The sequence below is a fragment of the Schistocerca americana genome, chromosome 6, assembly GCF_021461395.2.
Source record: "Schistocerca americana isolate TAMUIC-IGC-003095 chromosome 6, iqSchAmer2.1, whole genome shotgun sequence".
Classification (NCBI taxonomy): Eukaryota; Metazoa; Arthropoda; class Insecta; order Orthoptera; family Acrididae; genus Schistocerca; species Schistocerca americana.
The window spans coordinates 168,529,215-168,660,440 of NC_060124.1; the positions used below are offsets into that span (position 1 = coordinate 168,529,215).

The 131,226-nt window shown below is 38.5% G+C and overlaps 2 protein-coding genes across 3 annotated transcripts; one reads left to right on the forward strand and one right to left on the reverse strand.

Moving 5' to 3' along the window:
- The first annotated feature begins 21,531 nt into the window (after positions 1-21,531).
- LOC124619219 (39S ribosomal protein L48, mitochondrial) lies at positions 21,532-42,356 on the forward strand. Of its 2 annotated transcripts, XM_047145439.1 has the most exons (7): positions 21,532-21,738; positions 25,912-26,036; positions 30,821-30,928; positions 36,451-36,584; positions 36,659-36,761; positions 42,039-42,239; positions 42,340-42,356. In XM_047145439.1, the coding sequence occupies exons 2-6, from the start codon at positions 25,989-25,991 to the stop codon at positions 42,225-42,227; spliced, it is 582 nt and encodes a 193-aa protein (XP_047001395.1). In that variant the 5' UTR covers positions 21,532-21,738; positions 25,912-25,988; the 3' UTR covers positions 42,228-42,239; positions 42,340-42,356. The 2 variants fall into 2 exon arrangements, with proteins under 2 accessions (XP_047001395.1, XP_047001397.1); XM_047145441.1 differs by lacking the exons at positions 25,912-26,036; positions 42,340-42,356 and having other exon boundaries at positions 21,535-21,738; positions 42,039-42,299.
- A 3,202-nt stretch (positions 42,357-45,558) lies between these two features.
- On the reverse strand, positions 45,559-108,930 carry LOC124619218 (WD repeat-containing and planar cell polarity effector protein fritz). The gene is made up of 14 exons (XM_047145438.1): positions 108,648-108,930; positions 108,431-108,566; positions 108,176-108,356; positions 103,593-103,792; positions 88,389-88,489; positions 86,600-86,714; positions 86,302-86,508; positions 79,019-79,290; positions 64,369-64,604; positions 61,930-62,229; positions 53,446-53,648; positions 45,895-46,090; positions 45,749-45,811; positions 45,559-45,705 (listed from the first exon to the last, which is right to left on the reverse strand). Coding segments are annotated over exons 1-14 (2,295 nt in total). The 5' UTR covers positions 108,731-108,930; the 3' UTR covers positions 45,559-45,703.
- Positions 108,931-131,226: the final 22,296 nt, after the last annotated feature.

The following is a 131,226-nucleotide window of genomic DNA, read 5'->3' on the forward strand; positions in this document are numbered from 1 at the left end:
GTTGTATTAAAACGTTTTTTCAACTTACGTAAAGATGTAGCATCATTTATGGACATTAAAGGAACGCCAAGAAAAGAAAAGACTTTTATGACCACCAGTGCATATTTATTAGATCTTCATTTCTAACTGACCTTACGAGACACTTGAATGTCGTGAGTACAACTTTGTAGGGTAGACATTAACTAATTAAAGATGTTTTTGACATCGGCTTTGCGTTTTAAAAGAGTATTGCTATGTGGATAAAGCAACTTTCAGAAAAGTAATTTATGCACTTTTCAAGTTATAAATTAAACAGATCTTGAATAGAAGACATTCAGTGAACGTTTTGATGAGTTTGTTACGGTGCCACAGACATTGTTACTAAACTTTGGCAGATTTTTGTGACTAAATCGATTGGAACTTTATTTTAGTTTTTGCAACTCCATTTGCAACGGACGTTGAAAGTGCACCTCTCGAAATTCAGTTGGAGGTCATTGACTTTCACTTTAGTACCGTGCTCACAGACATGTTTCGCATTTTACGTGAACAACCCCTGAAACTAATTTCCGCATTTGTTGAAATTAACAAAATTGAATGTTACTATTTATCTGCCAAGTGCAATGCGTTTGATGACTGTAATCTAACTCGAAACATTGTGATGCTAGTTAAAAATATTTGAAGACAAAAGTAGTGTGACTAAAAGAGATGCTCATTTATTTTTCATGAGTAGCAGGCCACCTCCGAACTTAACACATCTCATTAAGATTAGATCTGATAACTTAACAGATGTTTGACAAAAAAAATTGTTATTTGCTTATTACTTTATACAGGGTGTTAGAAAAAGGTACGGCCAAACTTTCAGGAAACATTCCTCACACACAAAGAAATAAAATATGTTATGTGAACATGTGTCCGGAAACGCTTACTTTCCATGTTAGAGCTCATTTTATTATTTCTCTTCAAATCACATTAATCATGGAATGGAAACACACAGCAACAGAACATACCAGCGTGACTTCACACACTTTGTTACAGGAGATGTTCAAAATGTCCTCCGTTAGCGAGGATACATGCATCCACCCTCCGTCGTATGGAATCCCTGATGCGCTAATGCAGCCCTGGAGAATGGCGTATTGTATCACAGCCGTCCACAATACGAGCACGTGGAGTCTCTACATTTGGTACTGGGGTTGCGTAGACAAGAGCTTTCAAATGCCCCCATAAATGAAAGTCAAGAGGGTTGAGGTCAGGAGAGCATGGATGCCATGGAATTGATCCGCCTCTACCAATCCATCGGTCACCGAATCTGTTGTTGAGAGCGTACGAACACTTCGACTGAAATGTGCAGGAGCTCCATCGTGAATGAACCACATGTTGTGTCGTACTTTTAAAGGCACATGTTCTAGCAGCACAGGTAGAGTATCCCGTATGAAATCATGGCGGTGAATCGAGGAAGTTCAATACATACTGACGAAAATAAAATGAGCTCTAACATGGAAATTAAGCGTTTCCGGACACATGTCCACATAACATCTTTTCTTTATTTGTGTGTGAGGAATGTTTCCTGAAAGTTTGGCCGTACCTTTTTTGTAACGCCCTGTATATGTGTTGTATTTATGACCACAAACTTAAGTCGACGGTAGTGGTATTTAATCTCTTTTTCTTGAGCCCTGAGCCCTGTACTGTCTAACTCCCCTCCCCCCCCGCCACCAACATTTCCCGTTCTCTATTGAACTGAACGCCAGAATTTGGAACGTTTCTTACTGCCTGAAATTGTTGTCAACTTAAGCAACGTATCACTTTGTGGTGCTGCAGTACTCTTTAGGGACGGCAATACGCAATGAAAAGTTAATTATATCTTTCTCTGTCTCTACATTGTGCTTCTATCGAACTGCACACTATCAACAGCGTTTCTACAGTCTATAGTGTACTCTGAACGAAGCTGGAAAGATTCATTCGTGCTGGTCGCACAGCGAAACAAATCAAAAATAAAATTTCACTCACTGACAAACTCAAGGTAACATGCCGAGAGCAGCGACAGCGATGGGCGACAATCGACAGAGACAGGCGGCAGAGACAGATGTCGCCCATGACAGCGACATGTTGTTGCCGTACCCAGCGACACACTCTGCAGTGTGTCGTTCGAATTCGAAGACGACAATTGTTTGCGAAAACATGTCGACTAATGAAATTGTGCGTTTACTTTTTGAAGAGAAGGAAGACGATGATTTGTTTTTGTACCAATATTTAAAGAGGAGACGCTCTTTTAACTCGATGTTCAAGGAACGACGCAAGTAAGGTTTCTACATGTTAGAAAAACGTTTACGAAGTGATGAAGAAAAATTTAGATCTTATTGCAGATTAAATAAAAAACAATTTAATTTTATTTTGAATTTAATTCGTGAAGAATTACAACCAAGAACTACAAGAGATGTCATTACAGTCGACGAAAAATTATTCTTAACGTTAAGGTATTGTATTTGTATCGTCTTGTATCACATTTTCCATTTCTTCTACACTGAAATTACGCTGTTCTTGAACAGGTGGTAGTGTCAAATCAGTAGGCTCCTGGGGCGAGTATACATGGCAACGAAATTGGTAGAAAAAGAAGGCTTTCAAATTATGTAATCAGGAGTGCTCACAGTTTGACTTGGGGAATTTGAGTGACATGAACTAGAGTTAAATGACACTTCGGTACTGAACTGCTGAATAAAAGAATCAGGATTATCAGCTCCCATCATTTGATACTTAATCAGGATGTTAAAAATTTCTTGCTTCTCTTTTAGTTTGTAAATTTGTGGTAGTGAGCCCAAAACATCTCCGACGTGATTACAAAATAAATGTATTTCAGTATCATGTTTATGTGTTATTTTATTGAACAATGTCTGCTGACTGTCATCCTTCTTTTTTAAGTAATTGAGAATGGTATCGTCATTTTTGTTTCGGAGTCGTCGTTTAGTATTAGTAGCCACAGTACTTGTTGTAGGTTGCCAGTCTGTAAGAGTTTCATTTGCAGCTCCTTCCTCATTCCCCTCCCTGTAAGCGACAATACTCTCACCCCCAGATTGCTCAGCAGTATCATCTCTGTCTACCCTGTCTTTCACCATGCTAGTGCTGCCAATTCTACGCTCAGATACAGTCTCAAGAAAACTCATCTGTTTATGTATTGTCCATTTAGAGTTCTTAGGTGCAGAAGATCCTGTTCCTGATTTATTGTTGCGCTTGAATCTATTGTAGGAGTCTTTTGGTGTTTCCACCATCTTTTACAATCTTCGCCAGTAACGAAAATTATGACATGCATTTTACATGTTAACATTCAAATACTAATCACAGTTTCTTACGTATGTCATGTACATTTACAAAACACATATTGTCTATATAAATAATGATAAGGAATTCTTTTCCCTTTTTACAGATTCATGGCCACAGGGGAAACATTTAAGTCCTTGTCATATGCCTATCGCATATCAGATGGCTATATCTCCCGGGTCATTAGGAAAGTTTTGAATGTATTGAGAACAAAACTGATGCCAATAGTATTGCCCGTGCCAAATGAAAATACTTTTAAACACGTTCAACAAGATTTCTGGCAGAAATGGAATATACCAAACTGTATGGGTAGCGGATCTCGTTTTTTTTTTTCAACTATAAAAATTACTTTTCCATTGTTCTGCTTGCAATAGTTTACGCCAATTACAAATTCATTGTTGTAGCTGTTGGTTCCTATGGCAAAGAAGGTGACAGCCGTATTTTTCAAAAATCCGAGATGGGGAAAAAGATTGTCACAAACAATTTTAATTTCCCTGCATCTCAATGCCTTCCCAACACTGATATTTTAATGCCGCACTTCATAATCGGCTATTAAGCATTTGCACTTAGTAATTACATGTTGAAGCCATACTCACGAAGAAATGCACGAATGGATAGGGAAAAAGAAATTTTTAAATACCGTTTGTGTCGTGCTCGTAGAGTAGTAGAAAACGCCTTTGGGTTATTGTCCCACGTATTTAGAGTGATTTATACACCAATTGCAATTTTACTTGAATTAGTTGATGACCTGATTATAACAGCTTGTTGCCTACATAATATTCTGCGAGATGCTTATCTTGAAGATCAACCAATTCCCTTCTATCAATGTGAAACATCGACTCAGTCAACAAGTATGATAGAATTGGCGCATAATGGAGGTTTTACAAACAGTGTTGGATTTGAGGTGAGAGACAAGCTTAAATGGTTATTTTGTAGTACACAGGGTGGAGTACCATACTGAGATAATGCTGTAAATAATGGTAATTGATCTTCATTGAACTTGGCAATGAAATGTGTAGTTAAATAAATAACATTCACTGTTTTTATTGAACTCCTTCCCTACATCTTTCCATACATTGTCCTTCGCAAGTGTATTTTTGTATGCATCTAATTTGACGTAATATAGCTGGGGGTTGACACAGACCAAATTGATCAGTTTCTCGTCTTCCTCTCGGGAAAAATCCATATTTACGCTCGGCGACACGCGATAGTACTGGCCTGGGAGCAGCAGTGTCGCCCGTCATGTGTGCGACAGATGCAGGCACGACATGCAGCGCGACACTTGTCACGCCCTGTGAACGAGCTCACATCAGAAATAATAGAGATCAGTTGTGTCGCTGTCACCAGGCAACACTTCTCTCTGTTGCCTGTCTCTGTTGACTGTCGCTGTCGCTGCGCTCGGAATGTTACCTTCAGGAAAACAATGTGGCTGTTTTACAACATAATAATTGATGTGCAAAGTCATAAGTGAAGAGGTTTCTTATAAAAGCGTGCACACGAAGAGACACCTCATAAAAGTATGCACACTAATGTAAATTCGTCTGCTTTTCTTCACCATAGAATTGTTAGAAGTTAACCATTATTACTTTTTCATTCAATGACACTTTAGAGTAGCACAGGATGGGTCTGTATTGCTACACTTCCGCATTACTAAGCAAATCACATTTTATATTGTGCAATGAATATTCATTGCGTTGTTGTACTATAAACATTACGACAATGCAAAGAAAACTAACATGACCACAAAGTCATCTATCGATCGCGTGTTATCGGCAGTTCTCAGTACCATTCACAAGCGAGATGCGCGCCCATCGTTGCCGCACCGCGATACACAATACCACGGTGCTCACGGGCAGCTAAGGATGCCCAGTCCTGGTCTAGAGCATTTTTCCTTGTAAATGCTTGAAATACACCAGTAGTTACACAAATGTATTTACGTGTTATTAACAGGTACTATGAACAATACATTTAAACATAAAACAATGCACTAGAATCATCCTCCCACTCCAGTGAAAATTTCAAAGTAAATAATACACACTACCATGCTTTGTTTAGTTTATTCTGTGTAACTAGAGTTGACCAAATGCAGTACCATTCGATATGATGGAAGTACATTCAAACTAAATCATACAATACCATGTACAAATATGCGCTTCGATGTAGAATATTTTTTCTGTGTAATAGCAATATTTTATCATTAAGACTATAAAGCATATTCAGTGGCAAGAAACAGCACCATTCAAAGCAGAATTACATATTCACTGTGTGACAAGATGTAATAAAGTCAAATACCAGTACTGTCAAAAGCTTTTAACGTGGAATTCTTCCATTAAATGAAAGTACAAAAAATGGAAGTGAACAAAAATTAAAACAGAAACGAGCAAAAGTCGAATGGCAGCATGTCGAATGCTTTGAACATGGATCTCTCCATTAAATGAAAGTACAAAAAATGGAAGTGAACAAAAATAAACTAGAATATGAGCAATACACTTATAATGCAATTAAATCATGTAGTTCACATGTGGGTTCACAAGCAGGAACACATATAAACAAATATATATCAGCCTGTAGAACACAATGTAAAGAAACCAGCTTCTGTTTATATGTACCAGCAGTAGTAGTAGTTTATTCATTCATAGACAATTTACGTTGCATGGTTTTCATCAGAAAGTACATAGTAAATAAACTAAACTAAATAAATATATACATACACTTATAAGTATTCACCGTATCCTACAGATACAAGGGTGCATAATACCCCACACAATCTCACATTAAAATTGCATATGCAATTTTGATTAATTACATAAAAGATATTGTACATAGAATATTTAGTTGAGATTTAAATAAAGACACATAATAGTTGTGACAATTCTGTTCAAAATATTAATTCGAGTCATAGCAAACATTTGACTGAAAATACTTTTGACATTGACTACATCATATAGTACACAAATATAATTATTTACTACTAGGTTGTTGAAGATATTCGTTTATACTGCAATAGCAGTTGTGTGTTATATGTATGCAGATCTCAGTTGATTTTGAAATTATCACTGCACCTTTTTATATTAATTATACTTTTTCCTTTGTAGAGGCATGGTGAAGGTAGAACATTTAGCTGTTGGAATAACAACTTGGAGGGCGTTAGCCTTGAACCATTGGTAATTATTCTAACACCTCATTTCTGTAGTCTAAACATGATTTTTAGATTTGTCTTATTATGACCCCAGACAATGACATTATAGTTAACAGCAGTGTGAATATAAGCAAAGCGGATACTTCTGCTACACAGTTTACTGGACACATTACTAACTGTGCATAGTGCAAAGCAAGCGGAACATAACTTGTTACCGAGATAGTGGATGTGGGCTTTCCAGTGTAAATTTTCATCTACGTGGACACCTAAAAATCTTATGATAGCCACTCTTTTAACTTCTTTATTTTGTTGGCGTTTATCTGGTGATAAATATGCAACCAGTCGCTTTTTTACGATTTATTCAACCATGAACATGTTTTCAAGCCACTGTAGGGTCATCATCTGATGGAGATGTTACAAAAACATTATGTTGTGGACCAAGTATATCTAGATGGAGTGCTGGTGCTGAGTGCAGTGCCATGTAGTATCCATATCATATTGCTTCTTATAACGTACATTATTAAGCTATGTACACAAAGTATTTAGCTACACTTGGTTTTACAGTTTATTTTGCATTCCGAGGGCCAGGTCATTTTGTGACTTTGTTTTCCTGTAATGGATATAATTAGTATTTAAAATATTTAGGGTTAACTTGTTCGTTTCAAACCAAACTCATGAATATTCCCAAACTCTAGTTACAGATAATGGCAATATTTCGCTTGCATTAGTGACAACATTCGTATCATCAGCAACCTCAGTTATATGTGTGCCATTCATTGGATTTTCGATGTCATTTACATAAATAAAAAATAAGAGAGGTCGTAGAACACTTCCCTATGGTACCCTAACTGGTGCACTGTAAAAATCAGACCTGTAAGCTGTACCTTGATTTTTAATGTTGGGTGAAGTGATTTCTACTATCTGTTTTCTACTTTGGAGATAAGACTGAAACCATTTTTTCGCAACTCCTTATATACCAACAGTTTCTAATTTGTTTAGCAAGACATCATGTTGGACAGTATCAAATGCCTTTAATAAGTCCCAATTTATTCCTATTGTATTATTGTTTCTGTCTAGTCCCATTATGATATTTTCAGTGAAATGGGTGATAGCTGATTCTGTACTCAGTCCTTCACGAAAAGTGTTAGTTGACAGACAAGGAATTGAATTTTTCGAGATTTCATAACTGTCTCTATTACTTTTTAAAATACAGATAACAAAGCTGTTGGTCTATAATTTCCCACTTCATATACAGGGTGAGTCACCTAACGTTACCGCTGGATATATTTCGTAAACCACATCAAATACTGACGAATCGATTCCACAGACCGAACGTGAGGAGAGGGGCTAGTGTAATTGGTTAATACAAACCATAAAAAAAATTCACGGCAGTATGTTTTTTAACACAAACCTACGTTTTTTTTAAAATGGAGCCCCATTAGTTTTGTTAGCACATCTGAAAATATAAACAAATACTTAATCAGTGCCGTTTGTTGCATTGTAAAATGTTCATTACATCTGGAAATATTGTAACCTAAAGTTGACGCTTGAGTACCACTCCTCCGCTGTTCGATCGTGTGTATCGGAGAGCACCGAATTATACAGGGATCCAAAGGGAACGGTGATGGACCTTAGGTACAGAAGAGACTGGAACAGCACATTACGTCCACATGGTAACTCCTTTTTATTGGTCTTTTTCACTGACGCACATGTACGTTACCATGAGGGGTGAGGTACACGTACACACGTGGTTTCCGTTTTCAATTACGGAGTGGAATAGAGTGTGTCCCAACATGTCAGGCCAATAGATGTTCAATGTGGTGGCCATCATTTGCTGCACACAATTGCAATCTCTGGCGTAATGAATGTCGTACACGCCGCAGTACATCTGGTGTATTGTCGCCGAAGGCTGCCACAATACGTTGTTTCATATCATCTGGGGTTGTAGGCACATCACAGTACACGTTCTCCTTTAACGTACCCCACAGAAAGAAGTCCAGAGGTGTAAGATCAGGAGAAAGGGCTGGCCAATTTATGCGTCCTCCACGTCCTATGAAACGCCCATCGAACGTGTACCTCACCTCTCATGGTAATGTACATGTGCGTCAGCGAAAAAGTCCTATAAAAAGGTGTTAGCATGTGGACGTAATGTGCTGTTCCAGTCTCTTCTGTACCTAAGGTCCATCACTGTTCCCTTTGGAACCCTATGTAATTCGGTGCTCTCCGATACACACGATCGAACAGCGGAGGAGTGGTACTCAAGCGTCAACTTTAGGTTACAATATCTCCGGATGTAATTAACATTTTACAATGCAACAAATGGCACTGATTACGTATTTGTTTATATGTTCAGATGTGCTAACAAAACTAACGGGGTTCCATTTAAAAAGACGTAGGTTTGTGTTTAAAAACATACTTCCGTTCATTTTTTTATGGTTTGTATTAACCAGTTACACTAGCCCCTCTCCTCACGTTCGGTCTGTGGAATCGATCCGTCAGTATTTGATGTGGTTTACGAAATATATCCAGCGGTAATGTTAGGTGACTCACCCTGTATATTGCTGTTTTTATACAGTGGCTTTATTTTTGAAATTATCAATCTTTGAAGGAAGACTCCTTCTGATAATGACATGTTTATGAAATGTGAGAGTGGTTCTGATATGACACTAGCACATTTTATTGTAACTGAACCATTTACCTCATGAGTCTGAGGACATTTTATTCTTCACTGTTTTTGTTATTCTGAGTGCTTCTGATTTATGTGTGGGCATAGCAATCTTGAGTTGACACTTTGTTCTCCTGGAACAGAGGTTTCATCATTCATAAGACAATTTTTACTCAGATTGACTGGACTATTTGCGAAGTACTCATTTATGTAGTTTGCCAGATCAAGATTTTGGAGTAACACACTGTGATAATCTTCTACTAAAATGTGATTTTGACTTTTAACATGTCTGTTTATTTATTTTTTACTACACTTTACATTGATTTTTATGTGTTTACTGACCCTAAAATTACTTTGTCATTGTGCATTGTTTTAGTTTTTCAGTCACCTGCCTACAAATGTTCTTATATGTCTTAACATAGCTTGCTAAGTGTTCATCTTTGTTGTCCTTATTGATTTGACTGAGATGTGTTAGGGTTTGACTCGACACGTTCATAGCAGGTGATATCCACTGGCAATTGTTCCTTGGCATGACATTGATTTTTGTAAGTTTTTGTTGGAATGCACATCTCAATTAGGGACTTGAAAGTACCAGAAAAAACATTGTATGAGTCATTAGCTGTTGTTTTCGAAAATACATTGTAACCTTCCCACAAAATTGTTTCTCCAATGTAAGCTCAAAACAGAAAAAATCCTAAACCTCTCAACAGTAAAAATTATAATTATGTCGTTCACATTCAGTGTAGCGTCCCAACAAAAAATAAGTTCAGTAACCTGGTAATAATACAATGTAACTAACCTCTCAATTAAATTGTCGCTCACTTATAACTTTTGAATAATTGACTGTGAATTTAACCTGGTAAATTTTGGACGTCAGCAGTGCTGCGTCATGGCCCTGAAAGATCATTCTGAATAAAAAAGAGAAAAATTCTTACCTCAATGAAGTCGCCAGATAACGCATATATATCTGCTCTTACAATAATTTTTTTTATATGAGAAAGATTATTATTATGACATTTTTAAAACATTTACATGGGACTTCAGATAACATTACTACATATCCGCGAGGCTGCTTTTTTACCTTATACAATAATCCTCAGGCTCCAACATCGCTGCACCGCGACCGGGCCACCCAACACGATACACCAGACCAGACCACAGCAGACAGCAGACTAGCAACAACTTACTGCTACAGCTACACAGTTCCTACTGCAGTCAACACCGCTCTCTGGTCAGAGATTCTCTTATACCTTGCATATCGCAGGCAGCGCATGAGCAATACATCGAAATTACATCTGCTTGGACCTCTTACATAACCCTCCACTGGGAGGGCAAAAATTTGGCAGCGATGGTGAGTCAATTGGACTTGCCATGAGCAACAAATTTTTCTATAATCTACTTAATTAACTAAGTCTACAGTCACAGAGTATATACATATATATAAGTGCAGAACATGAAATGAAATAGAGTGCACATGCACTGAGTACAGAACATATCAATAAATGACAAAATGTATACTCAATGAGTACAAAACATATTAACAAATGACATAAAGTGGACACGCACTGTATATATTTTTACCATTTTACAAGAATTAGGATATGCAATGAGTACAAAACATATTAACAAATGACATAAAGTGCACACATACTGTATACATTTTTACCATTTTACAAGAACTAGGAAAGTGAAGGATTGCATCATGGTTGTAGCACAGTAGGTTGCATGTAGCTGCACTGAAAGTCCATATCTTTCTACAGAAGCACAACACCAAGTGAGACAATCTGAAGTTCTTTTCCGTGAAGTATTATTCAGTGTAGCCAAGACACTGAAATGTTGTATTAATATTCAATGTTATCATTTTGGTACTACATTAGGTACACCAAACAGTAGGACCATAATAACATCTCCATCGTTCAAGGTGGTGGACAGCATGATGTGTCAACACCACATTCTTGTAGAATCCATACTCTTTCACCAACGTAGAATTAGTGCAAAAACCAAATATAGTGCTCCATGATCATGAGGATGGACAGGACAAACGGATATTGCAGTAATTTCTGGTAATTAGGTCAGAAGGTGAAGGACATTAAGTCTTATGCTAGTTATCATTGAGAATTACACTAGTCTATCAACCGATTTGAGTAATTGTTGGCACTCATTGCCTAGTTACTAAACATTTCTGTACTGTGTATGGAGTATTACAGAAGATTATTCATAAGTCATCTGATTACAGTAAATATGGGCACTCGTTGGCCAGTTACAAACCATTTTTATACATTATTCAGAAGTGATCATTCAAAGCAAGAGTTCATTAATGGCATAGCATTTACATAATTCATATAATTATAGTAATCATTGGCGCTCATTGGCCAGTTACAAACCAGTATTATGCATTGTTCAGAAGTCATCATTCAAAACAAGAGTTAATTATTGGCATAGAATTTATAGAGTATAACAAAAATATTATTTACAGAAATTATTGACATAGCATTTATGCATTATTACAGAACATCATTCAGTATTACTCAGAACTCATCATTCAAGTGACATAGGACATATGTAAAATGTAACACACAATAACTATTACTCAAGGTCTGTGGTCCAATAATACATAGACATAATGGATTCAATACATCTGAGAAATTTGCATTATATTTAGAACTAGAAATATCTCTTAAACTGGTTGCATTATTTGGGACTGGTAATACTTTTTTTGTGCTAGTAATGCATTGCGTTGAGATCGATAATTAATTGCTGGGGGAAGAAAATATTTGCTTTTGACTTATTGCTGGAAATAAGGATTAATAACGTCATTCGTCATGAGTCAGCTGTAGCAAGGTCATGAAACAAGTAGAGTATATATGATCACATTCATGAATGACATACAAATGGGTAAAAAAAATGCAAGTACTAGAACAGGTTTAATGACTAACTGCTTATAGCACATTAATTTCATGAATAGATTCTCCTGGAAAAAATATAAGACGGATTATGAGCTGAAAGAAGAAATGCATATTATGCTGAAAAGTAGTGAACTTCGAATTAACAGGTAATGAAACGTGTACTCAATATGTATGTACTCTAGCTGTCCTTTCCAAAACATTCAGTCATTATACCATGCGACATAAGACATACTGTCAAAACGAACTGCAACAAATACTTGAATAACTACATAGCATCTCTTAACTAATAGTAAATATATAAACTCCATCATTATTCTCATCTGCAAAGAAAAACTTCATTATTCATATTACCATAACTTCATTACTATCATCACCTGCAAAGAAAAACTTCATTATTCATATTAGCATAATTTCATTACTATCATCACCTGCAAAGAAAAACTTCATTATTCATATTAGCATATTCTTCATATAACTATTCACCATCATACATTATCATCTGCAAAAAAGACTCTTCATTATTCATTATTCATATTGCCATTTACTTCATACAACTATTCATAGTATAGAGTTTCTTATTTCTAGCATATTTCATCACTAAAATTAAGATGTGTAGTTCTGTCTGACAGCCGGCATCAATCGCTTCTTATTCTGAAAGAAAAATAATTAGTTAAGACTGCTATCATACGATGTGTATAGCATATTCTTGTTAATGCTTGTTAATTCTGATCCATTTACTCTTCATGACAAGGTATTGCATTTTCTTTCATTCATTCCGAAGGTGAAATTCCCATTTCATAGTAATCCACTGTGGTTTGTTTAAGTTATTTCTTTTACACGTTATTGCTTTCTGAAAATGATGAATAGGGATTAATATCTTGCATTTAAATCATATACTCATTAAATAAAAATTTTTTTCTAGTGATATAACTAAGCATACAGCATAGCATGACAGAAAACGTATTATGTCAAAAACATGGACAGTTTTCAAGTGCAAAAAATGTACACAGAGTATCATAATGTAGTGGCAAAAACTGTAGAATAGTCAAGATATTGAGATATCATAAGGAAAAATGTCAAAGTCAACTGGTGTTTGTTATATCTTAAAGATTTAGTAGTGCATGCATACAAACAAAACAGGAAAATAATCATACCTACACGAAAAATGGAAAATGTGCACGGTCTGATATATAACGACAAGAAAAGCGACCTGCTAACCTTACCTTGCCGGGCACTTGCCAAGAAAAAATATGATAATCATCAGTAAGTAATCACATAGATAGAATTGCATAATTGGTCATAAAATATGTAAGTTTATCTGAAAAAATGTGCACGGTCTGATGTGTAACGACAAGAAAAGCTACCTGCTAACCTTACCTTGCCGGGCACTTGCCAAGAAAAAATATGATAATCATCAGTAAGTGTTCATACAAATATAATTGCGTAAGTGGTCATATAAAATTCAGGAAATGGCATTACAGTGTGATAAATCATAAAGTATATTCATTCAATAAAGGGTTTAATATTGGAGACATGGTGATTGCCTTTGCTTTTTCTGGTTCTCAAAGTTTTGACGTGTACTACATTGGGGTGAGGAATGCTGCGAATTCTATATGGACCTGCGTATAGAAGCTCAAATTTACTGCATCTACTCTTTCCTCTGTTGGATAAGTAGTGTGTACGTACTAATATCTTCTGTCCTATGTGAAAGTCACGGCGTGTACAAACCTATTTTTGCTGTCTTCTCCGACGCTCTGCGGCACGTTTGATGCTGAGCGCAATGTCAATTATTTCATGGTGGCGTAGTCGACGAGATGTAGGAAAAGATACTAGTTCTTTAATTTTGTTGGGTGGTTCAACATTTTTCAATATAACAGTCGGAGATAGCATAGTAGATTCATTTGGTATCGAGTTAATTACATCCTGGAATGACAGTATGTGTGTATCCCAATTCAATATGTTTTTTATGGCAGTATATTCTACATAGTTTACCAATTTCTTTCATTAGTCGTTCACAAGGGTTCGAAGAAGCGTGGTACTTGGATATATAGATCAGAGAAATGTTTCTTGTTCGTAACATAGGTGTCCATATAGCAGATCGAAACTGTGGTCCATTGTCGGAAATTACTTTCAATACATGCCCTACATGAAATAAAAATTGTTTTACAAATGCTTTCGAAATCGATTTAGCGGTAGCTTTGCATAACGGAGTGAAGGTAACAAATTTCGAAGTGAGTTCAACAGCGACAAAGATGTAACGAAAACCTCTATTAGATCTGGGAATCGGACCAAAAATGTCTATAGCGGCCATGTGTCTCAATTTAACAGGTACAATGGGATGTAAGGGAGGAATATGTGAAGTCGTGTCTGACTTAGCATTCTGGCAGATTTTAAATGACGCTAAAACTCGTCGTATACGTTTCTCCATGTTGGCAAAATAACGGTTCTGACTCAGTATAAGAAAACATTTTCTGGCTCCGTAATGTGCATAACTTAAATGAGTATACCAAATTAATTTGTTAACAAGCTCGTCAGGAATGCATAGTAACCAGTTGTTGCTGTCAGGATGAGAGCGGCGAAACAGAATGTTATTGCGTACAGTGTAATGGTTTCTAATGGTAACATTATTCCTATCTTGCCAAAGGTGTTTAATTTCTTTCCATATGTTGTCTTTACTCTGCTCTTGTGCTATATCTCGTAATGACGCCGGAATAAAATTTTCGAATGCGACTTGCTGAATATACATGACGCTAGGATTTGCTTGGCAGAAGTTGGTTGCGATGTCTTGCTGATTGTTGCTGAGAGAACGGGATAGTGCGCCTGCTACAATATTTTGCGTACCGGGAATATGAACAATTGTAAAATTAAATTCCTGTAAATAAAGTTTCCATCTGCTTAATCTGTCGTGTGTAAATTTAGCGGAAAGTAAAACTGGATAGCTCTATGATCTGTGTAAACGGTCGTATGTCTTCCATAAAGAAAATGCCGAAATCTCGTAAATGCTCATACAACACATAATGTTTCAAGTTCTGTAATAGAATAATCGCGTTCAGCAGGTGACAGAATGCGACTCGCAAAGGCGATGTTTTTAATTACTGTAGAACCATCTTCTTCAATTTCCTGAAAAATGTGTACGCCTAAAGCGGTGTTAGAACTGTCGGTGGTAATGGAAAAATTTCTAGTAAGATCTGGATGTGATAAAAGTGGTGCATTCAACAAAGCTTGTTTCAGATTGACAAATTCAGACTGCGCTTGGCTATCCCAGGACCAAATAGTGTTTTTACCTGTCAATTGACATAATCTAGGGGTGTCTAAAGCAGAGTAATGAATATATTTACGTCCGCATCTCGTGGTCGTGCGGTAGCGTTCTCGCTTCCCACGCCCGGGTTCCCGGGTTCGATTCCCGACGGGGTCAGGGATTTTCTCTGCCTCGTGATGGCTGGGTGTTGTGTGCTGTCCTTAGGTTAGTTAGGTTTAAGTAGTTCTAAGTTCTAGGGGACTGATGACCATACATGTTAAGTCCCATAGTGCTCAGAGCCATTTTTTTGAATAAATTTACGAAAGAAGTTAATTAAACCCAGAAAGCTGCGTAGTTGTTTCTTCGTCGTAGGAACAGTAATGTCACGTAAAGCTTGAAGTTTTTCCAGGTCAGGCGCAATGCCTTCTGCTGAAATTACATGTCCAAGAAATTTTATTGAAGTTTTGCCAAAGTGTGATTTGCTAAGATTAACTGTGAGTCCTTGTGCACGAAAAGTTTGCAACAGTTGTTCAAGAATCAGATTGTGTTCAGACCAGTTAGCTTCTGCAATAAGAATGTCGTCTACATACGTTGTGATTCTGTCATTCATGCAAAAGTGTGTATAATATGCCGTCAAAACTAATAACATTTTCGTGAACAAGATTCTGTGTGTCTGAAGTATTGCTTACATTGCTGGAGGATGCAACCTGTACTGTATCTAGTCAAATTCTATCTTACGTGCTGTTATTTTCGGGAGGATGCTGCGGCATCTCGACTATTTGTACTGTTCTGTTATTTCTTCCTGACGTATTACGTTCGGGATGAACCCGCTGTCTGGTTAATTCATGATTATCTGTTGTTGTGGTTGATTCTGCTGCTGGTAAGACCGACTGTTATTAAATGTACGCTGAAATCTGTCCTCATTAGTTTTACGTCTGTCATAATAATCATTGCTATACGGCGCGTTGCGGTACGAGTCAAAATTATGTGCTTTCTGTACGTAGTTATTTCCTTGTTGCTGTGCGTTACTATTTGGTGGAGCCGACGTTAGACGTGTAGGCGGCGAAACATTAAAGCTTGGTTGACCTTGCAAATTACATTGTTGGTTAGGTATGCTAACGGGCTGGTTTTGTTGTTGTTGTGGGGAAAACCCTCTCTTGTTACCAAAATGTGGTTCCCGTTGTTGATAATTTTGACGATACTGATAATTAAAATTTTGTCTGTTATTGAAGTTCTGGTGGTTGTCGTTCCTGGAGCGTCTATTACCTTTGCTATTGAAATAGCGTGGCTGATCGTAATTACTGTATGTTGGTTGGCCTTGGTTATGATGTGAAAAATTATTGTTTATGAAGGAATAATCTGATTGCTGAACTTCCAAAAGCTGTAACAGATCTCTGAATGCCGAAATATTTTCTTTCTGCTGACCCGTTAAAAGTGATACTCTTTAACGATAGTGGTAATTTAGAAATACATAATTGGATAAGTGCAGATTCACTATATGGCTCACTTAAGTACTGGTTTTGTTGGACCATGTGTTCAAAAAATTGCGTCACAGTAGGAAAATTTGAGTTCTCATAATTCGATAAACTAATTAATTGATCCTTGATTCCGCACTGTGTCGTCTTCAAACCAATACGCTGACAGAAAAGCATTCTGAAATTCTTCTACCGAATAACATTGTCTCGCGATCTGTCTCATACGAGTTGCCGGTTCACCTTCCAAAAAACTTTCAAATAAATTCAAGTTTGTGTGTTACGGGCCAAGTTGGTGGAAAAGCAAAGCTAAATTGTTGTATCCAATCCAAGGGGTGAATCTGTGTTCTGTCATTCTTAAATATCTTACATTTTCTCACGGATAGAAAGTGCTTGTAATCAAAATTTTCGTCTCTAAATGTCTGAACAGGTTCATGATCGTATGCTAGTCTGTTTGTCTGTGACTGTTTGGAATCTAAGTCACGTACTCTCTGTAAATTACCTAAATTATACTGGCTGTGTGAGTGTGAGAAATGTTCCGAATGTGGCGCATGCTGTGCCGTGTTAGAGGCTGAAATATTTTTCATCTCCATCAATTCGTGCTGTAAAGTTGACAATTTTCTACGTAATGTATTATTGGACGAACTTATCTCACTGATTGTCTGCTGTAAATTTTGGAATTCGGGTGTTTGATTAAACGAAACTGGTGACTCATCGTCTGATTTGGTGTCATTATTATTTTCAATAACATCAATATGACTGGCCAATTCATAATATTTTTCAGTCAGTGCTTTTACCTGATCATCGTTTTTAGTATCACAAGCATTAATTTGTTTTTGTATTTTACGTGTGGTTTTGTTCAATTTTTTAACATCTGCTTTGATGGCATCGGAATCCTGTATTATTCCAACTTTTCAAGTCTGTTGGTCATTGTCTGAAAGTCTAATGTGTGTGTGTCTGTTTTTGTTTTAAGATCGGAGATTTCATCATGCAATTCGGTGTTCAACTGTTTGATTTCGTATGATAGTGTAGCAATATTGTTGTCTATGTATGTTTTTGCTTTCATAAACAATTTATGCTTATCTTCCTGTCTCTGTACAGTAATTGTTTCCATTTCTTGTTGCTTTACTTTATTCTGTTCCTGTATAAATTTACGGTAACGCGTTTCACTGTTTTGTAGGCGGTGATCAAAACGTTCGTCAATTTGGCTGTTCTGTTGGTCAAATTTCACGTCGACTTTCGCATCCAGTGTGCGTGAAAGTTCTGCTGACATTAATTTAAACTCGTCGCGTAACTGTGTTGCGTTTTCAGAACATTGTTTAGCGACTGCACTAATTTCATCTCTAAGTAATTTAGTTGTGGCTGCATGAGTATTACTTAATTCTTGTGCCACAGATCTAATTTCTTCACTACTGTTCCTAGCACAAGCCTTAATTTCCTCACGTAATTGTTCTTTAGTATCATGACATTGCGCGGCAACAGCTGTAATCTGTTCACTAAGTTGTTTATTCTGTTCATTAAGTTGTTTGAAATTTTCATTAAGGTTGTCTTCTTTTTCATTAAGTTGTTTGTTCGATTCATTAAGGTTGTCGTATTTTTCATTCAATTGTTTAAGATTTTCATTAAGTTGTTTGAAGTTGTTGTTTTGTCTTTCATTCTGTTGTAGCAATACTGCCATAACTTGATCCAAGCCAAAATTAGCGACTCTATTTTCTATGCTGTGTAATGGTGTATGTGCATTTGTCACGTTTTGTGTAATCATTTGGTCATTTTCTGATTCTTGAAAAGGTTCGCCAATTGGATGTGTACTGTTAGTCACTACCTCGGAATCAAATAAATCTGACGTATTCTGACCACATTGTTCATCTTCGTGAGAAAAATTTATATGTTAACAATTGAAATTTTGCAAACTGGGTCTGTCAAACTGGGAAGCGTTCATTGTATCGGAACATGCCGCATCATCAATTGTTAAATTTACTGTGGACATAATTGAATTTGTTTGCCCATCATTAGGATTTAACTCAATACTAGTGATCGGCAGGCACTGATTATCTGTAATTAGACGATTATCACTATTACACTGATTGTCGCAAGAATTATCGGTCAAATTATTCGAGTCGGCTATTTCACTCATTGCACATCGCGATGTACTGTTAACAGTTTTTCGTGGCATTTTTCACAAATCAAAATTAAGCACAAAATGAAACAAAGACGAAGCAAAAATGGAACAAACACAATTACAACAAAGAGCAATAAATTGCCGATGATCTGTGAAAGAAAGAGTGACAAATTAATAAATGTGTTGCGCCAGATACAAACTACAGTTAAAATTGAGTAAATAAGAGCAGATATATGACCACTTTTCAGAAATTCACAAAGAAAATACGATCCTGGCCGGTTGTCGACAAGTGTAACCTCCCCACAAAATTGTTTCTCCAATGTAAGCTCAAAACAGTAAAATTCCTAAACCTCTCAACAGTAAAAATTATAATTATGTCGTTCACATTCAGTATAATGTCCCAACAAAAAATAAATTCAGGAACCTGGTAATAACACAATGTAACTAACCTCTCAATTAAATTGTCGCTCACTTATAACTTTTGAATAATTGACTGTGAATTTAACCTGGTAAATTTTGGACGTCAGCAGTGCTGCGTCATGGCCCTGAAAGATCATTCTGAATAAAAAAGAGAAAAATTCTTACCTCAATGAAGTCGCCGGATAACGCATATATATCTGCTCTTACAATAATTTTTTTTATATGAGAAAGATTATTATTATGACATTTTTAAAACATTTACATGGGACTTCAGATAACATTACTACATATGCGCGAGGCTGCTTTTTTACCTTATACAATAATCCTCAGGCTCCAACATCGCTGCACCGCGACCGGGCCACCCAACACGATACACTAGACCAGACCACAGCAGACAGCAGACTAGCAACAACTTACTGCTACAGCTACACAGTTCCTACTGCAGTCAACACTGCTCTCTGGTCAGAGATTCTCTTATACCTTGCATATCGCAGGCAGCGCATGAGCAATACATCGAAATTACATCTGCTCAGACCTCTTACATCATTTTCCCGGGTTTCTTTTGTTATCATCTGAATAAAAGTATTTACTTTTCCATTGCAGAAGCTCCTTTTATATCCCTACTTATATTTTATTAGCTCAGGTATAGAAAAATTTACATGTGTGATGAGTGTGTTCTGATTTGAAACACTTAAGTTTACATTTAGTGCCTCAGTGGAGCAATTTTCCATATTTATGAAGATATTATCTAATAGGAAAGATGACAGCTCTGTTATTCTGCCGGGGTCTGGAAAGAGTGATTTCATGTGAAAGCTGTTTAGAAGTTGTCTCTTTCCTCCAATTTCAATTAATATGTTAACGTTGAAACGCCCCTTGAAAATAATTTCACTTCATTATTACATAAAGTGGTTAACAGTAGTTCCATCTTTTTAAAAATGTGTTTTTATCACCCATTGGTGAGCTATACATTGATGTGACAATTAGTTTTTACTCTCCTCCTCAGTTTTTACTCTATGGCACATGATTCACGATGTTTTTCAGTATTTAGATGATCCACTTCTGTTTTTGCTTTCAACTGTAATCCTGCTCTTGTATAAATGCATAGTCCACCAGTTTTACATACACTGTGGCAGTAATGAGATGATTGTTTAAATTTGCTTATATTTATACGACTTGATTCACTGCCCTTGCACCAAGCAAGGTGGCGCAGTGGTTAGCACACTGGACTCGCATTCGGGAGGATGAGGGTTCAGTTCTGTGTCCAGCCATCCTGATTTAAGTTTTCCGTGATTTCCCCATCCCTCCCTAATCTGATGAGACTGATAACCTCACTGTTTGGTCTCTTCCACTAAATCAACCAACTGCCCTTGCACTAGTGTTCAGATAAACACGTACATGACACACCAGCAAAATTATTTAAAGCTACTTTTAGATCTAACTCTCTGTTCTTGAGGCACTGTATATTTTGACACATTATCCTAAACACTTCGCAAGTATTTTCATTGTCGTCATTACCTGATAATGTGCTGCTTTTTTTCCTGATGCTTGTCACTTATCTGCAAGTTTTCAGACTGATTTGTCACAATATTTTCCTTTTCATTGTTTGAAGCCATAAAAAAATTCTCATTAAGTGGAGCAGATGTACCTTGCCTTGGCATCATTTATTCCACCCAACATTACGGATGCAAGCAAAAATCCTTCAGAATCCGAACGGCATACTTACAACACAGTTCAAAGAGTGCAATACACACAAGAAGTCGTAATCAAGAACACGGTGTAATTAAGCCAGTTTCTGTGTCATGTCAGACGATTTTTAGGTTTTGCAATGTGATAAAGGGCAGTTATTTCCAAACAGTCAAAACTGCAATGTAAGTTTTCATAAATATATAATTTTACGCTCATAAGGCGACCCCGATGTCATTTATAAAATATTACATCAGTGTGAATCCCAGCTACGAAAAGTTAATCTTATTTTTTGATTGAGATTTCTGGAATATATTACTTTGTTACGTCACGAAAACGTTCCCAGTCACTCACTTTACCACTAGCCTATGAGGCCGACCATAAAGTATAAATGAAAAATATTGCCAATAATACACGTGTTTCGAAAAGCAAGAATACGCGTTTTCGCGCCAAATTTTGTAGTATTCGAAGTTCACTGGCATGGCACCAGGGGCGCTTCTGTCATTCTATGCTTCCATACGGAACTGTATATTCGATACTACCAGACAGTTAGTCGATAGTTACAGGTGTTTGTTGCGAGTCGGCTTTTCGATATATTGTTATCGATTGTTGTCAGTGTTTACTCGAATGTTATTGGCTTGGATCCGAGCTAGAAAGTAAATAATTTGGGGGCTGTGAGGAATACAGTGCTGGTGTATGGCGCATAATTCTGAATTATCGAACTTATTTTTGTTTTAAAGGCGTGTTTTACATATTTATTGAGCATTCACAATCGTCTTAAACAATGCTGCGCCTTTTGCAAAGAAGTGTAAGTACATTGCTTTCTCTTTAATAATACAAACACTACACAGTTTTACCTAATAATTTTTTGTGAGCTTTGCCTTGGACAAATTAATTTGGAGTAGATTGTTCTTTTTTTTTTTTTTTCATTGCTATGCTTCTGTGTGCGGTTCCATCGTAGTTTATATATGCTTCTTAGTGATAATGTGTGGTGTCCACTCTAGAACCTAATGCGACAGGTGTTTAAACAGGCGGACTTACTGACAACATGCTCGTCGTACATTTACTCTCATTGAGTTTGACGTCTACAATCAATCCCCCCACGGACTACGTTACAAGTATGTCTGTCACTACAGCCAGTTTGACAGGGAGATGCACTGCACAGTCTAGCCAAAACAACAGTGGCAACAGTAAATATAATCCTAGAAGGAGAAATTATTTACTCTGTCCATCTATCAGCTTTAGTTTGGCCTTGTATGTAAAGAATTTTAATTTTAAAATTACCTTGTTCACTATGTTGCCAGTGTACTGTAATTGTAAAACTGATCTATTATGCTTCCTAGTGACATGTCACAAATATTATCCAAGGAACATTCAAATAACCAATGCCAAGCTTATTTTATTCCTTTGTATGTATTTAAATGAGTAGAATTATCATTGAAGTATAGAAGACTGGCAATAGGCTTTCTGGGAGTCAGGATACATTATTTATTTGAAGCACCATATATTCTAAGACTTAAGTCAATTACATCATTACAAGGCCATGTATTCTTTCTTAGCTCAGACTACAAAATATGACAGAACTTTTGGATTTTGGAACTTAGGAGTGGGAAGCAATAGTGAACTGACATTCCAGATTCAATTTTCAGAGTACTGCTGTTAAGTTTCAGTGCATATGGAATTCAAAAGTGAATGTAAGAACTGCCCGGCAACCACCCACTGTGAAATTTACGTGCAGAGGAAGGGAGAGGTACCAGAATTACAAAGAATGCAAATACAGAGAAAGAATATGAGGCCGTGTAGCTGCCAGTTTTCTTATTGTCATTAACTTCTGTTGTAAAACTTTATTAAAACATCTGGGCTGAAGACCAGGATTGATGTACAAAATTATTTTCTAACATTTTGTCCCCATCTGTGGAAAAGGCAACTGATGCAAGTTGAGACAAAATGTTCATAAATACTTTTATAAGTCAGCGATGGCCTGCCATATCAGAAGTTTCAACAGGACTAAACAGTGACCATGGAGCAGTCATCTGTGCATTATTCTGTTGAAGAAATTAGTCTTTAGATAGTATTCCCCAGTGAAGACACTTTTATGTGAATTATTTGCAGCTGAGTAACCACAGAATGAATGATGTATGTACAAAATATTCATCAAAATTATCAGTGATTTGTTTCTTATTTAATACAGCTTTCCTAGAAGTACTTTGTAGTTTTAGTTACTTACAATGAAAACTGCATTAAATGTGGAACTAATGTAGAAGCCAGTGTATGCTGTTTCCACAACCTTTATTTTGCATTCACATTCATTGCCTTTGCCAACTCACAACAAAATTGTCAGTGACCAACCTAACCTGGACCTGAAGCTACACTATACGTGAGTGTCTCACCAAAGCCGTGATTTAAAAAGGGTACACTATCAGACTCAACATTGTTTCTCCTTTAACATGCAAGCTGCAGAAAAGAGTATGGAAACAATACAAATCAAAGAAATATAAAATTCGAAAATGCTGTTTTTAGCTGGTAGCAGTTTCCTCTTGAAGTTCCCTTTTATACCACATGGAATGCTGCAAATTGTCTGAACCCTTCTTTCATCTATCCACTACTTACTGGACAGGCATATTTAAGAAATGTCGTTTCTATACCCGTACTGAAGTGTCTCAAGAAATTTTTTCATTAGCACAAATTGAGAGAAGGTAGAAATTGAAAGAAAAATCCAGTCTATTGCAACCTTAATTGGGGAGAGTTAAAATCAAACTGATAAGAGTAGCTAGTTACAAATGAGTAAATTAATACTGTAGGTGCAGGCTGCATGTGCCCCAAAAAATAGCATCTAACAGACAATCGGTAAAAGAAAGAAAAAAATTAATAAAATTATGCTACGTAAACTTACAAGAAATTGAATATTTTTATTTTGAAATTCCTGCCACATTATGCCATTCTCTCCACTCTCATTGGTCCATCCTTTCTTTTTCTAAGTATATTATGTGCAGTCCAGAAATACTTGGGGTTCCCCCCCCCCCCCCCCCTCCCCAAAGTGGCCCAAGCAAACTAATAGGTTGAACACCACGGTTTTAAACCCTCATATTCAAGTTGTGTTGGTTTAGCTTTGATCTACAGCATTCTTAAGTCTATAATATTTTATTTGACAAAGCTAACCTTTACATTTGTATGACGAAGAGAGACCCAAAGATTTTGGATGGTTTGTTCTTGCACAAATCATTGTGCTGGAACATGAACAGGTAAAGGATCTTTTTCAGATTGATGCTTCTAAATATTGTGCTTATAATAAACATAAATTTTCATTATGTAACACGGAACTTGAAATCTCTTGTTAGAGTGCAAGGAAAAAAAATCACTGCAATAATATACTTTTTGGGCAAGAGTGACAATATCATATGTGCCACATAAAAAGAGTGTGATCAGTCAGAATTATTCATATCACTTTTGGGAGTTTTATTTCAGTCTAGTGGGACCAGACAAGCAAACTATTCAACACTTTTGTTGAACATACGTGCTTAGTAAATAGAAAAATAATGCAATCTCTCACTGCAACATTCAGCATTGACTATTTTTCTTTTAGTTATAAACCGTGTTCATCTTCCTTATTCCGAACCAGGAACATAATATATAGCTAAAATTGTAATAATAAAACAATGCAAACTCAAAGCTGGGATGTCAACAATATAAGGAAAAGATAGATTGCTACTTACTGTAAAGATGACACAGTAGGTTTCAAACAGGCACAACGAAAAGACACTTACACAACAGCCTTCATCTAGCCTTTGTCAGATAAGGAAAAACCAACACACACATACCCATTCATGCAAGCAAGCACGCACGCACGCCTGACGCACAAATGAACGCCATCTCACACCACAGCTTGGGAACTGCCAGTCCTGTGTGTGTGAGGTGTGCTTGCTTGTGTGAATTGGTGTGTGTGTGTGTGTGTGTGTGTGTGTGTGTGCACGCATTTCCTTTTCTGATGAAGGCTGTGGCTGAAAGCTATTGTGTAAGTGTCTTTTCATTGTGCCTGTCTGCAGCTTAATGTCATCTTTACGGTTAGTAGCAATCTATTTCTTACTTATATTATTGTAATAATAAAATAATTCTATGTTGTATGACTGGGTCTAAGTGTCCAATGGCCACAATATTTTGGCCAACAACCATGTTGCCATCATCAAGTGTAACTTCCAATGCCTTACTAAGGCTACAGTCACAATTTATCAGCTGGTCACCTTTTTCTATCTTGGTGGATTCCACAGTGATACAGTTCTATTATTTTGCCATCTGTGTGAGAACCTTAGTGCTGCTGTAACCCATTTCATGTAATTCCGATAGAAAGTGCTGTGCAACTGCGGACTTGTTGGGCACAGTAGTCAGGTATGCCATTGATATTCACTGTAGCCATCTCTGATGGTATGTATGTTGTGCCTTGTTGACCGGATATTTAATAAGCATTAGATTTCCATATTATGAGGCTGCCCATGACTCTACAAGTAGGTCTCGTGTTTTGACGATGGGTGGGAAAAGTCTTTCTTGGAACAAGTACAGCAGCTACAGCCTTCTTCAACTTTACATTTATGCCAGTTGTACTGTTGGTGGAGGGCTCACTGAATCTGCCATCCTCTGAAGCCATTTTTATGGAAAACTGTCCTCAGGAGAGACTCTCCATATCTGAGAGGTTGTGGGCCCTGTATTCCCATGGTTTGAGGCCTCTGTTCCTCAGCACTGTGTGGTCCTAGCTGTCTGTGTGTAAGTACAAGTTGGTGCACATCTTCTGCAGTTCTCCTCTTCATCAAGACATACAGAAAGGGAAGCACTCCATCCACTTCGATTTCCACGCCAAAGTTGATGTTCAGATATTTAGAGTTGAGTTGTCTAAGGAATTCATCCAGCTTGCCTCTTCCATGTGGCCACATTACAAAATTGTAGTCAACATAATGAAAGAAACAAGTCGGTTTCCATTGACCTGTTTCAGGGCTTCCTCCTTGAAGTGTTCCAAGTGCCAGCAGTGCTGAGCTAGTAAGCCCCATCGAAAAGACAGTATGGCAGAGTATGACTTGCATGAATCAGGTGAAGGCCTCCCAGTTACACATCTGTGCGATAAGCTTCAAGGATTTGTGTAAATTAACTCTGGTAAAAAGAGACACAACATCAGAACTAACAAGAATGTTGGGATTCTTTAGCCTCTGACTGTTGAAATGTTCCACAACATACACAGATTTGTGAATATGTGGACATTTACCAGCATAATGATTAAGCATGTTCTTCAGGAACTGGGTGGTTAATATTAAAGTGCAGCTACTCACAGAGGTCCACTGTGGCCTCTTGTTATGACAATGAAAGTTGGTAGATCTGCTGATGCAGTAATGCAGAACTGATTTATACGGAAAAAATAGTTCCAGTTTTGGCCACCAGGTGCAAATCTGCTGCTGTACTGTGTTTGTATGACAGTACAACATACACGCTGTCATTTGACAAGCCATGACATGAGAGAACAGCATGGCTATTGAGAAGAACCATCATGTGCTGTTAGTGAAACTGCTGTCCGCGAACAACAGCAATTACAGCGCTGCATAGAGTATCACTGGCTGAAAGGTCAAAGGAGAGGCTCAGTGTCATTAAGTGGTTTATACAAGATGATGATGAGATTTGGAAACACGGGTGACCTTGGTGTGGCACCTGGAAGAGGAAGTGTCCTATCCCAATGGAAGTTATTGATGCGTTTGCTGTTGCTTTAACTGATCATGCAACACATGCCTCCAGGTAGTGGAGTTCCATGAGAATTAACATCCCAAGGTCAACATCACAGAAAGTTTTGCAGTCTGTTCTACACAGGTACCCAAACAAGATCCAGGTGGTGCAGCAACTAAAACATCATGATCCGCAGCAATGTTCTGAATTTGCTCTTTGGTTTCTGGCACAGATTGAAGTTGATGACATGTGGACGGGCAATATTCTGTGGACAGATGAAGCACATTTTACACTACAGGGTGCAGTGAATACACAAATTCAGGATACCGTTAAACCATCTGTTGTGCACAAAGAGCCATTGCATTTGTTTTATGTTACTGTGTGGTGTGGATACACAATCACCTTTTATTCCCATCGCAAGTACCTTTTATTCTTGGTTGGTTGTTCTTTGAAGAGAGCACACCCAGAGGGTCTGTCAGCTGTACCACAGCATCGGCACATTATCAAAATCTCCTTGTATAGCATGTGATTCCTGCTTTGGAAGAGCACAACTGTGTGGAAACAACTTTCCTCAGCCAAGATGGGACAAAACTTCCATGTTGTTTGCTCAGTGAAAGATTTGCTTACTGCAACCTTCCACAAACATGTTATCTCCAGAGGTTTCCCAGATGAGTGACCTGCAAGATCACGTAATCTTGACTGGGGGTATCTAAAAAAACACATTCACCAGGGATATGTTCAGTCTCTACCTGATCTGAAGGCCAGTATTACTCAGACTCCACTAGAACATTTGAGAGCAACTGCTGATCACATTGTTTTATGGATGCAGCATATCATCAACTTCTCTGGTGCTCATATTGAACAAATTGTGTAAGTGGCAATTAATAATAATACAAACATTATGTTCTTTCTCACGTGTTTGACCTTTTTGGCTATATCCCGTTCTTAGTCCATTAAATACAGAAACATTTCAATATGCCTTTCTTGCATTCACAGCACAGAATTTGCATCTGGTGGCCAAAATTGGAACTAATTTTTTTCCATCTAAATTGGTTCCGCATTAACACAGTAGTATACCTGCCAAGTTTTGCTGGCATATGATAATTACAGCCCACAGTAGATCTCTGTGAGTAGCTGAATTTTAATTATAACAATCTTATACTTCCTGTTAATGGGTAAGTGCTGCTAACATCTGAATGCAGTTTGCAGGTGCGTTCATTGTTACTTTAGCTAATACATTGATCTTAGTAGAAACCTGCAGACAATATTTTGTTTGCACCTAGACTAAAATAGAAAGAATTGGTTGTACCTCAATCTGTGAAACAGTAGTGACCACATTTTTCATGTTTGCATCCACTCAACCTCAGTAGCTGCATGATAAACACAAGTAATGAGTAAAGCAAAAAAAAAAAAAAAAAAATTGGGACAACACGGATATAATGCACTGCGCAACACAATTAAAGGATCACTTTTCCAAAATCCTGTAATTGTCTCCCATTGCGACACGTAAGTTTAAAATCAGGCTCAGATGTGCGTAGAAAATTCCTATGTAAAGGTGCAAAAGCATGGCACCCTGCAGTGTCGTGCTTGGACTTGGCTACGTTTTAAACAGTAAGAGTGCGAAAAAAAGGCTACAGCTCAGAACTCCATGGGGGGGGGGGGGGGTGTAAGGTGGGTTAGTGATGTCCATTTGGTACCGAATTTCGTGACAATTCTACTCAGTGGCACCTTGGGCGTGCCACATACGTGAGAAGGTCATCATAGCCCTCTTACCTACATTTCATCCCTTCTTTTGACACCTCTCCTATGGAGGTCAGAATCTTGCCACCAACATTGAAATTGTGTGATTTGTTATGGGTGACCAAGGAAAACATTTCAGACCCACCATCACTCTGAATCTGACCAACATGAAAAGGCCTCAGTGGATGTCATAAAGAGTGTCAACGAAACTACCCTTTCCCTGGGGTGTTGGTTCCCGCATATTTCATAGCTGAAAACAACAGGTCGCAGTACGATAACCAAGAGGGAGATGCTCTTGACAACCTTTGACGTTGCTAACTCCCTCACATGTCTTGACCCTTCTTGAAGACAGTGCGGGGCTGCACCCCTATTGAATGTGGTTGCAACCCTTTGGAGTGCAATGCTCTCATGTACAGGTTGGAACCACTAGAGACCACCCAAAACCATTCAACAAAATTTGAATGTTATCTGATGCAGCAAAAGGTACTTGTGCTTTTGCAGCTATCCTGGTTTGTGCCCTCTGTGGTGTGATCACGTGGGAATGCAACATTAACATGTGCATCAGTAAAACGGCAAAGGGTCCCACTAGTGATAATAGTTTCCAAGCTTCCATGTTGAGCCCCTCCTCAAACTTCTTAATTATTCAGAGATGCTGCTCAGATTTGTGCTTGCATAATTTGTAGTGGAGAATCTGTAACTCATATCCCAACTGCTGTTGACTCAGCATAAGATTATCCCTGACTGCTTGAAGTGCTGTTGCCAGCTTTCAAGTGCAAAGCACCAAGGACTGCAAGTGAAAACAATAACCATCTATGGAGCTCTGGCAATACTGAGACATTACCATAGAGACATTTACAAAATCACTTTAAGTGACTGATTGAGGTAGGTGCATACAGCAGCCACACCCAGTCCACTGCAATTGCCAGGAGTCCTCTCACACACATTTTTCTTTGTAGTTCAGTTATTTGCGTGCTCCTTGGATCATAATTGTGACCTCTTGCTATGACATGGAATGAGTCTGTTTTACAATTATGTTACACTTTCTCCGTGAAAAATATGGCAGCAAGCTGACCATTTGCATGATTTCTTAAGTTGTGTGCCCCCTCTCGTCCCTTTCCAGTGATCAGTAGTATCTTTTAAATTCTTTGCACCACTGGGTAGATGATCAAAGATGTTCCTTTCTGTGCTACATTAATGCTGAGTGATGGTTAATTTAAATCATTTCATCTTCTAGTATTGTATTTATCAATGTTACTGGTGTTTCCACACCGTGGCTGGTTGTTGCTAACAAACTTCACAGAGGAGTAAATGAATGGTGAATGTGCTGTGTCAACTGTTTAGAGAGTTGTCAATTACATGCTCTAGAGTAGAGAGAACACCACACATTATCCTTATTGCACATTACTGTGAAACACACAGTTCTTCCTCAGTGACAAGTTAGCCCAGAATATGATGCTATATGTCATTAGATCATGAAAATAGGAAAGTCAACTTTTTGACATTTTCATCTCCAAACTATATTATACGTAATGCAAAAGTTGTTTAACTTAGACATTTAAGAATATCTGTATCATTTGACTTCACACTAAGGTTCTTATCAATTAAATAAATCAGAATATTCTGTTTCATATATTGATTTACTCTTGTTTATTATTTTTAGAGGTGTGGCCAGAGACCCTGCACAGTACTGAATTGCATGCTTTGTGCTTTACCTAAATTCAGTGGCAGACCATTTGCAGAGAACCCATTATCAATTTTCAAGAAAATGTTATTTACATTTTCAAACAGTGGAAAATCCAGGATGGAATAATGACAATATTATGAAAACGATAGACTGTGAGGCAAGTTATTTACATTTTCAAGTGTTGAAGTTACTTGTTTAGGCTTAATTATAATACTTGCATTAATAGCAAAGACAACTGCCGTTACCTCCGGTGCCCTGCTGTAATGGAAAGAGAGAAGCATGATAGGTGGTGGTGATCCTACAGATCCAGTTATACAGTGCCACTTCAGTGATTTCAGGAGTCATGTGGAGGAACTTATCTCATGTGCAGGATGGTATAAGAAGATGTCTTTGTAAATGTTTTTGAAATGTCATCTTAAAATGCTCTGTCCACAAGTGCTGTCAGTTTTTGTACCTAATGACTGGTGAAAACTGTACAAGATAATTGACATGTGTATGGCAGCCCATTTAGATGCTTAAAAAAAAAAAATAATAATAATAATAATAATAATAATATGTATTTTGATCACAAGGAAACTTACTTTGACTTGCTGTAGTGTTGATCCATGAGTAAGGAAATTGTCTTCTGCAAATGGTCTGTCACTGAATTTAGATAAAAGACAATACATGTATTTCAAAACTGCATGGTGCCTGACAAAAACTTTTTTGCAATATTGATGAGGAATTGTATATTTGGAGTAGTCCTATATAGTTATTGCTTCTTTTGCAGGTCACAAGATCATCTCACCTTAATGACTGTTTGCAGAAGTTCTCATTGGCACAGAATCTGAGAGGAAGAGCCCAGAATTACAGCATATATGAACCGGATTACTTAGATGTTAGATGAAATGCTTTGCGTAAATAGTTATTTTCTTGTTAATAAATTTGAGAAAAATTATAAGTAAAAGCGTCCTACACATTCTTTTCTTGTGTTGATGACAATAAATTAAAACTTTGTGAAGAGAATATTTTAACTAAGATTAAGCATATATTAGTTTATATGCATAATGTGCTCACAATTTTTGTGTGTGTTGATGTCAGTAACAGTTGCAGTAGATCCTCATTTATCCATATTACAAGGGACATTCTAGGTAACCCGCAAAAAAATTAGAATGAAATGGGATAAAGACTGCAAACAAACGTGTTGTATATATTATTTTCACATAAATTTTCATTTTTGTAACCAGATTTCTATGTCATTTATGTACAGTTCATTGATGCTGACATTTCACCAGCATTTGTTCAGCCAAACTTGTTTCTTCCTAGCATCCCAAATAAACCATTACTTTGTCGATGGTTTGTTGTTGCCTCTGTACACATCATAGTGTCTTCTGGTTGAGTGTCAACGTCTTCGCCGAATCCACTATCACTATTGCCGTTGACTGCAAGTGAACAATTGGTGATAATTTCATCATCAGAAATCATACTGTAGCAACATCATTATCACTCTGCAGCCAGTCATTTACACAGTTACTATGGCAAAAACAAAAATATTAAAAAAGACCTGATTTAATCAGGGACAGAGAAATGAGGTTCCACTGTAAGCATGCTCCCATTTTACATATAAAGCAAAGTTGTTTTCATTTGAATGTGGGAGATTGGTTAGCAAAAATGGCCATAAAGAAATGTAAGCACCTCTGCAAGCATTGTGTAGTTAAACAAGTAACCTACGTGAATTAGCCTTCACAACATTGTCAGTTGAATATTCATTTTGTTTTCCCAGGAACATGTTTGAGATAACGTGTTAGTTTTGAACACATCCATGCCTGTTCATTTTTCCTGCCTACGAAGAATTGTAAAACTTTGCAGATGTCACACTTACAAATAATTCGTTGGGGACAGGCACTAGATGCAAGGCAGAAATTTAAACTGGTTATCCTTATTGTTTCCTGTAGTGCAGATAAACTTCAACACTGATTGGAAGAACTTAACCCTTTCAGACCCTCTGGTAGCAATTGTGTATGCGTTAACTTTTATTGTGTCTTAACTGCAACAGATAATTTTTTTCTCAATGGAAACCTGAGGTACTCTTTTGTTAATGTTCAGTCCTTTCTTCATGTGCAAGTGCTGCCAACTGTTGGGCATCACTATAAAAGCATCAGCAGTTCAGTGTAGCAGTGCACAGCAGTATGTGACCACCAGACTCACAGGCATGGTTGCTTCTCTGTATTCCACTGTATAATTGAATACTGTTGTTGTTATTTTTCATGGTAGTTAATGAAAGATCATTTTACTATTTCTTACAACAGAGAATATTTTGTAACCAAATTAGTTATTTTAGTCCATAAAATGAAATCAAGCGTACAAAGTATTTTTTGAAAATTGATACATATTTTCGTATAAATCTTGCATCTGCAATGATTAAAAAATCACCTACGAACATTACCACATAAAGAAAAATTTTCCTTCCTCCAGAAAAAATTCTGGTCTGAGAAGGTTAAAAGAAGTAGTCTCAAAATAGGCCAGAAAATTAATTATCGTAAGACTACAATAATGTATAAACAGTGTTTCCAAAATAAAAAATAAATAAAAACAGTTAGCAATGCAGTCTTAGAACCAGTTGAGTTTTTGTATTTAGGACAGCTGAAGACAATGAGTGGATGGACAGCAAAAGAAATGAAATAAAAGACTAAAAATGGCCTGGGATGCTTTTACTAAAATAAATAGGATTTGTCAAAGCCAAGCTTCTGCTGTGCCTGAAAAGGAAAGTCTGCAGTCTGCGTGTATTCCCGCTGCTGACTTATTCCAATGAGACAGCCTTACTTTTAGTGTGAAACCTGTTCCAAAAACTGGAGGTGGCTCAGCGAGTAATGGAGAGATGCCAGTTAGCAGTTATCGTAAGAGACAGGAAAACAAGTAAACAGATCAATAAAATGACTGAAGAGGAAGATGTAATTAAGATTATAGTGAGAAAGAAATATAGACAGGCCAGTTAAGGTCTCTGCTGGATTATAAGAGAGATGGAAAGGTAGCGATGACAACCTAAGGGAAGGGAAGTTATTGCCCTTAGTAAACATGCATGAACGATGAGGATGTATAAAGCTCAAGACCATAATGCATCAAAAAGTCTACAGGAGTCCTTTATCCAGCAGAGTATGTCAAACGTATCATGATAATCCACAGAAACAGTTCATATCAAATTCCTACAAGGTATTTAATTGGTCAGCAGTTTTGAACATTGAGATACTGGACAGCCATACATGAAACACAAAGTAGTTCATGTTTTGCCATCACAATAGCATCAAGTTCAAAGAATTTGTTGCTGGAATATAAATTAATGGGAGGGTTAAAAATGACAACTCACGGTATGGTGCTCAGGCATTGAGTGGACAACTGCCACATAAACAAAACAAAATGTTGCTAAACTTATGGGTGATGTTCTCCTTCAGTGTTAACTAGCATTGTGGCAGTGCCAGTTACTGTCTCAATTGTCATTGTTTTCTGCCATTATCAGTCTGCACTGTTTGCATCTATACCAATTTTCCTGAAATAAAAGTGTACCTTGATCTAAATGTATTTTGCCATACACCAAAATACTCTGTAAGCCAATATGTGGCAGTTGGTACATCATAGTAATTTTATCAATTTGTATGTGCCCTAATCTTGCTTACCTTATTCTCATTATTCCTATGTGAGATATACAATGGTGGAAGTATAATGATCATACAGTCTTCTTCAGATACATGTTCTCCTAAATTTACCCAGCAGGGTTGCATGAAAATTACTTCACCTTTCTTCCAACAATTGCCATTTCATTTCTGTTCTCTGAGCATGTCTGTCACATTTTTGTAAGGGATATATCAACTTGTTATAATCCTAGCTGTGCCTGCTTATTTGATGAGGACCCCAAACACTGGAAAAATATTCTAGATTTGTCATGCTATTGTCTTGTATGCAATTTCCTTTACTGATGCATTGCATTTTCCCAGGATCCTTCCAACAAATCTAATACTTCAGTTTGTTTCTCCTAATGCTGATTTCATGTGATACCACATTTCATATTGTTTCTTCGTGTTACCACGAAATATTTATATGAATGAGATGCATTCAAGATGTTCACCACTAACCTTGTATTCCGCTACTATCATTTACCCACATTTAAAAAGCACTGCCATTCATTACACCAAACTGAAATTTTGTTGAAGTTCCTTGCAGTTGTCCAATCACAGTACTTTCCTGTACATAATATCACCTTCGTTTAACATCTTATACTGCTGCAGATCTCTCTCTCTCTCTCTCTCTCTCTCTCTCTCTCTCTCTCTCTCTCTCTCTCTCTCTTTCTTTTAGTTTGTGTTAAGTTCTTATGGGACCAAGCTGCTGAAGTCATTGGTCCCTAGCCTTACACACTACTTAATCTAACTTATGCTAAGGACAACATGCACATTCATGCCCGAGGAAGTACTCAAACCATCCAACGGGAGGAGCCACGCAAACCGTGGCAAGGCGCCCTAGACCACGGAGGGATTGTGTTTGATAAATAGTTTATGTATACTGAAAACATTGGTCCTATCACACTTACGTGCAGCTCAATTGAACATTTGCCATTCACTATAGCAGACTGGGTTCTATTGGTCAAATATTCTTCAAGCCACTCACTTTTTTGTGAATATAATTCATGTGATCATAACATGGTTAGTGGTGAACGATTTGGTACACTGTTAAACACTTTTCAGAATTCTAGAAGACAGAATCTGCCTATTCATCTACATCTGTTGTTTGCAGCAGGTATAAATAAAGCAAGCTGTGTTTCACAAGACTGGTTTTTCTCGAATCCACACTGAGTATTTGAGAGACGTTTGTTTTCCTCCAGGAACGTCGTAATGTTTATAGTATCTCCCAGGAATGTTGCAGCAAACAGGTGTCAACTGACACCCAATCTTTTACTTTTCTTGTAAACAGGGCTGACCTGCATTCTTTTCCTGTCACATGCGGCTATTTGCTGCACAAGAGATTCTCGACAAATATGAGCTGGGAAAGGAGCTGATTCTGTGGTGTATTCAATGTAATATCTAACTGGGATTCTGTCAGGGCTGGTGCCTTGTCCGCTTTAAATAGTCATCATTGTATTTCAATACTGGGGGTGGCAAACTCATTATATCTCATTTGTGAGTTGTGCAGTTTGTCGGAAATTGGGGCTCCTGTGTGTGAATACATTTTTAAATTTCTGTGTTCCCTCTGATGCCTTCAGTTTCAACACCAGATGGATACTGAATGGAAGGTTTGGACACATTCATTGGCTTGTGACCAGAAATTCACAAGATTCTCTGATAGATCTTTCCTCAGGATCCGATTGTGAAAATTACAGTAGGCTTCATGTACCCCTCCTCACGGATGTACAAGTTGCTGTTAACTTCCCTCTGATAGTTACCCTGCATAGCAAGAGTAGTAGTAGTCACCTCTGTTTTCGCAACATTCTCAGAGTGGTGCCATTAAAACAATGTGGGTATTTGCAGTCTATAATTATTCTTCTTGGAACATATTATCCAGACTGCAGTTTATATCGCCAGACTGCAGTGTATATCGCCTTTCAGCTTTAAATACAACTGATATGCATTTGCCAGATCTCAACTAAATAATCAGCTTCACCCTTTAAATAAGTTGATAGTGATCCTTTATCAGTTTGACTAAACACAAGTTTACATCTCACTTTTTAAATATGTCACTGTATCTGCACATGCACTGAGATTTTGTGTAGCTTATAGAGTACATCATTTATAATTTGTCCACAGAATCTTGTTACCTTATTTTAGACTGCAAAATTTTTTCTCTACATTGCTACCCTTAATTATTGGATAACACATATTTACCCAACAGATGAGAGCAATAAGTTCCCTTTCAGTTGAATGTCCAAAATCTGGAACATAAACACTTTGCTGAATTTGATTGCAAATATTTAGTACCCAACATCAACATACAGGGAAGGTGCACTTCCATTACACTTTTTCCATATATGATGAGTTCCACATTGTTACAAAAATTAGGGACTTCGACTTTCTCATTCACATAATCTTCAAGAGAGGTGATCTTCCTCCTCCTCCTCCTCCTCCTCCTCTCTCTCTCTCTCTCTCTCTCTCTCTCTCTCTCTCTCTCTCTCTCTCTCTCTCTCTCTCCCCCCCCCCCCCTCACACACACACACACACACACACACACCACACACACACACACACACAAAGAAAGAAAAGAGATTACATGTGTGGGGTTTTCACCCTAAAAATACAATAATTAGAATTGGTAGCAAAATCATCAGCATGTTAACTTGTCAAATCAAGCTTCAAATATAAAAAACTGCATATAAGTTAGATTTTGTACTTGTGAAAAGAAATTGTATAACTGTATAATGTCAAACATTAAATATTTCAGGCCTTAAAACCAAAAATTCCAGTTTATGATGCTATCAACATTCAGATAAAAGGCTATGATTATCCTGTTTTGGAACACTATCAAAAATTTATTCACAATCTCTCAGAAAATATGAACATAGAAGTAGAAGATGGGTAAGTAATACTTATAATGCCGTGCAGATAACTGACATCTAAAACTAAACCTAAATTGAGTCTGTTTCTTCCAGGTGGGCTTTGCCAGCTCAGACACAAACAGTGCAGCGATTCAAACCCCAGAGCACTGTTGTTGATTCAGAATATAAACTATCCATTTACGAGAGAAATGTGCAGGTAACAGGGTTTTACATTTCATGAGCACATGGTGTTATAAATAACAACTTAGTTTTTACACTGTGTTATTTTACATGGTATTCTGTGTGTAAGTTATGAAATGCAATCAAAATACATATTGCTCAATCACATAAAATTTTACTTTTGGGTCTAGCTGCAAGGAGGATTGTTGGCTGATTGGGTAGTATCAGACTAGTAACTCAAACGTTCAAGGTTCAATCTCCAGTTGGTTCTTAGATTTTTTTTCCTGTTGCTCACTTCTTTCACTTTTGGCAACAAGTTGCTGTGGTGTTGAAATGAACTTTTGAGGTAATGATCACCTTACTTTATAACACTTTACCAGCTGTATATTGTATAAAAAGGAAAATTCACTTTATGAATACTATCAAATTACAAAGAAGCAGAATGGCTGGTTAGTACTTACCTTGCAGGCAAAATTCTGAGTACTGTCAGTAGCAATTAGTACAGACAATACATTCGTACTTTCTTGCACTAGTACTTAGCAGTTTCTCCTTAGTACCCTGAACCTGAGTGGTGTGCAGGCATAAGATCCAAAAGCTATGAATTACTAATCTTATTGTGTGTCCATGCATATCATGCATGTTGGATGTATAGGTGGGTGGTTACTTGCTTGTCCTCATTTTATTGGCTTTTGGTTTAAACAAATATTTTCTCAGGTATAACCTTTACAAGACCTTTGCACAAAGCACAGAATGAGAGTAATTGCTGCTTTTATGCAAAATTAGGTGAAAGAGTGCTTATGGAAAGGATGACATTTTGTTGTCAGAGTATTTGATTGACTAAATTGTTAACACTTTTGAAGTGTTTTTTGGTGGTGTGAAGTGAAAATAAATAGTTAAGAGAGAGTTTAACAATCTCCCTTCCCTCTGCAACACTGTTAGTGCCTGGTGGATGTTATACTGAAAATGTCAAAACTATCGTGGGCAGCTAAGTGATGTATGGAAAGAGGCCCAAGATAGGTTCCTGCAATTTTTAAGTTTCTTGTGGAAATTACTGCCACCGTGTCAGTAGTCAGTCCATTACACAGTTAAATGCCACTGTGAAATATGTTTTGAGAACGAGTAGTCAAGACTGAAAGGCAAGAATGGCTCACCTGCGCAAAATTTAATCAGAGCTTTGACAGACAATTAATCACATCTTAGGGGAAGGGAAATAGCAACATTAGTGGGGAAAATAAAAGAAGTCTCCAGAAAACAACTAAAATGAAAAAAAAAAAACAAATAATCCATAGAAACAACAAACTAACACATACTAGAACAGGCTCATCCAAGAATTGGGAGCAGCATGCCCTGTGGGCGCAAGGCAGTGTAGTTCAGCGTCCGTATGCGACCCTGTGTCGTTAGTGTTGGCATAGGAGCGAGAGAGTTAGCTGCGGAGTGAGTGAGACTGCACAGCACTGCTCTGCACTGGACTGTTCTGCGGTCAGATCCAATGTAAACAAAATAACATAGGAAGCGCAGCTCTGTACAACTGGTCGATTAGCGGTAAAACAAGCAAACCATTTACTGTTTAGGTAACAATTAGTGTTCGTGTGGAAGAATTACTACACAAAGCTTTAGAAAACAATATCCAAAACAAGAATCAAAGAACAACTTAGTAGTTGATTCTATTTGTATTGTACATGAACACTCATCATATGTCCAGTATGCATCTTCTGAAAGATATATCAATTTCTTAAATGAACTAGTTTTGGAAATACTTTACGTAAGGGATATAGAGTCTCATTCTTCCTATTTGCAGTTACAAGTAAGTTGTTGTTGTTGTTGTTTTTTTTTTTTTTTTTTTTTTTTTTTACCTACCCCTTTTCAAAGTTTAGACATCAGATCCTTAGTTTGCTGTTTTTACGCAATAATTTTAACTGATCAAGTTTGAAAACCTATTAAAAATAGTATTAAGGTCGTAAAAACCTTTAATCCTTACAGTCAATATTCCAGAAGACTGCTAACCTCAAAGAATTAGTCAAATTATTATCGCTAAGTGGAACCAAACAGTGAGAGGACTTTGGTGGCATGCTTGTACAAAAGGGGATACTTCTCTCGTGGAAAAGAGCTATAAAAGTCGTCCAAAGTTTTACCCATAAGAAAACGGTCCTTCAGGCGGATATCGCATTGCAGGCCAATCAGCTCTAATTTAAATACTTGTGAGACATCCTCTGCCCGAAGGGAAAACAGGCAATCAAATATATCTAAGGTCATTTGAAGCTCACTTATCTCCAAAAATTTGTTTTCAAACTCTTCTTGTAACTTGCAAATGATTTGAACATAATCTGAAAAATACACATCTTCTTTAATGCTGTCTAATGCAGGGAAGTGTCCACAATTCTCCTCGCGCAACTGTTTTACCCACAAAATAAGGGTTTTTTAATACTTGAATCATCTGCCCTAAATCAATAACAGAATGATTTTCACCTTGGAGTGAAATGTTCAAAGTATTTAAATGACCAGTTAGGTCACTCTAAAAACGTCAAATTCGCCACCCACTTAGGATCATGAAGTAATTCTTATGGACGTCCTTTCATTTCCAAAAAGGTATTGATTTCATACCTCACGGAGAAAAACCGACTGAAGCACCTTCCCTCTGCTCAGCCATCTTGCTTCGGCGTGGTAGGGATGTCCGGATATTATGCTTTGATATCAGCCAAAAATAGTTTAAATTGGCGATGTGTGAGTCAGTGCGGGCAAATATAATTAACCGTTGGAACAACTGTGTCCATAACATTTTTTATGTTGACAATCTTCGCACGTGGTCCCTACTGGTGTATCAGACAACGGTCTGCCACAAACAAGGAACAAACGACTTCAGCCATTTTTGACCTGACATAACCCAGGAATCCAGTGTGTATCCCTCATAGCGCAGGGGCTCCGTCCATTGTTACACTGGTCAGGCGTTGCCATTTTAAACCCACTGACTTGAACACATTTTCCACAGCTAGAAAAATGTCCAAACCCATGGTTGTGTCTTTTTAATGATTAGGTCGAGAAATTCTTCGGTGACACGCAGATTGTCATCGACACCGCGAATGAATATGATGAGCTGAGATATGTCCGCAACAGACTCTTCAAGAACGATATAAAATGAAATGAAGTTTGCCGCTCTCTCCGTTAATTACTGTTCCATATCGGAGGCCACATCTTCAACTCGGTGAGCAACAGTTTGAGGGACTCGGTGAGCAACAGTTTGAGGCGAAAGAGCTATTTTTGAAATTATTCCTTGAGGTCTGTAGGGCAAATACAAGCCGCCGAATCGACCACGCAATCCTTGGTGTGATTCCCAGCCGCAAAAGGTTTCCTGCTTTCACAATTCTCAGCGAGCATTTGTAACTTGCGCGTAAACTTTGCCCATCTATTTCCTGCTTCTACCACAGCCATAAAGAAAAGCCCTTGCAGTTAATTTTGTACAATCCTGTTTTTAAAAATTTTTTATAATTTTAACAATTAATTGTTTCATTCATTGAAAACCAAATAAAAAACTAACAACAAAGATTAGTTTTAGCTGTGTCTTTCCCCAGTTCCTCTGAAAATCTGTCATAGACGCTAACAAGGAAAGCGAAATGTGGTCGCAAAATAAATTTTTATCTATTGGAATATTTGTGTTTTAATTAATTATAAACATAGCTCAAACTACAACATATGTCTTCCCATACATCAAAACACAAATACATAAAAACAAAGAATGACACTTTGCTGTCCAAGAGAGCGTTTGTGACATCTTTTCAGAAAGTGGAAAAAAGTAACCCAATTTAAACTTTTTCTTATGTCTGTGCAACGCAATTTAATGCAACCCAGATATAAAAATTAATTGAAAAGAAATGTTCCTTGTTGCTGACAATCTGAAATTCGATAACTGGCACATTGCTAAGTGACATGCCAGATTATAAAATATAGTTTTATTTATCATCTTTATAAATAATAGAGTCATACAATAGGAAACACTTACTTCACTGTAGTGCTGCTTAAAATTTTCTTTTAGTTCTTCAAGCTTTGACTGGCATTCCTCTTGCAACAAATTTTCGATCTGGTCTATGTGATAGGTACTAAAGTGCCATTCAATTGAGTACTTTTTTTTGAATACTTGAGGTTCTGATGACTAGTTAAACATTTGGAGTGATTTTTAACAGCAGTACAAAAAAAACTTAACTTCCTACTCGGGTTTAAATAGTGTGGACGTGCCCCTCCTTCGCTTTTTGTCTGCTGCTGTTGACCATTCATCTCAATGCACTGTAGCCTTATCTCTGTTGACTAACATCTGTGTGTCATATCAATGCTGGTGATAGCACCCCAGGGGCACTGTTTGGACAAGCCTGTACTAGAAAATCCAGGATGGAATGTAACAATATTATAAAAAGGAAATTCACACACACACACACACACACAAATGATTGCAGCCTCTGGCAGATGAAGCCACACTCAGTGGCTTCAGCTGCCAGAGGCTGCAGTCATGTGCGTGGGTGCATGCACGCATGTGCGCCTGTGCCTGTCATCCATTTTCAACGAAGGCCTTGTTGGCCGAAAGCTTATATTGTGACGGTCTTTTTGTTGTGCCTATCTGCAACTCAGCACCTCCACTAAATGGTGAGCAGCAGGCTTCCTTTTCATAATACTGAAACATGTACTAGAGAAAGATAAAAAGGTAGTAGGCAGCAGCAAGAAGATGAGACCATGTTGAGTATATGCAGAAGGTAGAACTCGGGGGAAGACTCACATGGTGGCAGCTTCAAAACTATGAAGCTCTGAAATCCTAAGAGTAGTGACTGTATCTTACTTGTATGGTAAAGCAGGCGCTTAAGATTACTGTTGCAGTCTTAAATGGTGTCACCTGCAAGAAGTCATTGCTGGTTTCTACAGGAGACATAAAAACTTTTCTCAACCCTGTCAATCCACTTCTGTCTCTGTTTTTATTTCTAAATTTAATCTATTGCACTCCGTTGTGAACTTTTAAGTCCTTCTTGACAAACAGTCCAAGACTTTTATTTGGTGGCAGTTTCTGACTTCTTACTCCTCCCAGCTCAAAACTCTTTTAATATAAATATATCGTATGTCTGCTATGTTTGTTTCAGTAGTTATTTACTTTCCTTAGTATGCTTCCCTGCTGTAAACATAGACAATAATTCTTACATTAATGAGTGGTGTTTTGTGTCAATTGTGGTGAAAACTCTTCCAAAAGGGGGGGGGGGGGGTTGCTGAATTTTTAAAAGTAACAAATCTTTGCCACTGTTTACAGTGTACCATATTTTCAATGACTGCACTACTTTTACAGATAGTCGATGTACCTTCTACTACACTGGCAGTTCTTCTTAATATCCTGAGAGCTACATTACCAGAGGGAGTCAATCTCAGTGTTCATGAGCATTCGCCAGAACACGAAGAAATTCGTTATGTACCAGATCAAGAATTACTTGAGTTGAAAAGCCAATTAGAAGCTCTTGGGGGACCAAGAAAGAAATAATAACAGAATGAGGTATTCACTTTTAATATATGTACAAAATTTATAAAGTTGTAAAAAATATAAGTTTTTTGTAAAAATATACATTCTAAAAAAATTACTTTTTCTCTTTTTGATACATTAAGTAATGTAAACTGAAACACAACACTTTCAGAACTACATGTGCTCTTCTCAGTTTAAGGAATATGCTGTTTCTGCCCTTAGTGTCATTCACACTAAAATCTGTCTACCTCAATCATAGACTTAAACAGAACTATGCTCTGTTGCCACAGACTGAACTGACTTTTTTTTGGAAGCTTTTGCACAATGATCAGGTACAGTGGACTGCCACATCCTTTAACTCTTTCACTACAGTGAACTACAGAGTCAAGAGTCACTCAGCCGGTGGACTGCTGTAGCATCATATTTGTCCACTTCACTATTGTGTGAAGTTTGACCAATGCACCATCTAGTGGATTTGTTCAAAGTCCTTAGTTAACAATAGAGTAACTTTCAAAACATTGGTTTCACTTGAGTTGGACTGCTCATTTCCCACCTTGTTTCCAATCTGAAGTGAGGTTGTTAACCTCAGTTAGTTTCTACTAGAAGTAATATGGCAGATAAGCAATATACTGTTGAGGAAGCACTTTCTCTCATACAGGGTAGTGACTTTGAAGATGAAAGCGAATCGTCATCCAAATCTGACGATGAACATGAAACACCTATTATAGATCTTCTACATCCGGTACACGTGCTACTTCAGCTGTTCCATTGATATCACCAGACTTGGATTTGTGCATGGAAGATGAATCTACAGACAGTGATGAAGAGGCATCAGAATTGCCGAACAAGACAAAAATGACAACTTGAATCTGAAGAAACATGCGTTCGACGCAGCTACTTCTGGACTGAGAGGTATCATAAACAATGACAGCACGATCAGTTTCTTTCAGTTGTTCTTTAACATGGCTATCACAAAACATTTTGTGTGAGGAAACTAACAGAAACTTTTCTCAAATGGTGGCTGCTGGTCGTGTTCCAGAAAGGATCCAAGGAGTACGGAGTGACGTAAATATCATTTACATTCAATTCTTTATTGCCACTATGTTTATCATGACAAGAGTAAAGAAACTGAGCCTGTCTGAATATTGATCTATGAATCCAGTTATTTTCTTAACTGCTACCTAGAAACCGATTTCAACATATCTTGCAGTTTTTACATTTCGCCAATAACGAAAAGCCTCATGACAATAACTATTTGAACAAGCTATGGCCAGTAACTTACCACTTTAGAAAACAATATAAGGAAAATTTCTATTCTTATGAAAAGTTATGCATAGATGAAAGTCTCCTATTATTCAAAGGCAGGCTAAAAATCAAGCAGTAATACCTGCTAAACATAGCCGTTTTGGGATTAAGATATTTGTTATCTGCGATGTCCACAAAAATTATATTTTAGATTTTATTGTCTACTGTGGCTCACATACAGGTATTGAAAACTATGACCTTGGTATCTCAGGAAATGTTGTAGCTATATTGGTAGAGCCATATTTACAGAAGGGATACACCCTGTACTGTGACAATTAGTATACAAGTCCTGCCCTGTTCTGGTGGTTGTCTGACTGAGCAACTAATGCTTGTGGTACAGTCAGACACACAAGAAAAGGTATGTCTAATATTCCTAAGAAACTAAAGAAAGGAGAGCTTACTTTCCATTCTGCATCGGAATTTCTGTTAGCACTAAAATGGTGTGACGAAAAAGATGTATGCATGCTTTCGACAGTCCACTTTGCAGAAATGGTCAAAACATCGAAGGTGGATCGTCCAACATGCTAGAAACAATTGAAACATTCAGTAGTATTAGACTACAATAAATCAATGGGACCTGAGGATAAAAGTGGCACAGTAATAAAGACCTTGGAAAGCATCAGAAAATCCACTAAATGGTATCACAAACTGTTTATTCACATCATGCACATGTCCCTTTTCAATGCTTACTGCTTATATAAGAAAATTGTAATGAACATTAGCTATGCCAACTTTCAAATGGTAGTTATACGGGGAACCCTGGAAAAATATAAAGTAGAAAAAAGAAGATCCAGCAGAGGAAAAATATCAGCACGTCCCTTGAGACTGGCAGCATGGCCTCACCTACCTGACGAGTGGAGCAGCTACAGAACTTACGTTGTCTGCAGAGCGCACAAGAAGCGGAAGCAGACTGAAATGTGTTGTAAGGAATGCAATTAGACACTTTGCGCCTTTCCCTGCTTCATGATTTACCACACACAAAAGACTCTTGAAATGTAACACAGTGCAATGATATTCTCGTAATGTAATCCTACTGGAATGTAATGCAAACCAATTATAAATAAATATTATTGAAGTAGTGAAAACAAAACTACTATTCAATAATGTTTTAAATAATAAAGCACCCTCCCCACCAGAGCTGAATCAAAACACGGATCTTATAGAATGTAAGAAAAAATCTAAAAAACTCCAAGAAAACTGTTTTTATTCAAAATGAATATCAAAAACATGTGATTTGGATAAATATTTTCCCAAACAAATATCTAGTATACAGTCCAATAACTGCAATAACACTACTAGTATGAAAGCAGGGCAGAGTAGAGCCGCGGGGAGTGCGAAAAATGCAGTGGGCAGGGCCGGGCGGGACTGGTGCTCGTCCACAGTGCATGACGCAACAATCAGCGCCAACACGAACGGGTTAATAGCTTCTGTCCAAGTACAAATATTAAATTTAGACAGTATTTTATAATGTTTTCAGTTAAAAACAGTAGGAACGAGAAGGAATATTTGCTCCATACTGTAGGGATAAAATGAGGGAAGTATTTTCAACAAGTATAACAATTTATCAAAGTGCACTAGATACATATTTAAGTCATATTTTCTTTAAAGTACCCCAAACTGTGCAGTTCAGACAGAAATCATCCACAGTTGACACGATTTAGTTTCATTAGATATGTGGAGGTTAAAATTGGACCTTTGGGATTCACATCAATAAATGTCAGCAATGGTGAGTACCGGAGTTATAACATCTCACAACAGATATACAGCAGTAATATGCAAAAACAAATAACTTGTTCATCCCTGGGCTGTAAGGGCTCCTACATTAGACCTATCAGTCCGTTTGGAAAGGTATACTCCGCAAAGAATAAACACAGTACTTGACAGGTATATACCAGGTGTGCATTTAGTGAATTAATACCGCAACAAGAGAAGTGAGTGGTTGTCCACAGTACCTAGAGCATTGAAAATATCACCAAGAACAGCATATTCACATTATTTGGAAAATGCAGTGAGAAGGGATAAATAAAAATTATTTCTATAAATATATTGTGCAAAATACTGAATAAATGAAACATTTACTTTGGCACACAGATGAGTAAGGCACATCATAAAGCTACTTGGCTACAACTGCACACTGGTAAGGCACTTGAAATGTTGGCTTGAAAATCCAAATGAGAGTTTTTTTTTTTTTTTTTTTTTTTTTTTTTTTTTTTTTTTTTTTTTTTTTTTTTTTTTTTATACAACACCAAAATGGACAACTTTAATGGTGCCATTTCCATTGTCCTCTTCCTCAGATATATCTGTAAAACAATTTAAAATGTGTATAAAATTTTAAACCACATAAAATATAGTGTTAATCTGTTTGTAATCAGAAACCTGCTACCTGCACTGGTTGAAAAATCTTTCAAGTAGTCTTTGTTGCCAAGGCACAGTGGCAGACTGTCAGCAAGTTCCTGCTGCGTGTCTGGAATGTAAACATGCTGTCTCTTGGAGTGGTCTTTCTGCAACTGTAAAGCACTGCCAGATGGTTTCACATTCAGGCAAAAATCCTCCTCTTCTGTCAATGATGGTCTTGAATCCTAAATATTTCATTTTTAATCAAACAATGGAAAGTCCAAGGTGGAATAAAAACAATATTATGAAAAAGATAGGTTGCTACCCACCACACACAGAAGCAAACAGGTGCAATGACAGGACTGCTAAAAATTTTGGACAAAAATGTCATCCTTCAGAAATAGAAAAACACACGCACACATGGCCACTGCCTGCAGCCAATGTGGCTCAACTTGGGCCACATTGGCTGGAGACAGTAGCCGTGTGTGTGTGTGTGTGTGTGTGTGTGTGTGTGTGTGTGTGTGTGTTTGTGTGTTTTCTGTTTCCAAGAAAAGACTTTTCTGTTGACACTGTGACTGTCTAAAACTAATTTTTTATTTTTAGAACACATGAATATGATTCACCTATTAAATGAACTTACTGTAAAATTCACTTTTAATGGAAAATAGATTGAACACATTTTAGAATATATCTGTGCTATGTGTAACAGCATATTGAACAGCAGGTCTCAGCAGACTTGCATGCAACACCTTAGATACTATACTGGAAGACCCTTCAGAGAGAAGGGAGAACTGCAAGACGCCAGTAAATACCTCGTCACAGAAAAGAAAATGAAATGTGCATACGGCATTATTCACAACAAGATCACCTCTGGGATGTTGGACACCTAGTACAAGTATTTTATTTGGCGCCAATTCGGCAACTTGTGCATCGATGTAGATCAGGACAATGCACACACCTTAGTCATGTGTGGAGAAAATCCTCAACCTCGCCAGGAACTGAACCCAGTGCCATGTGGCCAAGAAACTGGAACCCTAACCAGAAGACCATGACCTGGTGGCAGAAAGTTATTGACATCCAGCAGTTCTCTAAAAATGTCATAGATCACACCATAGGCAAGGAATGTTTTAAATATCACAAGATATATTAAACGTCAAAAACACATCTCCCAATTTTCCCTTCCACATTCAAGAAAATTCCCCTCCCTTTCCTGTTGAATCCCAATTTTTGGCTTACACACTAAAGTCTGACATTGTAGCAATCAACAAAAGAACAGAGCTGACCATTTCATACAGTAATTTGCTGAAATGAAGCTGGATGAGCAGTATATTACCGTATTTACTCGAATCTAAGCCGCACTTTTTTTCCGATTTTTGTAATCCAAAAAACCACCTGCGGCTTAGAATTGAGTGCAAAGTAAGCGGAAGTTCTGAAAAATGTTGGTAGGTGCCGCCACAACTAACTTCTGCTGTTGAATATATGTAGCGCTACACAGGCATGCTTTGCAGGGACAAAGAATAAATACTGGCGCAAAAACCTCTGCGTCAGTAAATAAATTTAAAAAAAAGGTGGAAGACGAGCTCTTTTCTCCGCACCGTGTTTCGACCACTGCATTTTCATACATTATCCAACAAAGTAAATACAAATTCCGTATTGTTCATCTTCGAATGTAGCAACATTTCAATGTACTACGAAAATCCGACTGGCAAAACTGTTTGGGATGTTTGTCAATATGGCCAACTCTACGTTCTGAATTTTTTCCTAGCTGTGAGAAGAGATGGTTGCTAATAGGAACTTTTATGAATTGTGAATCACATGCAGTATTCTCTTCAACATAAGAATAATATGAATATAAACATTTTGCCATGTATTCTTTCATGTTTGCTGCTATCTCATTTAAATCCTGTCTGCCTAATAAACTACGAAACTAGAGTGAGACAACAGCAAACGTGGAAGAATATACATATCATGTCATGTTTATATTCGTATTATTTATGCCTAATAGCGATACAGTCAGAAATGAAGCACGGCAGTTGACCAGATTTTTAAATCTAAGAAACTCTAATTTCTGTGCAGAGTGTAATGTACTAAAGAGGCGTCTAAAGATTTTCAAATGGAGAAAAATTTTCGCTAAACTCTCGTGCAGAACATCTTCTATCATACGCAGTCTATTATTTGGTTCTTGTTGATCATTATCAAAGAAAGCAGCAGTGTAAGTAACAACAAATAGCACTCTCTTGCCATTGTTTCGCTAATCAGACGATTCTCCCCCCCCTCTCCCCCCCCCCCCCCCCTCTCTCTCTTCTTCTTCTTCCTTTTTTTTTTTTTTTTTTTTTTACCGTGAGCGGCAACATGTCGTTAGCACTCATTATCACAATGCATGATACAGTACAATAATGCATTTTCAGCTTAGAGTGACGTAAACACCTATAACAAAGAGAACGGCACTTATCAGATCAAAGAAAAATAAGCAATCAATTCAAACTAGACGAAGCACATGAAAAAGGAAGGGTACCCGTATAAATACAGACGGAACGCTTGACGCATAGCAATGGCTACCTGGTAAAGCTTAACTGCTAAGCTTACGACTCGAACCAAACTACTGTAGCTGTATCGTCATTCATTCGACCTAAATTGTGTCTCATATTACAATGGACCAACTTTGTTACGATATGGAGGTGGGGCCTAAAACTTTTCTCTCTCTTTGAATTTCGAGTCTCAAATTTCAGGTGCGGCTTAGATTCGGGAAATTTTTTATTCCTTGATTTCGAGTCTCATTTTCCAGGTGTGGCTTGGATTCGAGTAAACACGGTATACACTGCAACACTGGCAGTTTTCTATCTGAGTACCCCACAATATCTTACAGTGACTTCAACTGGCACATGCCTACATGTGAGTACTCAGTTTCTGCATATAGTCTCTAACACACTTTCATTGTAGCCCAATAAATTATGTGATAGTTGACACTTCATGTGCTGGAGCTGGTTTTGTCCACTCATAGTGCTCAATGTCACACCTGAATCATTCGCTGTTGCAAAGCTGCCACAATGATGGGCCACTTAATTTCCTTTTACTTCTCCGTCTTTCTTTCCTGATGAGTTCAGATCCCGAATCATGGGTATGCCAGTTTTATTTTGTAGTTCATCGCACATGATAACCACGCCAAAAACAACAAACACACACAACAATGTTAATGAAATACATGTGTTTCAAAACACAGCACTAAGCAAACACTACTGGATACTTCCGCACAAGATGTGATTCAGTGTCACACATACAGTTATCATAATCACAGAGATCGGCTTACATTAGATAAGCTTTGCAAAACATTGTGTGAAGCCATATTTTTGTAAGCTGCAATTCATTGTTGTGATTGCGTCACCACAGTTACAAATATAGCTATTTAACATAGCGTTGTGGCACAGTGCAACGGTTAGCGTGTAAACCTAACGTATTGAAGGTCACAGGTTTGGATCTCATCAAAAGCAGTGAAAATTTTTTTATTTATAAATCTAATTAAAAGGGTTTGATTACAACTGTTATTCAGTCAATTGAGTAAATGAATTTTTTAATTTCTAATACAAGAGGTTAGCTTTAATCACCATGAACAAAGCGATCACAATTTTAGTTCAGCCACAGATTGTTGATTGCCGTTCTCTGGGACACATTGCATATAACAAGGTTGTGGTTAGCTTAGAGGACGAGTTTAAATTCAGGGCTATAAAAATGCATCATCTGTCGCAGTTTAGCCACTGGTCACTTAAAACCAGCTGTCAGCAGAGCATCTCGCATTTACAACATCCCTCGCATCGGCCACTTCCAACATTACTCCACATAACTCCTTAAAAGCATTCGTAAAGTGGTCTGCCATGTTCGTGTCACCTGTAACTGAGAGGTAACCAGCAGCCGATGTGGCAACACTGTAGGAGCAAGTGACACACATCAACTATCAGGTAATTTTAATCTGACTACAGTTAATGTGCATCTCCCACTGCCTCCCTTCATATATCCAGATCAATTCAACCAACCCAGTCAAAAGCAATTACAGTTGCCATCAGGCACATAGTTCATGAGCTTGGCACTATGAGACTGTTTACATAAAGTGTGTCCTGTTACAAAGGGGCGTAAGAGATTTCATATGTCCCATCAGCATATACAGTCATTTTTGCATCTAGAGTGCCGATAATGAAGGTTCCAGTTTCAAAATGCTGTAGAAAGATGATGTCAAGTTTGAACTGCATATTATTGACATGGTTTGAGCTGCACATTACACTATCCATTCTGCTCAATGTGCAAGACTGCACAAGTTTGGGAGTAAACAGCTGTGGCACTGTTGGTTAGGTAAGCCAACCCACCACAGCAAGGTTGTAATACATCGGATGGGAAAAATTGGTTTTTAATTGTCCTGGGGCCAAAAACTGTATAAAAAGCAAAATGACACTGGTTTTTAATTTCCTGGAACCAAAAATCACATAAAAAGCAAAACAATATCAGTTTCTAACTATCATGAGACTAGCACAAGACATTCAATATGCTGTCCACCATTTTCTACCACAAGCTGAAATCAAGCATATTCCACAACCGATTGGAGTGTCTCAGGGGTCACATTCAGCCATGTCCACAACTGGAGCATTGAACACATCTTTCAGATAACCCCATCTGATGAAGATGCATAACATCCACACTGTTGAAGGGTTGTAATGACATCAGTGTGCAAAAGATATGCATAGCATTTATGAGTGATGCTAGTAGTATCAAAATCCACAGTACTCCTCTCCTCGAAAAAATATGATCCTAAGATAAACGATGCCATCAACATGCCCCACGAAGTCACCTTTCCACAATGAGTGGTACCAGTTGATGATGTGTGTGCATATTTTCTGTTGCCCTTATTCTGCATACTGACATGTCCTTGGATGTGGAAATGGGCTTTGTCTATCCACACAATGTTCCATGGCCATTTATTGTCCACTTCCATGACAGCAAGAAATTCCAGAGCAAATGTTTGTCTTGCTTTCAGGTCATCAGGAAGCAGCTCCTGTATATGGGTGATTCCGTATGGATATCGATGCAGGACGTTCATTAGGATTTTATAAGAGGTTCATTCAAATGAAACCTGATCAGTGCGTCTACCTTTGGCTTACACATAAGGTGGCTCCACGTAACTGCGGGTATGATGGCACCATCTATTGGTAGAGAGACTGATCCGTGCACACCGTTTGATGTTGCATAGCGCCAGTGTGGTTTCAAGCCAAAGAGAAGGTTGTCTCACAAGTTATCGTCCACTACTGAACCTACAGGCAAGTACGTAGGAACAATGAGGAGTGATTCAATTTTTGGCGGCAGAGGGAGTTGGAAGCCATGAAATGTATCGACTGATAAAGGCTGTGTATGGTCTGAGTCATTCAAGTGCTGTGGAATAGCTCAAACGATTCCTTGAGGGGCGCGAGTCACTGGAAGACGATGCTCATCCTGGACAAGCTCATCGTGTCAACACACGGAAATGGCTGCGAAAGTGAATGCTTTTGTCTTGGACAGCTGCAGAATCACCGTGGATGAGATCCATTGGTTATTGGGTATTAGCATGGGCACCGCCCACACCATACTGCATCAACAATGGAACTTTCGAACAATCTGTGTGCACTGGGTTGCCGAACAGCGCAATACTCGAATGGCGCTTTCTTTGAGTCATCTGCAACGCTATCATGAGGAGGAATATGGAGTTCTGTCATGTATTGTCACAGGTGACGAAACATGGTGTCACCATTTTGATCGAGAAAGCAAGCGTCAGAGCAAGCAGTGGAAACATGCGACTTCACCACCTCCAAAGAAACCAAAGGCTGTGCACATCAATTATGGTAAGGTCATGATGTCCTCCTTTTTTTACCACAAGGACCCACTGCTTGTCGAGTTCCTGGAACGGGGAACCACCATCATTGCCCACAGTTATCAAGCCACTTCACAGAACCTTAGTCGAGCCATCAAGTCAAAACACCGAGGCATGTTGTCCAATGGTGTTATCCTCCTGCATGATAATGCCTACCCACACACGACCAATGCGATGAAGACGACATTGCAGCAGTTTCCGTGGGAAACACTGGAACATCCACTGTACAGCCCCAACCTTTCGCCATGTGACTTTCATGTGTCTGGACCTCTAATACAAGAAGCTATTCGCAAACATCGATTTGCAACGGACGACGAAGTGTGTGACTGGGTTCAGGCTTGGATCCGACAGCAGCCTACTAGCTTCTTCAAGGATGGATTCAACTGGCTAGTGTTGCAATGGGATAAATGTGACCATTTTTGAGTATGTGTACTGTGTATAACTACATTTTTGAGTTAATAAAATCATTAGCGTTACTTTACTCCACTGACCAGGTTTCATTTGAATGTCCCTTTTACAACGTGCTTGCAGCCACATCCAGTATTCCAGCAATTCTCTGTGCACTGAATGTTCACACACCTACAGTCAACCACTCTTGTGATGCTGTACCACATCTTTTGACAGAGATCAGATCAACTGATTTCCTCCTTCTGCCATACTGCACCTCGAAAGGATCCACGTCTTCGAATTTTGTAATCCTTTCTCCAAACCCTTAACAGGCCTCCCGCTAATGCCTTTTTTCATACCCTTAAGTGTACGAAACTACTGCACGGCTACTGGTGCACAGTCACCATTCTTGTTAAAGAGCTAACCAGCAGTGTGTGATAATTCATGGACACAGTCATGTTGAGCGTCTCGGACACAAACTGAGGAACAGCTGCATGGCTTGTGTCTGTTGGTGCGCATATTCTGACACTTACAGTACTATCTATTGGTCAAATTTTTGTTTATTATTATTCTGCTTGATATTTCCCCCTGCATCAATATGCTGCTCAAATTTTATGTCATTCTGAGCAATGGTTCTCTTTCTACAGCATTTTTAAACTGGAACTTTAAGTATGGACACCCTGTATTTCCTCACATGACCATCCTCCCACTTTATTATAACAAAAATATCTACCTCATTAAATGAACCATACAACTTTCAACTATCTCTAGTTTTGCTGAAGCTTACAAGGTAAAAACCACTTTGGCTCTTGTGGGTGGTACAATCTTGGCAGTGCAATTACTGTAAAGTTGAGGATGTAAAATATTGCAGTTGATGTGAACCACAGATTTCTCCTCTAAAGTGAGGACAGAGAGCTGTGGAAAGGGGTGAGGGAGACAGTTCACTCCATTTACAGACTGAAAGAGACTTATGAAACTTCAGGAGAGAAGGAGGCCAAGATAGAGGAAAGGGTGCTTGAGGAACTGAGGCATCATGTGATTCTATTTTTGACCTCTCAATCATTTTAACACCTTTTCCTTCACCTTTGCCTATCTCCCCATACCTCAAAGGTATAGGAAGATAGCAGGAACATTACACGCAAATAAAGTTCATGAATATAACAATACTGAATACGTTCACAGCTCAACCTGAATGAAATGGCCATCAAGATGTTACCGTAGTTACACATGTGAGGTCAAAGCAGAAATAAGAGAGCATTAGAAACCAAAACATGTGTGGGAGGTATAGGCAGCAACAATATATTGCATCATGTTTTTAATACTCACAGGCACAAGAATGTGAGTGACAGTGTCAGAGAACTTCACTTTTGGTTTCTCTCCAGGTGTTCTCACTGAACTCCCTTGCTGTCTTGGTACTGGCAGAGGAGGTGGCGGCTGAGGTGGTGGTTCTGGTGAGTCGTCACTCGTTGTATCACGGCTATCACAACCAGAGCATCCAGAACAACAGGAACGAGAACACTGAGATGAATCTGAAAAATATTAAACCTGGCCGTGGAGTTGCTTGACACAAACAAAAATAGGTTACACATTTATTAATAAGAATGTAATTGTCTTAAGGCAGTTGTAAACATTATAAACACTGACAAATGATACTTTACAACTCAAGCACATTCTGCAGTGGCCACAAAGATGATGAACACCCTTATTTGTGCAGTCCATCCAAGTTACACAAAAAAGATCATCTGTAGTGACTCTGGCCTTACTGACACGAACAATTGCAACAGTAACCCAATTTTGACTACGATGAGCATCAGTATAAGTTACAGCGAAATCAAACTTGAATTCACAACACACATCAGGTGAGATTTCCTTGAAATACACAAAATTGATTTGTTTCCAAGAAGATTACAAGAAAATTCTGTATTTCATTTTAGCCTCCCTCCCCTCCCCACTTTTGTTCATATGGAGCCTGCTCGCTGCATTCACTAAATTTTCTTCTCATCTTACTTCTGCCTACTTAACTTTCATTTTCAGTCAGCAATTTCTATTTGTTTCTCATCTTTGGTGCATTGATTACCGGCAGGTCACTAATCAGTGATACTCTGGATTCTCAGTATTGCCTTTATTTTGTGACTCTAGTAATCCGAGATTTGAAAGAACATTTTCTTCTCTCAAGAGCACATATTTCTTATGCATTCTTTCCTCATTTCCTGACTTCCTCATTCTCCTCTCAAGAAATTAGTTAAAAGTTCTGAAAACTGTAGATTTGATCATATTTTTAATTTATGTATTTATCATGTATCAGTTGCCCGTATATTGGCATCTGAAAAGAAAGCATCCTATTTCTGATCAACGTACAGTTAATTTAGTTTTTCATTGTGCTAAAGGCCAACTAATGACCATGTCAAGACAGTTATTTACTTCTCCTTTCCTTTTTCGTCCTCCTTCAGGACACTTTCATTTTCTCAGATGAGCTCTAATCATCAACCATTTGACACCACTTGCTTCTCATTTGTTTTCTTTGTCTCCGTTGAGTAATTTCTCCTGTTCAATATGCAGTTCTTCCAAGTTTGTTTTTCTCTTGTCTTCATATGTTTTCCTGGTTTGCAAGATTGTATGGATCTTTATTGTTAATTTTTCATCTTCCATTCTCTCTAGATGTTCACTGAGTGTAACATGTCTTTCCCTGAGATTATGTTATTTTGGCATGTAATGACTTCCTTATTTGGCCTCAAAACCGAATTGTCATCTTTGTTCTTGATTGGACCTAATATCTTTTGGACACTTCTTTCTATCTTTTCTGAATCTTCTTTTGTCATTTTGCTTCTAGATAAATGTGGTGTTTCTAATTCATACGGGGCTTCTGGTTTTACAACTGTATTATAATGCCTTAATTTAACACCTTTAGAAAAAACATTTTTTATTGTACTGGTTTCTCAGTTTCATGTATTTTCATTTTTTCAGTTCTGATTTTAATTGTTTCTTTTTCACTTTTTGTGTTTATATTTTCATCCAGATATTTTAAGTTGCTTGTTTTCTTGATGTTGCCATACTTGGTTCTCTAATTTCTTGGTCATATACTCTGTCTTTGCAAACAATATTTGTAAACCTGCCTTCTCAGCCGGTTCTTTCAGAATTTCTAGTCTTTTCATTGCATTCTCTGAGATTCCAATCTAGTATTACAAGATAATCTGTGGAGGCCAAAAACTTTATTGCTTCTTTCAATCTATTCAACTTAATGCAGTTAACTTTTTATTTTCCTTCTTATATTTTTCATTCTCTTATAACTTTTTCCAACACTCAGTTGAATAACAATGGAGTCAAACCGTCTATTTGTGTGACTCCTGGTACAATTTGAAAGAGCCTAGAAGTTATTCAAAGAAATTTAACTTTGGATACTGTATTTGTTTAGCCATTTCTAGAATTTTCCCTTCTACTGAAACTTTCTTCAGGATTTTGCAGAAGGAGTCTGCTAATTTTATAGTTTACTTCTTTAGTTAGTCTTGTAGGGTGTGTGCTTGCTGTGTGCGCACAGAGGAGGAGCTGGCCGCAGTTCGCGAACAGTTGAATGCACTTTTGGCTATGGTCAGTCGCCTTCAGGCTGCTACCTCGGGGTGCAGCGCTGCCACAGAATGTGTCGTGTTGCTTGGGACATCTCAGGTGTTGCTTGTTTTGTCCACTGGCTCTGCTTCCGAGACACCTCCTAGTGCTCCCGACGCTGTGGATCTGCCCTCACAGTAGGGTGAGTGGCGGGCGGTAATGCATTCATGTCGCTCGAGGCAGAGGGCCAATGTGGAGACAGGCCACCTGGCCTCACCCATTCACCCTGTGAGTGGACAGATGGCCACTCCTCCAGCAGGGTCTAAGCAGGCACCTGGGGGGAAGCATTTACTAGTTATTGGGAGCTCCTCTGTTGGGCACGTTTGGAGCCCCTTAGGCACATAGTGTTCAGGGCTGGAAAGAAAGCCAATGTGCACTTGGTATGTCTGCTGGGGGGCCTCATCCAAAATGTGGAGGCGGCCTTGCCTGCGGCTACCAAGCATGCTGTGTGCAGTAGTCTGCAAGTTGTTACATCGGCACCAACGACACCCGTTGCATGCATTCTGAGGCCATCCTCAGTTCGTACGGGTGGCTGGCAGAAGTGGTGAAGGCTGCTGGCCTTGCATGTGGGGTGCAAGCAGAGCTTGTAATTTGCAGCATTGTTCACAGTGTTGATCGGGGTCCTTTGGTTTGGAGCTGAATGGAGAGTCTCAACCAAAGAGTTCATCAACTCCATGACTATCTTAGCTGCAGATTGCTAGATCTATCTGGGGATTTGTAGCACACCTCTTGATAGGTCAAGGGTGCACTACACAAAGGGAGCAGCTACTCTGGTAAACCAGACTACTTGTGGAGTGCACATGAGAGCTTTTTAGGCTAGGCAGTAATCTGAGGTGCTCTGATGAAAATTGACAGTCGATTTGCAGCAAGGGAAGTTAAACAGCTTCGACTATCATAATTTTATCAGTAAACTGTCAAAGTATTTGTGATAAGGTTCGTGAATTTACTGCTCTCCAGGAAAGTTCTCATGCTCAAATTATTCTTGGGACCGAGAGCCAGCTGAAGACCAAAGTGGAAGGCTCTGAGGTATTTAGCGAGCCATGGAATGTACATTGGAAAGACAGATTAGAAACCATAGGAGAGGGGGGTGCTCATTCAAATGGACAAAAACATTGTCTCTACTGAGGTGCAAGTTGAGTATGACAGTGAAGTTATCTGGACACGTATAACAGATGTAGGCGAAACCAAGTTAATTGTTGGACATATTTACTGGCCACGCGATTATGCTGTGACAGTTCTAGAGTCATTCAAAGAAAGTCTAGGGTCAATAGTGTGTAAATACCCAGTACATGCAATATTAGTTGGAGGCGACTTTAACCTAATAAGTAGAAACTGGGATGTCTATGGATTCATTGCGGGGGATACAGGCAGACAGTCTTTCAAAATACTTTTGAACGCGTTTTCTGAGAACTGTCTTGAACAGCTAGCTCGGCAGCTCACATGCAATGGAAATATCTTAGATCTTGTAGCTACAAACAGGCTGGACCTTATCGACAAAGTCAGTATAGAGATGGGGATTAGCAAATATGATGTCATTATAGCAACTATCATTATGGAAGTTTATCAGTTGAGAAGGCTAGGAGGGTGTTTCTGCTAGATAGGGCGATAAGCAGTTAGTATTTCACTTAGTGAATTGGCATTTGTCTTAGTTACAGTTAGATGGCTGTAGAGGTATTACTGGCAAAGTTTACGCACATTATAAGTCGTGATCTGGTGAGTTATGAGCCAAATAAGTGGATAAAGGATGGAGAAGGCCCACTACAGCTTAATAACTAAAATTGGAGGATGCTGAGGTAGCAGAGGCTGTTGCACTCACAGTTCAAAAGGGAATGCATTAGGTGTCTGTGAAAAGATCTGTGCGTGAAGCATACAACTACTACCATCACACCTTAGCAAGAGATCTGTCAGAGAACCTGAGGATCTTAAGTACAATCAAAGTTTGTGGCTTCCATTCAATCCCTTGTTGACCAGTCTGGTGTGGGAGTCAAAGATAGCAAAACAAAAGCCGAAGTTTAAATTTCATGTTCAAGAAATCTTTCACACAGGAAAATCGCTTACCATCATTTGAGAATTGGAGAGACTCCTATATGGACAACATAGTAATAACCACCCTTGCTGTACGCAAACTGAAAGATTTGTAAGTAAATAAATCACCAGTTCCAGATGGAATCCCACTTAGATTTTACAAAGAATCTATCACCCAGCACAAAGTACAAGCAACTCGAAAAAAGCGTAGGTGACTCCAGTATGTAAGAAGGGTAAAAGAATGGACCTGCAAAATGACAGACCAATATCACTAACCTCTATTTGCTACAGAATCCTTGAACCTATTCTTAGTTCAAATATAATAAATTTGCTCGATACTGAGAAGCTTACGTCCACGAATAAGCATGGTTTTAGAAGTACTGTGAACTATGGACGAAGGGCAACAGGCAGATTCCATATTTCTAGATTTCCAGAAAGCATTTGCCATGGCACCCCCTGCAGGCTGTTAAGGAAGGTACAAGCATATGGAATCATTTCACAGATATATGAGTGGCTCGAAGACTTCTTAAATAATAGAACCCAGTACTTGGTCCTTGACGGCGAGTGTTCACTGCTTCTTTAGTTAGTCTTGCTAGGACGTGTGCTTGCTTTGTGCGGACAAAGGAGGAGCTGGCCACAGTTCGCGAACAGCTGAATGAACTTTTGGCTATGGTCAGTCACCTTCAGGCTGCTACCTCAGAGTGTAGCGCTGGCAGAGAGTGTGGCGCAATCTGCGGTTGTTTGCTGATGATGCCATGGTGTACAGTAAGGTGTCGAAGTTGAGTGACAGTAGGAAGATGCAAGACGACTTAGACAAAATTTCCAGTTGGTGTGACAAATGTCAGCTAGTCCTAAATGTGGAAAAATGTAAGTTAATGCAGATTAGTAGGGAGATCAAACCTGTAATGTTACTAGTGTCCTGCTTGAGACAGTCAAGTCATTTAAATATCTGGGCGTAACATTGCAAACTCATATGAGATGGAACAAGCATGTGAGAACTGTGTTAGGAAAGTCAAATGGGCGACTTCGGTTTATTGGGAGAATTTTAGGAAAGAGTGGTTCACCTTTACAAGAGAACGCATGAATCACACTCTGTTCCCACTCTTCGCAATGATATAGTTTCATTCATTTGACTGAATCATTCATTCATCTGCCACTTATTTTCTTGTAACAGTGTAGCTGTGAATTTGTATCTACAAATGTGTTAGTGGGATTTCATAATAAATATGTCAGCCGATGGAACTAATGTGAAGTGCTCCACAAGCAGGTGAGGAGGATTATTTACCCCATTTATAAATTTTTCAAATGTGTATCTAAAAGTGGGACTCCTGTGCTGATATTCTGAAGACACAAGAATGGACTGCAGAAGCATGTGGTTTGAGCAAGAGAACTATACAACAAATTGTAGACGAAAGTGTCAGAGTTGTAGAAATCTCAGGAAAAATAGGTTTTGTGTCACCTGAAAAGGACTGAAATCACAAGAAACCTATAACACGAATGGGTAGTTTGGCAAGGATGTTTTAAGGCACTCTGTGTATGAAATGTATAGAGATGGTGACCATCCAACACCACAAAAACTTGTGACAATTTCACAATTGAATTCAACAGTGCACATCATCAGTGCAAAGATTTTTAAAAGACAATGGTTTCAAATATGTTAAAATTAATGATGGAAGAAAGTTTTTAATGGAAAGAAGTGACATAGCTGCAGTACAAGCCACATTCCTGAGAAAGATGAATGAAATAAGAGAGTGCCACACTGAAAAACTTCAGAAAGAAGACTTTGATAGGGAGGTGAAGATGGATGTAAGCCTTGAACCTATCACCATAAATTTACGATCATATGATTGGACAGAGTTGGTTGCAGTGACGATGGTATTACGCTGTAGACTTTGAAACAAACTAATGTAATAATACCAGGTGATTCAAAAAGAAAGAACAGATTTCAGTTGTTTATGGCTAACTATAAAAGACGGAAACACATTGCACATGTCACTGGACAGAGGAAGGTTCAAAGTTTTGACATAGCTGCGCAGTTGTTTGTTTGTAGTAACATGGCGACTACACCACAACAGAGATAATTTTCTGTGTTGGCATTTGTGCAAAGTCAATCAATTGTTCACGTGCAACATACATTCCACTGTCGATTCAGCAAGAAGGCAACTCTGCACAAGCAGATTCATGACTGGCATACAAAATTCTTGGGAGTTGGTTGCATATAGGAAAGGAAGAGCACTGATCGGTCACGCACATCTGAAGAAAATGTCGAGCATATCTGATCCGTGGTTTTAAAAAATGATTTTGTTAGTCAACAGATCAACTGCATAAATACTTGTGAGAACTTCCTAGCCTTTACTGATTGGTAATTTGTATCCTAAGAATTATGCAGACAATCACTTGTTACAATTTTCAACATATTGTCCACGGAGAACCAGCTAGCACGGTAGTTGTGAAATTTGAGCTTTTCCAAATGTGTTCTATACTCTAATAACTCACCAGAATGTGGCTGGATAAATTCATCAAAACATAAATTGGAAAAAATGACCTTAAAATAACCGGGAGCATTATCCCTGCCGAGATATTGGTGGTTTTCGACATCATCCAGCAGCATTCCTTTGAGATAATCAAAGATGGTTAGTTGTTTGCTTCGTCAGTGTATCAAAAATTGGTCTGTCACGGTAATGTCGAACAATTTAGTTCTTTTACAGCAAAAAATATGACAATGTACTGATCATTTATACAATAATCTTATGCAAATGTCTTTGCTATCAGTAATTCTTCTTTTGCACACAGTGATTTATACTTATAAATTTATTTTATACTTATTACAATTCTCAGACGCTAAACAGTGTGGACATCAGTGCCCTTTCACAAGATCATGGGGCACAGGAATGAGCATTACTCCTAGTACAGTCCATATGATAACTACAGTAATGGAAAATGTCACAACAATTTCCAGTACGTTTAGTCATACCATTGTCACATATTAAAAGAATTCATAAAACAACAAAAGTCTTTAAGAAGGCTAGTTGATTGACTGACATCAGTTTTAAAAATTATTATTCTCCTCTTAGATTTGAATGTGTATAATGTACCATAGGCAAATGAACCTGAGTGTTGTCCATGGCAACACGGTTTGACAACGTGGGCTTTCTTTGCCTGGTCTCTTCTGCCGCACTTTCACAAACCTTCATGCTTCCCTATCACTCCGGTTCTCTAAGCATGGACTATAGTAGTGTGCAGCATAACTTTCCAACCTGATAGTGATGTGGTATATTTACACTTATTTGAAATAACAGTACATTTATTTTTGCATCTATTTTAAATAAGAATATACATAACACATCACTATCTGGATGAAAGGTTATGCTACACACCACTAGGCAGCTGTCCCAACTTAACTGCTCGTAAGTGTAGTCGAATACAGAAAGGAAAATAAATTTTTAGGTACAGGTGACTACAGACATGGAAACATCTGAAATAGGGAGAATAGTAGATTAGGAAGGTAGAGAACCTAAGTTTTATGTTATTACAAAAGCATTTTTTCCTACAATGGTTAAACCTATTGACACATAAATTATATCAAATTCATTTGAAATTGTGGCTTATTTACTGAGAACTTTAAATTTTACTTTAAGTTAGTTTATGTTATACAGACAGATTCAAGAAAAACATGATGTGGAAAGTGTTCGTTGAACAAAAACTGCTTGTATTTGCTTTGTAAATGGCTGTGCACTAGCCTATTCATATCTGTAAATCAATACGTATATTTAATCTAGAAGTTCTCTATGATGAAAGAGTTGCAGGAAGTAACAATTTTAATCTGCATTTGAAAATATTAACAATACCTGTACCATTTGTAAAATGATTTTTTTTTTTTTTTTTTTTCAAATCAAATGGGGAATCATCAGTATTGAGCAAGAACAGTAATGGATCCATGATCAAACCCTGTAAATGCCCACTGTAATTTCTCACTGATGTGAATTTCGAGGAGAGCCTCAATGTAACATTTTGCATCCTGTTGCTTACTTATTAAGGAATAAACAAATCAGAGCTGAACCATGAATTCCCCTCTGTTTTAGAGTAGTAAGTAAACCAAATAATTTTAAAGTGGTATTTACTGGGGTAAGGTGGGGCTTACACAAGAAAAGAAAAATAAAGAAACAAAAATTTACAGGAACAGACCTGAGTGTGAGCTCGACCGGCTGCTACAGCGGCTAAATATCAGACGTGCACGTTCGCGGGCAGCATCAGCTATAACAGTCTCACCCATTCCTTTGGCACAGTGCCATATATCAGAAAACAGATCACCATCATCCAAGTCAATGGCCAGTCTGAAAGCCTTATCAAGTAGCCGATGGCGCAGCAGGTGGTGAAAGAAACGTCTTGCCAAATCACGTACAGTGCTTCCAAACTCCTCCTCAGTAGCGTGGCAAAGGGGCCGTGGAGGCAAAAGAAAGCTGCCTAAAGCTGTCTGAAGCTGCACTGTAGAGAGACCAGTGATAATATTAAATGATAGCAGGTAAAAATAAATAAAGTTATAAAGAAAGTGTTCTGTAGTGACTGTAACAAATTACGAATGTTACAACCTAACCAGGAGTATGAACGGAGAACAACTCACTAACAATAAACAAGAACAATCATCAGTTACTACTTATTTCAAAATTAATCTTGGTCTGTAATGGAAATAAAATTTTGAGGCCATTCAAAATAGCATGCAGACAAGTACACTATTTTCTCAATACTGTAAACGTTCCAGAATAATATGCCTAGTTGTTGTTACACTTCCACTACTTGTACAAGCTGTTAATCAACAGTCCTGAAGCTAAATCACACAGTTCCACTGCAAGTAAACTGGGTAGGAGTTATAAAGACACAGGAATACGTTCTGTTGGAAAGAATACATAGCACACTTAGACTGATGAGTACAGCAAGACCCATTTGAGAAGTTATGTAAGTTTATTTAGAATTAACAGTACTACAGTTCTGGCAGCTGCAAATATGAAGCACACAGCTTTAGCAGAGAGGAAAAGAAGTCATCTGCATTGGCCTGACACAACTGCAACATACCCGCTGTTGCTGAAAATAAATTACCATACAATACTCCGCTTTATCATTTGGCTGCACCATTTTGTTTTAGTTCAATTTTCTCATGCTGAGAAATTAGAAGGGGCAATCTGTTTTACTTGGTAAAAGCTTTCTACAGCCAATACTGCATAAACAATTCTCTATTTACAAACAACCAATTTCAACAGACTTTGATGCCGCCGGCCGGTGTGGCTGAGCGGTTCTAGACACTTCAGTCTGGAACTGCGCGACCACTTCGGTCGCAGGTTCGAATCCTACCTCGGGCATGGATGTTTGTCATGTCCTTAGGTTAGTTAGGTTTAAGTAGTTCTAAGTTCTAGGGGACTGATGACCTCAAATGTTAAGTCCCATAGTGCTCAGAGCCATTTGAACATTTCAACTTTGCTGCCATCTTCAGGTCTTCAAAAATGTTATGTCATAAAATGTGTTCTTTTTGAGTTGGACCTCATGCCAAATTGTCATTCAGATAAAAAGTAGCACATAATATCAAGATCCATCATAAATAAAACATTTAAAATCAAAAAGCACCTTGTGCACATGGTCATGTGCATATAAGTAGCATTCACGGATGATTGCTATGTCAAAAAAAAACACGGTACACAATAAAATGCACAGTAGCACATCTGCTAATGTTAGCTGGATATGTTCTAAGCATTGAAGATCCGCCTTAGGTGGCATATAGCTACACCTTATATACCATCTAAGGTGGATCTTCAATGATTAGAACATATCCAGTTAATGTTAACAAATGTGCTACTCTGCATTTTATTGTGTACTGTGTTTTTTATGACATAACAATCATCCGTGAACACTATGTATATGGACATAGCCATGTGCTGCATTTTATCTACATGACAATATGGCACAAGATCCAACTCAAAATGAAAACATTTTGAAATATAAAATTTCTGAAGACATGAAAGTGACAACAAAGTCTGTCGAAACCAGTTGTTTGTAAATAAAGAGGTTTAAGGAACTAACTAAGTGTACATCTGTAGTGATTCAGGGAAACTTAGGGAATCTGAATGGGGATGGACAGGTGAAGATTTGAATTTCATACCTCATCAAAACGAATACAGTGTGCTAACCAGTACCTAGTTTCATTCAGCATGTATTCTGCGTGCTGAATGAAAAGAACAAGAATCGAACGCTAATTACTGTATAGATGACAGAACCTTATATGCAGATTACTACTGTCTTTTCTTGTTTGTTTCATAGATAAGAAGACAAATGGCTGTTCCCCACATACTCTATATTATACATTCACATACAGACATTAATACTGTAGGAGAGTGTTTTGAAATTTTCTTACAGTTATGTTTATTATATCTACAGCTTATTTAATGGAAATGCACAAGAGAAAGGTAAGTATTTTATAGAAAAATATTCGCAAATTCTACAAATGAGAGGCAAATGTTATGAGGCAAGTGATGCCTCAAACTATTGCATATTGACATGGCAAACATGTTGGTACCAATTCCATACTGAACTAACAGTTTTGTACACTAAAAATACAGTAAAGAAAAGTTCATTCACCTTCTCTTTCTGGTGTGAGTGGTTGCCGGAAGAGGTAATTAATGATACGGTTGAGACAAGAAATACACTGCTGACCATACGAATCCCAGTTGAGACTTAGCAACAAATTGATTGCCCGGTCAACCTGATTGAACATCAGGTACTTTGCAACCATAGTGTCTGCAGTGAGACCACTTCCATGAAGATCTCCGATAAGGCCACCACCCCCAACCAACTGAACAACAGCTAGTGGTCCCCTGAAAAAAAAAAAAATTAACTATCTCAAAACAAACTGGACACATAATTCATCAGAATAATTCATAAATGGCAAAAATAAGAAAAAAAAACTTATTTCAGGTTACTCAATATATAGAAGAGTTGGAAGAGGTTATAGGGAGTCATACTACTAGAATAAGTCAGAAAGAGAAGGAACTTATTTTTCATCTTCTTTATTTTTCAGAAGTCGTACGTTAAATTTACCCAAAAGAGGTCATAACCTTGTCTGAGAATGCATTACAATTCAAAGTAACTATCAGCTTCTAGTATTGTTTCAGTACATCACAGAACTGAGCTGTATATCAGTGTCTTGCATAATGCTGATATGGTTATTACCTAAGTATGGAATTTGCCCTGCATTTTTCATTATGTATGTTCCTTAACTACTACATCACAGGCAGCCCACTACACATCTGTCAACAGTATCTGCATGAGCACTGAGTAGATTTTGTGCATATGTGGATTGGCAAGTGCTCACCTAAATGGACTTCAGTCTTTGGGTCCGTATTGTATATAATTTATTAAAACAGCTTCATTTTATCATGAATGAGGATGCAAATAGAAAATGTTCTCCAGGATTTCAGAAGATCATTATATCTCACACAAAGCCTCTCAATTGTCCTTTGGCATAAAGGTGAATATTACGTGGAAATTGATTACAAGGCTTTGACAGTAGGTCATGCTTGAAATGCACTTACGTCACTGCTTATCCACTTTAATGAGAATGATTTAATGCACTCACTCTCCCAAACAGATCACGAAGAATGTCTTATCTTCTATCCGTATATTTTCTGTGGGGAACCTGTACACGGTTCCTCTCTTTTGTATCTGCAGTCTGTGGAATATATTCCCAAGATCATGAATACGTATCTATTGGCACCGAATGCACCTTTCATTCGGACTGATTTTTTCTGGACTTTAAAGCCAGATGAGAAACCAAGATACTGACAGAGCCCTTATCTTTTGATTGTAATGTTATTTATCCTGATAATGGGATTACCTGCCATAAACAGCCTATCTTCCAGGAGTACATAAGTTGTTTTATTTACTGCCACCTGTATTTTATTGCACAAGAATCCGATCTACACCATGACTAAAAGCTTTTAGAATTTCTTCTAGAATATCAAGATGATATTCTGTCACTCACTCTCAGAACATAAGCCCAAACAAAAGTATTAGAAATGTGCATTATGAATCTCAGTAATCAACATTAAAGTTCTTCACAAACTACCTGGTCTTTTTTGAATAGCCAAAATGTTAGAATTGTTGTACTAAATCCTGTTGTAAATATCCAATTCATCAGGATTATTATAACATAGTGCCTCATTCATCCATTCACCAAAAATATTATAAACTGACCCGTTTTCTTTTATGAGGAGGTTCAGGGACACTGCTATCAATTGTGATGGCCCATACTTTGCTTAGAAGTTCTCTTACTACAAGATCTCTTTGGTATCGATTACAGGGTGTATACGTGGACAAGGAAAAAAAATTTCCCGGATTTTCCGGTTAAAAATTACACTTTCTCCCAGGTGAAAATACACTTTTTCCATGTTGAGTGACAGTATACTTTCCCTCGGGATCATAAAACTTATCAGTCCTTTGAATGGTAAAGGTTTCATAGACCAGTGTAGAACCTCCCGCCACCTTAGGAAACGAACCCCAGAAAAAAAAAAAAAAAAAATGTGTTTTGGAAAGATCTTTGATTTGCAGCAACATGTACGCTGCATATTTTCATGTTACGAAAGTATATAGTCGATTTCCACCAAACGCAGAACATTAGTTTCCGAAGCATTGAAATCAAGATCGCCATGCGCTTTTGTAAGCCAATCATAGCTCATGTCACATGATCTCGCCAGCCGAGCGTTTACATGGGGCTCCCAAAACCTGATTTTGTAAATCAATCTCCCAATACCGCTCGATTCTGGAAATTCGATTTTCGGAATGCTGATTTTCTTGAAGTATCAGTACTGTATTATCTCATGTTTAGTTCTATGGCATAATGCCATATGTGCACTTGACAGTAGCCAATAGTGTTTCAAATAAATTGACAACCTCTGCAGAAAAGATTAATTAAGCACTACTTTTTTAGCAAATCAACAAAAATAACTTCACTGTTCTGGAAGGCAATTAATACCCGGCCGCCAAAAACCTGGAAATAAAATAAAATCAGAAAACTGTATTTTAGCCTTCCATAATTATGTTAATATTTTAATTCACTTTATAGCCCAGTCACAGAAATCCGTTTTGTTTTTGAGAGCTGTAAACCAAGAGGAAACAGCAAAATCACTAAACATAAACATGGTTCATGTGGAGACTCCCGCTCATCCCGTTACAACTCCGACTGTTCTGCGCATGCGCGAATCTGGTAGCTTGGGTGCGTCAGAAAAATACTTCCGAGTAGCATCTGGCTGCTTGTTGCTACTGCTGATACAGCTAACAGCCACACTTCTTCAAGTAGCCAGAAGCGTGAGAAGGTACTGCTCACATGCGACTCAACTGTGCATGCGCATAAGCCTGCTGGCAACTTCTCAAACAAACCTAATGTTAACTGTTGTGACATCACGCCCGTCAGAATCAGTTCATTGTTATAAATTATTGCATAGTCTTTGTCCAAAAGGCTTCAACACATTTTGCTATTGGCAGGCGCTTGTGTGTGCACTGTGCTTTTTCGCTGCAAATGGTGCATTTCCTTCGCAACTTAAGTTTTATTATTATTTTTTCCTCATTTATGTTTTACTGGTGCAGTATTATATTGCAGTAACGGGCTAAAGTAAAATTCTTTGTTAGAGTATCAGTTATTACCAATCAAAACTACAAAAATTTAACTGAAAACTAAAACAACAAAAAATTCCCAGAATTCTTAAAAATTCCTGTGTTTTTCCCCGTTTTATCCCGGATGAAAAATTCCCGGGTTTTTCCTGCATTTTCCGGTTGTCCCGGAGCATATACACCCTGGAATAATTGTCTTCATGTCTCTGAAAAATGGTGTGATAAATATGGCAAGACATTATCTTTTTGGATAACTTAATTTCTTTCATGACAAAAAAGTTCATTGTACAATTTTAGTGATCAGTCCATACTTTTTTTTTTCTTTTCCATGATGTTGACAATATTTATTTTTAGACGGAATATATTGTTGGCATGTCAGCTGCTTGTTGGGCTGAAGATTGTTGAGCTGTTCTTGAAATGGTTACAGGAAAATATTGCATTTGTACCAGTTTCTAGTCAGTGCATTCAATTTTATCAGTTTGTCCTTTCTCCTGTTACAGTTCCTTTATTCAGTTCCACTGATCCACACAGACCATTTGATAATTATCTTAAGAAAACAACAAATGGAATAACATCATAGAAAAAACTTGGAAGTAGGCCTGATAATCAATTATGTTATGATTAACACAATGTATACACAACAAAATGAAAAGAAAATAGCACAAATTGACAATTAAGTAACAGAAACAATCAATGAATATTTGTATTCTGATTAGTTAAAGAGAACATCTGTATGGTCGGCAAGAGAAATGAACGGAGTAATAAAAACACCGTGGAATGCTTCTGGTAGACCAAACACAGTTTTCAAAACTAAGTCAACACCGTGGAATGCTTCTGGTAGACCAAACACAGTTTTCAAAACTAAGTCTACATCTACATCTACATCCATACTCCGCAAGCCACCTGACGGTGTGTGGCGGAGGGTACCCTGAGTACCTCTATCGGTTCTCCCTTCTATTCCAGTCTCGTATTGTTCGTAGAAAGAAGGATTGTCGGTATGCTTGTGTGTGGGCTCTAATCTCTCTGATTTTATCCTCATGGTCTCTTCGTGAGATATACGTAGGAGGGAGCAATATACTGCTTGACTCTTCAGTGAAGGTATGTTCTCAAAACTTTAACAAAAGCCCGTACCGAGCTACTGAGCGTCTCTCCTGCAGAGTCTTCCACTGGAGTTTATCTATCATCTCCGTAACGCTTTCACGATTACTAAATGATCCTGTAACAAAGTGCGCTGCTCTCTGTTGGATCTTCTCTATCTCTTCTGTCAACCCTATCTGGTACGGATCCCACACTGTTGAGCAGTATTCAAGCAGTGGGCGAACAAGCGTACTGTAACCTACTTCCTTTGTTTTCGGATTGCATTTCCTTAGAATTCTTCCAATGAATCCCAGTCTGGCATCTGCTTTACCGACAATCAACTTCATACGATCATTCCATTTTAAATCACTCCTAATGCGTACTCCCAGATAATTTATGGAATTAACTGCTTCCAGTTGCTGACCTGCTATTTTGTAGCTAAATGATAAGGGATCTTTCTTTCTATGTATTCGCAGCACATTACACTTGTCTACATTGAGATTCAATTGCCGTTGCCTGCACCGTGCATCAATTCGTTGCAGATCCTCCTGCATTTCAGTACAATTTTCCATTGTTACAACCTCTCGATATTATCCGCAAAAAGCCTCAGTGAACTTCCGATGTTATCCACAAGGTCATTTATATATATTGTGAATAGCAACAGTCCTACGACACTCCCCTGAGGCACACCTGAAATCACTCTTACTTCAGAAGACTTCTCTCCATTGAGAATGACATGCTGCGTTCTGTTACCTAGGAACTCTTCAATCCAATCACACAATTGGTCTGATAGTCCATATGCTCTTACTTTGTTCATTAAACGACTGTGGGGAACTGTATCGAATGCCTTGCGGAAGTCAAGAAACATGGCATCTACCTGGGAACCCGTGTCTATGGCTCTCTGAGTCTCGTGGACGAATAGCGCGAGCTGGGTTTCACACGACCATCTTTTTCGAAACCCATGCTGATTCCTACAGAGTAGATTTCTAGTCTCCAGAAAAGTCATTATACTCGAACATAATACGTGTTCCAAAATTCTACAACTGATCGACGTTAGAGATATAGGTCTATAGTTCTGCACATTTGTTCGACGTCCCTTCTTGAAAACGGGAATGACCTGTGCCCTTTTCCAATCCCTTGGAACGCTACGCTCTTCTAGAGACCTACGGTACACTGCTGCAAGAAGGGGGGCAAGTTCCTTCGCGTACTCTGTGTAAAATCGAACTGGTATCCCATCAGGTACAGGGGCCTTTCCTCTTTTGAGCGATTTTAATTGTTTCTCTATCCCTCTGTCGTCTATTTCGATATCTACCATTTTGTCATCTGTGCGACAATCTAGAGAAGAAACTACAGTGCAGTCTTCCTCTGTGAAACAGCTTTGGAAGAAGACATTTAGTATTTCGGCCTTTAGTCTGTCATCCTCTGTTTCAGTACCATTTTGGTCACAGAGTGTCTGGACATTTTGTTTTGATCCACCTACCGCTTTGACACAAGACCAAAATTTCTTAGGATTTTCTGCCAAGTCAGTACATAGAACTTTACTTTCAAATTCATCGAATGCCTCTCGCATAGCCCTCCTCACACTACATTTTGCTTCATGTAATTTTTGTTTGTCTGCAAGGCTTTGGCTTGTTTATGTTTGCTGTGAAGTTCCCTTTGCTTCCGTAGCAGTTTTCTAACTTGGTTGTTGTACCACGGTGGCTCTTTTCCATCTCTTACGATCTTGCTTGGCACATACTCATCTAATGCATATTGTACCATGGTTTTGAACTTTGTCCACTGATCCTCAACACTATCTGTACTTGAGACAAAACTTTTTTGTTGGGCCATCAGGTACTCTGTAATCTGCTTTTTGTCACTTTTGCTAAACAGAAAAATCTTCCTACCTTTTTTAATATTTCTATTTACGGCTGAAATCATCGATGCAGTAACCGCTTTATGATTGCCGATTCCCTGTTCTGCGTTAACTGTTGCAAATAGTTCGGGTCTGTTTGTCACCAGGTCTAATATGTTATCGCCATGAGTCAGTTCTCTGTTTAACTGCTTAAGGTAGTTTACAGATAAAGCACTTAAAAAAATTTCACTGGATTCTTTGTCCCTGCCATCCATTATGAATGTTTGAGTCTCCCAGTCTATATCCGGCAAATTAAAATCTCCACCCAGAACTATAACATGGTGGGGAAATCTACTCGAAATATTATCCAAATTATCCTTCAGGTGCTCAGCCACAACAGCTGCTGAGCCAAGGGGCCTATAGAGACACCCAATTACCACGTCTGAGCCTGCTGTGATTTGTATAAAAAACAAAATTTAGCATTATCAGTCTTGAATTAGGTCAGAGAGAAATAGACTTTTAATGCAAAAGCTTTCAAAAATTGGGGGTTGTAATCAAGAGCATATCCAGTACCTGAGGTAGTAGGGAATGGAGAGGGAGACAGAGAGGGGGGTGGGGGGAGACTCATGTTTAGTTTTTGAGGTGAATAAAAAAATAGTTTTAAATTTCATAGCATGTAGCTCTAGGTAACTTACTATTGAGGGTTTTTTCCCCTGTGCCTTACTGGGTATGCCTTTGATTGTATGAAAACAGATTGGATTAAAGTAGGACATGTTAGGCTATTGGATGGTAGATGAGACAAGAGAGAGTAAATGCACCAAAAAAGTTCTTTGCTAGATTCTGAGATAGTTGAAAACATTGAGGCAATGATAAAATGGAATGTGGGTACAAGACATTAAAAGAACATGCAGATGATAATGCAGGAAGAGATTTGAAAGACATCTTTATCCAGTACAGATGTCAAATGGCTGATGATAATGTTGATGATGGTGATGATGATGAAGAAGAAGAAGGAAGAAGAAGAAAAAGGTGATGGTGATGGTGATTATGAAATTTCAATGCCACTAGCTGGCTTTTTACATTGCTGAGATCAGAAGGCTTGTCTTTGACTTAGTAAATGCATTTACACTGATAAATACAGGGGATATACAATGGAGAGGAAAATTTAATTGTGATTGAGGACTGGAATTCAATAGTAGAAAAAGGAAGAGAAGGAAAAAAAGTTGGGAGAATATGGATTGGAATGAAAGAAGAAGCCAATAGGCAGAATATGGCACACACCATGTCTAATCATCACTAACATTTGATATAAGAAACTGCAAAACGGTGGAAAATTAAGGTGGTGGAATCTGGATAAGATGAAAGAACCAGAGGTTGTTGAGAGTTTCAAAGGGAGCATTAGGCAACAACTGACTGAAACAGGGGAAAGGAATACAGTATAAGACAAATGGGTAGCTTTGAGTGATGAAACAGTGAGCATCAGGATCAAATAGATAGAAAGACAAGGCATAGTAGAAATCATTGGATATCACAGGAGATATTGAATTTAATTGATTAAAGGAGAAAATATAAAAATGCAAACAAATGAAGCAGGTAAAAGGGAATACAAATGCTTAAAAAATGAGACTGATGGGAAGTCTAAAATGGCTAAACAGGAGTAGCTAGACAACAAACATAAGTTTATTAGGAGCATGTATAACTAGGAGAAAGGTAGATACTGCCTAAAAGAAAATTAAACAGACCTTTGGAGAAAAGAGAAACAGTTGTATGAGTATCAGGAGCTGAGATGAAAAGCTACTACTAAACAAAGAATGGAAAGCTGAAATGTGGAAGAATCATATAGAGGGACTATACAAAGGAAATTAACTTGAAGGCAGTATTATAGAAATGGAAGAGGAAGTAGACGAGGATGAGATGGGAGATATGACACAGCAAGAAGAATTTGATAGAGCACTAAAAGACTTAAGTCAAAATAAATCCCTTGGAGTAGATATCCTTGGGAGAGCCAGCCATGACAAACCTATTCCAACTTGTGCACAACATGTATGAGACAAGCAAAATACCCTCAGACTCCAAGAAGAATTTAAGAATTCCAATTCCAAAGGAGACAAGTACTGACAGGTATGAATACTACTGAACTATCAGTTTAATTAGCCATGATTTCAAAAAACTTACCCTAATTATTTACAAAAGAATGGAAAAACTGGTAGAAGTCAACCTTGGGGAAGATTAGTTTGGGTTCCAGACAAATGTGGGAACATGCAAAGCATACTGATCCAAAGACTTATCTCAGAAGACAGAGAAAGACAATCCCACCATTTGTAAACTTAGAGAAAGCTTCTGAGAATAAAGACAAATACATCTGAAATTCTGGAGGTAGCAGAGGTAAATTACAGGGGTTGAAAGGTCACATGTAAATTTTACAGGAAGCAGACAGCAGTTATAAGAGTCTATGGACATAAAAGGAAAGCAGTGGTTAAGAAGGGAGTGGTAACAGCATTGTAGCCTATCCCTAACGTTATTTAATCTGTACCTTGAGCAAGCAGTGAACAAAGAGAAAAAAATCCAAAAGGAATTTATGTTTAGGGAGAAGAAACAAAAACTTTGAGGTTTGCCAATGACACTGTACTTCTGTCAGAGAGAGAATGGTACTGAAAGTGTCTTGAAAGGAAGGTATGAGATGAACAAGAAAAATCACACAACGGTAATAGAACACAGTCAAATTAAATCCAGCAATGCTGAGGAAGTTCAATCAGGAAATGAGACACTGAAAGTAGTATGTGAGTTTTGCTATTTGGGTACTAAACGACTGATGATGGCCATAGTAGAGAGGATATCAAATGTACACTGGCATTGGCAAGAAAAGTGTTTCTGACAAAGAAAAATTTGATAACATAGAATACAAATTCATCAACTGAAAGCCCAGGAGGGAATAACAACAATATGGAAAGGATAGATTGTTACTTACCACACAGAGGAGGCTATGAGACACAGACAGGCACAACGAAATGGTAGAAGTATTTCAGGTTTTGGATGAAGTCCTTCTTAGAAAACACACACATATTCACACAACAAAAACTCACATACATGACTCCTGTCTCCGAGCATTAAGGTCCTACTGCAGCGGCATCTGTTGAGATCAGTAATTAAGCTGAGATGGATAGTGGGGGTAAGAAAGAAGCACGTGGAAAGGGGAGGGGTTGAGGGTAGGAGGGACAGAAGGATAGGTGTGGGGAGGGGGGAAGGAGAAGCTAGTGCTGGCTGAGAGAGCGTGCAGGGGCATGGTGGGATGGATAGTGCTGCTAGCGGCAACATCGGGAGGTTGGAGGTTGTACTGGGGAGATTTGGGGGACGGGGGGGGGGGATTTAAGTGTTGGGGAGGTTTCCTCAAGTTATCTGCTTGCAGTGTACACTTGTGCTGAAGTGAAATATGGCCAATAATAGTTCAGACAAGATCATAGAAGCTTTTACAGAAGAATGCTGAAGCTTAGGTGGCTAGATCATGTAACTAATCAAGAAGCACTGAATAGAAATGGAGAGAATAGAAATTTATGACATAACTTGACTAAAAGAAGGGATCAGTTGACAGGACAAATTTGCGACATCAAGGAATCATCAAATTAGTATTCGAGGGATGTGCAGGGAGTAAAATTGTAGAGGAAGACCAAAAAGCAAATACAGTAAGCAGTTACAAATGAATGTAGATTGCACGAGTTATTCAGAGATGATGAGATTTGCACAGGATACAGTATTGTGAAGAGCTGCATCAAACCAGTCACCGGACTGATGACCACAATAACAACAACAACAACAACAACAACATTTAACAGATGATTAAGGAATGCCATCTGCAAGAAATTGCTATACAAAAATCTCGAGAGACTGCACATAAACAGAGAACTGACAGGTTAGGTGGAGTTGCTGCTCTCAGTCCTAAAAGTGTTATGCTGTTTGGAGGGTTGAGACTGATCAAAGCGCTTGTCACTCAACGGAATATCAGCTGGCATGCTTGAAATCTGTCAGCAAAAGACAACCACTCACCTACAGCTGACTGGTGTGTGTGATGCAAGGAACATGCAACAAAAAAGATTATTTGCATTAGCTTTTGCGCTCTTTCCCCTTCTCTAGTGAAAATTACATGCATCCACACACACAACCACACAGACACACAAATGTATACACCCACAGCTACAGCAAGACTAAGGCAGGTACTATAGAGGAGGAGAAAGTTTAGACATTTTAAGGAATAAATAATGGACCAATGAGTTGTAGATACGTAAAGAATGACAGCAACAAATATAAAAGGGAATGGGATGGAAGAGATCTGGAACAGCAATGTATAACAGTAATAGAATTGGCTGGATGGGATCATATGTAAAATTAATGAAGCACAATCTCTGGCCTATGGCTGACATACGACGTGCTTAGAAACATGCAAAAGAAAAGGATTATTTGCGCCAGCTTTTGAGCTCTTGTTCTTCCTCGAGCAAAAGTACACACATTTGCCATGGCCGCAGATGGGTATGTTGTGTGCTTTCGCTAGAAAAAGAACACGCACTAAAAAGCTAGTGCAAATAATCCTCTCTGCTGCATGTTTCTATGCACCACACATCAATCAGCTACAGGCGAATGGCTGCTTTTCCTTAATTTTATCTATTTTCCGAGAAATTACAAATGTCATTAGTATCAGACTGGGGGTAAATCACTGTAGCAGTCTAAATGAGTTTTCCATAGTGGAAATATATTAGATATGTGTGGTGAAAGTCATATGCACTTTAATACATTAGCAAAATGGAGCAAGTCAGACCCTTCAAAATAAAACAGCATATTTTGATTAAGGGATTATTTTTGTTGTTCTTAGTTTAAGTAACTTCCTGCTCTGTTTCTGAAAGATAAACAGCAAGTCACAAAAGTTTTTGTGGTGCACATTCATCCAAAAACTGAACCGAGAGAATCTCCAGTAGATATAGCAAGACTATCACCAAATTTATTTTCCTGACTCACCAAGTTTTTAGTGACATTGGTGAACCTTTAACAGTCTTTTCATTGTGCGTGTCTGCGACTCAATGTGTCATCATTACAGCAAATAGCAATCCATCCTTTTCTTAATATTATTAATAAGTGCTTAGTTAAATTGCAGGACTTCATAATCACTCATCGTCATGCCCAACATGTGGACGCAAGTGAAGTAGCTGATACAGGATTGACTGTTAGGAGGTACTACACACAATGGTATAATCAACCTAACCCCCCATAACAACAGATAGATGAGTTAGGGATTGAGATGTTCACAGTTGTTAACACACAGTTTAATTTTCCTAAGATAAACCATAGTACCAAGGTGTACCTCTATTTCAAATATACATCATATTATTAATTTATTTCATCAAACTGATTATGTTTCAAAGTTCTGTAAGTTTCAAAAACTTGTTGATAACAAGTTTCTAAATATATCTCCACACACATGGAGACAGAGAAGAAAACAAAATTAGGATAGAATCTGAACATAGTATTTCGCATTATCAGGAGAAAGAAAACTGGCATTCTACGGATCGGAGCATGGAATGTAAGATCCCTTAATCGGGCAGGTAGGTTAGAAAATTTAAAAAGGGTAATGGATAGGTTAAAGTTAGATATAGTGGGAATTAGTGAAATTCGGTGGCAGAAGGAGCAAGACTTTTGGTCATTATTATATTCTTCTTGAAGTCTGAGGGTATTTCACCTGTCTCTTACATCTTGCTCACCAGATGGTAGAGTTTTGTCATGACTGGCTCTCCCAAGGCCGTCAGCAGTTCTAATGGAATGTTGTCTACTCCCAGGGCCTTGTTTCAACTCAGGTCTTTCAGTGCTCTGTCAAACTCTTCACGCAGTATCCTATCTCCCATTTCATCTTCATCTACATCCTGTTCCATTTCCATAATATTGTTCTAAAGTACATCACACTTGTATAGACCCTCTATATACTCCTTCCACCTTTCCGCTTTCCCTTCTTTGCTTAGAACTGGGTTTCCATCTGAGCCCTTGATATTCATACAAGTGGTTCTCTTTTCTCCAAAGGTCTCTTTAATTTTCCAGTATCTATCTTACCCCTAGTGAGATAAGCCTCTACATCCTTACATTTGTCCTCTAGCCATCCCTGATTAGCCATTTTGCACTTCCTGTCGATCTCGTTTTTGGGACGTTTGTATTCCTTTTTGCCTACTTCATTTACTGCATTTTTATATTTTCTCCTTTCATCAATTATATTCAATATTTCTTCAATTACCCAAGGATTTCTACTAGACCTCGTCTTTTTACCTACTTGATCCTCTGCTGCCTTCACTACTTCATCCCTCAGAGCTACCCATTCTTCTTCTACTGTATTTCTTTCCCCCATTCCCGTCAATTGTTACCTTATGCTCTCCCTGAAACTCTGTACAACTTCTGGTTTAGTCTTTATAGATGAATGGAAAATCTGGTAGAAGCCGACCTCGGGGAAGATCAGTTTGGATTCCGTAGAAATATTGCAACACATGAGGCAATACTGACATTATGACTTATCTTAGGAGAAAGATTAAGGAAAGGCAAACCTACGTTTCTAGCATTTGTAGACTTAGAGAATGCTTTTGACAATGTTGACTGGAATACTCTCTTTCAAATTCTAAAGGTGGCAGGGGTAAAATACGGGGAGCGAAAGGCTATTTACAATTTGTACAGAAACCAGATGGCAGTCGAGGGGCATGAAAGGGAAGCAGTGGTTGGGAAGGGAGTGAGACAGGGTTGTAGCCTCTCCCTGATGTTATTGGTTGGTTGGTTTGGGAAAGGAGACCAGACAGCGTGGTCATCGGTCTCATCGGATTAGGGAAGGAAGTCGGCCGTGCCCTTTCAGAGGAACCATCCCGGCATTTGCCTGGAGTGATTTAGGGAAATCACGGAAAACCTAAATCAGGATGGCCGGACGCGGGATTGAACCGTCGTCCTCCCGAATGCGAGTCCAGTGTCGAACCACTGCGCCACCTCACTCGGTCTCCTGATGTTATTCAATCTGTATGTTGAGCAAGCAGTAAAGGAAACAAAAGGAAAATTCGGAGTAGGTATTAAAATAACATGGAGAAGAAATAAAAACTTTGAGGTCCACCAATGACATTGTAATTCTGTCAGAGACAGCAAAGGACTTGGAAGAGCAGTTGAACGGAATGGACAGTGTCTTGGAAGGAGGATATAAGATGAACATCAACAAAAGCAAAACGAGGATAATGGAATGTAGTCGAATTAAGTCAGGTGATGCTGAGAGAATTAGATTAGGAAATGAGACACTTAAAGTAGTAAAGGAGTTTAGCTATTTGGGGAGCAAAATAACTGATGATGGTCGAAGTAGAGAGGATATAAATTGTAGACTGGCAATGGCAAGGAAATTGTTTCTGAAGAAGAGAAATTTGTTAACATCGAGTATTGATTTAAGTGTCAGGAAGTCGTTTCTGAAAATATTTGTACGGAGTGTAGCCATGTATGGAAGTGGAACATGGACGATAAATAGTTTGGACAAGAAGAGAATAGAAGCTTTCGAAATGTGGTGCTACAGAAGAATGCTGAAGATTAGATGGGTAGATCACATAACTAACGAGGAGGTATTGAATAGAATTGAGGAGAAGAGGAGTTTGTGGCACAACTTGACAAGAAGAAGGGACCAGTTGGTAGGACATGTTCTGAGGCATCAAGGGATGACAAATTTAGCATTGGAGGGCAGCGTGGAGGGTAAAACTCATAGAGGGAGACCTAGAGATGAATACACTAAGCAGATTCAGAAGGATGTAGGTTGCAGTAAGTACTGGGAGATGACGAAGCTTGCACAGGATAGAGTAGCATGGAAAGCTACATCAAACCAGTCTCAGGACTGAAGCCCACAACAACAACATTTTGCATTTCTAACATCTACTTATAAAATGAATGCTTGGTTCAAACAATTCTCCATTTGATCTCATAAACATTAGTACAACACTATCTGAACTGAAATTTTATGGATGTACCATTAACTAAACGTGCAACTTTGATTTGGTAGTTAGTTACAGTAGCCATTATACTACAAAGGCTGACATTTTTATACACACATCTTTACTAACCCTCCTTTCAAATATTTACTGTTAAAAGACTATTTAGTTAGAAACAGAGATGTTATGTTAAAGGACCAGTGGAAGAACAAACATTGTATTCAGTGATATGGCTTATTACAAGTTATGCTGTTATTGCAAATAAGAAAGTTTGTATAACTAGTGCTAGCAGTAAGTAAAATATTTAGTAAGTCTGCTCTGAAGGCTGCCACAAAAGCAAAGGGAAAAGCCAAACCTCATTTTAAATGTGGAGTGTTAAAAACGCAGGTCTTTGGCAGGTGAAAGAAACAATGCACCTTTGGATGACTCAGCACTGCAAGTATACAATTCCCGTCCTACAATTCACTTACTCATAATACTTTCCAACAGTTAATTTCCAGCATTTACAAACAAGTATTTCTCTTATAAGTTACTGGTCTGACCTGTTGATGCAAGTGGATATTTCTTTCAACACTTTTAGACATGAAACTGCTCAAACATTATCAAACATGGAACATAATTTTTTGATGATATGAAATACACTACAGGCAACTACCATGTTGGGCACTTAACCTAATTATTCTTTAAATACTAATCTGTTTTTATGATCTACTCTCAATAATAAAATTGTCCTACACAGCCTTACCTTTCGAACTGAAGTAAAAGGAACCCATCCGTCTGGCAAAAGTTTTCTGCATATTGGCTGACATCTGTCTTCTTATTCCATTCCATGTGCAGAAGAGTCGGCTGAGTCCTAAAGTAGGATCCGAGGTCCAACAAACTCGATGGTGTAATATCTTCACTCACCAATTGATTCCTGATACAGCCCAGTGCTGTGTCGAAACACTGTAGCTGGCACCTTTCATTGGCAACTACAACTAACATACCATCAGGATGCCAAGATACTGTTGTGGATATCTAGAACAATATAGTATTTACATAATCAATTAAATGAAAGGGGGCCCAGCAAATATGGTGCATAATATAAAAAAACGCAAAGATGAAAACCACACTCAAACAGCCCTTGTTAAGATAGGTCTGCAGTGTCTACCACATATCTTTTATTTTTTAAGTTACATAAATAAAGTTTTTTGGACATATATTCAGAATGGATAACAACAGACTAACCAAGCGGATATTCACATTACTCAATAGCTACAAATCCAAGCCAGCATGGTTCATAGAGACTGAAAAGGACATTGAAAATGCTGGAGTTACAATAGACACAATAGAAAACAGAACACATTTCAGAAACGCAGTTCAAAAGGCAGAATTTCAGGAGAGAAAGAAAATAACTAGACAAAAGTGGACTCAAGAAGAAAGGGAACAACACTCTAAAAGGATGAAGGAAATTTGGAAACTGAAGAAATCTAATACAATGAAAAGTAGCCAAAGTTGATTCATCGTACCCTCCAAATGGGTTATTCGAAAGAAAAAAAATAAATAAAGAAGAGCACTGAGGTTTGATACAGGAATAAACGTGCACTGTAACACGCTACACTGGCTACATGCTTTCTTCCGCCATGATTTTTATTGTGTAGTACCAACAGACTTCAAATCATTTACCAATTACAGATGACTGTAGGTAAATAATAAACTATAGTTTTTGACAATGTTATAATTTTTTTTAAAAAAGGTAAAATTAAAAACACCTTCAGCTGTCTATATTTTGAATGTAATTTATTTATGGAACCAGTTTCAGCACTTCACTATGCCATCTTTCGGCCCAGTGACCAACATGTAGGAGGAACCCAACCTTACTTACAGTGAAATGCCAACACTGGTCACATTAATAATGAGATATAACTTATTAGTAAACACTTTTAACAATTAGAAACATTTGCACATGCATTAAATATATCCTTTCTCTTGCTAGAACTACTGTAAGTCCAATATGTAATACATGTATGAAAATACATAAAATTCACTTGAAATACAATAAAGGCCCCTTCTCTGTTCCCATTCCAGCACTAGACACCCATCTTTCCACCATCACATGCAGTCTTTTTACTTCTCCCTTTCTTCCGCTACATGCCCCCCCCCCCTCCCCACCTCTCCCCTGCCCTCAGTCTAACCTGCAGTACTTCACTGTCCATCACCCCTACCCTACTATCCCTCCCCCTCCATGCCCCAGTCTCCTTCTTACCTCCACCCAATCGCCACTCCCATCATGCAATGGTGTTAAGACTGCAGTCATATGTGCAACTTGCATTTGTTTGTTTTTTTGTTTTTGTGTGTGTGTGTGTGTGTGTGTGTGTGTGTGTGTGTGTGTGCGTCATCTATTGGTGACAAAAGCCTTACTTTCCGGAAACTTTATTTGTCAGTCTTTTTGTTGTGCCTATCTTGAGCAAGCAGTAAAGGAAACAAAAGAAAAATTCAGTATAGGAATTAAAATCCAAGGAGAAGAAATAAAAACCTTGAGGTTTGCCGATGAAATTGTAATTCTGTCAGAGGCAGCAAAGGACCTGGAATAGCAGTTGAACGGGATGGACAGCGTCTTGAAAGGGGGACATAAGATGAACATCAACAAAAGCAAAACGAGGATAATGGAATGTAGTTGAATTAAATCGGGTGATGCTGAGGGAATTAGATTAGGAAATGAGACGTTTAAAGTAGTAAATGAGTATTGCTATTTGGGGAGCAAAATAACTGATAATGATCTGAGTAGAGAGGACATAAAATGTAGACTGGCAATGACAAGGAAAGCGTTTCTGAAGAAGAGAAATTTGTTAACATCGAGTATAGATTTAAGTGTCAGGCAGTCATTTCTGAAAGTATTTGTAAGGAATGTAGCCATGTATGGAAGTGAAACGTGGGCGATAAATAGTTTAGACAAGAAGGGAATAGAAGCTTTCGAAATGTGGTGCTACAGAAGAATGCTGAAGATTACATTACAGAATGTAGAATGTTGTCTACTCCCAGGGCCTTGTTTCGACTTAGGTCTTTCAGTGCTCTGTCAAACTCTTCACGCAGTATCATATCTCCCATTTCATCATCATCTACATCCTCTTCCATTTCCATAATATTGTCCTCAAGAGCATCGCCCTGGTATGACCCTCTATATACTCCTTCCACCTTTCTGCTTTCCCTTCTTTGCTTAGAACTGGGTTTCCATCTGAGCTCTTGATATTCATACAAGTGCTTCTCTTTTCTCCAAAGGTCTCTCTAATTTTCCTGAAGGCAGTATCTATCTTACCCCTAGTGAGATAAGCCTTTACATCCTTACATTTGCCCTCTAGCCATCCCTACTTAGCCATTTTGCACTTCCTGTCAATCTCATTTTTGAGATGTTTGTATTCCTTTTTTCCTGCTTCATTTACTGCAGGTAAGAAAATTTAGAAAGGGTAATGGATAGGTTAAAGTTATATATAGTGGTAATTAGTGAAGTTTGGTGGCAGGAGGAACAAGTCTTTTGGTCAGGTGGATACAGGGTTATAAGTACAAAATCAAATAGGGGTAATGCAGGAGTAGGTTTAATAATGAATAAAAAATAGGAGTGCGGGTAAGCTACTACAAACAGCATAGTGAATGCATTATTGTGGCCAAGATAGACACGAAGCCCACACCTACTACAGTAGTACAAGTTTCTATGCCAACTATCTCTGCAGATGATGATGAAATTGATGAAATGTATGATGACAAAAACAAATTATTCAGGTAGTGAAGGGAGACGAAAATTTAATAGTCATGGGTGTCTGTAATCCAAGAGTAGGAAAAGGGAGAGAAGGATACATAGTAGGTGAACATGGACTGGGGGTAAGAAATGAAAGAGGAAGCCGCCTGCTAGAATTTTGCACAGAGCACAACTTAATCATAGCTAACACTTCGTTCAGGAATCATAAAAGAAGGTTGTATACAGGGAAGAATCCTGCAGATACTAGAAGGTTTCAGATAGATTATATAATGGTAAGACAGAGATTTAGGTACCAGGTTTTTAATTGTAAGACAATTCCAGGGGCAAATGTGGACTCTGACCGCAATCTATGTGTTATGAACTGTAGATTAAAACTGAAGAAACTGGGAAAAGGTGGGAATTTAAGAAGATGGGACCTGGATAAACTGAAAGGACCAGAGGTTGTAGAGAGTTTCAGGGAGAGCATAAGGGAACAATTGACAGGAATGGGGGAAAGGAACACAGTAGAAGAAGCATGGTTAGCTCTGAGGGATGAAGTAGTGAAGGCAGCAGTAGGTAAAAAGACGAGGTCTAGTAGAAATCCTTGGGTAACAGAAGAAATATTGAATTTAAGTGATGAAAGGAGAAAATATAAAAATGAAGTAAATCAAGCAGGAAAAAAGGAATACAAACGTCTCAAAAATGAGATCGACAGGAAGTGCAAAATGGCTAAGCAGGGATGGCTAGAGGACAAATGTAAGGATGTAGAGGCTTACCTCACTAGGGGTAAGATAGATACTGCGTACAGGAAAATTAAAGAGACCTTTGGAGAAAAGAGAACCACTTGTATGAATATCAAGGGCTCAGATAGAAACCCAGTTCTAAGCAAAGAAGGGAAAGCAGAACGGTGGAAGGAGTATATAGAGGGCCTATACAAGGGCGATGTACTTGAGGACAATATTATGGAAATGGAAGAGGATGTAGATGAAGATGAAATGTGCGATACAATACTGCGTGAAAGAGTTTGACAGAGCACTGAAAGACCTGAGTCGAAACAAGGTACCGGGAGTAGACAACAATCCATTAGAACTACTGATGGCCTTCGGAGAGCCACTCATGACAAAACTCTACCATCTGGTGAGCAAGATGTATGAGACAGGCAAAATACCCTCAGACTTCAAGAAGAATATAATAATTCCAATACCAAAGAAAACAGGTGTCGCCACATGTGAAAATTACCGAACTATTAGTTTAATAAGTCACAGCTGCAAAATACTAACATGAATTCCTTACAGATGAATGGAAAAACTGGTAGAAGCCGACCTCGGGGAAGTTCAGTTTGGATTCCATAGAAATATTGGAACACGTGAGGCAGTACCGACTTTACGACTTATCTTAGAAACTAGATTAAGGAAAGGCAAACCTATGTTTCTAGCATTTGTAGACTTAGAGAAAGCTTTTGACAATGTTGACTGGAATACTCTCTTTCAAATTCTAAAGGTGGCAGGGGTAAAATACAGGGAGCAAAAGACTATTTACAATTTGTACAGAAACCAGATGGCAGTTATAAGAGTCGATGGGCGTGAAAGGGAAGAAGTGGTTGGGAAGGGAGTGAGACAGGGTTGTAGCCTCTCCCCGATGTTATTCAATCTGTATATTGAGCAAGCAGTAAAGGAAACAAAAGAAAAATTTGGAGTAGGTATTAAAATCCATGGAGAAGAAATGAAAACTTTGAGGTTCGCCGATGACATTGTAATTCTGTCAGAGACAGCAAAGGACTTGGAAGAGCAGTTGAATGGAAGGGACAGTGTCTTGAAAGGAGGATATAAGATGAACATCAACAAAAGCAAAACGAGGATAATGGAATGTAGTCAAATTAAGTCGGGTGATGCTGAGGGAATTAGATTAGGAAATGAGACACTTAAAGTAGTAAAGGAGTTTTGCTATTTGGGGAGCAAAATAACTGATGATGGTCGAAGTAGAGAGTATATAAATTGTAGACTGGCAATGGCAAGGAAATTGTTTCTGAAGAAGAGAAATTTGTTAACATCGAGTATTGATTTAAGTGTCAGGAAGTCGTTTCTGAAAGTATTTGTATGGAGTGTGGCTATGTATGGAAGTGAAACATGGACGATAAATAGTTTGGACAAGAAGAGAATAGAAGCTTTCGAAATGTGGTGCTACAGAAGAATGCTGAAGATTAGATGGGTAGATCACATAACTAATGAGGGGGTATTGAATAGAATTGGGGGGAAGAGTTGTGGCACAACTCGACAAGAAGAAGGGACCGGTTGGTAGGATATGTTCTGAGGCATCAAGGGATCACAAATTCAGCATTGGAGGGCAGCATGGAGAGTAAAAATCGTAGAGGGAGACCAAGAGATGAATACACTAAGCATATTCAGAAGGATGCAGGTTGCAGTAAGAACTGGGAGATGAAGAAGCTTGCACAGGATAGAGTAGCATGGAGAGCTGCATCAAACCAGTCTCAGAACTGAAGACCACAACAACAACAATATTTACTGCATTTTTGTATATTCTCCTTTCATCAATTAAATTCAATATCTCTTCCTTTACCCAAGGACTTCTATTAGCCCTTGTCGTTTTACCTACCTGATCCTCTGCTGCCTTCGTATTTCATCTCTCAAAGCTACCCATCCTTCTTCTACTGTATTTCTTTCCCCCGTTCTTGTCAATCGTTCCCAAATGCTCTTCCTGAAACCCTGTAAAACCTCTGGTTCTGTCAGTTTATCCAGGTCCCATCTCCTTAAATTCCTACCTTTTTGCAGTTCCTTCAGTTTTAATCTACAGTTTATAGCCAATAGATTGTAGTCAGAGTCCACATCTGCCTCTGGAAATGTCTTACATGTTAAAGTCTGGTCCCTAAATCTCTGTCTTACCATTATATAATCTATCTGAAAACTTCCAGTATCTCCAGGCTTCTTCTATGTATACAACCTTCTTTCATGATTCTTGAACCAAGTGTTAGCTATGATTAAGTTATGCTCTGTGCAAAATTCTACCAGGCAGCTTCCTCTTTCATTCCTTACCCCCATTCCCTATTCACCTGCTATGTTTCCTTCTCTTCCTTTTCCTACTATCGAATTCCAGTCACCCATGACTATTAAATTTTCGTCTCCCTTCACGATCTGAATAATTTATTTTATCTCATCATACATTTCATCGTCATCTCTTCATCATCTGCGGAGCTAGTTGGCATATAAACTTGTACTACTGTGGTAGGCGTGGGCTTCGTATCTATATTGGCCACAATAAAGCGTTCACTACTCTGTTTGTAGTAGTTTACCTGCATTCCTTTTTTTTTTTTTTTTTTATTCATTATTAAACTTACTCCTGAACTACCCCTATTTGATTTGTATTTATAACCCTGTATTCACCTGACCAGAAGTCTAGATCCTCCTGCCACTGAACTTCACTAATTCCCACTATATCTAACTTTAACCTATCCATTTCCCTTTTTAAATTTTCTAACTTACCTGCCCGATTACGGGATCTGACATTCCACGCTCCGACCCGTAGAATGTCAATTTTCTCTCTCCTGATAACAACGTCCTCCTGAGTAGTCCCCTCCCAGAGATCCAAATGGAGGACTATTTTACGTCCGGAATATTTTACCCAAGATGACGCCATCATCATTTAACCATACAGTAAAGCTGCATGCCTTCGGGAAAAATTACAGCTGTAGTTTTCCCTTGCTTTCAGCCGTTCGCAGTACCAGCACAGCAAGGCCGTTTTGGTAAGTGTTACAAGGCCAGATCAGTCAATCATCCAGACTGTTGCCCCTTCAACCACTGAAAAGGCTGCTGCCCCTCTTCAGAAACCACACATTTGTCTGGCCTCTCAACAGATACCCCTCCATTGTGGTTGCACCTATGGTACCGCTATCTGTATCGCTGAGGCACACAAGCCTCCCCACCAACGGCAAGGTCCATGGTTCATGGGGGGAACAGGATGTGTATACATGCCCAAAGCAGCAAAATTGTTAACAGTGATACCCAGCATTTTGGATAGGTTTAATGATAAAGAATTGCTTGAAATGTCACACGTGCATTGTTAGTTCACTGAATTCATTGAAAGAGTGGCACTATGACACTACACTCAGCTGGTACCAAAGTGACAGGAGCCATATCATACGACTTTTTAGTCTGTACATAGGTGCCTAAGAGAGAGCAGACCCTTCATTGTTAAAATGGGAGGCACTAGTCGAGCAATATATGGCAGTATACACGATACTTAATCTACAATAATCAGCACCATTAGAGTTGATAATTTCCCACAATGGATATAACACTCACAAATGCTGCCTTTACTGTATGTGTAACTCCTCTTCCCTCATCAAACAGCACCAGGGAGCCATCAATACAGCCAAGCAAAAGCTTCTCTTCATCCGGACTGAAACTGTGGCAGCAAACTTGAGTCTGTAGAGGGACAGAAGTAACTGCTGTTCGCTGTAAACGTGATTTACTTATCTCGTACGTGCAGCTCTCCACTGTCACTTCGCCCTAAGAATGAATGGACATTTATTATTGTTGAAGGCTTGTTAATATGACTGCAGGAAATAGAACATAAAGATAAGACAACAGTAAGACTCACTTTTCTTGACACCTTCTGCTCTACTGAATGAATGACATTTGGCTGTATACAGCTGAAAGATACACTGACTGGATCAAATTCTGTTCTATAGTAGCACAGCAGCTCGAATTTTGTCCTAAAAAAATAAATAAATAAATAAAAAATGTTTTTATAAAATTAAACACCACACGCACAGAATAAAATAAAAAAACATTGGTTACATAAGCATAACGTTAAGTGAAGTTGTTCTGACTTTTCTGTGAGACAAACTATAAAAGACAACATAATGAAAACTTCACGAACGCCACGAAAAGTTTGAGCTTTCATCAGGTAACTGCAAATGAAATTTGACTAAACAATTCAGCCTTGTCTCTCACATTTACTTCTTGAAGACTAACATGCTGGAAAACCCCTTATTTCCTTGCTAAGTGTGTGTGTGTGTGTGTGTGTGTGTGTGTGTGTGTGTGTGTGTCTGTGTGTGTGTGTGTGTGGGTGTGGGTGGGTGGGGGGGGGGGGGGGGGGGGGAAGGTGCATGTGCACACTGTACTTTTTCCACATGTGTCATCACCCCACTGTCTGAAGTGTCACTGAGCCTGAGGGTGACACTGCAGGCTGTCACATTTTTGTACCATCACAAAGGAAGGTTGTAGACACTCTATGTCAAAATTCAAACTTATCCATCATAATGGGAGACAAGTATGGGGTTTTGCACAGTCGGTACTGAACTAACCAATGTCATGAAAACCACGACCAAACTTACTGTTAAGAATACCCTGTAATATACTCAAAAGGAAAAGGGTAAAAAGTTAAAGTAAGATGGTCACAAAAGGAACCAGCCAAAGTTGGCTTTATGCAGTATATCCTGTGCAAAATGGTTACTTAATAAATAACAATGGAATTAAAATCACACTCCAACTTCTTCTTATTGTAGAACTTCTGATAGCCAGTTGTCTAAATAAGCAGTCTGTCAACACGCCAGGATGATTCACAAAAAAATAACATGTTTTAGGAGCACAGGAGATTGATCTGCTAGTAAAAAATATCCAAAAAATACTGAGCCTGGTATCTCAAGGCAGCAGGGTGTCTTTCAGTGAATGGTGAAGTGTAGATGATATTTAAAGTAGTAACACAGAGCTTTACCGTCTCAACATTCTGCCAACATTTAGATCTGAGGATGGCCATTACTGATACGACACTGATAGTACTCCGCATATTTTCCCCTCCTTCGTACCCACTCCTTAATTTTTATTAAAAAGCATGGCTGTCAAACTTTATTGGAAGTTAAACTTTATTGGAAGTTTCTTCCTTCTCAAAACTTGTAGAACTTCTGATAGCCAGTTGTCTAAATAAGCAGTCTGTCAACACGCCAGGATGATTCACAAAAAAATAACATGTTTTAGGAGCACAGGAGATTGATCTGCTAGTAAAAAATATCCAAAAAATACTGAGCCTGGTATCTCAAGGCAGCAGGGTGTCTTTCAGTGAATGGTGAAGTGTAGATGATATTTAAAGTAGTAACACAGAGCTTTACCGCCTCAACATTCTGCCAACATTTAGATCTGAGGATGGCCATTACTGATACGACACTGATAGTACTCCGCATATTTTCCCCTCCTTCGTAACCACTCCTTAATTTTTATTAAAAAGCATGGCTGTCAAACTTTATTGGAAGTTAAACTTTATTGGAAGTTTCTTCCTTCTCAAAACAAAAAAAAAAGGAGGGAAATGTAACAACAATAAAAGAAAAACAATGCAGAGTACAGTGAATGAAGCAAGACTGTGAAAGGAGCATAGACACATAATGACTTACCCAGTGACCATATACACATGAACATTTGCTCTGTCCTGATCTTTAACGACTGGACTCCACGGATAAACTTCATCACGAGTGCACCGCCACCAAATAAGTATCTGCAATTCAGAACAGATATAAGCTAAATAATTCCATTAATTGTATGGCTTTTATTATCTTAACATCAAAGTTCTGAGAGTAGATTAAACACACAGCAATTTTTGTGGTGGCACGCAAATTTCAAGAAATTACACTAAATGGCAGAATTCAGTACACTAATCCAATAATAAATAGATAATTTGAAAGATCCTGTACAAAAATCTTGGGCCAATATTTTTGTTGCCAATATGTTTCTTCCACCAACAGCCATTTGAATTAACGCTGCTAGAAAGCTTTACTTAGGAAACCCAAATAAGAAGCAATTATAGTTTTGATCCAGAAGCATCATCAGGCTATTCTCAAATAACATAGCAGATCACATACTTAACTTTTGAGGCCAGAAGGGTGAAATGAACACATTCTCTTCATTCACCTGTCTGACACACTGTATATCCTGATGTTTGGAAATTTTCTCTATACAATTTACTAACATAATTTTCTTATTTCCTGTTTCTGACTCAAATATGGTGGTATCAGACAACATAATGGAAAGGACATATTCACATTACACATCAATAGATGATTCAAATCTCCCTTACCCATTATCCCTTAACAATAATCATTCAGACAGAATTGTACTCCAGATTGGTAGATCAGCAACAAGAACAATCAGTGCTGGGTATAAGAGTATGTACATGTAAGAAAGTATGTGTGTTCGCTAACAGCAGAACTGTATGAATTTTGTGTTCCAATTCTGTTAATCAAATGTACTTATTTACGTCATGTCATACATATATTATAATCAAAGAATGGAAAGTCTGGGATAAAATAAAAATAATATTATGGAAATGACAGATTACTGCTAAACATTTTAATTTTGGCCAAAAGGCCTTCTTATGAAACAGAAAACCCACACAAGCACAACTGACACATATATGATCACTGTCTCTGGCCACTGTGAGCATATCCATAATCTTATAATTATCTTATTATATTATCTCATATAATTATAGTGTGGAAATGAAAATCCCAGTGACTCTTACTTACATTCAGATAAACAATGAGAAGACTTGGGTCGAACAATAATTATTAATTCTTTATGATGATTTATCTAACTCAAATGACGGCTCATCATATAAATTAATTTTTTCAATGCAAACTTTATTGATTTTATGACAATTTGTGTGTTGATCAGACTCCTACAATGGTTTAAATCACAGCCATAATAGACAGAAAGAGCCTAAGTGGACATATATTGATAATATACTAATGCCAGTTGTTAAGTTATTTCACATATTTGTTTGAGAGACAAATATCAGATTTACTTGCAGAAAAACATGTCATTCAATGACTCAGCACAAGTATTGTAGTACATGGCTGTTGGGATAGATTCTATTTTGACCCGAAGAAACTAGAGCAGAACATCAAGTACATATTATATATGGTCTTTTTTGCAAGTAATCTTTGTATATACCTATTAAACAACAACCACTGTCTTAATGTGATTTCATATGTTTAATGGAATGTGATCCGTGCCTTTCCTAATTTCAAATTTTCTTCTGGGTTTAAAATATTAATCGACTGAGTGGAATACATTAGACCTCTTTTGAGAGAAATTGTGAACTTTAAACAATTACAATGGACACATCTGTCCTTTGTTTGGATTTACATGCATTTCTCATACTCCTATTTAAATGATACTTTCAAATACGGTCTATGCTTTCAATTAAGAGGAGGGGGGTCGTATTACCCTAGAGAAGGAGTTGAGCTCACTATCTGTGGAATTTCATTTCAGTTTTTGTCATTTTGGGTGTGGGCCCTTACTTTGGGTTTCGTCACTGTCCTAAATAGAATACTTCACTGTTGTAATACGGCAATATCACAATCCTGGAAAGCAAAAGTGAAGAGGAAATGTCTGTGGAAACCAGGGAAGTAAGAGTGAAGAAGTTCCAAATTAGGATAGATCAAGAGTCAAAAGATTGAATGGACAAGTGACATCAAGGGGAAATATTGGTTTTTGTTAGTCAAGGAACTTGAAGAAATCATTAACTAAACGTTCTCTTATTCTTTAAACTGATTATAACATTTTCATTTGATTATTAGAAAATTTCTCCATAATAAACTCATACTGTTACTGTCAACTGTATGTTTAAACATATTTATACTCTTTTAAAATTTTTGAGAACAGTAGGCCTATTCTCATTCAAAAATATCATTCTCAAATTTCACTGTATAATTCCATGAGAAATAGGTTATTCTTGAGAATTTTTGCATGCTTACAGAGCTATATTTTCGAAAATTTTCTTAAGTCTGTGGTACAAGTGTTGTGAATAACTTGTTTCATAGCAAATCAGCATTTATGAGACACAGTTACTGCCAAATAATAGATCACCCCAAATTTAAGTGTATACACTCCTGGAAATTGAAATAAGAACACCGTGAATTCATTGTCCCAGGAATGGGAAACTTTATTGACACATTCCTGGGGTCAGATACATCACATGATCACACTGACAGAACCACAGGCACATAGACACAGGCAACAGAGCATGCACAATGTCGCCACTAGTACAGTGTATATCCACCTTTCGCAGCAATGCAGGCTGCTATTCTCCCATGGAGACGATCGTAGAGATGCTGGATATAGTCCTGTGGAACGGCTTGCCATGCCATTTCCACCTGGCGCCTCAGTTGGACCAGCGTTCGTGCTGGACGTGCAGACCGTGTGAGACGACGCTTCATCCAGTCCCAAACATGCTCAATGGGGGACAGATCCGGAGATCTTGCTGGCCAGGGTAGTTGACTTACACCTTCTAGAGCACGTTGGGTGGCACGGGATACATGCGGACGTGCATTGTCCTGTTGGAACAGCAAGTTCCCTTGCCGGTCTAGGAATGGTAGAACGATGGGTTCGATGACGGTTTGGATGTACCGTGCACTATTCAGTGTCCCCTGGACGATCACCAGTGGTGTACGGCCAGTGTAGGAGATCGCTCCCCACACCATGATGCCGGGTGTTGGCCCTGTGTGCCTCGGTCGTATGGAGTCCTGATTGTGGCGCTCACCTGCACGGCGCCAAACACGCATACGACCATCATTGGCACCAAGGCAGAAGCGACTCTCATCGCTGAAGACGACACGTCTCCATTCGTCCATCCATTCACGCCTGTCGCGACACCACTGGAGGCGGGCTGCACGATGTTGGGGCGTGAGCGGAAGACGGCCTAACGGTGTGCGGGACCGTAGCCCAGCTTCATGGAGACGGTTGCGAATGGTCCTCGCCAATACCCCAGGAGCAACAGTGTCCCTAATTTGCTGGGAAGTGGCGGTGCGGTCCCCTACGGCACTGCGTAGGATCCTACGGTCTTGGCGTGCATCCGTGCGTCGCTGCGGTCCGGTCCCAGGTCGACGGGCACGTGCACCTTCCGCCGACCACTGGCGACAACATCGATGTACTGTGGAGACCTCACGCCCCACGTGTTGAGCAATTCGGCGGTACGTCCACCCGGCCTCCCGCATGCCCACTATATGCCCTCGCTCAAAGTCCGTCAACTGCACATACGGTTCACGTCCACGCTGTCGCGGCATGCTACCAGTGTTAAAGACTGCGATGGAGCTCCGTATGCCACGGCAAACTGGCTGACACTGACGGCGGCGGTGCACAAATGCTGCGCAGCTAGCGCCATTCGACGGCCAACACCGCGGTTCCAGGTCTGTCCGCTGTGCCGTGCGTGTGATCATTGCTTGTACAGCCCTCTCGCAGTGTCCGGAGCAAGTATGGTGGGTCTGACACACCGGTGTCAATGTGTTCTTTTTTCCATTTCCAGGAGTGTATCAACACAAATAAATTAACATTTCTGAGAATATTCGGAAGTTATTATTGTCCCGTGCATAACCTAATTCCCAGTAAATCCACATTTGTGATTAATTACTGTAACAGACATTGTAACTTACACATTAAGTTACATCTGGTTTTCCCGGCAAGAAGAGTGTTTATTGTTGTTGTTGTTTTGGTCTTCAGTCCTGTGACTGGTTTGATGCAGCTCTCCATGCTACTCTATCCTGTGCAAGCTTCTTCATATCCCAGTACCTACTGCAACCTACATCCTTCTGAATCTGCTTGGTGTATTCATCTCTTGGTCTCCCTCTACGATTTTTACCCTATACGCTGCCCTCCAATACTAAACTGGTGATCCCTTGATGCCTCAGAACATGTCCTACCAACCGATCCCTTCTTCTAGTCAAGTTATGCCACAAACTCCTCTTCTCCTCGATTCTATTCAATACCTCCTCGTTAGTTATGTGATCTACCCATCTAATCTTCAGCATTCTTCTGTAGCACCACATTTCGAAGCTTCTATTCTCTTCTTGTCCAAACTATTTATCGTCCATGTTCCACTTCCATACATGGCTACACTCCGTACAAATATTTTCAGAAACGACTTCCTGACACTTAAATCAATACTCGATGTTAACAAATTTCTCTTCTTCAGAAACAATTTCCTTGCCATTGCCAGTCTACATTTTATATCCTCTCTACTTCGGCCATCATCAGTTATTTTGCTCCCCAAATAGCAAAACTCCTTTACTACTTTAAGTGTTTCATTTCCTAATCTAATACAGTCAGCATCACCCGACTTAATTCCATTATCCTCATTTTGCTTTTGTTGATGTTCATCTTATATCCTCCTTTCAAGACATTGTTCAACTGCTCTTCCAAGTCCTTTGCTGTCTCTGACAGAATTACAATGTCATCGGCGAACCTCAAAGTTTTTATTTCGTCTCCGTGGATTTTAATACCTCCTCCAAATTTTTCTTTTGTTTCCTTTGCTGCTTGCTCAATATACAGATTGAATAACATCGGGGAGAGGCTACAACCCTGTCTCACTCCCTTCCCAACCACTGCTTCCCTTTCATGCCCCTCAACTCTTATAACTGCCATTTGGTTTCTATACAAATTGTAAATAGCCTTTCGCTCCCTGTATTTTACCCCTGCCACCTTCAGAATTTGAAAGAGAGTATTCCAGTCAACATTGTCAAATGCTTTCTCCAAGTCTACAAATGCTAGAAACATAGGTTTGCCTTTCCTTAATCTATTTTCTAAGATAAGTCGTAGGGTCAGTATTGCCTCACGTGTTCCAATATTTCTACGGAATCCAAACTGATCTTCCCCTAGGTCAGCTTCTACTACTTTTTCGATTCGTCTGTAAAGAATTTGCGTTAGTAGTTTGCAGCCGTGACTTATTAAACTGATAGTTCGGTAATTTTCACATCTGTCTACACCTGCTTTCTTTGGGATTGGAATTATTATATTCTTCTTGAAGTCTGAGGGTACTTCACCTGTCTCATACATCTTGCTCACCAGATGGTAGAGTTTTGTCAGGACTGACTCACCCGAGGCTGTCAGTAGTTCTAATGGAATGTTGTCTACTCCCAGGGTCTTGTTTCGACTCAGGTCTTTCAGTGCTCTGTCAAACTCTTCACGCAGTATCCTATCCCCCATTTCATCTTCATCTACATCCTCTTCCATTTCCATAATATTGTCCTCAAGTACATCGCCCCTGTATAGACCCTGTATATACTCCTTCCACCCTTCTGCTTTCCCTTCTTTGCTTAGAATTGGGTTCCCATCTGAGCTCTTGATACTCATGCAAGTGGTTCTCATTTCTCCAAAGGTCTCTTTAATTTTCCTGTAGGCAGTATCTATCTTACCCCTAGTGAGATAAGCCTCTACATCCCTACATTTATCCTCTAGCCATCCCTGCTTAGCCATTTTGCACTTCCTGTCGATCTCATTTTTGAGACGTTTGTATTTCTTTTTGCCTGCTTCATTTACTGCATTTTTATATTTTCTCCTTTCATCAATTAAATTCAATATTTCTTCCGTTCTTCCGTGTTTATTATTAACAGTAATTGTAAATTAACTCTTATTTTTGAGTTTGTTAACGACTATAACTAACCTCAAATAGTTTTAGGAAACTAGTAATTTTTATCACAGGTTTAGCTGTTGCCTTAACAGAAATCTCAACTTCTGTGTTTGCTTCAATTTTTATAGGGAATTAGTAATTTTTAGCTCAAAGGATTAAAATATAGTCAGTAGGCTTATTTTAATGTTATCTGTTCACTGTCGTGACCTGTAATACACTGCATGAGCCATAATGCAGCCGTATTGTGAATACTGTTCTCAAACACAGGTCAATTTGGTTGATGTTCAAAAGCATCTGGAAATCACTGTGTCTACAGTCAAATGAATGGCACCTGCTGCAAATCACCTCCCCGGTACCTGTGGTACTAGTATCTAATGGACTTCAAGTACTATCCTCTCCTATGGACACTGTCTCCTCTATATGAAGTACAGGATCTTTCATTACTCATCCACTTGATCATGAGTGACATGTCAGTTGTAGATTCATGCGTAATTTAGAGGGTAGATAAGGAACAGAGAGAACTAAGGGTGTTTACTGATCCCCCTAACCAACAACCCTCCTCATCCCTCCTGACTGCATCCAGCTGCCCTACACTGCCCCCACCACATCCCTGCACACTCCCACAAGCAGTGTTACACCCTTCCCCAACCCTACCCTACTATTTCTCCCCCTCCCAACCATAGTCTCCTCCATACCCCAACAACCACAGAGTTCTTCTACTATCATTCGAAGATGCTCGCAGTCTAGTCCCATTGGCCAAAGACAACACTGGTCGTGTGTGTGAGTTGCACTTGTGTGAATACTGTGAGTATTTTACTTTAGAAGAAGGCCTTTTGGTCGAAAGCTCAAATGCATAGCAGTCTTTATGTTGTGCCTGTCTGCGACTCAACATGTCCTCTATAAGGTGTGTAGCAACCTATCATCTTCGTAATAATGTCTTTAATGGTCACATAGGGTCAGTCATTATTTATAGGTAGAATAAGGGGGAAATGCAATCAGTACCAAACAGGACTAGCAGAGGTTACTCAACATACAGAGAGAAAGGTGGCATGAACAGTCACAGGTTTCTCTGACCTACAGGAAGTGTCACAGAGATGATGAGACAACTGAACTGGCAGACTCTTGAAGATAGATGGAAACTATCCCAAGAAAATCTACTGACAAACTTTCACACACCGGCTTTAAAAGATGACTCTTGGAATATACTAGAACCACCTACATATCACTCCCATAGGGATCGTGAGGATCAGATTAGCTTAATAATAGCATATAATCATTCTTCCCACACGTCATACATGAATGATTTGCGAAAAAGCCATAATAACTGGTAAGTGGGACATACCCTCTGCCATGCACTTCACAGAGTATAGATGTAGATGTAAACATAGAACTCCTCTCTTCACACAACTGACATCTCCAATCGAAGTAAGTATCTCTCTACAATATTTATTCTTTGGGAAGTCATGGTAATCAACATTCTCCCTATAGGAATGCTTTAAGAAACGGCAAGTCTCAGCCGCCTTGTGGTACTGTTTAGTCAGGAGAGCTAGTATTGATGAATGGAGCAGAATCATCTGTCTCTACAAACCTGACCCTGTTTAACAGTGACTACTTCAAGTGTGAGGACTTTCAGTGCAGTGCAGCTATGGCTACATACTCTACTCACCTTCTCTTTCTGTATTTCACAGTTATGCTTTAATGACTTTTACCGTATAATATTGTATTTTTTCATTATTTGATGTGTTACAAGCCATTTTTGTGAGACAAAACAGCCAAAAACAATTAAGCACGCATTCTGTAATAAGGAGTGCCAATAAAGTTCTATATAGTCTATAAATAAATATCATGTTTCCAAGTAGAGAAGGAATTAGTGAATTTCATCAAAATGCAAGAGGTATTACAGAAAAAGTTAGTGAACTGCTTATAGATGGTGACTCTGAAATTATTGGTATATCGGAGCACCACTTAAATAATTTGACAATTTAGAGGCTTCCTATACCAAGATACAGATTAGCTGGCTGTTTTTCAAGGAGTTCCTTGCGGGGTGGAGGAGTGGCTGTGTACGCTAAAAACAGTATTCTATTTGAGTCCATAGACATATCATGACACTGCACTGAACAGATATTTGAATGTTGTGCAGGGGCAGATGAATTTAGTGAAACTAAACTTCTAATCATTGTTGTTTCTAGGTCCCCTAACTCTGACTTCAGAGCATTTCTGCTCAAGCTACAGTGGGTTCTTGATTCACTTTGTAGAAAGTATCTGAAGTTAGTTATATGTAGTGACTTCAATACAAATTTTGTATATGATGGTGCAAGGAAAAGGATGTTGGTAGATCTCCTAAATTCATGTGATCTGATGCAGACTGTGTTTTTTCCATCTAGGGTGCAAGGGAATAGTAGCACATCCATAGACAATATTTTTATTCATTCTTCACTACTAAATGGGCCTTCTGTTAGTAAAAGAGTGAATGGCCTTTCAGACCATGATGCACAAATGTTACCACTAAAAGGCTTTTGTACTCTAACAAATGTCACATATAATTACAAACTATGTGGGAAGTTAATCCAATAACAGTAGACATTTTTTAAATCTTGTCAAGGAACAAGAGTGGCAGGATGTTTACAATGCTAATACCACAAATGATAAATATAATTCTTTCCTTGCTCTTTGCTCATGCTCTTTGAGAGCTGCTTTCCATTAAAACGTTCTAAACGGGGGCCCAGGTGGCTGACTAGTGGGATAAGGATATCATGTAGAACAAAGTGGGAATTATACCAAAATGTTTGGAGTAGTCACAATCAAGTTACAGAAGCCCCAATACAAACAGTATTCTAAGGTGCTTAAAATATTATTAGGAGAGCAAAAAGGATGTTGTATGCAAATAGAATAGCTAATTCACAGGATAAAATTAGAACCATATGGTCAGCTGCAAAGGAAGTGTCTGGTCAGCAGTACAAGGTTGACAATTTAAAGTCAGTTCGTATTAAAAATATTTCTGTTACCGATAAATCAGATATATGTGCAGTATCTAACAATCATTTTCTGAGCATTGCTGATGAATTAAATAAAAATTTAGTTTCTACGGGGAATCACATAACTTTCTTGGCAAATGTCTTTCCGAGATTGATGTCTGAAATACCCCTGTGTGACACATACAAGGTGGAGATTGAGTCATTAATTAAATCACTGAAGACTAAGGACTCTCGTGGATATAATGGAGTGCCTAGCAGAATATAAAAGTACTGTGCTGCCCATGTTAGCCCTGTATTTAGCCATATTTGTAATTTTTCCTTTAGGAATGGTCAGTTTCCTGAACAATTAAAGTACTCAGTAGTAAAGCCACTTTATAAAAAGGGAAAAAGGGGTAATTTAGAAAATTTTAGGCCTATTTCTATGCCATCAGTGTTTGCTAAAGTTATTGAAAAGGCTGTGCATGTAAGGATAACTGAGCATTTTATATCACGATCTGCTATCAAATGTACAGGTCGGCTTTAGAAATCGTTTAACAACTGAAAATGCTATATTCTCTTTTCTCTGTGAGATACTGGATGGGTTAAACAAAAGGTTTCGAATGCTACCCATATTTTTTGATTTAACTAAGGTGTTTGATTGTGTTGATCACAAGATATTGCTCCAGTGCAATTGGTTCACCTCTTACTTTAGCAACAGACAGCAATAGGTCATTATCCACGATGTTGAGAATGACTGTGATGTGGGGTCTGAGTGAGTACAGTCAAGTGGGGGGTTCCTCAGGGATCAGTGTTGGGACCACTCCTGTTCCTTATTTATATAAATGGTATGACCACTAATATTACGGGTAACTAAAATATTTCTGTTTGCTGATGACACTAGCTTGGTAGTAAGGGATGTTGTGTACAACATTGGTTCAGTTTCAAATAGTGCAGTTCATGACCTAAGTTCATGGCTTGTAATAAATAAACAAACACTAAATCACAGTAACACTCAGTTTTTACAATTTCTAACACAGAATTCAATAAAACCTGATGTTTTGATTTCACAGAATGGGCATATGATTAGTGAAACTGAACAGTTCAAATTTCTTGGTGTTTAGATAGATAGTAAACTGTCATGGAAAGCCCACATGCAGGATCTTGCTCAAAGACCTAATGCTGTCATTTGTGCTATTCGTGAATGGTATGTGAAGTGAGTGATCGTTCAACACGAAAATTAGTCTACTTTGCTTATTTTCATGTCGTATGGTATTACATTTTGGGGTAACTCTTCCCATTCTAAAAGGATATTTTTGGCACACAAATGGGCGGTTCGGGCAGTAATTGGTGTAAGTTCACGAACCTCTTGTCGACCCCTGTTCACGAGTCTGGGTATTTTGACATTGGCCTCTCAATATATATATTCCTTACTGTCATTTCTCGTTAACAATATTAGCTTATTCCGAAGAATTAGCAGCTTCCACTCAGTTAACAGTCGGCAGAAATCAAACCTGCATTTGGATCGGACTTCCTTAACACTTGGGCAGAGAGGTGGGCAGTATACTGCTGCATCCATTTTCAATAAGCTACCACTCGAATTCAAAAATCTTAGCAGTAATCCACGTGCTTTCAAGTTGAAACTGAAGAGTTTCCTCATGGTTCACTCCTATTCTGTCAAGGAGTTTTTTGAAAAATTAAGCTGATTTATGTTGTATTGTTGATTGCGTTTACTTAAACTTATGCATTGACTTTTTTCGGGTTCATAAACATTATATTTTTATCTGTTATTACTTTTATGTTGTAATTTCATGTACTGACATGTTTCATGACCTTGGATATTTGCTCCTCAATTGACGTGTAAATAAAAAATAAATAGAGGACTCAAAGACCTGGCTTTATTACAAATTTCAATAAATCTGAATCTTCTGATATGGACGGCTCTTCCCTCAGTTGTGTCATAAATGATGTGAAAACCAGAAAATTTATTTGTAACAGCACCCAAAATTAATAATAAATGTTAATTTCAGACACATTGCAATAAACAGAAACACACCACTAGATATTAAAATAATTTCCACCGGATTTCACAGCCCTGTGTAAGAGTCGGAGTAGTGTTCTGTTTCTCGGGGTGGTGTGTTTATTATTGGGTCATTGTGTGAGAGAGTGTGTGCATGCGCATGTGTGTGTCTATTGTCGACAAAGGCCATTGGTCAAAAGCTTTAAGTGTAAAAATCTTTTTGTTGTGCCTATCTGTGACTCAGCATCTCCACTATATGGTGAGCAGGAACTTCCCTTCTCATAATATTGTTACATTCCATCCTGGATTTTCCATTGTTTGCTAATTAAACAGATTGACTTCATACTGGTAGCATTTGCATCTAAAAAGCAGTTTGTAGTTTCTGCAGTTACACCTTAAAGCATCCTGCAGCACTGATCTGATGACCCTCTTAGTTAATGTGTGCATGGTTTTTTTTTTTTTTTTTTCCTGAGTTGATGGTTTGGGTGGGTGGGGGAAACCAAATAGTAGGATATAAGATTGGAAGTGGTGCTGGCCCAATAATACACACACCACCCTGCGAAAGGTTACTTCAAAAAAAAAAAATATATATATATATATATATATATAAAAAAAAACAAAGATGAGGTGACTTACCGAACAAAAGCGCTGGCAGGTCGATAGACACACAAACAAACACAAACATACACACAAAATTCAAGCTTTCGCAACAAACTGTTGCCTCATCAGGAAAGAGGGAAGGAGAGGGGAAGACGAAAGGAAGTGGGTTTTAAGGGAGAGGGTAAGGAGTCATTCCAATCCCGGGAGCGGAAAGACTTACCTTAGGGGGAAAAAAGGACAGGTATACACTCGCACGCACGCACATATCCATCCACACATACAGACACAAGCAGACATATTTAAAGACAAAGAGTTTGGGCAGAGATGTCAGTCGAGGCAGAAGTGTAGAGGCAAAGAAGTTGTTGAAAGACAGGTGAGGTATGAGTGGCGGCAACTTGAAATTAGCGGAGATTGAGGCCTGGCGGATGACGAGAAGAGAGGATATACTGAAGGGCAAGTTCCCATCTCCGGAGTTCGGATAGGTTGGTGTTGGTGGGAAGTATCCAGATAACCCGGACGGTGTAACACTGAGCCAAGATGTGCTGGCTGTGCACCAAGGCATGTTTAGCCACAGGGTGATCCTCATTACCAACAAACACTGTCTGCCTGTGTCCATTCATGCGAATGGACAGTCCAGTCCTGTAACCCGGAAGGTGTACACGATCAGAGGCAGAGCCACGACCCACGTGATTTACCAGCTGACCTGCCTACACTGTGATGCATTCTATGTGGGAATGACCAGCAACAAACTGTATATATATTTCAGACATATTACAATAAACAGAAACACACCACTAGATATTAAAATAATTTCCACTGGATTTCACAGCCCTGTGTAAGAGTTGTAGTAGTGTTCTGTTTCAGTGCAAAAAAAAAAAAAAATATATATATATATATATATATATATATATATATATATATATATATATATATATATATTTTTTTTTTTTTTTTTTTTTTTTTTTTTTTTTTTTTTTTTTTTTTTTTCACTGAAACAGAACACTACTACAACTCTTACACAGGGCTGTGAAATCCAGTGGAAATTATTTTAATATCTAGTGGTGTGTTTCTGTTTATTGTAATATGTCTGAAATTAACATTTATTATTAATTTTGAGTGCTATTACAAATACATTTACTGGTTTTTACATCATTTATGACACAAGTAAGGGAAGATCTGTCCGTATCAGAAGATTCCGATTTATTGAAATTTTTAATAAATCCAGGTCCTTGAGTCCTTTATTTATTTTTTATTTACACATCAAGTTCCGTCCAACCAAATTGAGGAGCAAATATGCAAGGTCATGAAACATGCCAGTACATGAAATTACAACATAAAAGTAATAACAGATAAAAATAAAATGTTTATGAACAAGCAAGAAATTTCTGAACATTTAGCCAATGTTTGCATCACATTGAAATCTTATCAAGATCTGACTGAATATTTATGCAGCCTCTTTCAGATAGTACTTCATTATAGATAACTGCATTATCTGCAAAAAGTCTGAGGTTATATTAATATTGCCTGCAAGGTCATTAATATACAACATGAACAGCAAAATTCCAACACAATTCCCTGAGACACAACTACAATAACTTGTATATCTGACAATGGCTCTCTATCCAAGATAACATGCTGCATCCTCCCTACCAAGCGGTCCTCAATCCAGTCACAAATTTCATTTGATACCCCATATAACTGTACTTTTGACAATAAGTGTAGGCATGGTACTAAGTCAAATGCTTTTCAGATATCAAGAAATACTGCGTCTATCTGACTGCCTTGATCTGAAGATTTCAAGTATGTCATGTCAGTTGGGTTTCACTGATCGATGTCATTGGGATAAGAAAATATCTGCACTACTACACTGTCATATACATGTGAAATATACAATGTAATACAGGAGGCACAGTTAAAATTAGCATCCCTCCTCTCTGAATGTGAATGCAGTTTTCAACTTCTGAAATGGAGGAAACAGCTGCAACAATGGACAGTTTTATGCAATAATCAATTGTTAACATTCTTCTGTCAGCATTTCAGTTTGTTTCATCAGTGAAGTTAGATGTTTCTCTTAGCGGTCTGCAAAATGGCTTTCTCAATAGAAGAAATAATTGAAATTGTGCAAGCATATGTGGGAACAGATTAAGGAAACTCACAAAATTTTCAGGGTCAAGTATCCGCAAAGAGAGCAATACAGAGTCTGTATAAAAATTGGCGCACCTGCAGTCAATACAAAATGTAGAATGACAAAGATTTCATTCAGTTCACACACCAGAAGTTATTGCAGACATTCACCAAAGAATTTTCAGAGCCCAAAGAACTCTGAGACACGTAAATTGGCCCAACAGGTGCATGTAAATAGGAGGAGTAGCCAGTGGGTATTTAAAAGTCTTGATTTGAAGTCATATTGTGTGACAGTTGTGCAGTAATTATGGAAGGATGAACAGTCAGGAATGTGGAGATTAATGCACATGGCTTTTGAATAACATCAATCATGGTTTAATATATCTAAAAACAAAGATGATGTGACTTACCAAATGAAAGTGCTGGCAGGTCGACAGACACACAAACATACACACAAAATTCTAGCTTTCGCAACCGACGGTTGCTTCGTCAGGAAAGAGGGAAGGAGAAGGAAAGATGAAAGGATGTGGGTTTTTAGGGAAAGGGTAAGGAGTCATTCCAATCCCGGAAGCGGAAAGACTTACCTTGGGAGGAAAAAAGGACAGGTATACACTCGCACACACACATATCCATCCGCACATACACAGACACAAGCAGACATTTGCTTGTGTCTGTGTATGTGCGGATGGATATGTGTGTGTGCGAGTGTATACCTGTCCTTTCTTCCCCCCAAGGTAAGTCTTTCCGCTCCCAGGATTGGAATGACTCCTTACCCTTTCCCTAAAAACCCACATCCTTTCATCTTTCCTTCTCCTTCCCTCTTTCCTGACGAAGCAACCGTCGGTTGCGAAAGCTAGAATTTTGTGTGTATGTTTGTGTTTGTTTGTGTGTCTGTCGACCTGCCAGCACTTTCATTTGGTAAGTCACATCATCTTTGTTTTTAGATATATTTTTCCTACGTGGAATGTTTCCCTCTATTATATTCATATCAATCATGGTTTGTTAGATTCTTTCAGATACATCTTGAGTGATAAAGCATGGTTTCAACTTTCCAGTCATGGGAATTCAAAGAACACGTGGTACTGGGCAATAGCAAAGAAATTTTCATCAAACAGAAGAAGCTCTAGTTGCAGTCAACAAGAATTTTGCATAGCCTGACAGAACCTATTTTTCTGATGGGATGAGAAAGCTGCAGGATCACTGGACCAAGTGTATATAAATCAAAGCAGACTATGTTAAGAAGTAGGTGAGTTGCTTATTTCGATGCAAAGTTCAACAGGTTTCTTTCGTGCTGGTTACTGATTCACATAATGTCACTACTACAAACAAAGGGTGCATGCAACCAACTAACACCCAGTTTTTTTTATGAGTTTTAGTGCATTTAATAACAGTAAGAAGTGATGAGCAACCAAGATAATCATAATCCCTTCTCGAAGAATACGCAAACTTACCGAGCAACCAAGACAATCATAATCCCTTCTTGAAGAATACGCAAACTTACCATGTCTCCATTAACATTAGATGACAATTTTCTCTCCAAGCGCCGGCCAGATGGTCCAGCCAACTCCAGATTTTGTACTTTTGGTTCCAAACGACTAATTTTTTCTGATACATTGCAGTTTGTTAGTGGTTTCACAAAGTAAACAAGTGTTACCTGGTTATCATTGTATGAAAAAATTAAGTGCGTTTTTGTGAAAATAGCTGAAAAATAAAACATATAACAGTTAATTCTCTTCTGTGGAAAAGTAACTGCAATTGGCTTTTATTACACACACATGCAATGTTGATAAAGTGGGAGTTGTTACATTCATGAAACACGAGCATAAATTCAAAAAGTAGCCTACACTACTTGGAAGATTCCGTATACTTTGGCCTACACAAAACTTATATTAATACCGGAAATTTAAATGTCAGTAATGTAATATACAGATCTTCAATTAGGAAGTGGGAGCTTTCATGAAAAAAGTTGATACATTTTTATGCTGTTGATCAGACAGAAAGATATAATGACATAAATGTTATTGTTTTGATCTGAATTTCTTAAAGGAGTATTTCAGAATTAACTTTTTGTCTCAGTCACACAGTTCCCTACTCAACTGGCTAGTGATAGTAGTATTGTGACTAGGCAACAAATTAATACAACCATCTGAAATTAAATGTCTTTCCCGTGAAAACCTGATAGCTCATGATCTACAGTGAGATATATTACATAAATTAGTATAATGCATGGTTCCAAAATAAAAAAGAAAATCATGAAAGGTGGCAAATAACAGGGCAATTTGAAGAATATACTGTATATTTCTGAGTCCTTAATGATAAATTTCTAGGTGTCTAATTGCATTCACATAGGAAGCACGTCTTCCATCAATTATTTCCAGATAATCTCAGAAATTACATTATTAAAGAAAATGTAAGAACTTTGACAGGTGAATTTTGCAAAAAGCCTAATAATAGTACTAAAATCAACAGAACTATCTATTCTTCAGGGGAGGGGAGGTGTTAGGGATAGGTCTACCAGCTCAGAGGAAAGCACCAGGTTTGCAGGATAAGCATGTGGAAGGGAAGGATGGTAGTTGTTGCATGAGCTAGGCATGTGACGGATGGGTGCTGATGAAGTGTAATGCATGATGATGATGATATGGAAGCTTGGTTTGGGAGGAGGTGACAGGACAAAAGGAAGGGAAACTGTTCGATAGAGGATGTGGGGGCAGTTTTTATCAGAGGTTGATGTCAGAAGGATTACAGCAGTGAAGGATGAGTTGAAAGGATAACTCCCAGTTACATAGTTCAGAAAACCTGGTGCTAAAGGGAAGTATCAGATGAGGGCATAAAATAATAAATGGATCATTTTGTCAGCCGCCACACGCATCTCCTAATGTAACCAAAAATTTTAGAGAAAACCTCAGTTCACTTGTATGTAAGTTATCCAAACATACTGTATTCATTGGTGGAGACTTTCAGTCAACAATTAATTGGGAAAATTACAGTTTTGTTAGTGGTGGGAGTGATAACACATCCTGAAAAACATTACTAATGCCTCCTCTGAAAACTCCCTAGAACAGATAGTTAGGAATCCTACTCATGACAGAAATATATTGGGTGCAAGAAATAGACCTGACCTCTCTGAGAACGCCCACATGGAAAGCAATATCAGTGACCACGATGCGGTTGTGGCAACAACGATTACTAAAGTACAAAGGACAACTAAACCAAGCAGAAAGATATATATGTTCAGGAAACTAGATAAAAAATCAGTAGCGCCACATCTAAATGAGGAACTGAAACTTTCAGCACAGTGCACAAGTATCCTGACAAACTATGGCTGAAGTTTAAAAGAATAGTAGACCATGCACAGTATAGATATGAACCTGGTAAAACATTCCATAATAGGAGGAAATCTCCATGGTACTCAATCACTGTAAAGAAACTTCTGAGGGAGCAGAGATTACTGCGTAACAGGTGCAAAACAAAGCATAGGACTGTAGACAGAGAGATGCTGAATGAAATACGTTTGGCTGTCAAGAGAGCGATGGGTGACGCCTCCAATGACTACTGGAGTAGAATGTTGTCAAATGATCTTTCAAAGAACCCAAAGAAATTCTGGTCGTATGTAAAGGCTGTTAGTGGCACCAAAGATATTGTCCAGTGGCTAGCAAATGATAGAGATTAGTAAAGCAAAACCTGAAATGTTTAAACAATTTTCAAATGTTCCTTTACAAAGGAAAAACCAAAAAATTTGCCCCAATTTAATCCTCATACCGTTGAAAAGATGAATGAAATAATTATCACTGTCAGTAGTGTTGAGAAACAATTGAAATCATTAAAACTGAACGAAGCTCCAGGGCCCGATGAAATCTCTGTCAGACTCTATACTGAATTTGCGACTGAGTTAGCCACCCTTCTATCTATAATGTATCGTAGATCACTCAAACAAAAGACCATGTCCAGTTCTTGAAAAAAAAGTACAGGTCCCACCTGTCTACAAGAAGGTCAGTTGACACAAAAAATACCGTACTATATCCTTGACACCAATATGCCGTAGAATCTCAGAAGATTTTCTGAGATCAAACCTGAGATATCTTGAACTTCATGACCTTCTCAGTGACAACCAGCACGGATTCAAAAAACACTGATCATGTAAAACCCAACTTGCACTTTTCTCACATATCATACCAAAAGCTTTGGATCAGGGCAATCAGGTAGATGCAGTATTTCTTGATTTCCAAAAAGCATTTGACTCAGTACCACATCTATACTTACTGTCACTATCAAATAAATTTGAGACTGGATTGAGGTCCTCTTGCTAAGGAGCATGCAGCACATTTTCTTGCATGGAGAGCCATCATCAGATGTAGAAGTAACTTCACATGTGCACTAGGGAAGTTTGTTGGGACCCCTGCCATTTATAGTATACACGAATGACCTTGGAGACAATAGTAACTTCAGACTTTTTGCAGATTGTGAAGTTATCTATAATGAAGTACTATCTGAAAGAAGCTGCACAATATTCAGTCAGGTCTTGATAAGGTTTCAACGTGATACAACGATTGGCTACTTGTTCAGAGATGTAAAACTGTGCAGTTCACAAAACAAAAAAACTTAGTATCCTGTGACTATAAACTCAATGAGTCACTATTGGGAACGATCAACTCATACATATACCTGGAAATAACACTTTGGAGGAATGTGAGATACAATGATCACATAGACTCAGTCGTGCATAAAGCTGGTGGTAGAATCTGGTTTATTGGTAGAATACTGGGGAAGTTAAATCAGTCTACAAAGGAGATTGCTTACAAACCACTCGTGAGTGGTTCTAGAATGTTGCTCAAATGTGTGGGGGCTGTACCACATAGGACTTACAGGGGATACTGAATGTATACAGAGATGGGCAGCACAAATGGTCACAGGTTTGTTTGGTCCATTGGAGAGTGTCACAGAGATACTGAAGGAAATGAACTGGAAGACTCCTGAAGACAGACGTAAACTATTGCAAGAGAGTTTCAAGAACCGGCTTTAAGTGATGACTCTAGGAATATACTACAATCGCCTAAATGTCACTTACATACAGGTAATGAGGATAAGGTTAGAATAATTACTGCACGCACAGAAGCATTGAAACAATCATTCTTCCCATGCTCCATATGTGAACAGAACCTACTAACAGGTACAATGGGACATACCCTCTCCCATGCACTTCATGGTTGTTTGCAGATCTAGATGTAGATCCTGGTAGTGCAAGTTGTGAAGCAGCCACTGGACTTGAGAATGTTGTGTCACTGGGTGGTCACCTTTGTTTTTGGCCACAGTTCAGCAGTGGTCATTCATTCAGGTGGAGAGCTGAGTGGTTGTCATACCAATATAAAAAAATTGAGCAGTGACTGCAGAACAGTTGATACACGATGTGGCAGCTTCCACAGGTGGCCTTGCAACCTGCTGCTGCCCTCCAAGTGGCAATTACCCACCCCCAACCGTCTTCCTGCTTGATTTAAAAATAACAACAGCTGTTGATTAGATACCAAAAGATACAGCAACCCCCCCCCCCTCTCCCCCTTTGAAAAATGTCTCATGGTGGGGGTACATTTCAATCAGTTTCCTTATACAAATTGCCGAATATACAATTAACTATCAGTGTTAATAATTAAAAATTATGATTTACCATCTTCCCATGAACCATGTACTCCCTCTCCCCACAACCATGACTGATATGGAAAGTGTACAAGCAATATGTATTACCAATTTTGACTTATGGCAGTGAGACATGGACTTTGATACAGAAACGTCTTCAAAAACTTAATGTTGTTCAGCAAGCAATGAGGAGATGCATGCTGGGAATTAGAGAGAGAGTAAAACATAAAATCAGATCATGGACAGATAATAGTGGAAGACTATGACTGCAATGTAATAGCAACGGTTATACAATTTGATTGCCACCCCCCACACAACATTTACTGCAAGTAAGCATTAGGTCTACAATCCAATTTCATTTTTTAAAATTACTACTACTAATGTCACAGTTACTCACCACACTTCAATAGTTTGCATAACTTAAACAACACAACATAAACAACATGCAAAACTTACCATCAGCAATATACTCAGAAAGAAGTTTTCCAACAAGATACTTGTCAAATGAAATTTTTAGTATGTCACCAGTAAAAATGTTTATACATATTTTAGCAATAAGCCCAGAACTGAAAATCAGTTGCAAGAGGCTGTTGTCCCTCCAGTGACAATAGATCACTTTATGCTGAATCAAATGTTCCTGTAACAAAGTAACCTATGTATTTCACAAAATGTTTAAAATGGATATACAACTTAGTATTTTTCCACAGTTACCTCTAAATCTTTAATTGACTCTCTTAACTTGTTTGGTCTTTTATTTCGGACCACGCATGTGATTCCTCTTTGTTCCGCAAATGAACGCTTCCCTTCATTGTAGGGCGAATCAGACACGTCCTTTTTTTCTAAATACCTGAAACAAATTTCGAGCTATATATTTATTGTATGCATATGGTTAGCGACGAAGATGAAATAACGTTAAATCAATAACTACCTGAAAGCACCGAAGTCTGTGTCTTTAATAACTATTTCATCTTTCAGTGTCCAGAATCGAGCTTGACTTAACAACGTTAACATCCTTCATCGGGACATACATACAAATGTCCAGTTACTGCTACATACATTCTGACAATGATTTAGCACAAATAAATGCTGAGTTTATTTTATCATCCATTATTAACTATGACTGTGAAACAGCTCGTACACTCAAACACAACACATAACAATCCATCGCATGGCCAACTTAGTAAACATAAACATTGGCATCTCCGTCATTATTGTCACTTGAAAGGTATAACATCTGTGATCTTCGGATAAATAACAGCATCTGCGATTAGTGTTCGGCGATGCTATGAAATATCGACATTCTTGGCATTTCTAGTTGTATGTAGGCATCTTCCAGGTTAGCAGTTGCCAGGGAAAAACACCCACATTTGTAAATATGTCACAATAAAGCCCTATCATGTTCGAAATGGTTTCAGAGACGCGTAGCCTAATGACAGGATATTAAACACTTGACAAATTATTTTAGTGTTATTGTTAATATGTTATTTTTACACCCTTATTGAAACATAGCTCCAAATAAGTGAGACATAAACAGTTTGAAATCAACTTTAAACAGTCATTCAAGGAAAGCAAAATGATAACTCAGTCGCCAAATTAAACAATAAAAATTAGGATGACCACACATGCACATTTTCTCCTTAAATAGAAAGAGAGAGGTGTTTGAAATTTAACTAGAGACTTGTGACTCGAAAAATCCATGTCTTTACCACTACTGGACCCATAACCGAAAAAAGTTGTTCTTTAAATGAAGCACCAGTACTTTATTTTTCATCTTTCGTTTACTTATTCAACTGCATGATTGTTGCTGACAGTGCGAAACGAAAGAGTTCATTGAAAAGTGATCTATGAAAGACGGCCGTTCTATATGTGGAAATATTCAGCATAAGAAGCCCAACGGTAGGTCAAATTGAAAAACAAAAGCTGAACAGCGGAAAACACAGATAGATATAGAAATGTTATCCTCAAAAGGACAGAAAGTAGTCAATATTACTTCATCGACTTCATGAAAGGTAGACAGAATTAGAAGTCTGTCACTAACTCTTTATGTAATGTCATAGACTTTTCGGCAATTCGTCGTCATCTCGTTGAGATTATGTATGCTGCCAGTGGTCTGCTTCTTCACTATGGGAAGATGCAGACCACTGGCAGAGCACCTGATCGGAACGAGATCGCAGCTCTCAAAACTTTCAAATTACTGTTGTTTAAATATACGTAAATTAAAATGCGTTTCCTTCGGTACAAAAGGAATATTATTTAAATATGCTAAAAGGGGAACCACCGAATTAGTGTGGTCGAATCGGCATGGTTATAGATCTCAGTTGGTTGTGTTAGTGGAGTTAATAAATTAATTCTTCATTTGCTCCTTTCCATATCTGCGATCTCTTTCTGTCATGAGTAACATGTAAAGTTAGTTCATAAATGTAATAAATTCTCTTAATGACAACTTTTATAATATGCTGATAATTTACACGACTGCCTTTTACAAAAATCTTAAGCCAAGTGCAATCTCAAATACACACAGAAGATTTTGCTATGGAGCAGAAGGTATTGTCAACTAGATATTATTTCAGTCTGTGTTCCAAGTTAATTTTATTATCTATAACATTCTTCACATAACTGGGTGAATGGTCAAAGAATTTTATAGTTGAGTACCTCAATTTCTTCTACATTTACATCAGTACTCCACAAACCATCTGATGGTGTGTAAGCATATGGTACTTCGGGTACAACTAAATGATCCCTCTACCCTGGCCCACTCCCGAATGGCGCGTGGGAAGAATGATTCTCGGTAAGCCTCTGTATTGTCTTTAATTTCTGGAGTTCATTGTGGTCATTTGGCAAGATGTATGTGAAAGGATGTAATAAATTATGTTGTCCGACGGTTTTCCGGAAAGTACCTTCTCGAAATTACAATAGTAAACCTCTCTGTGATGCACAACGCCCCTCTTGTAGTGTCTGGCACTGGAGTTTGTTGAGCATCTGTGTAACGCTCTCGTGCCGACTAAACGACCCTGTTACGAAACGTGCCGCTGATCATTGAATCTTATCTACCTCTTCTATTAATCCATCCTGCTAAGGGCGCCAGACTAATGGACAATACTCAGGAATCGGCCGAATAAGCGTCTTGTAAACCACTTCCTTTGTGCAGGAGTTACATTTCCTTAAGATTCTTCCTATGAGTCTGTTGTCTGCTTTTTCCACTGCGTGTGCTACACTGTCATCCCACTTAAGGTCGCTCTGGGTAGTTATGCCTAGATGTTTTACGGTATACATTGTTTCCAGCAATTTGTCGTCAACAGTGTACTTGTACAGTAGCGGATATCTTTTCCCAATTATGAGCAATTTGTTACATTTATTTAGGTTCAGGGTCAACTGGCAGAAACTTCACCATTCATCACACCTCCGCAGATAATTCTACAAGTCGATACTGTTTTCTGTCTTTTCTTATAGACAACCACATCATCTGTGAACAGCCCTAAAGAGCTTCGAATGCTTTCTACTACAGCATTTATGCACATTGTGAACAGTACCACTACTATCCTACTTCCTTGGGTACTCCGAAATCACCTTTACATCTGCAGATTTTATTCCGTTAAGAGCGACATTTTGAGTTCTATCTGCAAGGAAGTCCTCAATCAATTCCCAAAATTTGGTCTGATAGTCAGTAAGCTCGTTTTTTTTTTTTCAACTGACAGCACTGCAAGATGGTGTCAAATGCCTTCTTAAAGTCAAGTAACATGGCATTCAACCTGAGCGCTGTTGTCTACAGCGATATGGATCTCATTGAAAAACAGAGCGATCTGAGTATCGCAAAATCTCTGTCTGTAGAATCCATATTGATTTTTATAGAGGAGATATTCGTTCCTCAGAAACGTCACAATTCTTGAGCATTAAACATGTTCCATAATTCTACAAAAGACTGACATCATGATGTAGGCCTGCAGTTATGTACATCTGCCCTACGACCCTTATTGACAACAGGAATGACATGCGCTTTTTTCCAGCAGCTAGGCACGCTTCATGGTTCCATTAAACAAAAACAAACTACTAATAGAATGGAGGCAAGTTCTTTCGCATAGTCTTTGTAGAATCTTACAGGTATCTCATCTGGTCCTAATGCCTTTTAACTATTAAGCGATTGTAGTTGCATTTCTATTCTGTGGTTGGTTATCTCATTACCTGTCATTTCAACATTCGTATGATGATTAAGAGGAGAGACTTTATTACGATTTTCCGTGGTGAAACAATTTCGTAAGACTGAACTCAGTATTTAAGCGTTCTCGCTCCTTTGTCTTCTGTTTCGGTCTCTGTATGGTCACTGAGTGACTGAACAGATGATTTTGCCTCCCTCACTGATTTTATGTACGACCAAAACCTGTTAGGGTTCTCAGTCAGATCGGTTGACGAAATTTTACTTTCAAAGTCATTGAATGCGTCTCTCATTGCTCTCCCTACGCTCAGTTTAGCTCTGTTCAGTTGCTGTTTGTCTGAATCTCTTGAATTTGTGATGAAGCTCTCTTCGATTATATAGCATATTTCTAACATGGCTATTAAACCACAGTGGGACTTTTCCATCCCTTAAGACGTTGCTCAGAACGTGTTTGTCGAAGGCTTATCGAATTATGCTTTTGAATTTTTTCATTTGTGCTTCTCATCTTCGTCATCAACACTGAATATCTGTAGTTGAGCACTCAGATACCTGTCAATTTGTATCTGGTCACTTTCGGTAAGCAAAAATATTTTACTTCCTTCCTTAACATTCATAGTAACACCTGTAATCAAAGTTGCTATCACAGTCATATGATAACTTATACCTTCCTCTAGGTCAGTTGATTCGACATTTGCAGTTCTGTTCGTAAGTAGGAAGTCCAAGCATTTTCTTCTCGATTTGGTTTTCTAATTATTTGCTTGAAGTAATTTTAAGATGAGACGTTCAGAATAACGCCATCTAATCCCGGTCTGTGGCACCAATTTTGACAGAATGACTCTCCCAGTCTATACCTGGCAAGTTGAAGGCACCTCCTATTACAATGGTATGATGAGGAAAGTTATTAACAATCTTCTGTGACACATTAGGCTAAGTGATGGAGAGTGTAAGTTATTTCTTCTCTGAGTATTAATTTATGAATGTCACTATTGTATTCCATCAGTGATTACTTGTTGACTATTAACATCATAAGGGACTAAATCTACTGTTTTAAGAACTACCTACAAGAGGTTCTAAAATGGTCACCACATATTAATTTCTTAAACCCTTACATGCAATTAACACTTTCTTCAGTGAAAAGTTGTGCCATTTGCGTTATTGAGTGAGAAAAGAAAAAGTAAGTAAACTTTTTGAAATTTTTCATCTCCAAAAGCTGTTATTATCGTTAATGTGAATGTTGCAGGACTTACAGATTTAATAACATCTGCAAAATGTGACTTCCATTTCAGACCGGTATCAATAAAAAAGCACCAGTTTCGAATATTCTGTTTAATTTAATAATTTTGCTTGATTGGTTATTTTTAATGTTGTGGTCAAGCCTAGTAAAATACAGAAGTACATTTATTCTGTTGTATCTAAGTTCAGTGATGGTCTATTTGGAGAAACCCAGTTAATAATTTTAAAGGAAATTTTATTTACATTTGCAGTTGTTGAAGTTTCTTTATTAGCTTTGGTTATAAATCTTGCATCATCAGCAAACAGAATTATGGAATTTTGGCTTCCTGGAAAAGATAACAGATTAGTTATATACTGGGTGGCTTAAGGGAAATGGAGCTTTCTAGACTGGCTAGTACACCACTGTCAGTAGTGGGAGGGATATAGCACATACATAAGTCACTTTGGGATTGTCCTCCATCTTAATAGCAATGGAACAGAGGGTGCACATTTGCGTATGAAAATTTTGTCCTAAATGCTGAGTCGATTACTGCAACTTGCTGGATACTTAGTCGCTAGTTTAATTGTCCAGCTCGAAGTTGCAAAATTATGGTGGGCTGCAGCTTTTAAAACAACATAAAATATTCTTAGGAAAAAACTGACAGCTCCTGACAAAAGTGCTAGGATATCGCCATTCTGAAAGAGACAATCATTAGTGGTCCAGGTAGTTCAGCTATCAACATGTTCACTGTTTAAGCATGAACTATGAGTCGGTAAGGCTTGGTTTTAAATTCCACCTATATAAAATGCTGCTGGTTCATTATCTCAAAGACAGGGATTTTACAACCAGAAGACTTCGCTGTAAGTGATCTTTGAAGATGCAGTAGTACTTGTTAGTGATGAAGTGCATTTTCACTTGAATGGTTTATTTAACAGAGCTATTGTTTTTGGGCCCCTGAAGTGGCTTGTGTAGCTCATGAGAGACCTCATCACTCTCCACAAGTGATTGTGTGATGTGCTGCAGTTGCTGTCGGTGTAATCAAGACTTTTTTTTCAGGACAGTGTAACAGTGACAGTGAACTCTGACTGTACGATACACATGCTAATACGTCCTTTATGGCAGAACTGTGTAGATGATGGATAATCACTAGGAGTGTTGATTTTTAACAGGATAGTACAACACTGCACCCTGTTAATGAATCCATGGCAGTTGTAAGGAATATTTTCCTTGGACATTTTATTTCTCTTTTTGCTGCTGTGCCAGATTTCTCCCATTGCGACTTTTTATTGTGGGAGTATTTGAAGGAAAGTGTTTTTGTTGCCAAAGCGTGAAGTTTAATGTTTTGGAAAGCGGCCATTAAAGAAGAGTTGGGTTTGTTTGACAAACACCTGTTGCCGCAAGTTGTGAATAAGTACTGGCATAGAGCTGAAAATTATATTCAGGATAATGGCCACCATGTGAAAACATTCTTTTCGATGGGCCCATGTAAATTAAGTAGTGGATGTTAACGTTTCATTTTGTGTAAATAAAAATGTTTTTTCTTAAAAAAATCTACCTTTGACTGTTCATTTGAAAACTGTTTTTAGTACGGTCACCACATAAAATTTGACGATACCTCTGTCGTGGCTCTCACTAACGGCTTCTGGGACAGTTTAATACAAGAAGCTATTGAAATATAAATTACCGCAAACATCCTGAACAGAGATGGTGGCTTGCAGCTCAGCGCTGCGTGGGATCCAGCGATCGCGCGGTTGAAGAGGGCACATCAAAAGCCGTATCAAAACATGCCCATGTATGGCAATGTCACGGGCACCAGTGGCGTCACAGCCGGCAGCTAGCGTATTTAAGGGCGCACCAACAGCTCACTGGCAGTCATAACACTTCACAATGACCAAGGAGTGCTTGGCCAAAAGCTCTTGTAGATTTAAGCAATTTGATGCGGTTGGAAAGCCGAGAACATTTTATTCAATGTTATCGCCGCGAAACTCTGCATTCATACAGCTCGCTTTTTTGTACCCCCGACGCCATCACAAGCATTCTTCCCATGGCATGAAGCGAAAAAGTGCCGTTCTACATCAAACCCGAAATCTTATTTATGAAAGGAGATGTTGATAAATTTTTTTTGTTTTATATTTACTTGCTGCCCCATCCGAAAAGTAAATCAGTTTTTTGTGGAAGGGTGGTGCTGTTTAATGTAGTTTGTTAATTTTAGTTGAAAAATGTGCACTGCTGTAGTGTTGTGTTCAAGGTTGTCACTTATGACACAAAAGCTGTGGCTTATTAGTTTATCTTCATCTCTATAATAGAATACAAATGGATGAACTGTGGCCTGTTTGTTTACCCAGTGGTGCCCTTGTACTTTATCTTGAACAACAAAGGAATAATTTTCCGAAAAGTTGGCAAGAACTAAGCATTTATTAGTTGCCAAGGTTTGCTTTTTGTCTTTCAAAAATTTACTTTGAGCTTTTGCAATAAAATGATGCATTTTCAGATTTTCAAGATTGGCCACCAACATTTCAAAAACTATCCTCGTGATTTTATCAGTGTCACCAATTCAGTTCTGTCTTGTGTCACCCATTGTTTGTATTTTATATTGTCAGGCATCCAATCGTCTTCTTTGGATTATTCAAACATGTCAAGTAAGGCTTGTTTGCCTAGACAATCTTCATATTTTCCCTTGATCATACAATTGTAACTGTCAATATCGCATACCATAACTTCCAAAAGGTCTTTATAGTCAACTCTAAGACTGGCCCCATCTATCATCAACTTTATGTTCTGATGATACAAACAAACACAAACATTATGGGTGCCAGATGCCCCTGCAACAATACACCATCTCGCAAAACTTTGATCTTCCAATTTTAATGTCAGGATTTTCTTTTTTGAATTCAGTGAATAGTTCATTTAAATTACACAATATTAACATTTTTGTCTCTGAATCTTAGAACCAATTTCTTTCACAGAAACACAGTCTTTTTTGCCAGACATCAAATGGCTGTTATTGTCATCATCATAATACTTAATATCTTTATTGATTGTGTTTTCAAATTAGATGTACTTTTCTTTTGTAATGCTGGTAAAATTCCCTATTCTTTTACTAATTGCCTTGTTAACTTAACAAGATGTTCTGACACATTAAATTCGTCATTAACTTTTGTTCAACTCCAAGAATTCGGCAGTAAACTGATAATCTTAATTATATCCTCTTTCTTTGAACTACTGTATCTAGTTTTTAGTTTTTCTATCAAATCATCATATTTGGTTTGTGGAGTTTTAGAACATTCATCTGTTTTAGTACAAGTTGTATTTTGAAATGAAACTCCCAAATTCTTTTTGATTGTAGCTGCTACTTCCTCTATTTTTGTATTCAAGACACTTGGTCTTTTATCTTGACTTAGTTTTCTAATTTTACTAGCAGGTGATATATCCAGGATTTCACAAGCTATTATCTACTTTTTTAATTGTTGCTGATAAGTCACAAAACTCTGTATCTGAGGTTTCACTATCCTTTCTCTTGTGAATTACAAATACCTTAGAGTAACATGTTGGACACAACCATTTTCCTGATATGAGATTGTCAAAAGGGCTTTTATTTTTAGAAAAAATGATCAAATGTTATTTCATGCAAACCTTTTGTTATAGGTTTCTTGTTTCTCAAAAGTGTCCATGCAAAACTGACCAAAAAGGTGATGAAATTTTTTAAGTATTTCATTTCATGGCGCTTGCATGTTGATTTGACCTCTGGGCCGACTCGTAAGCAAAACAACACTTTCTCTTCTTCACTGTAATCTTCGATTAAAGTAATGTATTTCGGATACACTCCATACACACTTTTATGACTTGCTTCATTAATAATAACACCAATAGAACACTGAGACACCATTTTTCAACTCCACCCTTCAAGAACTTCGAACTAAAAAAGTGCGAGCAGACAATTGTTGGTGTAAGGGGGAAGACAAAAATCAGACTTGTACAGGCATGCAGATGCAATTGTCAGTGTGCTGAAACAATTATCACAGCATTGTTTCGACAAATAATCATTAGCTAGTGTAATGTGGTGTGTTACATTATGCAACTGGTGTACTTTATTTGATTACCGTACCAGATATCGCAGATGTTAAAAAACGTATTTTTGACTAATGTATGTAATCTTTTTTCCAGAACTTTCAATTGAATCTAAAAGTTGAAACTTATACTGAAGTTTGATATCATAAAGGTCTTTTATCTGTGAAATTTTCAGATTTTCATCTGTTTCCCTGACAAAGATATTGCAGGCCTCGAAATGGAAAAATTTAAAAAATCCATTTTTAAAAACAGTGTATTTTTTAAGTGTAAGCTGCTCACCATTGATACTCTGTATAAAGTAACTATACTATATAGTGTAATAGCAGAAAAAATATTAAAGCTGAGAAATTAATCTTTCTTTGGAAAACTATTGTTCAAAAATTGAGTTTTTTTATTTGTGGCTGATAACTTTGAACTATTAAAAATATATTAAAGAATACATTCAGCTAGTGATAATGATGTTAATTTGTAGCCCAGAGTGTGTTGGACTAAATGTATTTTATCTGAAAGGCTTAGGACAATCTACTACTGAATAATTGTAAAAAATGTAGATGTTTGCAAATACGAAAAAACACATGTGGCCTGGAACAAATATGGCCTCCATTTCAAAATAATGAACAATTAATTTTTTTAAAAAATTTGTGACTACTAAACATTAGGGAATTCACCCAGCAAATATAAAATATTTCTGAGATGGTCAAGCAACCAGTTATTTTTTTCTTGAACCACTTGGTATGGATTGACCCTATTTTGTCTGTTCTAGAAACCCTGTGAAATTCTACATCTACATCTGTAGTCTGCAAAGCACCGTGAGGTGCATGGTCCTCGAAGTTCTTCGATATACTTTTTACACTCGAAATGTGATACACATTGATGATGTGGTCATTAGTACAGCGTGAAGCTATATCTTCAGCATAAGGAATAATCACTACAAGCTTGCCACAGGGATCGATATTTGATCTGATTTCGGTCTTGCTATATAGGGTGATCTACTGGATGTACTAAAAACAGTTTTCAAATGAACAGTGGAAGGTAGATTTTTTAAGAAAAAACATTTTTATTTACACAAAATGAGACGTTAACATCCACTACTTAATTTACATGGGCCCATCGAAAAGAATGTTTTCACATGGTGGCCATTATCCAGAATATAATTTTCAGTGCTATGCCAGTACTTATTCACAACTTGCACCAACAGGCGTTTGTCAAACAAACCCAACTCTTCTTTAATGGCAGCTTTCAAAAATATTAAACTTCATACTTTGGTAACAAAAACACTTTCCTTCAAATGCTCCCACAAGAAAAAGTCGCAATCGGAGAAATCTGGCACAGCAGCAAAAAGAGAAATAAAATGTCTGAGGAAATACATTCAGCTAAGTGATAACGATGTTAATTTGTAGCTCAGAGTGTGTTGAACTAAATGCATTTTATCTGAAAGGCTTAGGACAATCCACTACTGAATAATTGTAAAAAATGTAGATGCTTGCAAATACGAAAAAACGCATGTGGCCTGGAACAAATATGGCCGTCATTTTAAAATAATATAGAATAATTTTTTTAAAAAAATTTTTTTGTGACTACTCAACATTGGGAAATTCATGCAGCAAATATAAAATTTTTCTGAGATGGTCAAGCAACCAGTGCTGGACCACTTGGTATGGATTGACCCAGTAGGGATAGAAACCCATATCCAGGAAAGTCATTAAACTATGCTGCACAGCCACGAAGTTGGAAGGTCTTATTCTTCCCACTAGCCATTCATCCAGCAGCAAATGTGGGCTCATACCTCGACGATCGACGCCTCTGCTGCTGTTGTGCTTAATGATCTCTTGAGTGTTGTTATGACAAACAGACACAAGCTGCAGCCCAGTGAACTAACCCTGCAGAGTGAAGCCCAGGATGCTGCCAGCCCAGATAGAGCAGAACATGGAAACACCAAAACCAGAGTTAGCTTAGCACACTACGCAAGCTAACTTCTCTGAGACGAGTTAGAAGAGGCTGTTAGCGTCTGATGCATGTCTCTGGGTGTGGGGTAGGGGTGTCCTAGAAATACCACAGGGTGGAAATCATAATTCGTCACCGCCACAGCAAGTGTCAGAGTTGACAGGACCTCAACCATCCTACAGAGAGCTACATACCTCATTCCAAAATGCAGCTGCTGTGAATGCACATATACCCTAGGCACTGCACACTGGATGAAAATAGGAAACTAAATTATGTCTACTGCAGAGTTTCCCACTCTGCTATATCGTACAAATGTTCAAAACGACGTTAAAGAGGCGGAACATACTGACCAGTAGCTGAAAGCGTTGACGTTCGCGCTTGGAAACTTTCTCCAATATCGGAGATGCGGCGCCTGAGAATGTTTCAAATTCGTCACACTATCACAAACATTAGGCCCAGCTACTACACAGTGCTAGGAACCTAACGATCTTCACACATCACAGTTATCCAAACCAGTAGAAACCATGGAGCATAGTTACAGAGCAAAATAACTAACCTCCTACTCGTCAGTGCTGCTGGATGGCGACTTCTACATCTACACTGTGCAAGCTATTTTATGGTTTATAGAGGAGTTCTTTATATAACACTGCCATTTCTCCACCTCTCCTCCCCCTTATTCCCCAGTCCAGTTCAAGCCGAGAATGTGTTGGTAAGCCCCCATATGACCTCGATCTCCCTACACAAAGACAAAATGACTCCTATACAAAACAGGGACAACATAGCAGAGAAGGTGTAGCCCTTTTTATGACAGTTGAGGACTACACCAAAACGCTCGCTGATGGGAGTCCTCAATACATGACATGACCTTGTGGGCGACACTGCGACAAACAAACAAATGACTACTACACCACTTCCCGAAAACAAAGAAAATAAGCGGACTGCCACTTACGACATAAACTTTCATCACCTATGGGGGCAACTCTCTACCTGATCTTGTGTCATTGAGTTCATGCTTAACAGATTATGTGACCAAGGTAGTGTTAGGTCATAGCATTACAAGCGACCAACTCCTCACCATATTGAAGGACAGCTACTGTCTATGCAAACTAAGTTGACACTCAGTGCACTGTCTGGTGGCTGCGATAGTAAATGGGAAATGCCTTTATGGTCGCTACAAACAGCCACCAGGCCTAGTGTCAGTTTATTTTGTGCGAACAGTATTCGAGCTCCGTCACCAAATCAAACTCCCAGAACCATAAATCACTAGTTTGCAGCTGACTGGACGAAATATCAGACAATAATTGACAACAAGTTCATTGCTCCCCTGACTACAGTTGACCATAAAGACATAAATCTCATAAATGACGTAACAGGAGAGATGCATAGAACCGCTACTGATGTAGACATATAATGATGATCCAACGTTATCATCACTGGTCACTGAGTGACAGAAAGCCAGCTGGTGGTCCTCTGAGAGTGTGAGGCGGTAAGGAAAATACGTAAGCAAAGCAGAGAAGAATGGGGTATCATTCTGGAGACAAGAGAGCCTCAAAATGGAGAAATACATTGACATAACTGATTTTGACAGAAGGGCAGACTCTGGGAACGAGAGAACATAAACAGCAAAGTTTGGTGGTTACAGGCGATCATCACCAGTGTGTTAAAAACATGCTTCGTGAACTCAAATAGGGATACTTGAAGGGAATGGGCTGTTCTTTCTGCGGAATATTGCGAAAATTTAGAGAACCGGCATTTGAAGCTGATTCCAGACTGATTTTTCTGCTGCCAGTTACATGTTGAGTAAGGACCACAAAGATAAGATAAAAGAAACTCGGGGGTGTATGAGGCATATAGACAGGCGTTTTGCCCTCTCTCTATTTGTGGAGCAGGAAAGGCAGACAATGATTAGTCATGCACAATGCGGTAGCTTGCAGATTATGTATGTAGATGTAGATGAAGATGTAAATGTTGGACATTCATGTGTCACCAAAGAATATGTTGATCAGAGGCTTACCCCCTCCGTAAAGCAGTTTAGGTGGCGATCTGCAGCAAGTCTAACGTCAGAGTAAAATCGAGGTACAGGCACAAGTGTTTCAGAGCGAACCATGCAGACCACATTTTTGAACTTGAGGCTCCACAGCGGTCAACCATCATCAGTTCACTTGTTCACTCAAAGACATCTTTAGTTAGGCCTGCAGTGTGCACAAGGTCAACTAGGTCGCTGCACTGATCAGATGAAACGTGTCGCTCGGTCGGCTGATCCACGTTTCTTGTTAGACCAGATCAATGGTTGTATCCAGATACGCCATTACTCAGGTGAAAAAGCTGCTCTGGTATCCCTTGATGTTCAAACTTGATGTCTTTCCCGATGACGATGACATCTCCCAACAGAATAAATATCCATATTGCAAGTTGAGAATCGTGCTACAGTGTAGTTTGAGGAGTATGACAGCGAACGCACCTTCGTATCTTGGCCACCACATTCGAGAGATCTGAATCCAATTGAAGATATCTGGGACGCTATCGGGCGCCAGCCCCACGTCCACAAACGATCAGACCGTTATTTACGGGAATTTACTTGACCTGTGCGTCGTCATCTGGTGTCACATATCTTCAGAAGCCTTCCAATGACTTCTCGGTTGCATGTCATGTAGAATCCTTTGTATATAGCGTTCTAACAGGACCCAAAACTTCATTAAGCAAGTGATTATAATGATTTGGCTCCTCAAAGACCATTAAAAACTGGAAACTCTGTCTTCTTCCGTCCCCCTCCCCCCTCTGATGCACTGCTAGTTACAATCTAAACACGCCTCTTGTTGGTAATAAGTGAATGCTATGGTTGCATTGTCTGCACGATTCCACTTAGTGTGTCAAATACAGTTTGAACACAGTCTGTAAGGATATGTGCTATTGCTCACCAAGGGTTTAGACTTCAGAAGTATAGCTGCCATGAATGTTCCAAAAATATTCCAGTGAGGTAGGAAGGGAACCTCTATCTTAGAACAGGCAACAACTATTCCCTGTAATGGTATTTATTGGAATCACTTTTGCACATGTTGGGCCATTACAAAGCACAAGCCTAATCTCAGGTATCGCCTGTTCAAACAAGGAGAACCTGGTATTAAATTCCTCAAATAACATAAAATATAAAAGATCAATGCCGGCGACTGTGGCCGAGCGGTTCTAGGCGCTTCAGTCCAGAACCACGCTGCTGCTACATTCGCAGGTTCGAATCCTGGCTCGGGCATGGATGTGTGTGATGTCCTTAGGTTAGTTAGGTTTAAGTAGTTCTACGTCTAGGGAACTGATGACCTCAGATGTTAAGTCCCATAGTGGTTAGAGCCATTTGAACCATTTAAAAGCTCAATAATATCACAAAATTCAGGACAGTTAATTATTTTTACTGAGAGAGAGGGACTCTCTGGTGGAAGACTATCCTAATGTCGAGCTGAACACTGTTACAGGCTCTAACAAATTTTATTCTTTCCCCACTAATGTTAACCAAACGTGGCCATCGAGCACATGAAGGAAACACGTTAATTTCAGGGAATAATACAAGGGGGACAAGCCTTCCTACTTTGAGCTTCGTATCACTGGAGCAAAAACTGGCTTCTGACATGACATTTACATTTCATGGCATGCAGCGGTCTTTACCTTGTGTTGCACAGCATTGCTGGCTTAGCTGCTGCTGTGTGTCCTCGGATCTGTAAATCTCTCCTAGTCAGCTTTTGATGGCTAAAGATACGCGCAAACCTGGTGCGCCGTGTGTAACTCTGTCGTCGCTATTCTTGCAAGTATTTAATATATTGACTCTCTTCGTTCTCCACTCAGGAGATTTACGAAAAGAATTCAGCCAGCTCTTGACTGAATTTTGAAACAGGGTGAACAAAGTGTTCACACCAATACATCTCCTTTCCCTGTCGTCACGTCAGAGAGGGAAGCCCTCCGACCACACTTGATGACATTTCAAGGGAAAGTGCCTGTCCTGCTGGGCAGTTTTGTGTCTCCTCAGCCTAGCTTCCCTTCCTTCTACAGTGGGGTTGGACACTGGATGGAACAGCCAATGGCAGTCGCTCTTTCATTTCTAGGCTGCCCAATTAGTAAATGGCTTAATAAGTACAGTGTTGTATAATTGGCTGGCTTTCAAGTGAACAGCCTGGTCTCTTAACCCATCTTTAACACTCCAGCATCCACAAGAGAGGTTAGTTACGTCCTCACGTGCTGCTCACGTGATATAGTGCTCTTCCCCCAGTTCTCTGCCATGACCGTCACCTGTGCTTGACCTTGACTAGGCTGCGGATCTGCAGGCCATTGTGTCGTGTCGTGGCTAACTCAAACTGGCTTCCCCTCCAGTGATGCTTCCACCCTGTTTTTACCTAACTTAAACATGCAAATTTACATAAGGGAGTTATTCTCATAACTCTCGATGTCACGTGTATTAAATCTCAAACAAGTGAAACATACACACACAAAAACCATCCTATGTTGCAAAACCAGTGCCTCGCAACACTATAAATGACATGTAAAACTGAGGCACTCGACATGTAAGGTGTCCAAAATCCCAATGTCTTACAACAAGAGAAACAAAAAGACTTCACACCAAAATTCAACACACTAACAACCGATACACCAACAAGCCTGTATGGAATAGACTGAACTTTAAGATAAGCGTGGAAGTCTCAAAGAATCGCCAAACCTGGAGGTTAGATGACTGAAGAAATATTAACTGCAGACAGGAATGCAACTTCTGGACCAAGTTGTGACAGAACATCATTCAAGAATATAAACTGTAAGCCATTTTCCAGCTACAAATGACACAGAAACAGCTGAAGCATTTCGACGCATGCTAGTGTAGACCACTAGGTTCTAATAAGAGAGCATATTTGAAAACCAATTATGACAGTCCCTTGAAGAGCTCAGGTAAGTATGCTGAGACCCATGCAGCTCATTTTGTATGTTAATGACCTAGCAGTCAGTATTATAAGAGGCATTCAATAAACAATGTAACACATTTTTTCTGAAAGCAGGTTGGTTTTATTCAGAATTCCAGTACACCATATTGTTTTCCATTCTTTTGGCTACAAATCCCATTTTTCAATGTCTCTGTTCAGTGTGATGGCCTTACACCACCTCACTGGGAGGGCATGTATGCCCACATGGCACCACTGTAATTGTTGACGTCAGAGGCAATGTCTTGCTGTGTCAGTAACCTCCCTATCACTCACATACTGCTTCCCATGGAGCGCAGCCTCCATTTGGTCAAATAGGTGGTCCTTGATTGCTGTCTATCGTCTTCTGTTAGTTGGCGAGGAAACCAGTGCGCACACACCTTTGAGCACATCAACCTGTGGACAAGTGTGTAAGTACTACCAATAGAGAGGTCCAGTTGTGCAGCCTTGTGTTTGAATGTGATCCATCAATCACTTTGAATGACAGTATGCACACATTCCAACATTTTAGGGGTCACAGTTGTGTGATGCCAGCCATCATGCTGAAGATCAAACAGGTTCACATGACCTTGTGATGGTGATAGACCACTCGCCCAACAACTCACTATGTTTTTGTTCACTGTCAGGTCTCTGTAGACATTTGCAAGAGCCTGTGAGTATCTGTAATGATCTTGTTTTCCGCCAGATGAAACTCAATAACAGTTCACTGCTAGAAACACAACCCCGTTACAACTGCTAGAAACACAACTCCGTTACAGAAGCCATTTCGAAGGCTACACATAGCTCTGCCGCCTATTGGATCTTTATGGAACTATAGGGACTGAAGCGGGAAGTTTTATCATAATGTCTTGCAACAAATTACACATTTTTTCAACCGAAATTGGCCGAGAAAAAATATATGTTGCATTACTTATTAAACACCCCTCGTAACAGCAAACTCGTACTTTCTGCGTATGATACTGTTACATATAATGAAGTACTGCCTGAAAAAAGCAACGCAACTGTCCTCTCTTGCAGAAGTGATAATCCTGCAAGGTATGCAGGAGAATTTCTGTGAAGTTTGTGGGGTAGAAGATAGGTATTGGCGGAAAGCAGGAAGGGCGTGTCATCAGTCGTGCTTGTACAGCTTGGACACTTTCAATAGTCATAAATGTAAAATTGTGTGCTTCACAAAAGCTATGGTTATAATTTCAACAGGGCACTGTTGGAGTCAGACCACTCGTAGAAAGAGCGGAATGTAGAAGTTTATGGAGATATCAAACGAAATTATCACATAGGCTCAATTTTAGGTAAAGCATACTTTGGTTTGTTGGTAGGATGTTGGTAAATTGCAGTCAGTGTACAAAGAAAATTGCTTATAAAACACTTCTGTGACCAATCCCAGAATATTGGTCACTCAAACCAGATGTAACTAATACGGGATACTGAATGTACTGTAAATGACTGATGCATGAATACAATTCCCAAAGTTTGTGTCATGCCCACCAGCTGACATTACAAGTGCTGTGATTTGACAAAATGGCAATAGAACAAGAAAGAGGAGATTTCACCTCCAAGCTGATATTCAATGACTCAACAACCTTCCATTTATGTGCAAATGTTAATCGTCATAATATGAGGGAGTGAGGCACAGAAAATCCTCTTTGTCAGCGACTTACGCGTCTTTGTGATGGTGATGAGACGAAATTATTGGGAGAAAACAAACATCTAGTGCCCAAGCGAAGAAAACATCTGACACAGCCAGGAATCGAACTTTTTTGTAACTAATACATATTTTATTTAGAATTAAAAACGAGAATACATTTTATATAGTTACAAATTATATGTTATTTTTCATTATTCTTTCAACATTTCCCTCACTTAATGTCTTTTGTTCTCTTTTCCACTTGTAAACCAGTGAAATAGATTATGTTTGAGTTCCGATTTTAATAGTCATTTTTCCATATATTGTAGACCCAGTCAAGACTTGACTGACAATCAGACAACCTGTGGACAAGCATTTAGTACGAATAGGTAGATAAATATATGTAGGTAACTAACGTTTCATGCTTTGCATTAAACTACATGATGGATTTATGCTGTTCACTATAAACTAAATTATACAACTATTTTAATCGTCATATGCTATGCAGTTAAAGAAGAAGGTAGACACATAATACGTGAAATGCACATAATAAACAAAAACAGAAGAACAAAACAGAGGACTCAGTTGTATGCAGTATGGTGTGATAAGTATGAAGACATATTTGGTTTATAGGTAAGATCTAAACAAACAGATTTCAAATGCAGCAAGGAGACGCCTACAAATGAGAAACAAAAAAGCTAACACAATAGTTAGACTTTGTGTATGTTGCAGGCACAATAATGGTGTATGGATGCACAAGAGTAAGTGGGAAATGATTTTACTGCAGCACTTTTCACTTTTCTTACACCAAAACAATCACTTTTACTGTGTGTGTAACGAAAATGGTGGCGAGATAGAGAGAGCAGGTCATAAAGAGACAGGAAACACTTTCTCACTTAATCACTTGATTCACTGCACTTTTCTTTTCTTCTTGCCTTTGACAAGAAGATGTACATATACATGTGTGTGTAGATGGGGAGTGATATTACTGCTGGACCCATATGGCAGGGAGAGTTGTCTGCAGGTTATAGAAGTTTTCTTGGTATGTTCTGTGCTCCCTGGCTTTCTTGTGTTCTTCCCAGAGGTCCATCAGGAAGTCCAGTAGGTCCATTTGTTTTTTTACTGTGATGGCTAGATTTGTCATTGTGAGGATCAATAATGTTGTCAATCGTTTTGGACATGGAAATGGTTTAGTACCTGGGACGGCAAGGGTGCAACTCTGTGTTCTGTTTATTTGCACTAGTAGTTGCTTACGTGTTCCCCATATTTTACATCTATTTTTGCACATGAAGTGATGTTCCAAGGTGTCCTTGCTACTGCATGTTTCGTATTAGTCTGTTGCTATGAGGATCATTTGGCCAGCGTTTAGTTTGTTGGTCCATTCTGTTAATAATTTGGTATCAAGTCTGTTTGACGTCCTTTGGCAGAGCGGTTTTGGAAACGTGTGTCCTTTTACGACCAATTATAGATAGGAAATGTGGTTCCGGTTTCGTTCCTTGCTAGCGTCATGTTTACAGCCCTATATATTTGCTGTAATGTCCTTTGTTTGGGATTAGCCACGATGGTAAATGTGTAATTTTTGTCGAGGTAGTGGTGCCTGATGAGTCGCAGTCTGCATGGGATTTGTTTGGCTTAAATTGGCACTTTCTCCAACAGAGGTCTGAATTTTTTCAGCACTGTGGCCATGAGGCTTCCTGTGTGTCGTCTTGAATGGCGAGAGGCCGTCATAACAGCAGTGATGCACATTTTGTTTTTATGTCAACGAGTCTACTCCCACTTCTCCCAGCAGTGAGGACGTTTCTTGCACTACCTTGACGATTTCCCTTCACTGTTTCCACTGTGATGCTGAGGATTTGCGCCACATACCAGGCTTCGTTTTTTTTATGAACTCTATTTCCTGGTAAAGATTTAATTTTCTTCGATAATAATAGAAGCTGAACGAATGTTGGCGTGTATCCTAGTGAGATCCCGTAGGGTGTGTAATACATCTCTCCAGATGTATGTAGCCAATTTTAGAGAACAATGCTGTATGAAAATGCCGACTATATTTGCGCAACCCATCAGCTGGTTCTAGGTTTATGTTCGTAATCTTCATTAGCACAGTTTTTGTATTGTTTATTTTGTTGTTTTTGTGCCTGACGCTTCTTTGAACGTTTTCAGTATCGCTTCTGTCTTCTTTATGTCTTGTTGGTCTTCAATGAAAATTCCCATTTCAGAAGTGTATGCTGTACAGCCCCCCCCCCCTCATGAACCATGGACCTTACCGTGGGTGGGGAGGCTTGCGTGCCTCAGCGATACAGATAGCCGTACCAGAGGTGCAGCCACAACGGAGGGGTATCTGTCAAGAGGCCGGACAAACGTGTGGTTCCTGAAGAGGGGCAGAAGCCTTTTTAGTAGTTGCAAGGGCAACAGTCTGGATGATTGACTGATCTGGCCCTGTAACACTACCCAAAATGGCCTTGCTGTGCTGGTACTGCGAACAGCTGAAAGCAAGGGAAAACTACGGCCGTAATTTTTCCTGAGGGCATGCAGCTTTACTGTGTGGTTAAATGATGATGGCGTCCTCTTGGGTAAAATATTCCGGAGGTAAAATAGTACCCCATTCGGATCTCCGGGCAGGGACTACTCAAGAGGATGTCGTTATCAGGAGAAAGAAAACTGGCGTTCTACGGATCGGAGCGTGGAATGTCAGATCCCTTAATCGAGCAGGTAGGTTAGAAAATTTAAAAAGGGAAATGGATAGGTTAAAGTTAGATATTGTGGAAATTAGTGAAGTTCGGTGGCAGGAGGAACAAGACTTCTGGTCAGGTGACTACAGGGTTATAAACACAAAATCAAATAGGGGTAATGCAGGAGTAAGTTTAATAATGAATAGGAAAATAGGAATGCGGGTAAGCTACTTCAAACAGCATAGTGAACGCATTATTGTGGCCAAGATAGATACGAAGCCCACGCCTACTACAGTAGTACAAGTTTATATGCCAACTAGCTCTGCAGATGACGAAGAAATTAAAGAAATGTATGATGAAATACAAGAAATTATTCAGATAGTGAAGGGTGACGAAAATTTAATAGTCATGGGTAACTGGAATTCGAGAGTAGGAAAAGGGCGAGAAGGAAACGTAGTAGGTGAATATGGATTGGGGCTAAGAAATGAAAGGGGAAGCTGCCTGGTACAATTTTGCACAGAGCACAACTTAATCATAGCTAACACTTGGTTCAAGAATCATAAAAGAAGGCTGTATACATGGAAGAAGCCTGGAGATACTGATTGGTTTCAGATAGATTATCTAGTGGTAAGACAGAGATTAGAAACCAGGTTTTAAATTGTAAGACATTTCCAGGGGCAGATGTGGACTCTGACCACAATGTATTGGTTATGACCTGTAGATTAAAACTGAAGACACTGCAAAAAGGTGGGCATTTAAGGAGATGGGACCTGGATAAACTGAAAGAATCAGAGGTTGTACAGAGTTTCAGGGAGAGCATAAGGGAACAATTGACAGGAATAGGGGAAAGAAATACAGTAGAAGAAGAATGGGTAGCTTTGAGAGATGAAGTAGTGAAGGCAGCAGAGGATCAAGTAGGTAAAAAGACAAGGCCTAGCAGAAATCCTTGGGTAACAGAAGATACATTGAATTTAACTGATGAAAGGAGAAAATATAAAATTGCAGTAAATGAAGCAGGCAAAAAGGAATACAAACGTCTCAAAAATGAGATCGACAGAAAGTGCAAAATGGCTAAGCAGGGATGGCTAGAGGACAAATGTAAGGACGTAGAGGCTTACCTCACTAGGGGGAAGATAGATACTGCGTACAGGAAAATTAAAGAGACCTTTGGAGACAAGAGAACCGCTTGCAAAAACATCAAGAGCACAGATGGAAACCCAGTTCTAAGCAAAGAAGGGAAAGCAGAACGGTGGATGGAGTATATAGAAGGTCTATACAAGGGCGATGTACTTGAGGACAATATTATGGAAATGGAAGAGGATGTAGATGAAGATGAAATGGGAGATAAGATACTGCGTGAAGAGTTTGACAGAGCACTGAAAGGCCTGAGTCGAAACAAAGCCCACGGAGTAAACAACATTCCATTAGAACTACAGACAGCCTTGGCAGAGCCAGTCCTGACAAAACTCTACCATCTGGTGAGCAAGATGTATGAGACAGGCGAAATACCCTCAGACTTCAAGAAGAATATAATAATTCCAATCCCAAAGAAAGAAGGTGTTGACAGATGTGAAAATTACCGAACTGTCAGTTTAATAAGTCACAGCTGCAAAATACTAACACTAATTATTTACAGGCAAATGGAAAAACTGATAGAAGCCGACCTCGGGGAAGATCAGTTTGGATTCTGTAGTAATGGTGGAACACGTGAGGCAATACTGACTCTATGACTTATGTTAGAAAATAGATTAACGAAAGGCAAACCTACGTTTCTAGTACTTGTAGACTTAGAGAAAGCTTTTGACAATGTTGACTGGACTACTCTCTTTCAAATTCTAAAGGTGGCAGGGGTAAAATACAGGGAGCGAAAGGCTATTTAAAATTTGTACAGAAACCAGATGGCAGTTATAAGAATCGAGGGGTATGAAAGGGAAGCAATGGTTGGGAAGGGAGTGAGACAGGGCTGTAGCCTATCCCCAATGTTATTCAATCTGTAGATTGAGCAAGCAGTAAAGGAAACAAAAGAAAAATTCGGTGTAGGTATTAAAATCCATGGAGAAGAAATAAAAACTTTGAGGTTCGTTGACGACATTGTAATTCTGTCAGAGACAGCAAAGGACTTGGAAGAGCAGTTGAACGGAATGGACAGTGTCTTGAAAGGAGGATATAAGATGAACATCAACAAAAGCGAAACGAGGCTAATGGAATGTAGCCGAATTAAGTCGGGTGATGCTGAGGGAATTAGATTAGGAAATGAGACACTTAAAGTAGTAAAGGAGTTTTGCTATTTGGGGAGCAAAATAACTGATGATGGTCGAAGTAGAGAGGATATAAAATGTAGACGGGCAATGGCAAGGAAAGCGTTTCTGAAGAAGAGAAATTTGTTAACATCGAATATAGATTTAAGTGTCAGGAAGTCATTTCTGAAAGTATTTGTATGGAGTGTAGCCATGTACGGAAGTGAAAAATGGACGATAAATAGTTTGGACAAGAAGAGATTTTGAAATGTGGTGCTACAGAAGAATGCTGAAGATTAGATGGGTAGATCACATAGCTAATGAGGAAGTATTGAATAGGATTGGGGAGAAGAGAAGTTTGTGGCACAACTTGACTAGAAGAAGGGATCGGTTGGTAGGACATGTTCTGAGGCATCAAGGGATCACCAATTTAGTATTGGAGGGCAGCGTGGAGGGTAAAAATCGTAGAGGGAGACCAAGAGATGAATACACTAAGCAGATTCAGAAGGATGTAGGTTGCGGTAGGTACTGGGAGATAAAGAGGCTTGCACAGGATAGAGTAGCATGGAGAGCTGCATCAAACCAGTCTCAGGACTGAAGACCACAACAACAACAACAACAACAACAAGCTGTATGTTCTACAGTCTTGTCTC

Coding starts and splice junctions, on each gene's coding strand:
- LOC124619218 (XM_047145438.1), bottom strand. CDS start 108,730: ATGTTAACGTTGTTAAGTCAAGCTCGATTCTGGACACTGAAAGATGAA. Junction 86,715..88,388: donor CATGTGTATATGGTCACTGG/GTAAGTCATTAT, acceptor TTATTTTTTTAG/GACAAAATTCGAGCTGCTGT. Junction 64,605..79,018: donor CTTTTACTTCAGTTCGAAAG/GTAAGGCTGTGT, acceptor TTTTTTTTTCAG/GGGACCACTAGCTGTTGTTC.
- LOC124619219 (XM_047145439.1), top strand. CDS start 25,989: ATGACTTGCATGAATCAGGTGAAGGCCTCCCAGTTACACATCTGTGCG. Junction 26,037..30,820: donor CCCAGTTACACATCTGTGCG/ATAAGCTTCAAG, acceptor CTTCTTTTGCAG/GTCACAAGATCATCTCACCT. Junction 36,585..36,658: donor AACATAGAAGTAGAAGATGG/GTAAGTAATACT, acceptor TGTTTCTTCCAG/GTGGGCTTTGCCAGCTCAGA.